Below are 121,896 nucleotides of genomic sequence, written 5' to 3' on the forward strand. Positions count from 1 at the left end.
TCAATATACCTGAAAACAAATGACTGGAATCAAACGGCTGGGAACCCCAGAAGCATCTCGCAGGACTCTAGGATTCTGAGGCATGCTGAGTTACGTGGAGGGAGCCCCACGGAGGAATCAGGGGCCTGGTCTGGCCCGGGGGGCGGGGGTCTGTCCGGGCACGACTGGTGCCAGCTGTCCCTGTGCCCTACCCACATCCTCAGTCCCATCCATAGTGTTCACACACTGTGCCCCCACTTCTGCACACCTGCCCCTCTGCCCTCTTCTGTGCCCTTCTCCTTGGCCACCACCTAGGAGGACACAGGCAGTGAGTGGGAGTCTGGGCAGCCCTTACCCAGAAGGGACAGGAGCTGCTGCATAATTACACCTCCTCTGGCCTCTCTGGTGATGGCTCCGAGAGCATTTTTGGGGTCTCCTGGGATCCCCAGAGGATGGAGCTCCAGCAGCCCTAGGTGGATGAACTACCTTTGTTGGTTCCCTCCCCTCTGGTCTCACTCCCACTCCCCTGTCTGGGCCTCCTGGCAGCACCCACTAGGCACTTTCTGGCTCCTACCATGGTTCCTTGGGGGAACCAAGGAAAACAGTGCCCAGCCACTTATTTGCCCCCTGCCCCTGGTCAAGTCATTTTGCCCCCCAGAGCCTGTTCTCAGAATCCAGGTAGGAGTTCAGCCCACCTGCAAGGCTGGTGTGATAAGGAGGGGGAGCCCGCCCGTGAATGGCTTGAGACATGCTTTGGGGCCCTGTTTCCCAAAATGTGGTCTTCGACCACACAGAATCACCTGCAGGAGAAAGCAGACTGATGATTGATTGTAAGAGGCAGGTTCCTGGTCCTGCCAGCCCTTTAATCCCATCCCAGGGGAAGGAGCTGGCAGGGCCAGGCTGAGCCATGCGGAGCCTTACCCAATGGGAGAAATCATTACAGGAAATCCTGTCTTCACTTGAAGTTTTGATATTTTGCTTATTGTGAATTTTTGTCATTGATTCTAATATTTTCAACATTGGGTTAAAATGAGATTTATCTCAAATACTGAGTTTTTTGGTGCCTCTTTAAATTTTGCTTCTCAACACTTGCCACCCTGGTCCCAAGCCCCTGGAGTCTTTGTTTCACTGTCGCTCCGGGTAATTCTGCTCTGTATTAAAGTTGGAGACCCTGTGCATCAGAGATGATGATTACTAAGTCCCAGGGGCCCTCAGATGGCTGAGATCAAGAAAGGCATAGTGTCAGGGTGTTTTTGGTTGCAAGAAACAGAAACCTAAGCTAAAACTATGTTGAATAATAAGGAAATTTATTATCAAAATAGCAAGCTGAGAAGTAGGGTGGGTTTCAAGGTCGGTGGATCCAGCAGCTTGACCAGTGCTCTGAGGAACCCCGCTCTTTCTCTCCATCTGTGTCCTCGCCAATGTCAGCATCATCCTCGGGGTGGTAGCCACAGAGTAGCTGCAAGTTCAGAGTCGTCTCCAGCTACTGCAGCTCAGGAGACTGTTTCCTTCCTGCGTGTGGGAGCCCCGGAAGCCCCTCTTCTCCCATCTCATTGGCCGAGGTTGGGTCACATACCCATACCTGAGGCTGCAAAGAAATGAGCTTCTTTCTGAATAGGCAGAAGGGTGGGAGCAGCAGTAGGGAGAAATGGAGACCCAAACCAACGGGGGGTTGTGCTTGCAAGCAAGAAGAGGGAAATAGTGCAGGGTGCGGCGGTGGGCCAGGGCCCAGGCAAGCAGCCTTCCTCGTGGACGTGCCAAGAAGGCATTTCAGATGAGCCTGACAGCAGGTTCCTCATTGGCAGGCGGAGCCACCACTGTGCGCACAGAGGAAGGTGCTCTTGTCCAGGCCGCTCCCGAGCCTGCCTTTCCTGTCCGTTGGCTGTTGCAGTGCGCTCGCTTCCCGCACAGCCTTATGTAGGTGGACAGGCTGATCCCACGGCCCTCTGCCCGGCCTTCCTCGCGTGTCTTTGCCTGGGCTCTGGGTGAACCTCCCCTTCTGCGTAAGAGGCTGTACTCTGGATCCTGGTTGGGTCAGTCTTGGGCAAGGGGCAGGGGGTGAAAAAGCCAAGAGATGCTCCTGGGGGCAAGAAGCTTCCTGGCTAGAGATGGAACTTCCTCTGCTTTAGGTTTCTTTCCTTTCATAGTGGACTTAAAGCCCTGGAATCTGATGTCCACACCTATTGGCCAGGGCAGGACACCCCCCCACACACACACACACTTGACCCTGAGCGTTGCCCCTTTCCCAGCATCCTTTGTATAGTTACCCCTCTCTCACATCCCAAAGAAGACCTGGGTCCAGCCATGATGCCTCACCTTCGTCTCCGCTATTGCAGCAAGCACATCTGTTCGCAACTGTGGCGATTTGCAACAAAGATGAAGGGAGGCTACGGACTTGTCAGCTGATAGTCATTCAAAGTCATTTTATGACCAGTCGCCGTGTGGTTCAGGGCATCTCACTGTCGAAAGGAGGCCACAGTGATGTCACTAGAGCACAGCTGCCTTTCATCCTGGCCTATTTATGTAATTGAGGTTTCTTGGGCTTTCACATTAAAAACCCACAATAGGAATGGAATTGATGTCCAACCCTGTCTTCTCCTGGCAATAAGTAATGTTAATGCACAAATATACAAACTACTCCAGAAGACAAATTTTAACACAAGAAAATGTTTAAATCTTGACATTCGAATTTATTTACATAGTTCTGTGTGATAGGGGAATCAAAAGATTTGCAAGCTGAAGATGTATTAGGATAAAATTCTGTTGGGTGAAATGGAAATAGGCATGAAGAGAAAAAGGAGCTGTGTAAAAACTCAGGTGTTAAAGAGGCTATTCACGTATATTTTTCCAACTGCTCATACCCTTTAAAATGTCATTGATATCTCTTTTTCTTTGGTCTGCTGCTTTTTAAAATTAATATAATTTGGTTTTTTAGAGTAGTTTTGGGTGTACAAGAAAATTGAGCAGAAATCAAGGAGGGTTCCCAAATATCCCCATCCCCCCTGTTCCCTCTATTATTAACATCTTTCATTGGTGTGAAAATTTGTTACAAAAATGAGCCAATACTGTTACCTTATTATTAACTAAAGTTCACGGTGTACATGGGGGTTCGCTCTTGGTGTGCACATTCTCTGGGTTTGTTTGGACAAATGGATAATGGCATGTATCTACCATTATAGGTTTTTGTTTGTTTGTTTTTAATTTTATTTTTGTTTAAAATATTACAGATGTTCTACCATTACAGTTTATACAGAGGACTTTCACTGCCCTAAACACCCTCCATGCTCCCTCCTTCCCCCGAGTCCCTGACAACCACTGATCTTTTTACTGTCTCCCTAGTGCTGCCTTTTCCAGAATGTCATAGAGTTGGAATCATAGTTTGTAGCTTTTTCAGACTGGCTTCTTTACTTGCATTATACACTTACTTTTCCTCCAGGTCTTTTCATGGCTTGATAGCTCATTTCTTTTTATTGGTGAATAATATTCCATTGTCTGGATGGACCACGGTTTGTTTATTGCTTCACCTTTTGAAGGACTTTTCAGTTTCTCCCAAGTTTGGGCAATAAACACCCGTGTGCAGATTTATGTGTAAACATAAGTTATCAATCCTTTGGGTAAATACCAAGCAGCATGATTGCTGAATCAGATGGTAGAAACATGTTTCCTTTTGAAAGAAACTGCCAAACTGTCTACCAAAGTGGCTGCACTATTTTGCATTCCACCAGCAATGAATGAGCGTTCCGGTTGCTCCACATCGCCAGCATTTGCTGTTATTAGTGTTCTGGATTTTGGCAATTCTAAGAGGTGTATAGTGATATCTCATTTTAATTTGCATTTCTCTGATGACATATGACGTTAAGCATCTTTTCATGTGCTTACTTGCCATCTGTGCATCTTCTTTGATGAGGCTTCTGCTCAGATCTTTCGCCCATTTTTTAATTGGCTTCTTTGTTTTCTTATTGCTGAGTTTTAAGAGATCTTTGTATATTTTAGATAACAGTCCTTTATCAGATACATGTTCTGCAAATATTTTCTCCCGGTCTGTAGTTTTTTCTTTCATTCTCTTCATAGTGTCTTTTGCCCTGGCCAGTGTTGCTCAGTGGATAGAGCGTTGGTTCACACACTGAAGGGTCATGGGTTTGATTCAGGTCAAGAGCACATACCTGGGCTGGAGGTTGGATCCCCGGCCCTGGTTGGGCCACGTGCAGGAGGCAACCAATCAATGTGTGTCTCTCTTTCCCTCCCTTCCACTCTAAAAATCAATGGGAAAAATATCCTTGAGTGAGGATTAACTAACTAACTAACTAACTAAGCAGAAGTTCCCTCTCCGAGGGCGGGGGAAGGGGGTGCTACATGCTGGTGGAGAATTGGCTTCACCTGAGGAGGCCACAACCCAGAAAGGTGGAAAGGTGGATCCTTTTTGTTTTTAATCTTCACTTGAGGATGTTTATTAATTTTGGGAGGGGCGTGGGGAGAGAGAAATATCATTGATTGCCTCCTGTATGTGCCCCAACTGGGATTAAACCTTCAACCTAGTTATGTGCCCTGATGGGGAATCGAACCTGCAGCCTTTTGGTGTATGGGACAACATTCCAATCAACTGAGCCACCTGGCCAGACAAGATGGAAAGGTGGTTCCTTTTAAGTGACTTGAACTCCTACTTCTATAGGCACTGGCACACTGGGGCTGTAAAGGGGCCCTCTGCCTCCCAACTCCACTACTCTCTGCTGCCACTCTCCTGTTCTGTGCCCCTCTGTTCAGTACTTTAGGTGACACCTTGCCTTGGCATTGACTTGCCCATGATTGGGTCTCCTAGTAGGTGAGTTTCGCCTTGCTCACCAGACAGCATATGTCTTTTGGGCAGAGATGGGGTTTTTTCTCCTTAAAAGTCATGTCACAGTGCCCAGGATTTCTAACATGAGAAACCAACCTATGGTAGGCAACAGGGAGACCGAGTATGTGAGAGGGCAACATGGGTATTCAACCTCCACTTGTGTGGACTGTGTGGCTGTGGACAAGTTGTACAACCTGTTGGAGCCTCAGTCCCTTCACCTGTAAAATGGGGATTCCAGTAGCATCTGCTTGGCAGATGGGTAAGAAGTGGGAAAATGCAGAGTTAGTGCTCAGCTCAGTGCCTGCCTCTTGCAAATCCTCCTCCACGCTGACAGCTACTGTCACAACTCTCCGAGACTGCAATGGGACTGGGCTGGAATGGCTATCAGTCTGACCCAGTCACAGCACAGGAAGAAGCCCTACCTCTGCTGGGTTCCTTCTTCCCACCAGCCACAGTTCCCTCAGGTGAGGACCAGGGAGCCTTTCAGATTGACACAGGGCCCAGAGCATGGTCTCTGATGACCCGTTTTATTCTCGGTGTTTTGGGATCTGTCATGTCTCAAATGGTTTTCAGCTCTCTGCTTCAATCAGTGACATTGCAATTGGTAATTTAGCACAAAGAACTGAGACAATGATGTGTTGTTTGTAGGGGTTGAGTTGCAGGGGACCCCAGGCTCAGGTTGGGTCCAGCTTCAGCTAATGCTCCATGTGAATTTGGTGGTTGTTTGGGGAGGAGCTTACCTCCCTACCCAGCTGAGAGCCCCCCCCAGCTGAGAGCCCCCCAGAGGCTGCTTCAGGCTGTCTGTTCATTGCTCATCGCCCCACCCGGCCCACTTTTTGCATGTTAACATTTCTGAAATCTAGAGGCATCTAAGGATTATAAGTTGGAGCATGTTCTCATTTCTTAGTGGCACATAAAATACTGGTGCATCTTAAAAATCAATGCTATCTCAGAGTCTGTGAAGTAAGGGAGTCAGTATCAATAAATATCAGTGCATAAAGTCTGTGGCTTAAGCAACATGACTGCCACTTTTAGATCCATTCTTCTGTGAAATGGGTGCTCTTCCGCAATGACTGGACTGAGCCCACATTGAAGCGCACTCTGAAAGCCAGGGGAACAGTAGATGCCAGACATTTGTGTTACAGTTAAATCATTCACCACACTACCTATTTTTACAAGGACAGAGCCCAGGAGATCAAGGGACTGGTGGGGGGCCATGTGGCTACTTGGTGACTCAGCTGACCAGACCCCTGCCCAGTGACCCTGGGGGTGGACACAGAAGGACAGGGCAGGAGCAATCAGCCTGCCCCTCTCCCAGAGCTCCCAGTCTGTGTTTCTGGTGGCTTCCTCTGCCCAGTTCAGCTCCGTGGGCAGAGCTCAGTCAAGGACAGGCCAAGGGTTAGGGAGAAACAGGCCCGTGGAGTAAACCTAGAAGAAGAGGGACATTTTTTGGCACATCGCTGTATTTTTATACTTGAGAATTGGGGACCTTGGACCTTCAAATGCAGATTTATGCCAAATGAGATGCAAATGAGGGCCCTGCTTTTTCTGAAGTTCTGGTCCCTCTGTCTCCTAAGACCTTGACCCTGGGACCCCAGCTTGCCTCTAAGAAATAAAGTATGTGTGGGTTGGGGAAGGAAAGAAAGAAAAAAACACGGATTTTTACTAAAATGTACTAACTGGGCAAATGCATCAGACATGCCACAAAGCATCCAAGAAAAAGAGGTAAAGCGGGTGGCCATGAGGAGGTGGGAGCACGCGGGGGAAGAAGATCCAAGTGGGGTGCGAGAGGCCCCAGGCAGCAGCCCGGGCATTTCTGCGAGTTGGCAGTAAATGAATGATATGCAAATGAGCACAAAGCACGTGTAGTTGCCGGGGGCCCCAGAGGCCCAAGAGCGCGGGATCCTGCGCTTCCAGCATTTTCGCCTTGGTTAACTCCCGGATTTCCCGCGTGGGGCAAGCCGACTCGGGCGGGCGGGCGGCAGAGGGAAGGCGCCCCCTGCTGGCCGAGCGCGGAGGCGACCCAGCCCTTCCTGGGCCACGCGGCGGGCGGTCCGGCGGCCGGAGGAGGGGCGCCTGCGGCTCGCCTCCCTCCCGCCTCTCGCCCCGGCGCCAGACGCCCGGACTCCTAAAACTGAGAGGCGGGCGGCCACCGACTGCTCGAGGTGGGTGTGTGCGGCGACACGCTCAGCTCCAGGCCCCCGCCCGCCCGCGCGGGGCGCGGCCTGCGGAGCCGGCGAGGGTGGGCGCGAGCGTGGGGCCCGCCACGCACAGCACCTGCGCCCCCTGCACGGCGTCCACACTGCTACCCCCAGGACAAACCCCGCGCTCCCGCACACTCGGCGTTCCCCACTGCACGACACCCAGCGCTGCCCTCGCGGGCACCCTCTGCTTCAGAGCAGCGCGCATCCCTCTTTCCACCGCACCCGGCTCTCCCCCACTACGGAAAAGCGCTCCCCCCCGGGACTCCGCGGCCCCCCACCCGGGCACTCGGCGTAACAGCACACACACCCCATTGCCACTCGCTGGATCAGCCCCCACACTTGCACACATACTCAGGGCCGCCGGCTGCGCCCCCCAGAGTCCCCGACAGAGTTGCCAGGGCGCTCCCTGGGGTCCGCGTCTGCCCCAGGGCAGGGACGGGGGCGGCGGCGGGGGAGCCCCTCTCCCCACCCGGCCCCTCACGGAGCCCGGGCCACTCTCCCGTGGCCGGCGCCCCGGGGCGGAGCCGAGCGCGATGGGCGCCGAGAGGGAGGCAGGTGGCGCAGCGGCGGCGGCGGGGGGCAGGAGGCGGAGGCGGAGCGCGCGGGGCGGGGGCCGCGGGGCCCCGTGAGACACTCGGGCGAGCGCGCGGCAGCCGGAGCCGGGCGCCCGCGAGCCAAAGGCGCGGCGGCTGGACCGGGCGCGGGCCGCGGAGGCCAGAGACCGCCCGGGGCGGCGCTCGCGCTTTGTTCCCGCGCGGGCAGCCGGGAGGGCGGAGCGAGCGGCCGGAGCCGAGCCCGGGCATGGCCCAGGCGGCCGCCCCGCGCGCCCCGGCGCCGCCGCTAGCCTGAGTCTGACGCGGCGGGAGAAGACTGAGCGCCCATCGCCCCCAAGTTACGGAGGCGGGGACCGAGTTCGAAGGAACAGCCACTTCAGGAGCCAGGTCGCGAGAGTGCGATCGCCTCCGTCTGCCGGACCTCCGGACCGTAAGTGCCCCGTCCGTCCCGCGCGCGCCGCCGCCGCTGTCACCCTGACTTCGCCCACGGCTGCCGTCCCGGGGTCTTCTTGCAGCCGCGCCGAATGCACGGGCGGCCCTCGGCACCCTCTTTGCACTTTGCAAAGTTGGAGCCCACGGCAGGGTGGGGCCAACCCACTCAGCGCCCACCCACTTGGGCCGAATGCGCCCCCCCTTCCCCAGGTGGAACCTAGAACTTGACCTGCCCGGGGATGTGGTCAAACTTAAGGTGGTAACTGTGTTTGGAGGGTGGAGAGTCTATAGGCTCTCCTGGCATATCTGGGCTTCCTGACAAAGGCCCTGGGCCAGGTGACAGGGGCCTGGGAGGGGGCCCAGATGGTGACCCTAGGAGAGATGGAGGTGCCAGTGGCCTGGCTGGGGAGGGTGGTCAAAGCTCTGTCGAGCCCCTCCCTCTCTTGTTTTGGTTCTTGGCGGTGCCATTCAGAAGAGTGGTGGTCAGGAGTTTAGGCAGTCTTGGGGTGAAGTCTTCTCAGACACCCCCAGGGGGCCTGCCCCACTCTGGATGAGTGGAGAGAGGAGCTTGAAAGCTTTTCTCGGGTCCTGACAGCCCGCGGTGCCTCGGCGCAGCCCCATAACAGAGATTATGCTCACACCCTTTGGGAACCGTCCATCTGCGTGTAGGGGCAGGCTGGGAGCCAGGCTGTGGGAACCGCAGGGAGGGAGGTGTGAGCCGATGTGGAGGGACAGATGGCTGGAAATTCAGCCCTAGATGGGCTTACGTGAAGCAGAAGGCAGTGGGGCCAGTGGCAAGCACACTGTGAGCCACTGGGCTCTGAACACACAGCCCCAGGCTGTCCCTCCTTCCCGCCCCTGGGAACTGTGTGTGTGTACTGGGCCTAGGAGCCACGGAATAGTGGGCAGACCCCTGCAGGTGTGGGGACCCATGCCTTCACCCTCCCCCCCAAAAATGCATTACCCACCATTAGGGCTAAGGCCTGTTCCAGAGGCCAGGGACAAAAATATTTCCTTTGAGAATAAAGACCTTATGCGCCTGTGTAGGGTGATCTGAATAATTGTCAGGCCCTGTCTTTGACCCTGTGGCCAGGATACTGCTTCATTATGTCTAACTGGGCGTGTGTTTCCTCCCCTAGACCCAGAAACAGGAGGTTCCCAGGGCGGCCACCCTCGGAGGACAGGGGTTGGCTGGGGACAAAGGGGGGTAGCTATTCTGCATCCTAGCATTGCTCTTGCAAGTTGCTGCAAGGTTCCAGAAACTTCTTAAGGTTGGAACCCAGGAGAAAGGTGGGCTGGGCCTGAGAGAGTCCCACCCTCACCTTTCCCAGATACAAGGCGGCCCCTGGTATCCTGTCTGCAGCAGGCACAGGGGCAGGAAGGTCCTGCGCACAGTTCCTGGGCTTGTTCTTTTAATGAAAGAGCTGGTGCTATGACATGCACTGGGGTTCAGCTGTATCATTTACCCCACCCCCACCCTGCCCTTCTGGATGGGGGAAGCCCAAAAACTCACTTGGGCCCAGGAGGCAGAGGATTCTGTTCTGGGCAGCCACCATTGCCATGCCTAAAGAGCCACGCTGTCTGGGGAGCTCTGTTGCCAGGCCACTCTTATATGTTGAAAGGGAAAAGGAGAGAAAGACAAGCTTGAGCAGTGGGGACAGATGTGGCATTCCGTGCTCCCCAAGAGCTAGACAGACGCAGGGCGCGAGAACATCACATTAGGACCAATTTTCTGAGGGAATCCAGCTCTCTGGTAGTGCCTTGATCTATGTGTGATGGGAGGAAGGGACAGTCACGTGCGTGGTGCCAGCTTTCTCACAAGCCCAGCTAGGGCTGGTGGGCTGAATGATTTCAGCAAGATGTCTCCCTCCAGGACCTTCTGGGGCTGCCTCAGGCCACCCACAAATCCTTTTGGGTCCACACGCTCTTCCTCTGTCACTGGGTTATCCGCATAATTGAGTTACCACCTCCAGGAAATCTCTCTGATTTGGCTCCACATATTTTCATTTCTGCATGACTGGAAGAAATTAATTTTCCTTCCTACGCAAGGATCTGGAGACGCCGGAAGGCTGGGTCACTAATCCGAAAGATTCAAGCCAGCAGGGCTGCCACCTCTCAGAGGACCAGCCAGCCGCAGGGGTGCGGTAGGGTGGGGGACAGGAAGGGGGGGCGTCTGGGCAAGGCATTTCCCACTGCCTGAACTCTTCATGGAGCTCCTGGCTGACCTCCCCCTCCCCTGTGGCTCCGTGAGTGGGTTGCTTTTGGGGTCATCTAATTCATCCCCAGCCTCCCATGGCACCCGGATACTCAAGATGGTGGTTGAATTCAACCCTACCAGTCGGTGTGTGTGCATGCACACACGTGTATGTTAGGACTCCAAAACAGGGAAGAGGCTCTGTGACCCATCTCCCTGGGATATGATGAAGAGCTGCACACAGTAGGTGCTTAATTAACGGAGCTCTTAGAGAAGGAACTGGCGTTTCCGTGGGGCAGCTCTGTCCTGCTCGTTGCCTCCTGCACTCAGCTGCCCACTGCACTGCTTTGACCCGTGCCTGCGTCTGTCCCCAATAACAGCAGCCCGAGTGTCAGCACCTTGTTGAGCAGTTACTATTGGCCAAGCCTTGCTTAGCACTCACACTCACTGTGTGGGTCTGCATGATACCAGGGAGGCTGGTGGAACCTTCCCTATTTCACAGATACCCAGAGAGGTGCAGGCCCATCAGGCTCAGGAGGGGAGTCTGGGTGCTGGCTGCACCCCACCCCTTTCCCCACACTGCATGAAAATGGCCTCCTGGCTTCTGGCCCCAGACCCTGCGCTGGCCTCCCTTTGCCCAAGGCCCTCCTGCCCTCATCCCTGGCCTTCCTGTCAGCATTCTTCCTACACCTGTGGGGACAAGTGGCTGGCTGCTTGGTGCTGACAGGGGTTAATGCCTCAGATGTCGGGACTCTCACCTAGGCTCACCTCAGGCACATGAGGCACAGCTGTAACTGACATCAGGGGCACCTGAGGTCAGGGGTGGAGGGGGGACACACCTCCGCCCCATCTGGGGTACAGTGCCCAAGGTCAACCCCATCCCAGCTGTTCCCAGTTCACGCCACAGCTGGGAGGGGATCATTGTTAAGACCCTCTAGAAGCCACTGGACGTTGTCTGGCTGTTATAACAGGGCATCCAAACAGCATCACGTTGATAGGAATCCATGTCTGGGCAGCTGGTGTCACCTCCCAGGCCTGGAAGGAGGGAGGTGGCCTGAACCCTGTCACTTGTAAATGCAAGAATATGGCCTTGCCACGATTGCACTTACTGCACAGAACTGCCCCAGGAAGTGTGTGTCACCCACTGCTCATTCACTGAGCAGATGGTGAATGAACACCTATGCCAGGCAGGGGGTAGAGTAGTAATAATGCAGCACCAACAAAAACTCACATTGTGCTAGGCTGTGTGCTGGCATGCTTCCTTTCCCTCGACCTCCTAACAACCCTGAAGATGGGCACCCTTGCTGTCCCATTTTCCAGACAGGGATGCCAAGACCCAGAGAAGTTCACCAGAGGCAGGTGGACAGGTGCCACGCTGCTGCTCCCTTAGTGTGGAGGTTGGCCAGGCCCCTGGAGCTTCCTCCAAGTTCGGAATCCTGGGGGCCAGTGTTGGGCCACAGGCACGTGCTTAGATCTCAGAGCCCCTGGAGATCTGCTGTGCACCCACGCCTGGGCCTGGAGCCACTGCGTCGTCTGAGGGAGGGACAGGAGGGGGCTGGAAACTCATAATTGGTGGGTGCGGCCTTCAAGGGTCAAGGCTCACTGGGGCCAGTTCAGAGGGGTTGACAGGCTCTTTTCTGGACTATGTCACAGCTTCTGGGAGAATGGATCTCCCAGGTCCTGGCCAGGCTGGGCGGGCACCACTCTGTGTATTACAAGAAATTAGTTGTACGCTGGCTTCTTTTGACTTATGCTTGTGGCTCTTGGTCTCCTCTGGACTGTTTGGAACAGTGAACCACTCCTCTGAATCTTGTCCCAGGGTCATGCCTCAGACTTTTAGGCAAAAAGAGTAGGCCTGTTTCTATTTCTGTGGTTCCCTGAGGCTGGGATACCCCCTCCCCTTTACATGAGTCCCGGATATGGCCCCATGGAGGGCAGGGGCTGCAGGAGAAGGCCCAGCCCCCAAGCGCCTCTGAGGGCTGCCTTTAGCCAAGAACGCTAATGCAAGCAGGGCTCTGCTGTCTGGAAACAAATTCCTGGAGTGGAAGCCGCCCTTGCAGCATCAGTGGAAAGACCCAGGCAGAGACCTGGCGTTCGGGATGGAAACTTATGATGATGAAAGTGATAAATAATTGGTGCCTGGTTCCCACTTCTGAGTTCACAGCCAGACCCGGGGCGCAGGGCGCAGGGCTGGGCTGGAGCCTCAGACGTGCGAGAACCAGAACGTGCTTCCCGCCGCGCTCTTTGCAGCACGATTTCCTGCAGCAATAAAACAGAAGTTAAGACTTCTGCTTTTCGTAATTCGTGGGACCTCACGGTGAGCCAGATGTCACTGGAAGGAAAACAAAGATGCGTAATAAGAAGATGTCTCTTCGCCAAGGCGCCAGCGCCCCCTCTGCTGCTCAGCCACACACTCTCAGCCGCCTGCATCCGTCCTGTTCACTGTCCACACGCACTGTCAGCTTCCCAGAGCCTGAGGCTCAGAGCCACCCAGGCGGCCCCTGAGGCCAGGAGTGTGGTGGACGTGGCAGGAGGAGGTTTGGGGAGGATGTCCGGGCACTGGGACAGTCTTCTGTTTACTCGAGCAGAGAAAAGTCTATAGTGGGGGCAGGGCAGGAGGAGAATAGGCGAGAGGAGCCGCTCCTGGACCTCTCAGGGGCAGGTGGGGAGAACTCATCATGCTCCGATGGCCCTGGGTGACATGTGAGACTCACAAGGAGGCTCTCTCCCAGTGGTCCTGACCTGGGAGCAGCCAGGAAAGGGAAGTCTTCCAGCTGCCATGGGCCCCTCTTACAAGCAGGGAGGGGAGGTGTTGAGTGGCAGGGGAGGTCTTCAGGACCAGAGGAGGCCATAGCTCTTTGCCCAGCTCCAGGAGCCCCTGCCCTATTTTCTGAGGCAGTGGGGAGGGGCACTAGCAGCATACTGGCTTCTCTGAGTCCCACTGGCTAGATTTGAACCCCAATTCCCCTCCCAGTGGCTGTGTGACCATCAGCAAATCACTCACCCTCTCTGTCTTTGGTTTCAAAAGCAAAATTCAGTCACAGGTCTCCTATCTCCTCAGGTTGTGATAAGATATGAAAGATCCACGTGTGTCTGGTGTGTGGTTACTGGCTTACGGACATGGCTGTCATGTCACCTCCCTAAGGGGACACCCAGTGCCATCCTGGGTTCACTGGTGGGTAGGGCATCAGATGGCTCTACATTCAAACGCTGTTTCTCCCTCCCAGCCAGCCCTAGGTAGGGGGCTTACTCTCCCTACCTTTGTGTCCTCCCGTGCAGCCCAAGCCCCCAGGCCTGCTGACTCATCTCCCCACACATGAAGACACAGCAAGCTCAGTGCCAAGCTCTCTGTGCCCTGTACCACCTGGGGACACAAGCTTCACTCCCCTCCCATTTCACAGAGAGGAAACAGAGGCTGGGATCATCACTTCCTATAGCTACTTGGTGGTAGAGGTGGGATTTCCACTCAGGATCCCAGTTATCTAACTCCAGAGCCTCTGTGTTTTTGCCATACCAGGTCCCCAAATAGCTGGTGGTGACTTATCACCAGGCCTTGGGGTTCCAAGGCCCTGGCCCCTTGCTGGAGTGGCAGCAGCTCCCTCTGTGGACCATGGCTGGACTGTCACCTGGGCTCAGGAGTCCTTTTGTGTGTGACCGCGCACATGGATGTATGTGTGAGTGTGAGTATATGTGTGTGTGTGCGAGTGTGAAAAGCAGGCAGAAGTGTGACCTCCACCTGACTCCCTTGGAACACTCATAGGAGAGCCCATGCCCACGTAGATGGCCAGAACAGATGATAGTGGAAGAGAACATGCCAGGTCTTGATCTCCACCTGCTCCTCCTGGCTCAGCCACACTGTGACAACATGGGAACTTTGTCTAAGAGTGACCTAAGCCCAGGTGGGAACCAGCACAGAAGTCAGAACAGACTTGCCCCACCCATGACCCCACACCCCAAAGACTAAAGTCAGCATTCTCTGAAGGGACCAGCACAGGCCTCAGAGATAGAACTTTATCCCCAGATGCCTGTCACTACACATCCATATGGGCTGTCCCAGGATGCCTGTCACTACCATCTACATGGACAGTTTCCAGAATGCCGGTCACTACACTATTGCATGGACTGTTCCAGGACGCCTGTCACTACAGAGCCACATGGGCTATTGCAAGATACCTGTCACTGCACATCTACATGGACTGTCCCCAGCATACCCGTCACTATACATCTATATGGACTCTAGGACACCTGTCACTACATACCTATGTGGACTGTTCCATGATGCCTGTCACTATATATCTACATCACTGTCCCAGGACACCTGTTACTCTATGTCTGCATGGATTTGTCATGGGAGAGCCTAGTTTTGGGGGTCAGATGCCCAAATTCTAAAGCAGACCATGTGCTAGCACTTCACTTTGGCATTTTTGTGGCTTCTCTGTCCACGTGAAACCTCCTTTTGTAATTTCAACAATTGTGGTTGCTACATATCTGGTAGAGGGACCAGCACAGCACCTGGCACGGTCTGGTCAGGGTGACTTGATTTCCCTTTCTGAGTCTAAGTCAGAGCTTAGACTGGCCCTGGGGGCTTCTAGGTTGAGGAGATAACTGTGAAGTCCTGGACTTGATTTATCTTAGTGTCATGTGTACAGAGGGCTTTCATCTGATTCTCATAGAGCCTGAGAGCCCCTCCAGTGCCCTGGACCCCTTTCCTGTGTGGTGTTCCTTACATCACAATGGCCATCAGCCCAGTTAGACCTCCTGGTTTAAGAGGTTATTTGGACAGACCTTCCCATAGGTCCCACCTGGCCCCCTAAGGGCGTGCCTACATATATGAGGTGTGTGCTTTGAGGTAGAGATAATAAGGCCCCCACATCACCAGCCTGCGGGGCCTGGCCTGGCCTCTTCATTCCCAGCACTTCCAGCCCTGGGGCAGCCACCCTCCCTGCCCACTTGCTCAGTCCCCCAGGTGGAAAAGAGCACAGAGCCTGGAAAGAGGGACGCTGTGGCCCTCCCACATTAGCACTGCCGCAGATCGGGCCCCAGCTAGCAAGGGAGGAAGGTCAGCCTGGCCCCCTCGCACACCTGTGTCCCTTACACCGAGCTTAGGCTCCCACTCCTGTGCTGTTAGTAACACAGACGGGCTCCTGGAGGGAGGGGGTGGAGAGGTCGCGGCCTGCCCGGCCTCATTTCCCCGCTGGGGTTTTTTTAGTTGTACGAAAATACACAGAACATGGAATTTGCCGCCTTAACCACTTTTTAAGCATACAGTTCAATGGCATTAGTACATGCACGTTAAGTACATCACATTAAGTAGATTCGCATTGTTGTGCATCCATCGCCACCATCCATGTGCAGAGCTTTCTCATCTCAAACTGAGACTCTCTCCCCATTTAACACACCTCCCTACCCCCACCCCCAGCCCCTGGCACCCACCATTTCTCTTTCTGTCTCTGTGAATTTGACTCCTCTGGGCACCTCCTAGGAATGGACTCATGCAATACGTGTCCTCTGTGACTGGCTTATCTCCCTCAGCATCAGGTCCCGAGGTTCACCCGTGTGTAGCCCGTGTCAGGATGGCCGGGTGACACTCCATTATGTGGAGGGGCCACACCCGGCTTATCCCTTCTCCCATCAGACGGACGCTGTTGCTCCACCCTTTGGCTACTATGTGAATTTTGCTGCTGTGAACACGGATGCGCAGATGTCTCTTCAAAATCCTGCTCTTGATTATCTGGGTATGTCTTCAGAAGCGGAGCTGCTGGCACGCGCGGTGGTTCTACTTTGAATTTTTTGAGGAACCTCCATTCCACCATTTTAACCGCTTTTAGGTGTGCAACTCAGTGGCGTGTAGCGCATTCACAATGTTGTGCAACCATCACCACCATCTAGTTCCCGAATATCTTCACCGCCCCAAAAAGAGACCCATTTGTGTTCCCTCTCCACCCACCTTCCCCAGCCCCTGGCAGCCACTAATCTTTCCATCACTCTGGAGTTACTTATTCTGGGCATTTCTTATAAATGGAATCATACAATATGTGGCCTTTGTGCTGGCTTCCTTCACTTAGCATAATGTTTTTGAGGTTCGTCCATGATGTCAGGTGTCAGTGCCTCACTCCTTTTTAATGACTGAATGATGTTTGATTGCACAGGGAGACACATTCTGTGTATCCGTCATCAGGTGGTGGACGTCGGGGTTGTTTTGACCTTTTGACACTTGTGAATAATCTGTTGGGAACGTTTATGTGCAAGTGTTTGCGTGGATGTGTGTTTTCAGTTCTCTTAGGTATAACACTGAGAGGAATTGCTGGGTTATGTGGTTAATTTAGGTTTAACATGTTGTCCACTGGGTTTCAAGGGATGAATTAAGAAGAGCTGCCTGCCCTGGTTGCCCAGGCTTCCCTGTGTATGTTACTGGGTCCTCCCAAAGGCCTGTGAGGGTGGCCGTGGCCATCCTCTCTTCACAGGTGACCACATTGTGGCCTGGGGTGGTGAAAGCAGTTGCCCAGGGTCACCAGCTGGTGGGGACGCCCTCGCCGGGTGCTTGGAGAGGATTGTTTGAACAGCAGCAGCTCGTCTGCCTGCAAGCTGTCACTGTATTTGGTTCCACAAACAGTTACTGAATCTCCCCAGCACCTGCGTCTAACCTTCATGGCATGAACACAATTCTGCATCTGGTCTCCCAGCTTCTATCCTTGCCCCTCATTTGGGAGGTAGCTTGGGGTCCTCATGTGGCAGCCAGAGAAGTCCCCTTCAAAGCCAGTCAGATGCGGCCACTCCAGGAGACAGACCAAATTGTTGCAGTGGCTTTGAGGCCACACAACCCTGCCCCCAATTGTTCACTGAAATCCACCTTTCTTGCTGTTTGTCAAACACACGGGCACGTTCCCACCCCAGGGCCTTTGCACTGGCAGTTCTTCTGCTTGCAGTGCTCTGTCCCTGGCACCTGCATGGCTCCCACCTGCCTTCCATCGCGTCTCGCTTGGGGGCCCCCTTTCAGGGAGTGCCCTTGCCCCTGCTGTTTCTCAGTGGCACCCCTACCCTCCCTGTGCTGTGCCTCTTCCTCTGCGTTTTACCGCTGTCTCCCTCCTAAATCAGTTCTGTGAGGGCAGGACTTTTATCTGTGTGTTTCCTACCACCCCCCAGAGCCCAGACAAGCACCTTATGCAGGAAGCCCTGAGGAACAGGAACATATCCCACCTGGGAGCCCCTTTATGACATCTCACAGGCACTGGTGCCTAGGGTCCCTGGCTGGTGGGGTCGCCCTCACCGGGTGCTTAGAGAGGCTTGTTTGAACAGCAGCTCGTCTGCCTGCAAGCTGTCGCTGTATTTGATTCCACCAACAGTTATCTCATCGCCAAGTCGGCTTCCCAGCACAGGAGTCGCTGAGACTTGCCTGCACGGGGCCACGGAGGGAGGCAGCTTAGCTTAGGGTCAACCTGGGCAGTCTGCATACCTGACATCCTTCACTCCCAAACAAATGTTTCTCAAGGGCTCAGTTCAGTCCAGTCCTTGCTCAGGGGCAGGAGAGGGCATGTCCCCCCACCAAGTGATCCCAGAGACACTCAGCAGAACAGGCCCTGGGCACTCGCTCATAGAGAAGTCATCCAGGTCCAGCTGCTGCCAGACAGTCCACCCCAAGCACGGTGTGGACAACCATGTACACACCATGCCCAGTGTGCTTGGGTCAGGAGTTCGGACAGGGCCTGCTGGGGACGCTGTGTCTCTGCCTCGGGGTGTCTGGAGCCTTGGCCGGTGGCCTTGGCAGTTAGGGCTGCTGGCACAGAAGGCCTGGCTCTGCAGGGCGTCCTGCACCAGTGTTGGTGCCAGGTATGACAGCTGTTGACAGAGCACCTCCATGTGGCCCCTCCCCTGGCCGCCCAGGGCGGGACTACATAAGGAGCCCATGTGGAGTTGGTGGGAGGGGACTGGAGCCCACCTCCTGCAGGAAGACACCCGGAGAAATATGGAAGCTGTCAGATGTGAAATCAGGACAGGACCCTGGCAGTGTGGCCCCCACCAGCTGATGCATTGTGCCCCCCTGGACACCCTGGACACCCTGGACTGACCCCACACAGGGCAGTAGACCTGTGGAGAAGTTCCTGGACAAGGACAGATAGTCCCTCCCCTCCCCCTGTCTGTATGGACATAGGGGTGATCAAAATACCCAGATCCTGGCCAGAGTGCATGGGATAATTATTTTTCATTTCTCTCCAAATCGGAAGATAATTGAGCTCTCAGTGTGCAGAAGAAATTCAGTCCCTCCCTCCTCCTCTGACCACACCTCATGGCGGGGGTCTGGACGGTGGACCACAGTGACCCCAGTTTCCAGCTGGTGTCTCCTTCCTGAATGAGGCCCAAAAGGCTGACCCAGGGGTGGGGGTCACTGCACCCCAGCCTATGAGATGCTGGCACGCAGCTGGGTGACATGTAATTGAGACAAGTCTCCCATTGGAATGTAGCGGGTTTGGGTGCTCCTCTCACGAATAACCACTGGGTGCCTGCTGCTCGAGGGCGCTGTTCCAGAATCCAGCAGACAGACCGCTGTCCTCGAGGGGCTGCTACTCTCTTTGGAGAGAGACAGACAATAAATGAAGGAGACAAATGACATTCTCTCCCCCCAGGGCCCCAGGGAGGGTCGCAGGCTGGGTGAGAGGTCGCTGTCCTGTCAGGACAGGTCTGTCTGACAAAGTGACAGTGAGCTGAGACCTGGAAGGGGCGGGAACCAGGTCACCATCAGGACACAGCTTCACTGGCACGGGTGACAGCAGCACAGAGACCAGGAGGCACATCTGAGGAGCAGCAAGAGGGCCTTGTGGATGGGAAGGTGCAGGGAGGAGGGCAGGGAGGTGACAAAAGCCAGCCTGGGAGCCGCACTGTGCGCATAAGGCTATGCCTAGTCAGATGCGGTGGTGCGAAATCAAAAGGCCTGGTGTTGTCCCATCATCCTGTGGGGTCTGTCTGGCTCGCCACCCTGATAACTAATGGCAGTGACCCGTTTGTCCTTGAGCCAGACTCCCACTCAGAGTTGGGCCTACAGGCCTCCCGATGGCATCCCCAGCTGGTGGGCCCCATGGGGACCCTTCAGGTTAACTGCACCCCAGTGTACGGGAGCCCAGGGTGAGACCCCACAGGGCACGTGGAACAGTCACTCTGGTTCGTCTTTGGCCCCACAGGTGGCAGGTTCCGGGCTCACCCACATCCTTCCTAAATAGAGTTCTCGGCCGACCACAGGTCATCTGTGTTGATATGACACGTGGTGAACCTCCGTGTCAGGCCATTTCCCATGGCTTGGCCTGGTCACCACGCCAAGAGGGGGGAGGCGGAGGGTGGCTGCTTGTCTCCTAAACCTGCACTACACGGTGATGGTCAGAAATGGACCTCTCCAGGCAGGGCCTGCTGGCATTCTGATGGAGTTTGGGGCTGAAGGGAGGCTGGTCCAGCTAGATGTCGGAGGAGGAATTCTTTATCCCTTTTAGGAGCCAGAATAACCTGGTCTGCTCCTCACTTCTCAGCATTGGGCATGTTACTCCTCTGATCAAACCCACTCGCTCCAGCTTCCGGAGGCTCTGTGTTCTGGTTGGTGAGTCAGGGCTGAGTTAGGAGGACAGTGAGTCCTACAGGCAACACCCCTGGAGCAGACACCACAGCAGAGGCCTTTGCAGTCTGAGACCCTGCTCCCACCCTGCTTAGGGTGCTGCTCGCAGGGGCAGGCCAGGCGTAAGAACACTCTGGAAATGGACAGGGAGCCTTATCTTTGCCCACTGTCCTCAGCCTTGCTATTAAAAACAGGCGTATGAAAACATTTACACTACCCAGGTGGGGAGGGTGTGCACCCCACGGCCTTGACAGCAGGCAGGGTCTTCCCACTGCCCAGCCTCAGGAAGACCATCCTGAGGGGCACACCAGAGATGAGGGTGCAGTGGCCCCAATCAGTCAATGCAGCTCTGGCGCCCCCAGAAAAATGCATGGCCTGATTCTACAGGGGCCACAGAGGCTCTCGGACATGCCCTGGCCCAACCTGTCAGGGTTCGGAGGGGAAGCCCCGGAGCCAGCTGTGTGGCCGCAGGCATGCTCTCTCAGAGCCTCAGTTTTCCCTGCTGTCAAATGGGAGATGGCATCCTCCACCAGCCTCCAAGCCTCTCACCTTAGGATGAGAAGGGCATGAGGAAGGTACCCTCATACCCCACAGAAAACCCCCCAAGGGCTGTTTTGACTCAGCAGGGCCCCATCCTGTATCTCCTGGAGGTTCTGAGGCCATTTGGTGGAAAGAGTCAAAACATCCAGAAGGTTCCCGCACTTGGGAGGAAGGCAGTGGAGCCTGGCTTCTCTCTCCTCTCCCCCAGAGCAGCTGCCACCACGGCTGCACCAGAGCCAGGCCCATCTGCCTGTCTGGCACCTTCCCAAGACTAGGGGGAGGGGGCCCAGGCAGGCCTAGAAACAGACCCTCTGCCGTTGCAGACACAGCCCGATGTTCTGGGGCCAGGGAAGTGTGGGCTCATGGATGAGGCCACGCTGTGTGCCCCGAGGTAGGCTCCTGCCCTCTCTGTGCCCCTTAGAATCAGTGCTGAGATTTTCCGCGGGGGCTGGTACAGTGTGTGGACACTCTGAGCCATGGGCTTGACCACAGTGAGCTTCTACTTTCTCCCAGGACTGTCCCTCTGCTATAACTGTCCACCCCACTGCCCATGTCACCCATGAGGGGATGGAGAGCATTACCTGCCACTCCAAATGAGAAATGTTTAGCAAGGTGGGAGGAGGCCCCACCTTCAGGTTTCAGTGAGGTCAGCCTCCCCTAATTTATTCACTCAACAGGGAATTCCCTGTGCTGGCTCATTCACAAAGAGGTTAAGTCTTTGCCCAAGGTCACTGGGGTTTAAACCTGGCGATGCGGCCTCTCCACAGCAGATGTAACCTCTTGGGTGTGGGGCCCCAACCTTTGACTCTGGGTCACCCTCATGAGCCCCTGCCTGGCCCTTCACCCCTCAGTACTCAGATCCCAGGTGGAGGTGCTGCTGGATCTGAGATCCCTACAGTCTTTTCCCTGCAGCCATCTCCGATTTGAAGTCACAACCAGCGAGTTCTCTAGGCTCCTCCCTACAAGTGGGGAGGCCTCCTTGATGTCTGGACCACCCAGGGCTGTGGGACTGCCAGCAGGGTGTCTCTCACCCAAAGGGCAGGCCTTGGGGGTGGGTTCTGCTTCCTGGCTGCTCCTCATAGAGCCTCCAGGGCGTGGACACAGCCCTGGCTTTGTCAGGGTGAGCTGGCCCTCCTGCTCCAACAGGCCCAGGGCCCCAACGTGCTATAGGGGAACCCCCACCCCTTAATGACTTTACTGCTATTAGGTTGCTTTATTGCTCAAATTGGTTAAAAGGCCCCAGAGAAACGGCCTGACCCTTATGATGGCTGATGGGTATTAAGAGGAAATGTGCATTGCAGGTCTGAAAGTCTCCCACCACATCTAGGTCTCAGGGTGCAAGTCCTGCAGCCATGAGTAGGGTGGGCCCACAGCAGCTCAGGAAACCACCAGACAATATGCAGGAATTCACCTTGGTGGCCTGCCTTGAAGGGGAGGCAGGCAGGGATCAGAGGGCAGAGAGGCCTGCAGGAAAGTCCTAGACTCTTCACACCCACACTTCAAGGCAGAGGCGAGGGTCCCCCTATTTCATAAGGAGAACTCAGGCCCAGCCATGCAAAGGGACCCACTCACAGCCCCTGGGCAGACAGTGAATGGGCACCTGACTTCAAATGCAAAAGTTGTGCTCACCCTCACCAGCCCACAGCCAGCCCTAGCCATCTGGGGCATGTTACGAGGCTCCTCTAGGTCTCTCCCTTCCCTTTTGCCAAATCAGGAAGACTGGATATTTGGAGAGACCACAGTGGTCCAGGCAGTTGTGTGAGCTCTGGCTGGAGCCCCTGCAGAGCTACACCAACTGGGTTAGAACCCCAGCTCTGCCCTTCCTAGTTGTGTGCTTTGGGCAGTTACTTAGCCTCTGTGTGCCTCACTTGTCCTGTCTATAAAATGGGAGTGTAATGTGTTTTACCTTTTCATCACTATTCTTATGTAACAGAATGACCTCACTGGGTTGTTGGGAGGATTAGATGAGTTAATATTTTGTTGGCCACCTAGCACTGGCTGTTCCCCTCTCCTCTCTCCAATGTTGGGACAGGATTTCAGGCGGGGACTCGCCGCTGGTGTCTAAGAGATGCAAGCAGTCTACGGAAGGGATTTCCCCTTGGGGGCAGGTATGGGATGGACTCTGGCCTGGCCATTTGTGTATTGTTGACTCATCCCTCAGAGAAGGCCCTGATGCAGACAGCCCCTGAGCAGGCACCCACAGGTAGTTGGAGACGCAGACTGTTCTAGAATACTGTGGGCCTCAGTGTTCTGCAAAGTGAAGGGTGGACTGGATCCTAATGCACCAATATGCAGGGTACCCTTTCATGCTGTTAATCTGATGCCCGTAGCAGACATGGCTAATCGAGCTGTGCCCGCTCTCCTGGTGGTGGCAGGCGTCACTAATTGATCACAGCACTCGTTTCCCTTTGAGCCTGCCTGAGGCAGCATCCTTCCAGAGCAGCTCTGGTGCCCCGTTTGATTGGACTTGCATTTGAGTGGAAACCTGTTAGTTACTCAAGTTGCATGGGCTCTGAGGGCCAACCAGCTCTGATCTTTTCAGCATTAGCTGTGGAAACCTGAGGACAAAGGTGGGGGAGAGTATCTGACAACCACCCGTGTCTGTGGGAGGCAGGATGTACTGTCCTGGGCCTAGTAAGGACTGGGAGATGCCCCTGGAAGGAGAGACCTGGGGCATGGAGGTGGAGCCCCGGTGTCCAAAGTGTGGTCCCCTAGCACCTGTCAGACTTGCAGACTCGAGGGTCCACCTCCTACCTAACTCCCTGGGATAGCATCGGCACATGAGTTTGGCCCACTGTGATATAGATGGTGCACACACCACAAGCCCTTGAATTCGAGTGCTGGGTTCAAGTCCTGCTCTGGAAGGCGCAGGTGACGTGACCCTGGACAAGTCATTGTTCTCAGTGTTCATGGTGAGATTGTCGGGTTCACGTGGTGAGCATGTGCTGAGCACCTCCTGCATGCCCAGGACTGGGTGACAGTGAAGCAGGCAGAGGGGGCAGTGTCAGTACAAACCCAATGAAGGCTGAGAGGGAGGACAAGCCAAATGAAACGCTGGTGAGAGTGGGTGGGTGAGGACACTTCCAGGAAGCCTGCAGCCATGTATAACACTGTGAGCACTCAGCAGGTGCTCAGTGAGCAGTCGTGCCCTTTAGGGGGGGACTCTGATTCCTCTCCTGTAAGGCAGGCCTCTTGGATGAAATCCAGGCCTCCATCCCTCTGGCTACCTTCCTGCCCCAACAAAACATGGCCAGGACATAAGTGGGGCACCCTTAAGGTCCCTCTTTCCTCTCCAGTGACAACAGGCCCTAAAGGTGGAGTCCTGGGGCTGGAGGAGGCTGAGGGGCAGGAAGAGGTTGGGCAGAAAGGGCATGCAGGAGGGGGGCTCCACCCTCCCTGGTGTGAGCCAGAACACAGGACACCCTTGACTACTGGCCTCACGCAGGGGGGACCCTAGCAGGAGGTGCCCATTGGCAGTCCCGATTCGGGGAATCCCAGCTGGCTCCGTGCCACCACCTCCCTGCCACCCTCATCCTCCAGGAGCCAGACACATTCAGGATTCTTGCCAAGCTGGGGGGAGGGATGGCACTCGGCTTCTCTACTCCAGCCATCCTTTCTGCTGCCTGCGTGTAATTAACAGAGTAATTAAAAACAGGATGAGTTAATTGGTATTCATTTATGTGGCAGATGTTTTTAATTGAGGCAGGAAACAATTTACCTGTTTACATAAACAATGGCAAAGGCAGGCTTGTAAAACACGTTTTTTTAATATTTTCCTCCCCCTTCTGAAAAAGAATTGAAATCACTTGGTCTCCCCTGCGCCTTGCCTTGTATGAGAGCTGAGCAGGCCCCGCCTGGAGGGGAGGCCCGGCTGGGGGAGGTGTGCGAGGTTCAGGCCAAGAGGAAACATCTGTTTAAAAGCTTTGCTTCCAGAGAAGGCTGTTTTCCTTAAATTCAGAGAAAGGAGGTGTTGTTCCCAGGTTGTGGGGACGCCAGCAGGGCTGGGAAAGGGCAGGGGCCCCTGTCCTGCCAAGTTTGGTGTCCTTCTAGGTGGGGAGGGAAAGGCTTACCTTTTCTACTGCATTTTTGGTGGCTTGGTGCTGCATGTCAGGCCACACCTGCAGACAGTCACCATGTTTCTCCAGCACACACACGGCCACCTTGCTCACCATGACCATGATGCATAGTGCAGACCTAGAACATCTGTTGGCGGCAAAAACGACACCAGTTAGACCAGTGGAGTCAGACTGGACCTTGGTTCAGCAACCTCAGTACTTGAGTTCTGGCTAAGAAAGAATTCAGAGCCAAGACTCAAACTCTAAGAGAGTTTGTTTAGAAAGTCACAGAGGTAGAAGAAGTGAGCTGTACAAGAAGTGGGCTCAGGAAACAAGTTACAGAGACAAAAGCAGGGCCCTTGGAGCTTAGGAGAAAGAGAGAGGCAAGGAAAACGTGCCTGGGGGAAGGGATTGGGAAAGACATGGTGTGCCCCATGGAGAGAGGAGATCTTGGGAGGATCCCAACATAATATTCATCAGCTTTCCAGGTGTGTCCTTTCAGGGTCGTGTTCTCTCCTGATTGGTCCTCGCCAGAGCAGGGGGTCATTAGTCAATGCAGCTGCTCCTGGGACCAGCCATGGCATCAATTATCTGGTTTTGGTGGTGGTCAGAACCTCATTGTCCTGGGGGCTTAATGCTTAAGGGCTATTCTCCAGCCCCCTTTTTCATTACCCCTCTAAAGGGGTCTCACCTGCATGACCAGCAACATGCCAGGGGAGGAAGGTCACCCTGGGGGTGAGGTGAGGTCCTTGCTTTCCTAGTTTTGCCTGTTGCTAGGCATATGGCCTTTCCACCCTGGTGACCTTCTGTACCTGGCCCGCCGTCCTTGCTCTGCTCATGTCTGTCTAACTGCTAACCACACATCCATCGTCAGACACTGTCAGTTGATACTGGGTCAGAGCTGCTCGTGACCAAGGGGGCGTATCATGTGTCTATGTGTTGAGCGAGAACACCCGGCCTGGGGCCTGACCTGCGCTGTCTCTGCAGGGCCCACCTCTTTCGCCCCTGGGTTCAGGGGTGAGACAGATGAGCTCATCTGCGCAGGGAGCTCAGAGGAGGACCTTCAAGGAAGCAAGTGCTCAGGGAGTTGCCTCTTTGTAGATCGGCACTAATTTGGCCCTTGCTGGATGCCTTGCTGCAGCAGGATGCAATGTTCCTTGTGTGCGCAATGTTCCTTTATTCTGTTCACACTCAAGGGAAGAGATAGTCATCCCCATTGCACAGGTGAGGACACCGAGCACAGCCTCCAGGTCGTCCCTGGAAAAGACATGGCATCAAGTGGGGAAACGCTGAGAACAGAAGCATCTGACTTGTAGGCACCTTTGTTTGCCTTTCCTTAAAGGGTAAACATGCACAGGATTGTATTTGCACAGAGCTATCTGGACGGATCCACGAGAACTGTCAACAGAGGTGACTCCGGGTCAGGGACTAGAGGAGGGGGGCCCTTTTCCTTGCCCCCTGTCTCTTTCTTTGCTGGGGCAGCATTGCCAGGAGTGGGTTTTTCCTATGTGATAGTCACAGTCCTGGCCAGGGCCAGGCTGCCAGGTTCCCCAAGGACCTGTCGCTGACTTCTCTGAAAGTAGGGTAAATAGTGGGGTTCTGGTGAGAGGTGATGCAGGGGGGAAACCTGGCCCAGGGTGCACAGCAAATGCACAAAAGCTCTGCACTGAAAGCTGGGGATTTGGGTGCACCTGATGTTCTTGGCGCCACCTGCAGTCGGGGAATCTGGGCTATGCCCTTTGGGCAACATACAGTTGGAATTTATGGGACATTTTGATGGTCCCTGGGGCAAGAAGATGGAACATTCTGGAATTCATCAGGGAGAAAGGCCCTGGGAAATTAGTGTCTCAGAGCTCCAAGCTCAGAATGCCCAGAGTGTCATCAGCAACCACCCTGAGGCTGCTGAGCCTCAGTTCCCCACTCCTGGAGGTGGTACAAGGCCACCCTGACTCAGGCCTCTCCGATGCTGCTGGGGTTAAAACATAAAATCACTGCAGCCATGGATATATGAAGAGGTGAGCAGCGTGCTGGGGTCGGCAGTGCCTGTGGTGGCCTTGGGAACTCAAGCCCTGTCCCAGTACTCTGTGACTTCAGTGAGGATCTGGACCTCTCTGGGCACCTGGGAAGTGAGGACAGTAGTGGCCTCCCTGTGTTGAGCTTTGACCTCAATCACGAGTTAGCTGAAAAGCCCCCAGCATGGGGCCGCCTTCACCCATTCTCTGCAGGAGGAAGCCTGAGCTTTTCCAGCAGCCCCCAGCAGCCCTCATGGAGGTGAGGCATGAGGACCACCCTGTGATGACAGGGGCAGAAGGGCCTGGGGCCCCCGAAGTGGTGGGGTCCTCTCGTGGGTATGGCTTTGTCCCTGGGTGTGTGGAGTCAGGGAGGGCCCTGGTTGGTGCCTTCAATGTCCAGGAACTGAGAGGACACAGAGGGGCAGTTGGGGGGGGGGGAGGCCCTGGTGGGCAGTGAAAAAGAGCCACAGGCCTGCCCCTTCCCAGGTCCTCGATCTACAGGGTGCTCCTTGCAGGGGACATTAAGGCATCGCAACATAGGGCCGACTCTTGCCTCAGCTCAGTCACACCAGCTCAAGGGACTTCCTTATGAAAGTGGAGAGATAAAATGTTAGGGACGACCCTGGGAGCAAAACCAGCCCAAACTGCCTTTTCACGTTCCTGCCTTTCCCAGGAGGTAATTTCTAAAATCCCATTTCAGCGGCTTGTATTTGAGGGCTTTTGCATACATCCTAACCTGCTGTCCCTCGGGCCCTGTCAGCAGGGGGATTGTGTCCCCACCCTTCAAGGGAGGATGTTAGGCTCAGAAAAGCTGCTGTGTCCTGGGTGCCACAGCCCCTTCTCGGTGTTTGTGGCTCAGGTGTGCACATCACAGGTGAACTGGGCCACACAGGTCATGTAGATGAGGGGGGCTCTTCTGTGGCTGGCAGGGGAATCAGCTGGCACTCAGGAGAAACACGTGCAGGATAAACCGTCAGCCCCTAATTATTACTTAGCATTCATATGAACAGCATTATTTTAAAATTTGGCAGCATTTCTCTGGAGAGTTCAAGGTGATATGCAGCCAATTTGCACGTTTTTTAAACAATGAAAACATTTTGGGATTGGTTAAGCTTTCACGGCGCCTTACTGCCGGCAGAGGAAAATCCTCGCTGCTTGGCCTGATTTTCCAGACCCTCCACAGATTGGCTGGACCTTCCAGCCGGCTTCCTGCCCACTCCCCACCTTCACCTGCAGGTGGGACTTTATACTTCTGTTTGTTCCTGAATTCCAACTGCCATGCCTTTGACAAAGCTGTGCCCTCTGCTGGGGACGCCCTTCCCCTCAGCCTTTCCTCAGGTGTGCAAGTTTTACAGCCTTCAGGACCCAGCTGCAACATCACCTCTTCTTAGAAACTTCACTGACACTCGACCCCTAGCCCAGGGTGTGCCTGCAGCTGTCTATAGGACTTCCCGCTTTATCCAACTATGAGCTCAGAGGGCAGGCCCAGACGCACATCCATGGCCCCATGAGTTCCTTAGATTTCCTCAATTCCTTTTTTAAAATAAGTAAACTATACCAATGTATGTTTATTAACTTATAGGACAGTTTGTGGTTACCTATCTGTTACTTATTGTTACGATCCCCTTCTTGGGTGGGGGGTGCACAGTGCTGGTGGCAGCAAGCAATTCAAAAATTATCAAGGACATGGTTAAAGGGGGGGGGTATGGTACAGAAGGGAGTGCAGAGAGAAGGAAATCTGGCTCCCCTTCTTCCCAGGCGCAGTTTCTGTTTCCTTCTAGAGATACTGCGTACATATTAGATCATGTTTTAAATATCCCAGGGGTGTTCTGCAACCTTTCTTGGGGTCACATCCCCTCCTTATAAGAAATGCACAAGCAGACACCACACACACACACACACACACACACACACACACACACACACTCCCTCTCTCTCTCTCTCTCCCTCCATATGCTATCCCTCTGTTGCAGCCCATCGTGGGGGGGACAAACTCCATCATTGGACTCCTTCTGTTCAACTCTCAGCATAGGTGTCCTTTACTCCAGGAGGCCTTCGCTGAATCCCCTCAGGCCAGGTGAGGCACTCTCCTAGAGTTCCCAGCCCCTAACCAACATGTCCTAGCCAGGCGTGTGTGTGTGTGTGCTCGTGTGCACGCGCACACATGAGCGCAAAGCAGTTGTGGGGTGTTCGCTTAACAGGCTCTTACTTAGCCCTTACAACGTCACCCTCAGTGTACAGATGAGGAAACCTAGGCTCAAGGAGAAGCAAGGAGGCTTGCCCACGTCCACCCAAGAGGTGAAGTCAGGAACCGATCTCGGGCTTGTCTGACCCCAAAATAGGCTTATCCCACTACTGCACGACCATGTAGTGGCCTGTGTCTCCACCCCCACCACCACCTTTGAGCACTGGGAAGAGACTCGTCTCCGTCACACTCGGGTCAGAGCACCATCCATCTACTCACCCACACATCTACTCATCTATCCATCTATCCATCTCTCCAACCATTCATCCATCCATCCATTCACCCATTAAATCAACCAACCACCCCATCATCTATCCATCTATCAACCCATCACCCACCCACGCATCCATCCATTGAAAAATGTATCCACCCATTCCTCCATTCATCTACCCACCTGTCATCTAACCCATCCACCCACCCGTCATCTATCCATCCATCAATCCATCGCCCATCCACCCATCCTTTCACCTATCTGCCCTTCTACCTCCTACTTACCCACTTATCTCTCTCTCTATACCCGCCTCCCCCTTGTGCCCACCCGCCCAGGCAGCCACACCACCACATTCATTGTCATAGCCCATTCGCACTCAGCTGGGTGCACCAGTCTGCGAAGGGGCCACTTCCCCTTGATGGCAATATACATGGGAGGATGAAAGGGGACTCCAGAGTACCAGGACCAGTGCTAGGAGAGGAGGGCGTCCCCTACTTTTGCTGCCCCTCCTCCAGCCTGGTAGCCCCCCCCCCTTCTGCAGCAGGAGCCCAGATGTCGGGGCGCCTCCCCCGCAGCTCTCAGCCCCAGCAGCTGGGTGAGGAATGTGCTTCCTTTGTGTGCTAGCTACAGGGTGAGCAGGCCTGACATCTGGATCATGTTTGCTGCCCTTTGGAGAGCAGGGAAGGTTTTCATTCCAGCTCTTTGAGCTCTCCACCCTCCCCCACCTTTAACTCTTTGCTCCATGCCAGGATACTGTAGAAGACCAGACTCCAGAACAGCCCACAGGGCTCAGGTCCAAGGGGTCGGGGCATCAGTGGTCAGTTGGAACTATGGGCTCTGCAGCCCAGCCAAAACCCCAGGCTCTTCTTGAAGACACCAGCAAGAACATGATGGCTCTGACCTGCTTTCTAACTGGGAACCATGGCCACAGTTCATTTCTTGCCATTTTCCTGTGCATATGTTTACTTAGAAGATGGAATTACATGCTTTTCTCACCTCTTTTGATTCTCACTCATGGGTCACTTTTCCATATCATTAGATAGTATTCTGTCTATCGCGGCATCATTTTTGCTAGCAAGTGGATATTTGAAATTTAACACACGCATGGAAAAGTGTGCAGCTTGAACTTCATAAAGTGTTCCAGATAAGAAACATCACCTGCCCTACCCCCAGGCCCTGATCCCTCCCCAGTCAGTCTCTGACAGGGGAACCCCCATCCCGATTCTGACACCATAGACCAGTTTGCCTGTTTCTGAACTTCATATAAATGGAAGTACATGGCATGTGCTCTTTGGGGTCTGCTATCAACCACTCAGCCATATGTTTGTGAGATGCGTCCATGTTGGTGCATGTGGTTATATCTGGCTTTTTCCCTTGCTATATAGTATTCCACCATGTGGATCTGCCATGGCTTCTGACCCTTCAACTCTTGATGGGCATTTGGATGGCTTCCCTTTGGGCCTTTGTGACAAGGCAGCTGATGAACACTCTGATTTCTTGCTGTTTACTCACGTGTGTTTGCACATCTGTTGGTTCTGGGCCTAGGAGTAAAACCACTGTGCCGTGGGGTGTGTGATAATTCAGGCTAGTAGATGCTGAAAAAGTTTCCAAAGTGAATGTACCTATAGCATGATTTTGAAAACTCCATAGTATTGCATTGACCACAGGAAGAGTGGGGAGCCAAGAGGTAGGAGGCCCAGATTCAACTTCAGTTTGCCATCTGTAAGCTCTGATTGGTTGGTCTCTAAGCTCCTTTTCAGCTCCAATATGTTGTAGTTCTAAATACCAAAATGTATCAATTAGCTACTGCTGTGTAACAAGCCACCCCAAAACTTAGTGGCTTAAAACAACTACCATCATTTGGCTCACAGTTCTGCTGTTTAGGCTGGCGGTTTAGGCAGGCTCATGTGGGTAATCCTGGTCCTGGCTGGGCTTGCTCTTGGGACTTTGGTCAGATGTGCGTCTGTGGTCAGTTGTGGGCTCCTGATCAGTAGCTCTGCTAATTGTGACTGGGATCTCCACATGACCCAGGCCTCAGCTGGGCCAACTGCCCTATGCATGTCTCACCCTCCAGTAGGAGGGTCAACAAGAGAGCACGTGGAGCTGACAGCCAGCCTCTGTGTCCAGGCTCACAGTTGGTTGACATCACTTCCACCGCATTCTATTGGCCACACAAAGTCCCAGGGTCAGTCCAGATCCAAAGGCGGAAAGCAACTCTATCTCTGGAGTCGGAGAGCTGCAGTCACATTGCAAGGGGCATGGATGGGTCAGGAAGAGCAAAGAATTGAGGCCACTTTGCAATGTATCCACCTCACAGGTGGAGGGATCTTAGTAGCCCATAACCAAGTTTCATTGCTGTGGGACAGGCTCCAACAGCTCCTTGGTCCCCAGACACACCATGAAGGGGTGGCTGTCCTTCCCACTTACACACTGGGGAGCTGCTTGCAGGGGCCACTGGCAGGGACCCAGGTCTTGACCCAAGCCCAGCCCAGGCTCTCTCCCACCGCAGCAAGCCAAGCTCTCGAACACGCATAGATGGGATCCAGGGCAGCAGAGGGCTGGTGGGAAGCACACTCTTTCTTAGTGGTCAGCCAACAAACCTTCAGGGAGCACCAGCTAAGTGTCAGGCAACTGTTTTGGGCTCTGGGGCTAGTGCACGGAAAGATAAGATGGTGTCATTGGGAAGACAGGCAGTGGGCACGAGGACCAACATAGCCAGTGATTGATTACAGGTGCTGACAAGTGCCCCAAAGCAGATAAAATTGAGTGACAGAAGCGGGGGGGGGGGGCAGTTTTGACTTGAGTGAGCAGGAAAGGCTGCTCTGAGGAGGGGCATTTGAACCCAAACCTGAATAATGGGAAGGAGAAGCCTTGCGAAGATGGGAGAGTGTTCCAGCAGGTGCAGAGGCTCCACCAGGACAAGAGCAAGTGCTGGGCAGGAGGGACTGTAGGGCAAACAGCACAGGAGATGTGCAGGGTACACTTGGTCCAATTGCCACCCATCAGGCAGTTTTGCCCCATCTTCCCAGCTTCTTTGATGAGCCCCAGGCTCATTTATAGGTGTAACATGCGCTGTGCTTTTCTCGTTCCGAAGGGGTGGTGGGCCCAGCTAGAGGGGAGTTCTGGTGGGACTGGGTCTGGCCCAGTTTTGCAGCATCTCCATGGTGGAAGGGATCTCCCCGGCCAGGCATCCCTTCACCACTGATGGGATGTCGTGAACTCCTGCTTATGATGGTGGGGCAGCCTGGCCACTGCAAAGTGTCCCCCAGTACCTGTGAGAGGGCATCACTGTGCCCTTGGGAGATTCTTTGTGGACTCTGTCTGACCATTGGACAGAGTTTCACTGTCACCCCTCTGGGCAGGCTCTAAGTACATCCACAGTAAGAGATAAGTGCTGCCACCAACCAGCTGGGGACGTCACTCTTTGAGCTGGACATACATGGGATCTGCTGTGCGGTGGCCATGTGACCTGGGGCAAGTGATGCCACTAATTTGTGCCTCGGTTTCTCCATCTGTGACTCAGGGCCCTAACACCTCAGGGCTTTGTCAGGAGAGTTGAATGAGAGGGATTTCAGAGCCCAGGCACAGAAACAGCTCTTAGCGAAGGAGAGACCATTTAAAATCAAAGTTGTGTACACATGCTAAGGAGTGGCGCTTCCTTCTGGGACCCAAAGCAGGGTCTCCTCTGTGCCCCATGCATGCTGGACGCTTTCTGTGGGTTAGCGAGTTTTGCCCGTCCTTTACTCTGTGGAGTGGGGTCTGTTCTCACCCCCATTCTACAGGTGAGAAAACTCAGACCCAGAGTAGAAAAGCCCCTGACATTGCGGCTGAGAGACTGAGATGGGTGAAGAGGAAGGCCAACCAGGACCTGCCCCCTGATGGCCAGAGCCATGTGGTTTCCAGTTCACGGAGCCCTTCTGGGCTCCTTGTCAAAGACCACCCCCACCCCAGGAAGCAGAGTTACCAATGGGTAAACTGAGGCTCAGAGGCAAGCTGGGGTAATTTCCCCGAGTTCACAGTATCGTTGGTTGTAGAGTGGGATGGGAACCCAGGTTTCCTGACTCTTGAACCAACACTGTTGCCGTGGTGACCTGCAACCTTCACAGTCATCACCCACAAGCCTGGGGGTCCGGGTCCTTGGGGCCAGGCAGCCAGGGGTGGCTCAGTGCTGTGCTGTGGGAAGGGTGGTGGCAGGCAGGGGAACAGCCCACCCGGGTCAGCCCCCAAGGACTGGGAAGGGCTGGGCAGGAGGCCCGCCTGGACCAATGGAAGGGAAAATACTAATCCTTGTGTTTTTATATTATTACTTATTCATTGGGTGGTGGAGGCCTTAATAGAAACCAGATGTGGGAAGCAACTCAAGTTCCAGCGCCTGGGACTCATTAGGCTGCACCACCCCCAAAATCCCCTGCTTTGCTGAGGTCTGGGATCAAAGATGAGTGTCCCCCTGACATTGGCCTTGGGGGGTGGGGGATGGGTCACTCCTGGTCAGGCCCCCCCAGCTGGCTGTAGGATTTGCCCTGAACACAGGCAGCCCCTCCATGTCCCTTCACCGTTGCCCCAGCCTAGGAGCCCCCTGCCATCTCTGGTCACAGACCCCTCTGAGATATGGCTGTGGCCTAGGGGTTCAGGCCTAACTTTTTCTTCCATTTGTTCCCATCAGGAAGGTCCAGAAAAGTCGAGGTACCCCACCCCCGCCAGGAAATTTGCTCTCAGTGGGGACATCACCCAGCTTACTCGAGACCTGAAGGGTCCAGGAACTGTGGGTGGACCATAGGGTCCAGGAGAGAAGCCCCCACCCCACCCCAGAAGGCCTTGAGGGGAGGAGGGTGGGGATTCTAAGGGCCAGAACTACCTAAGTAAAGGCTTGGAGGCTCAAATGCCCCCTCCTTCATGAGAGAGATCTGGTTCCCCCTCTCACTGCACCCCCTGTTTGCCTCTTGAATTCCAGCCACTCCGGGGACGGGGCCCCTCTGTGAACTGGTAGTACAGCCTGTCTCAGCTCTCCCAGGCCCTGCACAGCAGCCAGTACAGGGTGCATGGGGTCTTCTCGGTGATGGGCCCAGCTGGCATTCAGGGCATCCAGGCCTTCAATGAAAGGACTTCCCTGCACCACCCTGTGCCTCTTGGGGCTTTCAGGGTCCCATGGTTATGAGGCCAGAAAACCTCCCTGGGACCACATGAGCCAGAAAGGACATCCACTCTTCCTATGGACACAAAGGGACCCATGGGCACCGAGCACTCAGGAGGGCTGCTCCATAAACCAGGGACCTGGCCCCACCCCTCACAGAACTGCCTGCTGCTCCAAAGACAGTAGCCCCAGTGGCTGTCCCCGACCTAGCATCTGCTCCGCTTTGGTGTCCGTGGGCTCCATTACATTTTATAGTGGGGTTTTGCCCATGAGGGACATCCTGACACATGTGTGAACTCACTGGACTACTTGGCCTGATTTCTCCTCAAACACACTCACACTTTCTATCTATTCCATGAGTTTGGTGACAAGCTTGTGGGGAGGTCAGGTTATTTATAATTAGAAGGGATTGAGAGCCATTGTACTAGGAGGTTTATGGGAGGGAGGGAGGGAGGGAGAGAGGGTGGGGAGGAACAAGCAAATGGATTAAAATCTGGATAGGGCACAGCAGTGTCTAAGGAGTCAGAACTCTGAGCTAGGCAGCCTGGTTGAGCTGTGGTCTCAGATGAACCCCTGACCTCCCTACCCCAGATGCCCATCTGGATCAGGACTTTGCCACACAGAGAAGGCAGCCAGGGAGGTGGAAGTATTTAGGGGCGGACTTTGAGGCAGAGGGGTCAGGACTCACATCTGCTAAAAGGAAGTCCATAGGATCCGGAAGCCTGGAACAATCTCCTGTTGATGGACTGTCTCCCTGGATCCTCTTGGTCATAATTCAACAAGTATTTATTGAGCACCTACTGTGCGCTTCTGTCCTGGACTCTCGGTTTTGCATTTGGGCAAAGATGTGGAGGATGCAAGCAGACCTTCAGGTATCCGGGGAACAGGGCAAAGGCCTGAGGCAGGCGCAGCTAAGCACACGAAGGAGGAGTATGGAAGGTGAGGGCAGAGGCGCAGCCAGTCACAAAGGACCACGTGTGCTCTCAGGGCACTGGCCGAGGTGCAGGACAGCCACCTTTACCCGCCTTAGGAAACGAGCCTTCCAGGGCGCTTACCACTCTGGTTCCCAAGAAAGTCAAGCAGACGGGTTTACCTTGGCCGGAGTTTCAAGGTAGTGGCCTGCTGCCCACGGAGGCAGAAGCTGGGAATTCAGAGACTGGGGCACAGTTCCTGGCTCTGCCCTACCCACCTACAGAACCCTCCCCTCTCAGGGGATGGGGGAATGGGGGGTCCAGGCTTGTCAGTCTCACCTAGTTGTGGAGGCCGCGGAGAGGGTGGTCTTGGCCAGGTAACCTTGCGGGGGGTGGGGGGGGCGGACATGACACTTCCTTTCCTTTTGTTCATCTGCACTTTCCCTACAAGGAAGATGCAGTATTTGCAGGGTGTTACGGGAAAGTAATTGGGCAACTGTCGCACATCGGTTTCCTTTCATCCTCACACCATCAAGGTCGCTCCAATTGCCAGTGACTATGTGTGTTTAGTGCTCTCTCCTTACCCCCACTCACAGATGTGGAAACTGAGGCTAGGAGCAGTATGCCCAGGGTCCCCGCCAAGCCCCCTGTTCTGCAGGTTTACAGAGGAGGAAACCGGCCACAATGTCCTTTCTCAGGTGCAGGGACCCCCACCGAGCCTGTCTGGGAGCCCTGGAAAAGGTTTCTGCTCATATACTCAGTACTTCTGAGGCCAGCCTTTTTGTTATGCTGGGAACTTGAAGGAGGCCAAAGCTTCAGGGTCCCTCCCCAGCCCCCACGGACCTCAGGAACCCCTGCCTGCAGGTCAGCTCCTGGAAAGCGGTCTGGGGTGGAATTGTGTGCACCCCAGGACAGCCTGGCCCCAGGAACAGCGCCTGTTCAGTTTCTATGTGGGAGCTTGTTCCAAAACCCCACAAAAAGAGTAGCCTCTGGGGCCAGGCAGCCTGGCTTCAAGTCTTCCCCACCCTGTACCTCAGTCTCCTCATCTGCTCACCTCAAAGGCTTGCTGTGAGAACACGATGAGGTGGTTCATGGGGGGTGCTTAGATCAGGGCCCTAGCTTTGTTACATATCAGTACCTGTGCAAAGGACCTGAGGCAGCAACAGCTGAAGTTACCTGTTGTTACCTTTCACTACCTGGTGCCTGTGCAAAGAGCCTGCGACAGGTTACCTGTCATTACCTGCCACCTTCCTACATCCTATGGCTTTGTAAGGGTCAAGTGAGATAGCAGCAGAAATCAGTAGGCTAAAAGATCAAAGTGGGAGCTTGTTTGGGCAGCAACGTGGATTCGAGGAGGGCAAAACCGGGAAAAGGAGCTTTGCTAATGCTAGCAGGTCCTCCTTCTGCAGAGGGTTCTAGAACCCCAGGGCTGGGAGCCCTGGTCTGTGGCCAGTTCTCAGCCAGGCAGTGTGGGCTGGGAACCACAGGCAGACACGGACAGTGATGGATGGGGTGGCTTGTTCCGGCACATTCCGTGTTCTTTCCCACCGACTTCGCCTGGCCTTGGAGAGTTGCTTCCTCTGTCGATGGATTAGTGACATTTAGCTGGGAACTGGATACCGCCGTCTGGGAAAGATGCAGGGTGTCCCACGGGCCCTGGGAGCGCTGGGGCTGGGAATGTTCTTTAGTGCCGGGAGCAGCGGGGCAAGGGGGCGGGGAGCTGTGACAGTGGTACTGGAGGAGGAAGCCCGGGCCCCAGGGGCTGGAGAGGACAGGGCACCTATGCCCACCCTCTCCCCTCTCTCACTAGGATGTTGTGAATCGGCTCCTGCACACTCAGACCGATGTCAAGATGCCAGCCACACAGGGGCCAGCAGGCCCCCATCCCTGTGCATCCATGGTGGGAAAGACAACAAAGAAACCCCTGTAGGAGGTGGGGGACAGACAGGAGATGAGCAACTGAGCAAGAAAAGGCCCCTTGAGTAGCAGGCCTTGTGGGCAGGTGGGTGGGACACCAGGTCCACATCCAGCCCCCTTCTCAGCTGTGGGAGCTAGGCAGGTCCCCGAGCCTCTCTGGGCCTCAGTTTCCCCATCTTTAAGATGGAGAGGAGCAGCTTCTGCCTCTGAGGGTTGTGGGAAGGCTACACAAGTGGGCTGGCTAGTCCTGTTGCATAACAAATGTTCCTTTCCATGCACATTGGGGCTCCCTGGTGCTGGGGGTACCTCACCTCACAACTGCCTACCTCTGGGCCAGGACCACATGATAAGGGGCCACTGTTCTGTCTGTGACACTGGGGAGGGCCCCAGGAGGGCTGATGGGACCCCCAGTGTCAGGTGACAAGGCTCTGAGCTCCTGCAAGGTTGGGCCCTCATTTCGCTAAGGCAGGTTTCTGCACTTGCAAAGCTGGGCCTGAGTGGACATTTAGAAAGAAAGAACCAGGGTGCCCATGTCAGTCAGGGTCCTGGGGCTGTCACCAACACTGGCTTTGCCCCCTGGCTGCTGACAGGTCTGGGAGAGGAATGGGACACAGGTGGCTGAGTCTCATTTCTTCTTCCCGGGCGCTCTAAGATCTGAAGAGAGCCCCATGGACTTGGAAACATGGTCCTCGAGCTCACCTGCCCAGAGTTGGGGCACCTGGAACATCACCCACTGACTCAGAGCAACCGCTTCCCACCCCCAACCCCAACCCCCAGGCAGCTGCCCCTTCTAATGTCCAGGTTGGCCCACGTGGCATCCCGAGCAGCACTGGATCTGAGCCTGGCTGGTCTGGCCATTGAACTTTCTAATCTCCCCGGTGACTGTGGTGTGCAGGGAGCTGGAGGGGCTGTGGACACCCTGGGCTCAGGCCCTACTGTCTGCCAGGCTCTGAGACCCCGAGCAAGTCTCTTGCCGTCTCTGAGCCTGTTTTCCCAGCTATAAAATGGGCGTGATAATGGGACCTGCCTCCTGCTGTGGAGGTACAGTGAGTCCAGCAGCTGGAATATGGAGCCCCTAATGAAAGCAGTGCTGGGGGTTGCTTCGTTTCTCCTGAGCTGAGGGGTGGGCGAGCTGATGTGTGTGGGGCACCTGGTGAGCTCTACATGAAGGCAGCTGTTATACATTAATCTTAGAAGAAAAAAATTAACTTATAAGTTAAAAGACATATATCCAGCTGCCTGGGCCCCACTCCAGACCTGCTGAATCAGGGTGCCCTAAACAGGGGGCATGTTTGTGGAGACCCCCACTATTGAGTGGAGGGTCTGTGGGCACTGAGAACCCCAAGATGAGCCCAGAATTGAAGCTGGGGAAACAGAAGCCTGGTTGGGCACAGAGGGGGCAGTGTAAGCTTGGGGGTTCAATCGCCAGGGCAGGCCTCACAGGCGGGTCACCTTGGGGAGCCAGCACATGGGCCCTGACAGTGCTTTCTGGGGAGGCTGTGAGGATTCAACGAGATACTGTGTGGATGTGCAGGGCATGGGCCCAGCTCCACCTGGGTCTGAGGACACCTGAAAGCGGATGCTGGAGGATGAAGGAACCAAGAATGGGGAGGGAAAGAGTGTCTTATGGGGCTGGCCCAGGTTTTCCAGGTGGTGGTCTGGACTTGCTGGAGCCCTGCCATCTGAGCCAGCTCATGCTGGCACCCTCAGCAGCCTTGGTGGGAAGTGGGAACTGTACCCGCTCACTGGCACCCAGCATCCAACAGCAGGGCCCCTCCCCTGCACCCCTCCGTCTCCTCATGCCCTGGCCAGCTCCTTCTCTCACTGGCTTATGGGCACAGGGTCCCCTCCTGGATGTCCCTACACTGGCTACCTTGGGCAGAGAGGTCATATGAGAGCCACCGGGGTTCTGAGCCTCCCAGTGGGTCTGGGGGGCCCAGGAGCAGCCTTGGCTCAGTATGAGGCCTTGAAGGGGGCGGGGCAGGAAGCCAGCACAGGGAAAACAGGGCTGTCCCTGTCTGGTGGCTCCCTAGAGCCGCACCTGCGTTTGCCCTCAGGCCATACAAGTCTGGTAAGGCCTGATGAAGTCCTGTGTGCATGGAAGCTGCTGAAGGGATTTAGGCCAGAGAAAAATGTGCACACTCAAGACTCTCTCCAGCCGCCGTGCAGAGTCTTCAGTGGCTCCCACTGCCATGCAGTCAGTCTACACTTGCCAGCCTGGCCCCCGCTGACCTTCCTTCCCGATTTTCCTGCACAACTAGAGGCCCTGAACACTCTTGCCTCTGGCCTTTGCATTTTATGTTCCTTCACCACAAATGCTGTTCCTCACCATCTCCATACCACCTCTGCTCTTTCCTGAGGACCCTCGTTATTTTCTCCTTTCTGGGGTGGGGTCTGTGCTGATGGCAGCCTGGAGAGCAGGGATCCAGCTCTATAAACCTTTGCTGAGTGCCACTGAGTGCTCACAGGTGCAGATCCTTCACCTGATCTCATCTAACCTCCCAGCTGCCCAGTGGAAGGTGCTCACCATTGCCCCCTTTATAGAGGAGTAGAGAGGCTCAGAGAGGTGAGGTGACTTGCTGTAGGTCACATGGCCAGGAGGAAATAGAGCCAGGACTCAAACAAGATTCAAGAAAGACTCGTGAGGTCTCATATGGTGCGCCTGTGGTCCTACCATGCTCAGACCCCGGGACCCACGATACAGGCAGGAGGTGGGACAACAGAGGTGTCCCACCCTGCAGTCTCAGTCAACCTGGGTTTGAATCCCAGACTTGATGCCTCTTCTAAAAGAAGGATGCCTGTTGGTGACAACCAGGGCTCTGAAACCCTGCAGACCCAGGTGACTGCAGGGATGCACCCATACCTGCTATGTGCCCTTGGGCAGATTACTGCACTTCTCTGTACCTGCAAAACTGGGTTTTAGTGAGAATTGGAGTGATAACTGTCCAGTGCTGAGAGCAGGACCTGCCTCCTCTCCTAAGTAAATGGGTGGCCTTGGGCCTGCCTGCCTTTCCTTTTCTGCCAAAGGTCTCTGGGCACCAGCGGAGCTCTGCCCACTCCATCCTCAAGTCCACCCAGCAGGCATCGTGGGATGAGTGTTTCCAGAGCCCACTTCTTAAGGGCTGTGGAGATAGTGCGACATGTCGAGTTGATCCCACCTGACCATTGAGGTTCTGGTTAAACAAGCACTGTGTGAGTAGTGTCAGTTCATTGAAGTGGCCCTGGCAGGTCCCCCACCCCTCCCCAGTGGGGTTTTCCTTTATGCTTCTCTGGTCTGTTCAGTGTCTGAGGCTCCCGCCAGGCTGAGCGTGGAAGGGCTTTGGAAAGTCAGAGCAGGCCCGGCGTCCCGTGTCCCAGGTTGGCATCCGAAACACCCTTCCAAGCATGCCAGTGGGACCGCCTGCCCTGGGGTGGCCTGGTCAGATGAAGGGCTGGCCAGGACAGTCTGCACCCTTAGGAGTGGCCCAAGGCCCATGGTGGCCAGCCACACTTGCCTTCTTTGGTTGTCACCGGGGACTGGCCACCAGCCCTGCAGCCAGGCATGGTGTTGATGGGCCCCACAGCTGCGATGCACTTGTGCCCGGCCATCAGCCTCCTGACAGGCTGGCTGTAGGGAAGGGGGAGCAGGGTGCCCGGCGGGAGGGAGGCCAGCGACTGCAGCTGAGTGGACAGCAGGTGCTGCACGGCTGGGTGGCTGCTGATTCTGGCTGCTTCCCCTCCATGGGGCCCAGCATGGAGGGGGCTTCACTCTCACCCCACAGGGCTCTGGAGTGTGGAGGACTGTGAGAGCCCCTCCCCAGTGCTACGGATGGGTGGGCATCTCCTGTCTTTGAAGGGGGAGGAAGGGGGAGATGAAGGGAGGTTTGCACAGTATTGAGCATGAGATAATGGTAAATGCCATTTGTTAGCATTATTAATCACCATCCCCAGAGGCGGGCCACCCCTCACACACTCTGTGTCTGTGCGTCTGCCATGATCATGGGGGGCCCCTGGGAGGGAGAATGGGTGAGAGCAGAGGGGGAAAGGACTGTAGTCACATAGTGACTGTTAAGGGGTACGGAGCCTTGGCTGTGGTTCTGCCCCACCGTCCCCCTGGCTCTGGGTGAGACCCCATCAGCATTAGCAAGATGAGCTCAGGGCAGGGTGGGCTGTGCCTCTTTGTGTACCAGGTAGGAACGTCCATCACAGCCCTGAGCAGCTGGGTCCCCCGAAATCCCAGCCACTGCTCCCAGGTCTTTGTGGCTGACCGGGCCGCAGCTGGGCCTGTGTTAAGATGGAGAGGGAGGCCCAGTGTTCGCCCCCCTCTACCTGCAGAGAATGCCCGGGCAGCTGCTGGCTCAGGGGAGGTGCTGCTGGTCAGATTCACTTGGAGGCCTTTTCCTCTGGGTCCTGCTTCGTGGGGCCAGGAGCTCAGGCCCCCACCCAGGCTTGGTCTTGCCATTTCCACTCTCTCCACACATCTGACCCCTAGCAGAGCATCAGACTACATAGGACTTGACACAGTTTCCAGGGCCACAACTCTTGGTCTACGGACCATACTTTGAGTGGCCAGGTCTAGAATGGCCTGAAATTGACCATTTCCCCAGCATGGCTGCTCCCAGGAATTGCCTGGGGCCAGGAGATGGATAAAAAGAGATTCTCACCACCCAGTGTCTCCTGGAAGACCTCTCCAGACCAGCCTGAATGGGATCCCAACCCACTGCAGCAGCCTCAACTGGGACCCTGATGGAAACACAGATTCTCAGGCCCACCCTACACCTGCTTAATCAGAAATGGGCGTGGGGAGACTGCCATGTGTGTCTGAACAAGCCCTTCAGGAAGTGCTGGCGGAGGCTGCCTCAGTGGGTGCTGCCTGACTCTCTGGTCTGCAAGACCAGAGCTACAACCACCCTGCCCCCTGCCCCAGTGAGGATCCAGCCCGGTTCTGCCAGCCCAGGGCTCATATAGCTACACCCTCCGCCCTACCTGAAATGGGCTGATCCAAGCCCGCCCTCAGGTGGGTGGGATGTCAGCCACCTATGAACACACCTGGGGCTTATCTGGGATTGGCCAGGCCCTGGGACTGGATCTGGCTTTGTGAGCAGAGACAGGAGCCACCTGGGTTCAGCTGGGTATCCCCCACCTGGGTCCCCAGCAGCACAGTCCCAAACCCAGCTGCTGGGGGTGGGGCTTGGCCAGGCACTAGGTGGGGCTGGGGCGGTGCTGGCCCCCTCCCTTCTCAGCATGCTTCACCGGCTTTCTCTTTTTCATCCCTCCCCGCCCCCCACCACAGCAGTGGACAGGAAGGAAAAGAAGGCTGCAGCGATGCCTGACTCCCCCGCTGAGGTGAAGACGCAGCCCCGGTCCACACCCCCCAGCATGCCACCTCCTCCGCCCTCTGCGTCCCAGGGCACCACAAGGCACTCCTCCTTCACGCCCCACACAAGTGAGTAACTCCAGGGCCGGGCAAAGCAGAGAGGTCTCTGGGGCCCCTGAAGTTGTCTGACACGCCAAACCTCATTTCATGCTAATAGAGCCAGTGCTACAGTCCCTCCACCCTAAACCCTTAAACAGCCACTGTTGGGTCCTTGAGAGAGAGGATCTCATCATGGCTCAGAGGCCAAGCTTTGAGGATCAGATCCCAGCTCTTCCACTTTGTAGCTGTGTGCCCTTGGGCAACCTGCTTAACCTCTCTGGGCCTGGCGTTCCTCATCTATAAAGCAGGGCTGGCCATAGTCCCTGCCTCACAGAGTTGCTATGAAGACAAGTGAGTTAACTGAAGTTCCTACCCAGTGGCCAGCCTATCGCAAGCATTCCATCAAAGTTAGCTGTTATATTTGGAACTCAGCGAGGGTCAGGGACTTCCCCACAGTCAGACAGCAGGTTACTAGAGTGCAGGTGAATTCAGTCAGGCCTGCATCCTGCTGGAGAGCCCATCAGAGGCGGCTCTGGCCTTAGAGGAGCTGCACACTGGCTCAAATACCAGCCAGGCCTCAGTGGGATGTGTGGATGGCTAGAAACTGGGGTCAGCAGGGTCTCAGAGCTGCCAGACCAGATCCTCAGGCAGTGTCTTGATGGACCTGGTTACATCTAGGTTGAGCCTCTTGGCACTCACAGCAGCTCTGAGTCCTCTGGAGCCCACCACCACTGCTGTATTCCTGTTCCTTAATCAGAGAAGTTGGGGACTCGGTGACTTTGGGTCCTGAATAGTTGGGAAGGAAACCCTCAGACTTAGGCAAGTGTGAGGGTTTGGTGTTCCCTGACCCCAAGGCCAGGGGCTTAGCAGTGTGTCCCAAGGGTTTCTGGTGGACAGTGGAGAGAATCCATGTGCCACCCCCACCCCTATGTTCAGAGACCAGAAGCCCCATACCTGAGGACCCTTCCCCAGGCTTTGAAACCCAAATGAAGACTCTCTGGTTTGGCAGGAGCCTCAAACTCCTTAGCCTGTGGCTCCTGTACCCCAGTGGGCTAACAAGTAAGAGCTGCTGCCTCCAGCCGGAGCTCATAGCTCTTCCCAGAGCCTGGGGTGGACCACAGGACCCAGCCTGGATCTCTCTATCCCTAAACACAAAGGACGCTGGTTCTGCTACCCAAGACTGGCCCCAGCATCATCGTGACTCAGCCTCCCTCAGGAAAAAGGCATTGGCTGTTCAGCCTCTTGTTTGTAGGATGTTGGCTTAAGCCAGTCTCCTGATCTCTTGGAGCCTCAATTTGATAGATGGGGTGATACCACCTGCTGCCCTCTGTGGCAGCCTGAAAGCGTGGGCATCCCAGCTCACAGTAGGAGCTTAGTGACCAAATACCCCTCCCTGCACCTTCACCTGGCACAGAAGGTTCCAGCTCCCCCTTTCTACCAGGTCTGAGCTAGGATCCCCATACATAAGAGAGACTGGAACAGGTCCCCAGCCATGCCTCTTGCCCAAGGACTGGGCCAGAGCAGCAGGGCTCTCATTCCATGGTCCTCAGCCCACAGGTCCTTGTCTGCCTTTATCAGCCACCCTAGAAAGGGCCAGGGGCTGGGCTTTCTCCCACACAACACTTGCATGGCCACTGGCTGCCTGGTCATCCCTCCCTCTCTTGCAAAAGAGTCAGTCCTCACCTCTAACTGAAATGTGGGCAGCATCTCCATCTACTCCACAATTGCCACCCCGTCAGGGCCCTGTAGGTAGAGAGGGGAGGTGTGTGCTGTGTTTAACTTCACAGCCTGCCCCTCAGCCAAGGTGAAAGGGAATTACTCATGATAGGGCCTCAGCAGCTCCCAAGAAGAAAGGCCATGGGCCATCACCTAAAGTGACAATCTACTTCGTGTTCAGTTCCGAGCAGGAGAAACCAGCAGATACTTGATGGTCAGGCCAAGGCTCCAAACTGGGTCCCTGACCCTCATGGGTGCATGTGTTTCCCTCAGCCTACTTTTCTTCTTGGTCCAGGAGCCCGTGTTCCAGAAAGCAAAAGTCTAAGGACCACATGTTTCAGGTTGGGGACAGGGCAAAAGGTCAGCTGGCACCACCCCTGTGTGCATTCGAGAGGCCTGAGAACAGATGTGCGTGTGGGCAGCAGGCCTGTGTGTGGCTCGGGGTCCTCCCCTTACACCCTTCCCATCCCCATGCGCCCCCACCTCTGTGGGCTCATGCTCCTGGATTCGAGGTCCCAGCTCTATTTAGAGCACAGAGGTCATAAGAGACAAGCAGTTCTTTCAGAGCCGACGCTTTAGTTTCATCTGGCTGCTGGGGCTGTCTATCTGGGTGTCAGGTCATCTCTAAGTGGCCTCAGATTTGTTCCCTACCGAAGAATTCCCTGAAAGCAGGGTGGTTAACCATGTTCGTGCACCTGGCTGGTGGCAGCCTGAATGGACAGAGCCTCTGTGCTCAGCTGTGGATTCCTGCCAAGAGCCTCCCCAGCTTCCCCGGGACGAGCCTGTGAGCCAAGCTGACCAGAGGCTGACCTTGAACCAGGGCTTGAGGGCTGTGGTTTTCTTGCTCAGTTACCACCCTGGGCACAAATTCATTTTGGAGTTGAAGCTGTGGTGTGGCCAGAGAGGTAGGCAAGGGCTAAGAGAACTCTGGGAAGGAATGTAAAGAGCTACTCTGCAGCTGGGAGGACCCTCAAAGGGCTAACACCCATCCTGCCCTTGATTACCCCCTGTGATGGGGCTCACTCTCTGATTACAGCAGTACAGCCTGTCTCCTTGTGGCTTCCGCTCACTAACTCCAGCTCAAACAAATCAAATGTCCTTTCCTGTTTGGTGCTTCCTCCTTTCATGGCAGTTTGGTCCTGGGCTTCGTTTTGGAACCGTCATTGAGTTGTCTATCAATGGAGACCCCACGCCCCGATTTACAAGTCCACTCATGCTCCAGGTTCCTTGAGGATGGTGTTGAGTGGGGTCACCAGGCACCTTCCAGGAAGAGAATTTTTAAGAACCAGGTGTCCCATCCATGCAGATGGAGATCCCAAAATTCTCGTAGGCCCCTGGAAAGTCCCACCAGAAACGTCCCTAAGAGATCCCACGATCAAGCCCCATCATTTTACAGAGAAAATTAAAACCTGAAGAAGGGAATGACTGGCCTAAGGTGGTGACAGTCCCAATCCCCAAAACTGCTGTCATGAAGCAGAGAGGGGAGGGGCCAATTGCAGACACCCAGCAGGGCAGAGCCACCTGCCCACGGCCCCTTTCCTCACAGAGTGTTTTTCTTATTTTGCTTACAGATCGAGAGGACGGGCCTGCGATGTCTCTGCCCCATGGCCGTTTTCATGGCTGCTTAAAATGGTCTATGGTCTGTCTTTGTAAGTAAAATAACAAAAACCACAGGCCTCCCGGGAGGTCCTCACCTGCACCCTCTGCCCTGGGAGGCCTTGACGATGACCCCACTTGCTTACACAGTTCATTATTGCATCTGCATGTTAGTGAGGTCTGAGAGAGAGGTCCGAGGGGCAGGCCCAGGAGAACAGAGCAGTCGGAGTCCTCAGACCCACAGTCACACCCCAGCCCTGCTCCTCACGAGCTGTGTGACGTTAGGCAGGTGGACACCCTCTCCGTGTTCCTTTTTTCCCAATCCACAGAATGGTGAATATGGCAGATCCCAGAGTTGTGAGAGGGTAGAATGTCAATGCAAGTCTGTAGCTCAGCATCTCAAGGGCAGACCCCAGTCTGGGTCGAATCCCAGCTCCTCTTCTTTCCAGTGGGGTGACCTTGGGCAAGTACCACCATCTGTGCCTCAGTTTCCCCACCTAGAAGTCATCAGATGCTGCTGGTGGAATCCACGTGAAGCCTGGCACACACTGGGTGCTCAGTGGACATTGGTCACAAGTGGACATTTCCGTCAAAGTGCTCAGGCCACAGCCGATGTCCATAACAGGAAGTTTTCATGGAGCGATGCTCAGTGTATTTGTCAGCCAGTGTCAGGACAGGCACCCACTACAAGTCAGTTGGGCTGCACAGACCCAGGCGTGGCTGCCGAGTAGCTCCAGGCTCCAAGAGGAGGTGACATAATGGTTGTGCATTATTTATGTCCTGCGATGCATGGTCCCGGTTGCCATTATTCTGTGATGCCTGGCCTTGCTCTCATGTCCAGCCATCCACTGGGCTGCAGGGCTCTCGGGACTATGTGATTCCCAGTCCCAGAGCTGCCCCTGCAGCAGGGAGAGGGGCTGGCAGGGAGGCTGTTTGTTGGTTCATCATCCCAGCATGACCCCCGCCCAGGCCCAGGGCTGGGGAGCTGCGGGGGTGCTAGTGTGTGCCCCCAAACCTCAGCCGGGGACACGTGTGCGGTCTAACTTAGTAACACACCTGTTGTGGAATGAAAGCACTTGTGGCCGGGGGTTATTTTCGGCGTCTCTTTAGCAAGCTGCTGAGACTGCCCGGCAGCCCCAGGGAGGGAGCACGGGCCAGCGAGGGCAAGCAGGCCTCCGGGAGGACCCAGGCACCGAGGGCAGGCTGGTAAGGGAGCTGCAGGGAGGCCAGGCCCAGGCTGGGCCAGGGGCCGTGGGTGGGGACCCAGGCAGCATGGATAATCATACATCTTAGAAGCCTCTGGAAGGTCCAGACCCCAGGTGATAGCCCAACTCTGCCACATGGAATGAGCCCCCCACTGTGGAGAGGTCTCCTGTGGCAGTGGGCCATCTCCTGGCCTGGCTGGAGTGACCGCCAGTGGCTGTCATCAGTCTTGACCAGGGTGTATGTGTCAGGGTCTGCCGTGGGGTTGGCTGGAGCTCGCTGGTGAGACAGAAAATTAGCACAGCAGCGGGGTCTTCTGGTCTGTCCAAGGGTCCTCTGGAGGATGCCTCGGACAGGGCAAAGGACAGGGTCTCTTCCTGTCCTATGTCTGGAGTTCACTCTTCATGTGAGCACGGGAGGGACGGCCCGAACAAGGCACACCTCTCCTGCAGGACTATTCCAGAGCCGGTATGTCACTTCTAGGACCTAGAAGGTGCTTCTACGACCATCCAGACCAGGGAGGCAGACAGGTTTCAACTTGCATGGTGTCTTCATCGCTGGGGAGGGAAAGCCATGCAGAGAAGGTCTCAGGCCCAGGAGCCGGGCATTGGGCTACCATTCCTGCACGCATCCGCCCACCTCTGCTTTTGTGTTGACCCTGGCCTTCAGTCAGCAGTTTCCAAACTTCTGCTAAGTGGGGGCCAGTTATTGATGAGTGATCGCCCACATGTAAAAGCAATCAAGGTCAAGCGTTTCCAGCTCCTTCTAGTGGTGGAAGGACAGCTTTGGTTCTATAAGCCACGGAAGCCTGGAGCAGAGAGGCCAGGCACCTGTGGAGTGGAGAAGCTACAACCTCTGGTTCGGGCCAAGGGCCATTTGCATGTGAAGAAACCGAGGCCAGGACCCAAGTCTCACCCACATCTAGGCTAGTGCAGGTGGTATGGGGCCTCAGGCAGGATGCCCATTCCCAGCTCCCGTGCCAGCAGTGCCCACAGGTGCACAGTGAGGAGCAGGCAGATGAGTGTACAAGGGGCTGAGTGTAAAACGTGAGTGAGCCGCCTGGAGCAGATGCCCGTGCGGCAGCCGAGGACACAAGGTGTGAGTGGTCTCCAGGTTTAGCGGTCGAGCCTCAGGCCTCCCAGAGGCGTCCTGCTTCCTCACCCCACCCCCATCTCTACCCCTGACCCCTCTCCACTGTTACCAAGGGCCCTGGGAGCCTGCGACCTCTGACCTCTCTGGAGACCCTGTTGGTCACCACTAAGGTTTTTGAGGCTAGGGGACTGAGATGCAGGTGGTTGGGCACAGAGGGCTCCCTAGCCTCCAGTGTGAAGTCTCTGCCACCCAAGGCTGAGGGAGGAGGTCCTGCCCTTGAACCATTTCTCAGCACGCACTTCTGGCCTCTGCCAGCCCTGGGATGCCCTGGACGATATCCCCGGGGCCTGGGTAACTAACAGAACTGCTCCTAGGGTTCATGGTAGGTCCCTTAGGGAACTTGCTCGTCCTTCACATATAGCCTGGAGCCCATGTGGACACACATCTGCCTGTGCAGCAGCACCAGACAGCAGCCAGCCCCGGGGCTCCGCCACCAGGACCCAGCTCCACTTACCCCAGGGTGTCTGGGTACCGCTGCCCCACCCAAGCCCCCCAGCGCAGGCCTTGGGGCCCTTGTGTGGGCAACGGCACCTGTTTGGGAGTGGGCACCTCTCAGGGTTGTCATGGTGGAGGAGAGGTCACCAGCCTCTCAGGGTGGATGAGTGGCCCCTCCTGAGGAGAGTAGAAGTGGGCCGGCAGACCCCAAATAGTGGAGAAGCCCCTCTGTCCATTCGCAATAAACACTGAGCAGCCTGGCTGGGAGGCAGCCATGTGCCTGGCATTCCGCCTGGGCTGTGGAGGGTCTCACCAAGCAGCTGTCACCCACTGAGAACCTGGGGCAAGGCTGCACCTTTCCAGGCCCCAGTTTGCACATCTGTAAAGGGTGTCGGTGCTCCCATGGCACCCCTGTGACTCTAGTCAGGGACTCCAGCTCTCTGCTGTGCTCCTCACACCCCATCTCCCCCCACAGTAATGAACGGCAGCAGCCACTCGCCGACGGCCATCAACGGCACCCCATCCACGCCCAATGGCTTCAGCAATGGCCCGGCCACCTCGTCCACAGCCTCGCTGTCCACGCAACACCTGCCCCCAGCCTGCGGGGCGCGGCAGCTCAGCAAACTCAAGCGCTTCCTCACCACCCTGCAGCAGTTCGGCAGCGACATTTCCCCAGAGATCGGGGAGCGCGTCCGCACGCTGGTGCTGGGGCTTGTGGTGAGTCCGGGCAGCATGGCTGCAGGGGACATGTGTTTGCTGAGGGGGAAGGGGTGACACTGTGCCGTGCCCAGCCCTTGGGCCTCCTGACCTCCCTGGGCTGGGTGGACGGGGCTTGGGCTAATACATGGTGGTTTTCTCCCCTCAGAACTCTACACTGACCATTGAGGAGTTTCATTCCAAGCTCCAGGAGGCCACCAACTTTCCACTGCGCCCATTTGTCATCCCTTTCCTGAAGGTAACAGCAAACCCTGCTCCCTCATGCCAAGGCCTCCCCCAGGAGCCCCAGGTTCATTCCCTGTCACGTTTGACCAGGCATTAAGCTCTGCCCATCCAGTACCCCAGGGGAACAGCTCTGACCAGTTGCCAGACCGGATTAGTCAGCCACCAAACCCAGTGCTCTAAGACAGAGCTCCCCAATCAGTCTTGTTATTATTGGCCAAAGGCACTTGTCTCCTGGACAGCTATTTTTTGAGCACCTACTATGTTCCAGGTACTGTGTGAAGCTTAGGGATATCGCTGTGAGCAAAGCTGACATAGTCCCTTCTAGAGCCAATGGCCTGGTGGGAGGGGAGACAGCCAACCAGCAATAGCTATAAATTCTGTGATGTGTGACACAAGGAGGGGGCAAAGGATGAGGGCTGTGGAAGGGAGGGAGGGATCCTAGTGGATAGCAGGGCACAGAGCCTCCCAAGCATGTGCAGAGGCCCTGAAAAGGGGTGTGCCTGCTGTGCTTGAGGGACAATGTAGCTGGAACAGAGTGAAGAGGAAAGGGACAGTGGACAGATGGAGGGACAGGTGGGTGGATGGACAGATGGTGGGTGGTTGTGTTGGTGGAAAGGTGGATAAATGAATCCTGTCAGATATAAAAAAAAAAAAAGGTCATGTGGTCAAATATGGGAGATAAACAGCCGACTAGGCCTCTCAGCAGGAATAGCTGGTGTCTGGTGGCAGCAGCACGAGGGCCTTATGAGCAATGCAGGTTCCTGGGCTCAGCCCAGACCCACTGAATCAGAACGTGCATTTTAACAAGGACAAGCACAGGTCTAGACCATGTTAGAACAGAATTTTCACTATGATACTTCTCAGGGTTTTCACTCCCCAAAGTGAGGGCAGTTGCCTACCTCCCAGAAGGGCCAAGATGAAACAATTCCCAAATGTATTTGACCCATGACCCTTTGCTGCTGTGCACGTCCTGAGGTCAGGGTTCCCTGGCGCTCACTTGGGAGATGCCCAAACTGAGTGTTGCTGGCCTCTCCCTGGGGCAGTTTCCCAGGCCTCTGAGATGCTTCCAGAGCAGACCCTGCTCACTGCAAGGTCAGGCCTTGGTGGGGCTGCCTTCCAGGGGGTCTTAAGGACCAGACTAGACAAGATGCTCCCAGGTTTGAGCCCAGCCCCTGCAACTGAGCCCCTGTTGGCCTGTGCCAGGCTGGTTCACCCCTCCATGCCTCAGTTTCTGCAACTGTAAAATGGGAATCATTTTCAGGCTGTTGGGAAGATTGCATGAAGCAATGCACATGAAAAATTGACTTTCATCATCTGGGAATTTTAAAATGTTCCGCAGACAAGGCATGCTTTGCAGAGCTCTTTTGACACTGCCCCTGCTGACCCCTAGCAGCCCTGTGAGGAGGGGTGGTACAGGCACAGTTCCTGATTAACAGGTGGGGAAACTGAGGCCCTGAGGTCTCCCCCGCTGGTGGAGAGATGGAGCCAAGGCTGGAACCTGGACCCATCAGACTCTAAACACCCCCTGCCTTCACAGGGTATGCCCCAGACTGGTACCTTGTTCCCTGCAGTCCCTTTCCAAGGGGACCCCACATTGTGCCCCCATATCTACTCCCTCCCTCCCTCCTTCCTGCCCTTCCGCCCACACCCCACTGTGCTCACACTCCTGAGTTGGCGACAAAGAGGCTGCTGGCATGGAGCAGGGTTTGGGCCCATCTGGCAGTCATTTGCAATTCATTAGGAGCCCTTCCCTTCTCTCTCCTCCTTTCAACTTACTGCTGACTCCACCGCTCCCCATCTTTGGAGACACAGTGCGCCTGCTTATTCTGTCGGATCAAATATTTACAGCAGATGTCCAGCCCGCCCGCGTCAGCTGCCCTTGTTTATCTGAGGAGCAGGGGTAGAGCCAACATCCGCGTCCCCTGCTCGCCCCAGCCAGGCCTTGCCCACTGCCCACTGTGCCTTGTACCCCAGCATCCTCCCAGACCCACCCCAGTGAGGCGCAGGACAGGACATGCCCAGCCTAGCACTGCCTGCTGAGGTATCTCCCTGCCTCAGTTTCCCCTCTGCGCACAGCGGTTCTCACGTGCTATTAGGGCTTTTGTGCATAGATTGCTCTTTTCATAGGGTGAGGGGCCTGCCTGCAGCTCCTGGGGCCTGGGATCGCACCCAGGGCCCTGGGTCGACAGGACTGTCAAGGACACAGAGTCCGTTCCTCTCACTGACATGCAGCTCCTGGGGTGCAGCCAGTTCTGTTTCCAGGGCTTGTTGACAAGGCCCCAGCCCGGCCCCATGGTCTTTCCTGGGAGCAGCCCTTACTACCCTCCTTGTTGTAGGAGCTCTGGCTGCTTTAGAATGAAGAGCATTGTGGGGGATTCCAGCAGAAGGGCCCCCTGCCCAGCCCACTGTGCCACCTCCTCTGTGACCTTTGCTGGCACGATGGTGCACCAGGCCCACTATATGAGCAACAGTGATGTACCCTCACAGCGGGGCCCTTGGAGCTGTCGTACTGCAGAGAGGCAGGATCTATGGCTAAGAGTACAGCTCAGGCAGCCACCTGGCTCAAACCCCAACTCCAACTATGGGCTTCTGAAAGACTCCGGCCTCAGTCCTCTCCCCAATCCCTGGGGATGCAACAGCCCAGCTCTCAGGGGTTGAAATGGATGTTAATTTATATGAAGCCTAGGAGCCCATCATATCCAGGATGGCAGGAGCAGGTGTTTTTCACAGCTCCAGTTGCAGATGAGGCATAAGTTAAAGGAATTAAATGACTTGCCCAAGGTCACACAGCAGAGCAGGGTGGGCTGGCCACAGTCATGCAGTCTGTGTGGGTATTAGATGAGGTACTTGGCGAAGCAGCAGAAACATCATAAACCCTTGGAGAGTGGGAGATTTCAGCTCAACTAACACTGTTATTGTGGTTGTTCCTGCAAACACTGATTTCCCTCTGACCAGAGGTCCCATCTGTGAAGAGGGTAGTTTCAGGCTTTTCTGCAGTGTCAGAACCTTCATTCAGACAGTGGAGTTGAGGTCCACAGAGCTTTTGCCATCAGTTTAGTTTGTCCAGCATCAAAGTGGTGAGGCCTCCCTGGCACCTGGGCCTTTGGGGACACAATGGGGACTGCTGCCTGGGGGAATAAGGGAGACAGGGCTCTCCACAGCCTCTGTCCATTTCTTCTGGGCTGGGGTCCCTGTTACCCCCAGCCAAGGACCCTGGGTCCCCTGCGCCATTTCCTGAGCTTGTTGCTGTGTGTGGCTGAGTGGTGGGGCTTTCCAGAAGCTGGAAGAGGCTGCCCCGCCCAGCCAGCCTCCACCCGTGGCTCCGGCTCCCAGCTGGCCCCAGCCGGTCAAGAATCCAGATGTTTCTACCACCCCAACAGCGACCAGCCGGTGCCTGTGCAGTCCCGCCCTGCTGGTCCAGCCAAAGGGAGGCTGCTCAGGAGAGGAGGGGCCAGCGAGGGAGAGGAGGATGTTTGGCGTCTTCAGACCTCCCGGGACCTCCTTTCCCAGCTCATGCTCCTAACATGTTCGACAGATGGCGGGCTGGCCCCCGTTCAGCTATCCAAATAGAAAAACAGGCCTGGCAGCCGGCGCTGCTTGACAAAACTGCATCGGCTGCTTGATTGGGCCCGGGTGCGCTAATGGGTTCTGGGGAGGCAGAGGCAGGAGAGGGCTGTGTGGCAGCTTTGAAACGCCATGAGAAAGTTGGGGAATTGTAATTATTTACAAATACTTAGAACTCTGGCTCTCCCAAGTGGCCTGCTGCTGGGCCTCCTTCCAGCCTGCCGCCCACCCCCACCCCCACCCGCCACAATGGCTCTGGGAAGGCACATGAGGAGCCCACTTGCCACTGGCAGGGCATTCTGGGAGCCCACAGAGCCATGGCAGGGGCACAGTCAGGAGGGCACAGCCCTTACGCATGGTTGCTACAGGCAGGATCTGCATTTGAATTCTGTGGCCCTCCCCCCATGTATCATTCTACCTCCTGTGCCCTTACCCATAAATGTGGAACCAGTCACAATGCCCATCCCCAATGGTGGTAAGGACTATGGATGGTACAACCACGGGCATTAACACGCGTGGCTGCTCAGAGTGGTACTTGCACACTAATGTGTGTAGCCCAGATGCCAAGCTTCATTCAAGGCTATGCAGGGGCTTCCCATCAGCACATATGGGGTCTAGAGCAGACACACTGGAGTCCTACTCCCAGCTCCTTCATCTATAGTTAGCTGTGTGCAGGGCTGCCCACGCCCTCTCTTGGAGCCCTAGTTTCCTTCTCCACACAGTGGGTAATCTGGTGCCTGCTTCCACAGGGCGCAGGCAAGGGACCATCATCATGATCCCCTCCTCCCCTTCTCCAGATGCCACCATGGGAGGGAGCTCGGTGGAAAAGCCCCAGCCTGGGAGACCAGGATCTGGGCTCAGGTCCCACTGCAGCCCAAGTCACTGTGTGCTCCAGCGGGGAGACACTCCTGCCTGGGCTTCCTTCCTGCCTTCATACCCAGGTTGTAGTGGAGGAACTTGATACTGAGAGAGGTCATGCAACTTGCCCAAAGTCTCACAGTAAGGCTGGCTGTCAGCCTCCCTGCCTAGTATCAGAGCAAGGCTGTGCCCTTGTGCTTCATCATCAGTGAGTCCAATCCCCCCAACCCCCCCGTCTTCCCCAAATAGGCAAACCTTCCCTTGCTGCAGCGGGAACTCCTGCACTGCGCCCGCCTGGCAAAGCAGACCCCTGCCCAGTACCTGGCCCAGCACGAGCAGCTCCTGCTGGATGCCAACGCCTCTTCCCCCATTGACTCCTCGGAGCTCCTGCTGGAAGTCAATGAGAACGGCAAGAGGAGGACACCTGACAGGTACCGCGGGGGCTTTTTGTGGCTGGGGAGAGAGACAGTGGAGGGACCAGAATTGGCTCTGGTACCACAGCACAGGGCACCCTAGTTCCAGTGCTAAGAGAATCTGGGTCAATGCTATTGCCCACAGTGAGTGAACAAGATGGTAAAGTTCAGCCTTACCTGCGAGGCCTCTGCACGGGGCTGCATGTCGGAGAGGCTGCCCTGTCAGGCTGTGGTGATGACTCATATGTCCCCCTGGGAGGATGAGGGGATAGCAGGAATGGAGTGAGTCTGTGTGGAGGGAATTCTGTGCCAATTCCCTTCGTGCTAGATGTGGACTCCAAGTGTTCAGGACCTGAGGTGCCCAGGCACATGGGCTGGCCATCACTGCTGGGTCAGAGAGATGGGTGCTTGTCCTGCTGCCAGGAGAGGGAGTCTCCCTCTCTTCATTCTCTTGACAGAGATTTGGACTTTGTGACCACTTGGCCCCAGAACCTGCACACCAGGGGCGGGAATCAAGGCTGGGCCCCCAGTAGACTGGTCTAATCTCTCTCTGTCTCCTCTTTGTTCTTATTCTCTCTGCCCACCACCTCTCTCTTCCTCTCACCCCTTCTGCTTGGACCTCTATCCACGGCTCCTGGTTCTGTGACCACTGACCACCTGCCCACTCTCTGGGCCAGGACCAAAGAGAATGGATCAGACCGCGACCCGTTGCACCCTGACCCCCTCAGCAAACGGCCATGCACCCTGAGCCCCGCCCAGCGCTACAGTCCCAGTAATGGGCTGCCCCACCCCACGCCGCCACACTACCGCCTTGAGGACATGGCCTTGGCCCACCACTCCCGTGACTCCTACCGCCACCCTGACCCCCGGGAGCTTCGGGAGCGCCATCGGCAACTCAGTGAGCAGTATTCTGGGGGCAGGGGATGTCATATGTGTGCATGCGAGTAGGAGCACACGTGCACCTGTGTGGGGGGGAGAGCATTCAAGAGCTACTGTGTGCACGTGTCTGTCCAGTAAAGACACAGAGGAAATGGGTGTAGAGAAAGGATCTGAGCAGGGAACTGGCCCCAGGGCCCAGAGGGGATCCCCATCCTGACTGGCTATGCTGGGAAGCCTCTGAGGGAGAGCCATCTTTCCTGGACCGGCATCTAGGGGGCAGCTCAACATTCTCACCCTCAGGGCCCAAGAGGTCCCTTCCCTCCCAGGGGGCATGATTGTGGATGTGCCTGTCCTGGGGTCCTGGCTGGACTGAGGCAGGTACAGACTCAATTTGAGGGGCTCTGGCCATCTGCTGGGCATATACCCTTCAGTTGCCCTTGGCCCCTGTACGGGTATGTTCAACTCCTTATAGAGACAAGAAAAGGGAGCCCACCAGATCTGCCTGACCACTGACCATCCACTGGGGCAGAGGGAGGGCAAGAAATTGGGATCCTGGACCCAATTTCCACGGGGGGGTTGCCTCACACACAACACCAAGCAATCCTTGGACACCAACACAGTCTCCTACTTGGTTCTGACACTCTCTACAGGGAGATAGCATTAGGTCCCATGGGTTAAGGGTTCAGTTCTACAAGACTGCCCCCTCCCTTCAGATACCAGTCACAAGTCCAGGTTGTCACCTATGCTTCTGACTGACCACTATAAATCAGAGTTCCCCACAACCCCCACCTTGGGTTCAATTAATTTACTAGAGTGACTCAGAACTCAGAGAAACATTTACTGCTGTATTACCTGTTTGTTATAACGGGCTATAACGCAGGGACAGCCAGATGGAAGAGATGTATAGGGTAGGGCGTGAGGAAAGGGTGAGGAGATTCCATGCCCTCTCCTAGTACATCACTCCAAATCTCCATGTTCATCAACCCAGAAGCTCTCCAAACCTTCTTCTGAGGTCTTATGGAGGCTTCATTACCTAGCATGACTGATTAAATCATTGGCCATTGGCAATCGATTCAACCTCCAAGCCCCTCTCCCCGCCCTCGAGGTCACGGGTGTACTAAAAGTTCAAACCTCGACTCACATGGTTGGTTCTCTGAGCAACCAGCCCTCATCCTGTTCCAAAGTCACCTCATTACCATTAACAAAAGACACCTGTATCACCCTGCACACTTAGGAAATTCGATAGGTTTGGGGAACTGTGAGCCAGGGGCCCTGGATGAAGACCATATACGAGAGAGATATTTTGTTCCTCTGAATGACCAAATATTTATTTCCTATAAGTCACATTATCACAGGTGGGATGCACAGGACAGCCCAAAAGAACCCATATATGGGCAGTTCTAGCATGTGAGGCTCCCCAAGTCACAGGAGCCCCTGCCTCCAAGGCATTTCCCCAGGCATGGCCAGGTGCCCTGAGGGAAAAAGGACACCCCCTAAGACTCGAGAACTCCCACTGAGCCTCACTGACCATGAGTGGAGCGGGATGAAAATGAACACTAACACACCAGATTCATAAGAGAGCAGGGGTTTCACGGTGAGAGCAAGGGCTCAGGACTGCCTTTTCCTCTGAGCTCCGATGAGTCCCCGTAGTTCGCCCTTGAGCAAGTCACATGACCTCTGTGCCTCAGTTTCCTCCTCTGTTGGCTGGCTCTAACAGGAATCTCACCCCTCTTGGTCATATAAGAACTGAGGGAGTTAACCCGGTGCAGAGTGGGGGCCGTGTGGCCCAGCTCTTATTGATAACAGCGGCGACAAGCCTGGGGTGGAGTGCTCACCTCTTGCTTGCAGTGTAGCCTTTACTCAGTTCTTAGAGTGGGCCATGATATGTCCAGATATGTGTGTGATATGTTAGCACATCCCTATCACAGATGAGGAGACTGAGGCCCAGAGAGCGTAATTGGCATGCTCAAAGTCTTCTAGCCATGTCTGTCTGACCACTGACCATCCACAGGGGACAGAGATGAACAGGACCAGGCCCTACCTCAGGGGCCCCCGTTGTATTGGGGGACAGTCAACAACAGTAGCCCCTGAGACAGAGGCCCAGAGCACCAATGTAGGGCCCAGAGGCAGGGTCAGCAGAGGCCTCACTCCATACAAGGCCGTCTCCTCACCCCCACCCTGCGGAAGCTTCCAGGGCCCCTGCCCAGGCAGCAGGTGACAGCGTCTGGCTCCCTGTGGCCGGGTCAGGCAGGTGCTATTCCCACCCGCTTCTGCTAATGCAAAAATAGACGCCAGCTGTCGGGCAGATCTCAGCCACTATTTTGGTTGGGGCGTTGGCGAAGGCCCTGGCTCCTTGGGCAACAGGACAGGGCTGTGGACAGCAGATTGTGGCTGCCACTTCCCACCCTTTCTGCAATTGGGGGAGGTATTTTGAGTTTATGGGGCCAGAAGACCCTTAGGAGCTGAAGAAGGCCTAATTAGAGAGACCTCAGCCCAAAAGCATTCATGGGCACTGCATCACCCAACACAGGCAGGGGCATCCAAAACAGTGGGGGTGAGCGCACTTGGTAGGTCAGAAACTATAAGAGGAGCCATGGTGGGGAGAGTCAGATGCTGCGGCACTGGTGCTCATTGCACAGCTCACAATGGTTTTGTTTCTGACTGGGGGAAGGGTACCCCATTGTTTAGGTCCCTGGAGCCATACCAGCCACTGGCTGAAGGCACAGCTCTACTCAGGCTGACCTTGGGTGACCTTGGGTGACACATCCCCTTAAGCAGCCTCAGTTCTCTCATCTGTAAATTGCAGATGACAGCAGAGGTCAATGCAGGATGAAAGGTGTAAAGCACTTGGCGCAGAGCTGCTTATACCCGGGCTCTCCCCACCAACGCACCTCCTGAAAATCTTCTCACACACCCCGGAGATAGGCGAGATAGGGAAACTGAGGCCTGGAGAGGCAACATGAGGGTCCTAGGTCCCATGGGGAATGATCATCAGGACTACTGGCTTCCTCACCCCCCTGTCTTCTAGGAGTCCACAGTTGTTACCGGTTCACTTGAGACCCAGCAGTTAGGCTGGAGCGCTTGCTGAGCAACAGCTCAGCCCAGGGGACATAGAGAATGGGATATGCCAGCCCTGCCCTGTGGACTGTCGCCGCCTATTGAGATGGGGGTAGCAGGGACTGAGGATAAACAAAGAAGCACATACAATTACCAAACAACCAGAGATACATGAGGCTTAAGGAATTCTGAGGTCCTAGGGCTGCTGAGGAAGAAGGGCCTGTAACCTGGGCTTTGACGGATGCATAGGAGTCCAGTTGACTGAGAGGAAGTGGTAAAGCTTGGGCTGGAGCCAGGCACTCAACACACAGAGGCCCTGAGTGCTTCTGAGCAGTGGTGAGGCCCCAGAAGTGAGGTCTGAGGCAGCCTTGGTTGGCAGCAGAGGGCAGAAAGAATGAGAACAGTGGGATCTGGAAGTAGGAAGGGAAGGGAAGGGTGACCAAAGCCAGAGCAAGAGATGGGGACATGGGTCTTTTACTTTCAAGCATTGACTAGAGGCCAGGCCTGTTCCTGATCCCCTCAGGGCAGTGGGCAGAAGGTCAGTGCCTAGGGTCCTCTACTTTACACTTTCCACCTTACCCAGGTGGGCACAGCCCATGAAAGGGCCTAGGAAGCATGGGGTGGAGCTTGGGGAGTGTAGGGTGGGGCCTGGGAGCATGGGATGGGGCCTAAGCGTCTACTCTCCCCCTGCAGTGGTCCATGGGTCACGGCCAGAGGAAGTGATCGACCACAGGCTCACAGAGCGCGAGTGGGCTGAGGAGTGGAAGCACCTCAACAATGTGAGTGTCCAGGCCAGGGCACAGGTGCCACAGCTACTCCAGGGGCTCTACCCAATCTGTGGGGCTGCAGGGACAGGGCTCAGGTGGGCTCCCCTTTGCTCTATGCCCACCTGGGGGGGCACAGGGCAGGGCCTTGGGAAGAGCAGGGCCTGGGAGCATGGGGGTATTGGGAGTAACCATCTCAGCCTACCCTCCACATCCGGTCAACCCCAGAACCTTTCCTTCTCTGCCCCTAAAGAGAGTCTCCCAGAAGATCACTTGGTGTGGGCAGTCAGACCCCTTCAACACCATTTCCAGGTTCACCCTCCCCACTACTTCCTTTTAGGGGAAAACCTAAGCAGAAGGTGTGGTCCCCAGAGTGGTGCTGGCCACATCTGCTCCTTGGAGCAGATCACACCTGAGGTTTTCGAGGAGGGCCCCATGCGAAGCCCCCTGCCTTAAGCCTCCCGTGGCCAAACCTTGTGGACAGCGGGCCCTGCATGCTTAGGCCACCCGACCACCTGCCCACAGCTCCTGAACTGCATCATGGACATGGCCGAGAAGACACGGCGGTCACTCACCGTGCTGCGCCGGTGCCAGGAGGCTGACCGAGAGGAGCTCAACCACTGGGTTCGGCGCTACAGCGACGCTGAGGACACCAAGAAGGGCCCCTCGACCACCGCCGCCCGGCCCCTCAGCAGCTCAACAGGAACCGAGGGGTCTCAGCTGGGTGTGTGCTGGGGCTGGGAGGGGACAGAGGGAGTGATGCAGAGAGCAGCGCGGGTGGGGGGGCTCTGCAGGGTGCATGAAGGGGGTTCCCAGGACCACGGCAGCAGAGCCCGCATACAGATTCTGCAGTATAATACCACTCACAACAGTTTCACTTGAAAAAGAGGTGCCTTCCTTGCTCTGCACAGACACTGCCTGAGCCACTAGGAAGCCCAGACTCACAGCTCCAGTGACCTCAACACACTGTGAGTGGGCAGAGGTAGCAAGTGTGGGTGAGATAACAGAGGGCTTTGGGGGGAAATAACAATGTAGAGCCCTGGGCCCACTAGGAAGCCCAGACAGAGTTCCGGGGGCCTATGGGTCTCTACTCATCCCCGGGATGATGACCATGGGAACCAAGAGAGGCTCAGGATGGGCCCAGCTCCCCGTTGAACGTAAGGTCCATCAGCCCAGAGCATTCCCGTCTATAATGCTGCCCTGCTCCCAGCCCAGCAACTGATACAGCACTTCCACCCATGGTTACCTCGGGACCCCTGCCAAGAACACACACTGGCCGGTGTGGCTCAGTGGTTTAGCATCAACCTATGATCCAGGAGATCTCAGTTCGATTCCCAGTCGGGGCACATGCCCGGGATGGCGGGCTTGATCCCCAGTAGGGGCTATGCAGGAGGCATCCAATCAATGATTCTCTCATTGATGTTTCTATCTCTCTCCCTCCCTCTCTCTCAAAACAATAAAAACATATTTAATAAAAATAAGGAAAAAGAACACGCACACCATGGCCTTGTGGCCCCCTCCTGTGCGTGACACTGGCCCCTATGTTTCAGACATACACCGGGAGTTCATGCCTAGGACCCTTTCCAGCTACATGCCAGAGGAGATCTGGAGGAAGGCTGGTGAGTAGGGATGGTGAGGGTGGAAGCTGGGGGCCACAGATCCAGACCCCCTTGCCCTCTCTGTCTGCAAGGAGCTTCTGTCTGGACTCAACTGGGCCTCCAGCTTAGGGCAAAGTTCACAGGGCTTCACAGATGGGACTTATGGAGGGATCACAGTGCACTTAGTATCCAGGGTAGGACGATTGCCACCCATCACCTCCCAGGGAACAACACCATGCTCTAAAACAGGGAGGGCCTCAGTCCCAACATGCACATGAGTGTGTACAGACATGCGCACATATGAGAAAGGCACTTTCTCTTATGTGCCTGGAATTCTCATATGAGCTGGAATTCGCGTGACCTTCTGGGCGTAGTGTTGAGCATGGCAACAGGGCAGTGCTGTGGGGGACATTCTTTGCATCGAGGAGGGGCTTGGCAGGAGCTGGAGCCCGTGGGCAGCCAGAGAGAGAGGCGGGCACTCAGGGTTGGTGGTGGTGCAGAGAAGAGGTAGGATCCCAGATATGTTTTAATTTGTGGGTAGATTCTATGTGAAGTGTGATTTAGAGGGAGGCAATCTCAGGGTCTCAAAAGAAGAGAGAGTGGAGAGTCCCAGCTCAGATTTGGAGGCTGAGGGGCCCAACAGGCAGCAGCTGCTTAGATCCAGGCAGGTGGCAGGCCTGGACAGGAAGACGGGGGTCCTCATTTCCCTTGGCTGTCCCCTTCACCTCCATCTGGCCCACAGTGGGGCCTCATGGGACCCTTGGTAACAACCATGTGGAGCTTGGGCTGTGCCATGGGGGCAGGTAGCCATAGCGTGCAGACACTCAGATGGAAGGCTCGAGGGCCATCTCTGCCCCTTAAACCCCACCCTAGCCTCCTTACACACCATGCCGCAAGAACAGCACAGCCAGGTAAACTGAGGCAGGCCTTAAGGTCCATGGGGGTGGCTTAGTGGGGGGTGGGGTTTGTATTGTTCCCAGTGTCGGAGGGCAGGGTGCGCTGAATCCTCAGACGTGAACAGGCAAAAGTGGCAAGCGTGGGGGGACAGCAGAGGGCGTTTGGGAGAAATAACAATGCAGAGCCCTGGACTGGGCATTCCATGAACTGCATCCAGACGAGCCACAGGGGAAGGCAGACTGTCTGTGGGGCAGAACAGTACAGCTGTGATTCTCAAAGTGGGTGGTGAGACCAGCAACAGCATCACTTGGAACTTGTTAGGAATGCAGATTCTAGGGCTCTCCCCAGGCCTACTGCATCGAATCTGCCACTGCACGCTAGAGTTTGAGAGCACTGCAGGAGAGGATAAGCTTGGAGATTTGCCCTGTGACGATGCTTGTGCACCCCTGCAGGGATGCATGTGATCCTTTGTGCACAAGCCCAGCCCCCAGGGTTATGGGCAGGAGGCCCGGGAGACCTGGCTAGGCCGGCCCATGTGACCGTAGCCACATGTCCTTTGCAGAGGAGGCAGTGAATGAGGTGAAGCGACAGGCGATGTCTGAGCTGCAGAAAGCTGTGTCAGACGCCGAGCGGAAGGCCCACGAGCTCATCAGCACAGAGCGCGCCAAGATGGAGCGGGCCCTGGCTGAGGCCAGGCGGCAGGCCTCGGAGGATGCCCTCACTGTCGTCAACCAGCAGGAGGACTCCAGTGAGGTAGGTGCCCACCCCACACCCCACCCCAAGTCCAGGTCCAGGGCTGCTCTGCCTCCTTAGTATCCCCGTGAGCTCTCAGGCCTGGTGAGGGGGGTCCTGTGGGTGTCCCCATTGTACAGATGGAAACTGAGGGCTCCAGAGGGGAGATAGCTTGCCAAGGAAGTGGCAGGGCATCTGTTTGCAGCTGGGCTTGCGGACGCCAAAGCTCATGCTGTCTCTAAGCTGTGAAAGCAGGAGGCAAGAGGAGCACATAAAGACCCCACGTGGCATCTGAAGCCCTCCTCAGCTCCTGGCACACATGTACCCACAGAAAGGGCTTGAGATTATTTTCATGCTGGTGTTTGGTCGTGAAGCCTGGTGCAGTTCAGGCTGTGGACCTGTGTAGGAAGGAGGGTGGGGTATCAGGAAGGGCTCCCTAGCAGTGATGTCTGAGCAGTCCTGGAGGAAGTGAGCCAACATGCCGAAATCAGGGAACAGTGTCATCCCAGGAGGGGGCAGCAGGGACAGAGGCCAAGTGGGGACCAGGCACATCTGGCAGAGTGAGGACCGCAGGAAACCAATGTGGCCGAGCAGAGTGAGCCAAGGACAGCAGGCGGTATTGGGGTCCAAGAGTCTTTGGAGGTTAAATGGGCACCTGGGCCCTTCTCCAGGGCAGGTTTCACTTTCCTATCCCACAGTCTGGGGCCTTCACCAGTGTCCCTGCCCACCTTCTATTCACATGGCTAACTGGGTTACGTTTGTTCCACAGAAAGAGAGCAGAAGCCCAACGGTAGGGGAAGGATGGGGCCGAGGCAGGCCTGCCGTGCACCCCACATTGGAGCATGGCAGTCTTTGTTCTTCCAGGGATCCTACATTCTGTACGAGAGACCTGGTGGGGCAGGAGGGCTTCCTGGAAGAGAGGGAAGGGGCTATGGCTCCCTGCCTTCATGAGGACACTGTGGTGCTGTAAGCCCAGCATGAACCTATGTGGGGTGGGCTAAAGTCATACAATGCAGTAGCGCTAGCCCATTTCCCGAAAATGTCCCGGCCAAAGGGCTGTGTCACCACCAGGCACCACAAGCTGTAGCACTTTGGGGTCTTTCTGTCTCCCTTGACACCCTGGCTGGGTCTAAGCCAGTTTGTTCAGAGGGTGTTTTCCCCATCCTGCAGCAGGGCTGGGTACTTCGGGGATTTGCCCCAGCCCTGGCCCACACTGACCATCTCCTCCACCCAATCCAGAGCTGCTGGAACTGTGGGCGCAAGGCCAGCGAGACCTGCAGCGGCTGCAACGCAGCCCGTTACTGCGGCTCCTTCTGCCAGCACAAGGACTGGGAGAAGCACCACCACGTGTGCGGCCAGAGCCTGCAGGGGCCCTCAGCCGTGGTGGCCGACCCGGTGCCAGGACAGCCGGACGCCACCACCAGCCTGGGCCCCTGCCTGCCCACGGGTGCTGCCAGCCCCAGCGAAGCTGGCTCCACGGGGCCCTCTCGCCCCGGCTCCCCTGGCCCGCTGGATGCCGCACCCCGCTGACCCCTCCCAGACCCGCCGCTCGGCCCACGGACAAGCGCCCACCAACCCCGCCCAGCCCCAGCTGCCGGACACTTGGCCCGGCCCTGGGAGCCCGACCATTGGAGTCACTGCTGCTACTGCTTCTCTCCAAAAGAAAACACAGAACCAACAAAAACTGCATTCAACGCAACTTCCTCAGCTACCTGACGATCTCACGCGACAACCTCTTCAAGCATCCTCAGAACCTCCCACCAAGCTTTAGACAACAGAGCGGACACCGGCTGGAGCACCACCAGCTTGTCCACTGCCCTTCCTTCCTTTTCTCTCTCTCTCTCCTCCTCTCTCCCCCTCTCTCTCCCTCCCTCTTTTTTCTGTCTTTATGGCTTTCACACACTTTCTCTTTAATGAAAAAAATTGTTTGGTGGCTTATATTTTCAGTGAAGAATTTTGGGGGATTTTTATGGCAAAAGAGCCACTCAGAAATGGACAAAGAAAACTGTGGGGGTTTTCCCCTTTCTGATTAAAAAGGGAAAAAGAAAACTGTTATTTTATTGCCAGAGATCTGAGCCTCTGCATCACCGAAACTACCCCAGGGGTATGTGGCCCATTCGGTGAAGACAGTAAGAAAGACTTCAGTTTCTGACCCAAGAAGCATTTTTGGTTTCAGATTTTTTTTTTTTTTCCTTTAATGTCAAACTCTTTGGCTTTAAGTAGAAATCCAAAAAGTTTTTTTAAAAAAAGTAAAGGAAGCATACCTGTAAACTACCTTGCCAGCTAGCCAGCCAAGGATGCCGCACACACCTCTGCTCCAAAGGAAATCCAAAAAGCAAACACGAGAAGTCAAAATCCAAAATTTGTCACTGCCAAAGTATTTTTTTCACTGTTTTACTCCACTCTTGGGTTTGTTCAGATGTTGGTCTTTTCTTTTGATTCTGTTTTTAGAGTTTGGGATATTGGGGTTTGGAGGGTTTTGCCCAACAAGAAGCGACTTTTGTTTCTTTTTGACTAGACGGCAGCGCCTTTGCTGGGCACCGGGCGGTGGGTCTCGAAGCCACCGGCACCCCACCCGCTGCGCGTGAGAGTGTCTGCGTGTGCGCACAGGGCACCCTAGCCACGCGCTCCACGTGCGCAGGGGAAGAGACCTCCATCTGTCCTCACGCCCTCTGTGAATTTTCATCACATTTCATTTCTTCCACTTGTGAAAAAAAGTGCTAACGTGTCCTTCCCAGAGAGAGCATAATTCTGAAACAAAACTGTGACAATCTTTCGGGTTGATTTTCAAAGCACGGGGAGACAGCAACTGCGCCTATACCGACTGCGTCTCCGTCTTTCCTCCTCTACCTCTTCTCCCCTCCTCAGTGCCGCCCCACCCAACTCGTCTCTGCCCCACCGCCACCCTCCCCCAGTGTCCCCTGAACCTACTCTTCTTTCTTCACACTTTTGCAGAAAAAGAGAAAACAAAAAAAAAAACACACAAAAAAAACTACAAACAAGAACCGTCCGCCCTCGCCACACCTTCTGGAGACTTAGTCAGCTGTGCGTAACCTCACGTTTCTGTCCAGCTGATCATTCCGGGGGGTGTCCCCTCACTCTAGCTCTCTCCTCCCTCCCCCACTCAACTCCCCCAAGCAACCTCAAGGAGGAAATAAAGGAGTAAGGAAATTCTCACCTGTACTCAATGGAGAACAAACAGCAGCGTGGTCCATGATCTGGCATATTCTTGCGTCGCTGTAAGAAGTTCCCAGGACTGGAGTGCAATACGGAGAGTGACCAGCTACTGAAACCGGGGTTCCTGGGGGGCCCCAACCAAGAGGCAAGAAGTCAATAGTGTACGTTAATGTGAATGTATATAGTCCTTGCAGAGGTCCAAATAATGATATTCATGATGATAATAAAGAAGAGATGTTTGCCAAATAAAAAAAAAAATTAAGAGAAACTGCAGAAGTATGTCAAGTGTAGGAAATCGATTTTCAAAGAAATCTGAACTGTGGTCCTACGGGGAGCAATGGGTTTGTTTGATTACTGTTATTTTTTTCGGAGTCGTAAGAATTCATTCTTTGAGTATTGAAAAGATGGATTTCATCTGGTTGCCACAGACCAGGTACCATCCTGAACCACATCTGCCAGTGAAAACGTAATTCTGAAATAGACCTAATTCCAAGATAGATCTATTTTATTCTCCAGAAAGTTCCCCGTTCCAGCCACCATCTCTGTTGCCTGGTAAGTGGGTCTGTCACGCTCTCAGAGGTTTGCTTTTGTGGATTTCAGAAAAGCAAGGACCAGTTTGGGATTTGGGCTTTCGAGGCAGCAGAGGCCCACCTGTCATGTTTCCAGCCTTCTGTCTTTCTCTCTTGCAAATATTGAACCTATTAAAACGGCGTTTCGGATGTGCAGCGAAATGGGTTTGCTCCCCCTTGGAGGTGGGCGCTTTGGACTCTGTTCCCACAAGGTTGTGCTGCTAAACGGGGTGTCTGGAGAGTGTCTGCCCTGGGTATGCTGGGGGTCTGGCAGGGGAGGGCTAAGGCCCCTAGTCACTCATATCCCTGCCATCTGGACTGGGGGGTGAGGCCGCTGGTCTGAAGAGAGTCATGGAGGAGCCAGCCCCTCACCTGGAGACCTGCAGGTTTGCCTTGAAGGCCTCTGTTACCCTTCCCCTTGCATGGTCCCCCTTTGGGGACAAGCAGGTATGCCAGGGACACTGGCACGTTGGCCAACTGGCAGTGCCAGACCAACCTCCAGGGCTGGACCACTGGCTGAGGGCCTGAGGTGGAACAGCCCCTCCCACCCCAGCTGTTAGGAAGAGGGTGCCCTCAAGCCATCTCTAAAAGGCATCCTGGTATGGGTCTCACGTCCAGATCTCATATACCCAGAAGCCACCACTGGTGGGGCTGCAGAAATCTAGCATGAGGGGTTGGCCATAGGCCCACGGACAGAGCCCCTCCTGGCCAAGAGCATCCTCAGAATCAGGGGATGGCAGCAAGGTGGGGTGGGAGCTCGCAGTGAGGAAGCCAAGCCCAGAGTGGGCGAGAGGGGGGTGACCTAGTGTAAAGGCTGTGTCAGCCGGAGTAGGCAGCTCCTCCCGCTCCTCCCGTCCATGGAGTTGTGAGGAAGGCGATGGAGCTCCCTTCCATGCTTAGGGAGCTGGTGCTTCTTGCTGATCACTGTGCTTAGGCCCCATGTGGCTAAAGACCTTACAACCAAACATGGAATCAATAGCTTCGGGGCAGGGGGGGCAGAACTTTTGCACCAGGAGTTGGACTAGTGGCGTTAAACATGAGTGTCCATGCAGCACCTGTATCTGCACCTGGAGCACCTGCCTTCCGTATACAGAGAGGGGATCTAGCCTCCTGCTCTCTGCTCAGAGGCCACCCTGCCCTGGTACCTCTTGAGCTTATTATACACCATTGACCAGGGGTGTGGCATGCGAGGGTCTCCTCTCCACAGGCCACCACCACACAGGTGACCCAAAAGCTCTGTGAGATGTGGCTGCTTAAAGAGACTCCTTCCCTCCAAATCAAACCAAAATGGCAGCTTTACCTCTCCTGTTCTAAGGCCAAAACTATGGCAGGAAGGCGGCAGCTAGAGCCCACAGCCCACAGGGAAGGGACATCAGGATGGGTGCCAACACCTGGACCCCTCTTTTTCTCCCCCATGTGGATAGTATCCTGGTGTGTGACCCTCAACATTTCCCATCCCCCCCTCCCATCTCCTTATTTTTCTTCCTGCCCTGGACCCAGGCTGGTCTTTCTCTTAGGATGTGTCACCATCCCCAGGTGGTGTCTGGGGGATATTCTGTTGGCAAAGACCAGTGCCTGGCACTCCATGCATGGACTGGCTGGCACACCCCAAACCTCATCTGAATAGAGAGGGTCCCTGTCCCCAGGCTCACCAGGACACAGGGAAGCCTTGGGTGTTACCAGGGTCAAAGAGAAAAGCTGCAGAAAGTCTCAGGGGTCCAGGAGGGTAAGAGCTGTGGGACAAGAGCTGTGGGGAGGGGGCTGCCCTGTGGGCTTGGCAAGTGGGGTTACTCATCAGGGCCCCAAGAGGTTCAACGGCAGAGGGAGATGGACCGGAAAGGGGCAAGGACGTGTTGGTTTTGGTTTCATCCCAAGGACATAGTGGAGAGGGATCAGCTCAGGCTCTAACTTTCTGCTGTTTGCCAATTTTTCCAAATATATCTTCAAAATGACACCAAAGCCTTGTCTCTGTCATCCACCCATCTTGCCTGTCCCAGCCCACTGTAGCTATCATGTCCAGCCATCATTCTGCCAATCCCTCAGCCCATCTACAATTATTTATTGAGTCTCTTCTTCCATTAGTTCATCCTTCTGAGCAATCCAGTCATCTCTCTGGCCATCCAGTCACCTATCCACGCTCTGACTCACCCATCCATTCATACAGCTGTCTACCCATCTATCCATTTATCCATCCATTCATCCACCCATCTACTCATCCATCCATCGATCCATTCATTACTCTGTCCCAAATATCACTTGATCCCATCCCTCCCCATTCATCCTTTTACCACCCACCTGTCTCTCCACCATTTGCCCCTATACACACCATGCGTGTGTCTCCATCCATCCTTCAATCTTGCCCACACAACCCATGCCTCAGTCCATCTACCCATCCACCTCTGCATCCACTGAACCCAGAGTAGCACCACCAACCCCTCCATATTCCAAAGTTTCCAGGGTGCTTTGGATCCCCTCTGTGACCCCAGCTGCCCTGAAGGAACCTGCCTATGGGCACAGCCACCCCTTGCAGCCATTGTTCTAGACCTACTCCAGAGACAGATAAGAGTCTGTTACAGGCATTATGGGCAGATGGGACCAATGTCCTAGCAACAGCTCTGCCCAGTCTGGGCCCACCTGGCAAGTGTGGTGGCCATGGACCAGGAGTGTAAGTTGGGAATTGGCCCACATACCTGCTCAGGGACCCTGTGACCAGAGCCACCAGTCAGTGTGAGCACATTCCCTAGCAAAACCCTGACATTGTGGCATGGGGCTGCCCTGCCCTCTCCTTGTCTCCAGGGGTCACTGCCCCAAGGAAGTGTCCTCAGGAAAGGAAGGGAAGAAAGCCCAATGCTGGCCTCCCTCCAGACCCAGCTCCTGGAGCCCCTCACCTCCCTGGGTGCTCATGGGTGCACTGCCCCACTCCCACCCTCATCTTCCATCATGGAGTCTTGGGCAGCTGGGAATTAACTCTTCAGAGATCTGAATAATGTAGGAACAGGCCCTGCCCAGGCTGAATTTGGCTGATGGTGATAGATGTTCCCGGGAACCTAGAGGCCCAGTAGAGGCCCCCTGCCCAGCTCTCCCAAGCCCCAGAGACCCATTTTCACAGGCCACCAGGCTCCCATGCCACATAGGGCATTTTCCAAAAATGGGGCTGGGATCAAGGTCCTGGGTTATAGTTCTGCTGTCAGGAGAGAGGGAAGAGAAGGAAAGCATAGGGGGTGCAGGAGCTGGACCTTGAGGACCTGTCTGCTCTCTGGACACCTCATGGATAAGGCCTGGGGGAGCTGGGTGTCTGTGACAACAACCTGTACTGGTCCCCCAAAGTTCTAGAAAACACCATCTTGCATGCTTCTGTTCCTTTTGTTTCAATTCAGCTGGCCCCTGGAGTGCCACCCAAAGGCCCCTTGTACCAGTAACGCGATGTTAGGACTCAAGCTGGAGCCTGGTTTTAAAATATTAGAATGAAGGCATCGGGCACCCTTGCTCCCAAGCTGGACAAGGGGCCGGGCCAGGCCAGCCGTCGGCTCACCCACTGCATCCTTCGCAGGCCGAGGGGTTCGGGCCGTGGGAATGGGGCTGGAGCACAGCCTCGCACAACCTCGTGGAGAATGTGTTGATTTTCTTCTTTCTCCCTCTTTCTGCTTTTTATTTCTTAAAGTCCCCAAAAGGAGTTGGACAGTGAGTGTTGGGTCGTTTTCCTGTAACGGGTTTTCCTCGCGCTGTGTAGGATCCGTGGCATGCCGTCCCTGTCGCGTGTCCTCTGATGTACTCTGTTTGACCTGGACACTGTAAGACATTACACTTCAGGTCACGTCAGTTACCTCTGTGTCGTGTAATAAAGCCAACATTTGCCATCACGGCTCTGCCTCTGCTTGAGTTCCAGGCGACTCCGGCTAAGCCCTATTTCACACATTATCACCAAGCATGTGTTGGGGCCTTTCTCAGTTCCAAGCAAGAAAGACAACGTCCTGCCCCAAGTGAGTGTGCAACCGTGTGATGTAAGTTGGAGTGTGTATGGGACATGGGCAGATGACCCCCTGTTCAGTCCACCCCCAGCCTCCTGTATGGTGAACTTTCAAAGGTGTCCTCAAGGTGATCCGGATGACCTTGGACCCCAAGATGGCTCCAATGGCTTCATGGGCCCCAAGCCCCACTGCCTGTGACAATGCCGGGCACCTCCCACAAGACGCTGAGGATAGATACCAAGGGAAGGGACACCTTGATCCCAAGGAGCCAGGGTGTCAGCCATGGTGTCCCAGTTCCTAGGGCAGGTCCCGTCCAGAGTCGGGTGCCCAGTACTCGGCACTCCTGGTTCACGGGCGGCCCCTGGGGGAGGGATGTTATTAATACTCAGGCCCAGGCTTGGAACATGGTGTATTTTGAAAGGCGTCGTTGGAAAGGCCAGTGTGGGGGCGAGGCTGTCCCCACGCCAGGCGGCTGGCGGGAGCCCCAGCTGGGCCTGGTGTGTCAGCAGTCTCGGCACAGAGTGGGATGACAGCGCTTTTCCATTGCAGAGGTCTGAGCTCACAGGGAGGCTGCCGGGGGCCGGGCCTGAGTCCAGCGGCTCTCAGCTTGGACGCGGCACCGTGGTGTCCGGCCTCCCACGTGGAGGTAGAGGGGAAGGCCCTGACCAGAGGCCCTCCACGGGGCCTCAGGCCCACAGGAGGGAGGGAACCAACTGCCTCGCGTTAGGGGAGAAGACAGGCAGTGGCTGCACTCCCATCCATGTCCAGCCAGCCTTGGGCTGAAGCCCTATCCTCGGTGCAGACTTGGGCACTGCCCTTGAGGTACTCTGGCCTGCCAGGGGAGACCTAGGGATATGTCATTTACCCAGGACAGAAGGAAGGTGAGGCCCAGGAGCAGTGGCCACAAGAAGGAGGAGGAACAATCAGGGGGGCTCCCTGGAAGCAGCAGTATAGTGGCAATAGTGCCCCCTGGAGTCGTGCACATGTAAGTGTGGGCAGCTGTGTGGAGACGGGAAAAGGGGAGAGGCAAGAAGGACCTGCATTTGGGCTGGGAGGCCTGCGCATACAGCACCTCAGCCAAGGGGCCATGAGACTGCCTGGAGACCACCTTCCCTTGGGGGCCAAGGGGACACCATGCGGCCCCAATGGAGGTGAGGACAGAACCCGGAGAAGTAGGGAAGGGGGAGTCCGGCAAAAAGGCAGGGGCCTGAGGCTTCCCAGGGCTGGGGCGGGAGCCACAAATGTCCCCACTTCCAGGACACTTGCCTCATTCCCTCACACCCGCAGCTCCACTGTCGCCTGCAACTACGCCCCCTCCCCAATTCCAAGTGCCCAGGGAAAAGACCCCAACTGGCCCAATTTGGACCTACCAGCTATGGCCTAGAATAGGGAAACACTCTAGAGGGGCCCCCCATAAATATGTCAGGAGGACAGAAAAGCCACAACAGGAGCTCCACCAAGACTGAGCCAGGCGAGGGCAGAGGGAGGAGACCGGGGCACACAGGGACATGGGCCTGCAGCTTCCCTCCATGGGCAGCCAGTGAGGAGCAGGAGAAGCAGCGGAAGCAGGCTTTATAAATTGCCTTCAGGTGCCCAGTATCCATTACCTGACCTGCACATAATTCAACCATTGTGTCCTATAGCCAGAGCAGGATTCTGGCTTCATTTAAGTGGCTCCTACCTAAAAGCTGGTCCAGAATGGGAGTGGGGGGAGGGGAGGGTCCATGGGGAATGGATGGATGGGTCAGGAGAAGGGACAGAGGTAGACCTTGACCCCTGGGCAACCACCCTGTCCTCACCCCTCCAGGCCTTTGCTCAAGCTGTTCCCTCTGCCCAGGCCATCCCTGGCCATGGCTCTACCTGACCCAGTCCATCAAGGTTGGCTCAATTGCCACCTCTTCCGGGAAGCCTGCTCTGAACCCATATACCATCCTTCCTCCTTCTGTGCACTCAGATAATTTGTTCATGCCTGTGTCATCTTAACAATGGCCTAGGTATGTGGACTGGCAACTCCAGTGAGCTTCCTGGGTTGTCACTGTCCCTAGCTCAGGCCTCGGAGCAAGCCTGGCTGAGCTTGACATAGGGAGGCCCCCCTGGGCTCCGCCTCAGCTGCACCTGTCTCTCCACCCTGAGTGTCCTAGAGATGCCTGCCTCAGCGAGTAAGAAGGGGAGGGGAGGTATCCACGGCCTTTGACTCCTCAGGGCCCAGAAGCCAGGGCTGGAAGCTTGGCTGCAGCTGGAGGCCTTTTAAGTGCTTAGTGGGAGCAGCAGGCCTTGAAACCCAAGGAGGGTGCCAGTAGGTGCTGGTGTGGAAGTAAGCATCGGAGGCCTCGCCTGCTCTGCCCTCTACTTCATCCGCTATGTGGCCTTTCTGCAACCATGCTCTCTTTTCACCCCCCACTGAGGCCTGGCTCCAGAGGGCTTCCTCCGACCCTGAGGCCCAAGGCTGGGGAGCCTGGAGCTGGACCGAGAAGACCCCTCTGGAGCCAGAGTGTGGGGACAAAAAGGAAGAGGAGGAGACTGGGAAAGCGGGGGACAACGAGGAAGATGCAGGCTTCCCTCTGTTTCTACTGGAGAGGGAGGACCTGGCCGAGCATTCAGTGCCTGACCAGGTATTAGCCTCATGAAGCACAGCTGCTTGGAGCATTGGGCAGGTACTGGGCGGGGACCTAGGGCACCCTGTGTATGGGGACAGGGGGTGGGGTCAGGAGATGAACTACTGCAGCTCCAACCTCGGAGGTGAGAGGGCCACTGTCCCCTGCCTGGAAGAGGGTAGTGGGGATGCCCATCCCTGCACAGGCTGGAGGGAACAGGGTGGCTTCTCTGGCCTGGAGGGGACTTTGTGTGTTGGGGGAGGATTACAGGGGCTTCTCTGTGGCCCAAGTCCGAATGGCCTTCCATTTCGCTTCGAGAAGGTCCCAGCACACAACTCTGAGGGCCACTGGGGTCAGGCCTGCCTCCCTCTGCCCTCCCTCTGCCCTCCCTCTGCCCTCCCTCTGCCCTCCCTCAAGAGGAGCCTGGGGGTGTCCTGCCTTGGGGCTCAGCCTGGGGCTGTGTGCTGGCAGGAGCTGGAGGCCATCAAACTGAAGCTGTGGGCCATGGAGCAGGCCCAGGGGCTAGAGCTGCCCAGGGCGCAGGGCCAGGCGGAAAAAGAGGAGGCAGCTAGGTCTGTGCTGGCCCAGCAGGTGCTGAATCCCAAGACAGGTAGGAGCCAGCAGGCCAGGCAGGCCCTTTCCCAGGGTGGGTGGGTGGGCCCTCGAGTCCTTGGGCATGTGGCTCTGAGCCCCCTTCCCCCTCTATAAATCAGGATGGGCTGGGAGCTGCTGCTGAGAACGGGCCAGCTCACAAGGAGTGTTGGCCTGGCAGGCGACAGTAAGTCCTCCTAGAACAGGCGGCAACCTCTCTCCCAGGAGTGAGGAATGAATGAGCCATGAACGGGAGGTGCCTGCCCTTAGCGGCTGCCCAGAGCCCGGCCCACCCTATCCTGAGGCTGCTCTCTCTACAGGCTGCCCCTGCTCTGGGATCCCCATGGAGAAGGTGGAAATGGACCGCAGATCCGTCTATGTGGGCAACGTGAGTGCACAAGGGAGTGAGCTGGGCCTTTTCAGGGGCCGCTACAGGTCTGCTGCCTCCTCCTCGCTGTGAGGATTAAAGGAGGGGACACACACGGGAGCAAACCCAAAGCCACACAGGCCTGAGGGGAGAAGCAGGAGGGCAGGGCTGAAGAGGTGGGAAGGGCCTGTGGGCCTGTGTTGTCAAGTGTTCTGATGCCCCCAGTGGGAGCTGGGAGTTGGGATTTCCACCTGAAGTCTCCCAGTTGGTCAATCATTGGCAACAGATTTCACTTTACAAAGCCATACACCCTTTGCACAGGCCAAATAAACATGGGGGTGTCACCTAACACATGAGGGGTCATCTCAGTCTCCAGTCCACCTCCAACAGGGGTGGGGGCAGAGGCCTTGGCTACCTCCCGCACCCTGAGCTCCAGCCAAACCCTCTCTACCAAGAAAACATACGCAGGAGGCCCCAGGAGGGTGAGGCCTTTGCAGGAGCACCCCCACCAGGCCGTACCTGTGGCAGGTAGACTACGGGGTCACTGCTGAGGAGCTGGAGGCCTACTTCAACATCTGTGGGGATGTCCAGCGGGTCACCATCCTGCGCGACAAGTTCTCTGGACACCCCAAAGGGTCAGAGCGGGGCCTTGGAAAGGAGGCTGGGGAGGGGGCTGGGCACCCCAGGGTACTACTGCCCAGCAGGGGTGACCTGGGGGTGGGCCCTCATCAGCCCTCATTTCACCCCAGCTATGCCTACATAGAGTTTGCTACTGAGAGCTCAGCCCAGGCTGCTGTGGAGCTGGACGAGAGCATCTTCCGAGGCCGGGTCATCAAGGTTCGTGAACCCCATGAGTCACCAGGGTACCTGGAGGCGGGGGTGTTAGGGGTGCAGACTCTGCCCTGAGCTTCTCTACTTTAACCCATTAATGCCTGAGGTGCAGGGAAATGCCAGCATAAGGAGGCTGACACACAGGGAGGTTGACACACTGCCCAGCCTGACCCTTCTGCAATCTCCCAACATCTCTTGGCACAGCCGCTGGGCAGCAGAGAAGGGTTTGTCTTGGGTGTGGCACTGGGGGGGCTCCCTCCCAACCTGGATTCCACCCTGTGAAGGGGGAGATGTTGGCTCAACAGGGACACATCAAGCGACCACAGCTATGTCTGGACAGTTTGGAAATAAGTGGAGATCTTGAGAAGGCTGAAAACAAGGTTAGGGTCTGATGCCTTGGGAGGCCCCGTGCCCTGGGTGCCGCCACCAGGGTCTGGTGGGCTCTGGGGCCTGTGCACACCACCTGTGAGCCTCCAGCAAAGAAACCCAGGAAGCCTTCCTGGAGACAACTTTAGTCCTGGGATCTGCCCTGAGGAAGGGATTTAGGCTGCACTGGGGAGGAAGGTGTGAGAACACAGGTCTTGGGCCACTCAGCCTTTGGTTCCAGGTGCTGCCCAAAAGGACCAACTTACCAGGGATCACCTTCACAGTCCCAGGGGCCCTGCAGGGACACCCAGGTGCCAAGGGGGCACCCTTCTCCCACAGCAGGAGCCTCCAGGGCGGGGCCCACATCATACCACGAGGGTGGAACAGGTGAGTGTGCAGGTGGAAAGGGCTCTGCCCAGGGCTGATGAGGCCCTGGGTGGATGCTCTCGTCCCATTCTCTCTCTGCACAGGGGCCGTGGAAGAGTCTCCCTATGGTATTCACCATACTGCAGGAGGAACCTGATTTTGAGAGTGGGGCTGGGTCAGGAATACACAGCTGTGCTCCGTGTGGGGCCATTTACTCAAGGATGTGGGGTACTGCGGGGTGATACAGCAGGCTGGCAGGGAACAGCAGGGGGGGAGCATGAGGCCAGAGGAGAAATTCAGGGTCAGTGGAGAGCTGCCTCCATGTTCCGAAGAAACAGCTCTGCCTCCCTTCACTCAGGTGGGAAGATGGCCAGCCCACCAGGGCCATGCACAGTGGCCCAGGCCCCACAGCTAAAGCCACAAGTCACGAAGCAGGGTACACGGGTGGGGCTCAGAGGGGAATGCTCTTTGGAGCTTTGGAGGGCACCGAGCAAAGCTTCGGACAGGCAAGGCCCGGGCAGAGCTGAGTCAGCTCAGGGTTGGCATACTCAGGGCTCTTTGACTAACTCCTTTTAAAGAAAAATATGTGTCTTAAAAGTAAAGCATAATTAAATTTGAATGATTTTTAAAAATACATCACAACAGACCTCCGTTTATTTGTCTCTTGGACACTCGTTCACTTTCTCAGGTGCACTCTATAAAGGCAGGCGACAGATAGGATGTGGCTGTGGAGCCGAGACCCTTCTCTACCGCACTTCACTGCTAACAGCCAAAGGGCAGTGTTGGGGCTAACAGTGGCACCATCGGCTCCCATGCTACAGGGGAAGCAGTCGCTAATTATGTCTCCACCCCAGGTCTGGTGGCTTCCAGGGCACACGTTCCTCCCACTGCGACTGACCCAGAAGCCTGCCTCTCAGCCTTGTTATGCTTATTTGATTTTCAATCCTTTAAATTTCAAACAGAGATGCTTTGAGCTTTTAGCCACAGGTGGGGCCACCCAGATAGTCCACAGGTGGGTTGGTCCCTGTCTCTGTCCCTGGCCCCCATCCCCATTCTCTAGCACCAGGGAAAACAGGTCACATGTCCCTTGTGACCTGGGGTCAACGTTGGCCCTTAATAGTGGGGCGGCTGTGCCTGGAGGAAACCCAGACACACGGCTCCCTTTGCCCGTCTGGTCTGGGGCAGAAGGAAGGAGAGGGAGAGGCACTGATGCCCAAAGGAAGACTGCTGGCAGTGAACTTCCGCTAAGAAATCACCTGGAATAACAGCCAAGGGCTGACTAGGAGTGAATCTGAGGGGCTCAGCCCTGGGGTGGCAGGGGGCAGGCAGGCAGGTGGCCCTCAACAAGACCACCTCTTGTATAAAGATGTAAAAAGATAACGTGGAACTGCCATCTAACAGTTCTGCTGGCAGAACAAAGACCAGCAGATTACTTCTAACCCTTGATTTCCTCAAGGCCTAAAATGGGAATGCTACCTAAGAAGGTGTGTGAAAACTCCCTAATGTGGAAACCATTTATGGGTTGGTCAGTTGAAAATACAGAAAAACCCAAAGAGCAATGGCTTCAACAAGGGTTTTTTATTTGTTTTTCACATAAAAATTGCTAAATACCAGTAGCCCAGGGTTGATATGTCAGCAAAGACACAGGCTCCTGCTAGCTCCCTATCCTTAGATGAATCTTATCATGATCTCAAGATGGTTGCAAGAGCTCCAGTCATCACATTCAAGTTTTAGGCAGGAAGAAGGGAAAAGATGGAGGGGTACTCCATCTGCCAGGTGAACCCCCTTTTGAAGTATCTTTCCTGGAAGTCCCCCCCCAACACCATCCACTTACATGCATGACCACCTATCCTTGTGTTCTATAAAGGTAGGAAGGACCTTTCTCAAGGTAATAGGGAAGTTAGTGAGAAAGCAAGGAAGGATGGATACTGGGTCAGCAATTTGTAATCCCTACCAGAGCCACTACTCGGGCAGGAGAGGTCACTATTGAAAACTCAACCATGGAATGCAGGGAAGAAATCCTGAGAGGGGCCTGTGGTCCACTGGCATTGCAACCAGCGCCTGCTTGGTACTTCTCAGCCCTACTCTAAGTCTTCCAGTTCCACCTGCGGTGAGGCAGGAGCGCGGGGACTAGAACCTCTTTTAAACACACTCCTGTTAAAGCTGTTGTTTTTTTTTTGCTTCTATAATTTAACAAATTAATACTGTGCTTGTCAGAAGGAAAGGAAACCCAAAGGGGTGCAGAGAAAAGGTCATCTCCCAGTTCCAGCCCCAGGCTGACCAATGTCACAGCCTTCCCCATTCCCCAGAGGGAGCTGAGCCACCTTCCTCCTGGGCAGAGACCCTCTCCCGTGACTGAGGGTGTAAGGGAGGAACTCACAACAGTTTTGGGGCACTGACTCAAGGAAGCCAGCCACCAGCTCTGTGAGAATACAACTTGGAGCAGACTGTGTGGGTGGGGCTCAGGCCTGCAGGTCCTTGTCGACTCTCCTACTTCACAGGGCACAGTAGCAAATGGCAAAGGGCATTAGGACCTGCCTGACCCCAGAAGGGGCTGACACTGTCCTCTGGACTTGGCTGACTAAGCCTCCAAGGAAGTAAAATGCAGACATCCAATTACACCAGCTCCTCCTCAAATGTAAGGCCTCCTGCCACAGGGAGCTTGCCCTTGGGCCTCAGGGGCAGCAGGGGACTCAACACCTAACCCGGTCTGGCCCTCAGGCCACTAGAAACCCTGTGCACTAACAGGTGGAAGAGGACTCCTTCATACTAAAAAAGCAAGCAGGACAGGTGAAACACTGCAGTTACACAAAGTGGCCTAGATCTCGTAAGGGCTGCCTCCCAAGTTTGGGCTAAGTCCAGACATCAGGCTGAATGCAAGACCAGAAAAAGAAGCTCTCGCTGTGGAAGAATGTGTGCGGGGCTGTCCCCTGTGCCCCTCTAAATCCAGCTACAGAAATGAGGCCCTATGCAACACCCTACCTGTTCAGCCACTGGGGGGCGCCGCAAGAGCAGCCGGTGGAGCAGAGAGGCTGGCCCACAAGTCCCTCTGAAGCCTCCTCGCTGGCTGCTCCAGGGCTCCAAGCTCTGTGGGCTCCTGCCACCCAGCTCCCACTGCCCCTTCATGCCTGTGCGGACAACAGCTCCCTGCTGTCTGGTCCCTGACCTCTGCCCCCATCCCTGAAAAGTCCTGCATTAAACACTCTGTAGTTAAAACTTCTGCAGACACGGAAGGAAAACACCAAATCTGATGTTACAAGATCTTTAATTGACATGCACCACACCACGTGACACATATGTGACACTAAGGAAGAGGTAAATGATAATAAATACACATCTACACAATACGGTTATGTACAAAACACTTCTCTTCAATCAACAGGCAGCAATCTTCTCACTCAACAGACCTGTATCATCATAGATGTCACCATGCTATCAAAGGCCCTGCAAACAGAAACATACCAATTCAGAGAAGAGACCTGGCCCTCCACCCCCCTGCCAGACAGGCTCTGTGGCACTGCCTGTATCCCATGGCATTCTGGGCATCAGTCTCTAACACCCAGGTAAGTAAACTTAGATGAGAGACCAGGTCGTGTGTCCTGCCATACCTGGCAGTGAGAACCTAAGTCTCCTGCCTCCCACTTGCCTTCAGGTTTCCCGAGGTCCTGCCCAGTGGGTTTCCAGGCAGAGGTGGAAGAGCAGCGTGGGCATGCATAGCTGCAGAACAGCAAGAACAGTGGCTGTCACTGCCCTGAATAGCCCAGGAGTCACAGGGTTCTACATAACAGCGCTGGCTTCTCCCCCCAGGACCCATGGTGACCCAAAAAACAGTATCACAGCTGAGAGAAGGCGCCACAGAAAGGGCCTGGCTCAGGTCACTGTAGTGTCCTCTCGCCTGCCGGCTACAAGCAGCCCCTTGGGAAACGTATCTAGAAATGTAGGGAATTCCCAGGAGTAGGTTTGGAGTGTGTGAACACTTCTTTATATGAAGCAACTTCATGGCGTTTTGACATTAAAAGAATGTTTATTTGGCCCAGCCAGTGTGGCTAAGTGGCTGACCATCGATCTATGAACCAGGAGGTCACTGTTCTATTCCTGCTCAGGTCACATGCCTGGGTTGTGGACTCGATCCCCAGTAGAGGGTGTGCAGGAGGTCGCTGATCGATGACTCTCTCTCTCCCTCTCCCTTCTGCTCACTGAGATCAATAAAAACATCTAAAAGACTTTATTTGAAGGCTATTTGAAGATACCTGCAATCCAATTTCCTTACCATCCAAGTTCAATATCAAAGACAGAATTAGGCAGCAACAGGAGAATGTTTTCCCAGAAGGCTCCTGTCCATATGCCTGGGCCCCCACTGGGTTCTGTGATGGTGCCCCAGTACCTGTGGGGTGCACGTGGGAAACCAAATGGGCAAGCTCTGCCCCCCCATTCCCCTCTGTTTTATATGTTGGAAATTTGTGTGAGAGTTTGTTTGAAAAAACAGGGTTCTGCTGCTTCAGAATTGGTGCCTTAGAAAAGTGTCCATCCCTTAAAAAGACTTCCCTCCCTTTCAAAATCACTGCCTTTTAGGAAGGCAGGGCCTACAAACATAGGTAGCAACCTGAGAGTAGTAGGCCCACCTGGACTGAATGCGGTCCCCTGGGTTATAGAAGGGGTTACACATCACGTCTGTGTAGGAGTTGTGCAGCTTCCGGAACATCTGGAACAAGAACCAACGTTTTTAATTTACATGTACACAAGATTACTGCCGTATTTTTTGCCTCTCAAGATTTTAAAACAAAGTGTAAAAAGGGAAACAAATGGCCTCAGGCATGGCTTACAGACACCCTGCACTCACACTGCGAATCTCGTTGTCTCGAAGTGCCGTGTTGGAGGAATCCACCACCATAACAAACTTCACCTTGGAGTTGGTCACGTAGCCATATCTGCACAGCTGGTTAGGGAACATGCTGTCAACACAGGGACTCTGAGACAGCATGAAACAAGAGCCTCACAGTGCAGAGTGTGAAAGTAGAGGGCCATCTGTGCATGCCCCCCACTCCCTCTCCAAAGCCACTTTGGAGAAACATAACAAACCTTGCGTTACAGGAAGTGCCCCAGGCTGGGCCTGTCTTACAATGCCAGGAGGACCACATAGACCACACTGGCTATGACTGCACACTCCCTTTGGGCAGCTTCTGGTGTTTACTAGAGAAGCAAAGGGCAGGCACCTAAACCCCATCCTGATTCAGACTCCAGGGCTGCCCTGCCCAGGCCTTGCCCTCTTTATGAATCAATGCTTAGCCTAGGAGTGTTAACTGAAAATTTAGAAATTTCACAAAGGGCAAATCCTGCCTGCAGTGTCCACATCTTTAAAGGCCACTTCATCTCATAGAACATTGGCTCCCAGGCAAGCATCACTGTGGGCAAGCTGCATCATTGCTTGTGGGAGTTTCTTTGAACGCCATGGGTTTCAAGCTATTTGCCCCAAGGGAGTGGTTAAGATTTTACAGTGACTTGTGGGGTTCCGCCTGATAATGAAAGGAGTGAACCCATCATTCCTTGCTCAGTGGTGGCCCTGCTGAGAAAGAAATCCTTGCAGGCATAAACTAGGAGCTTCCCCAGCTCCTCTGTAAACTTGACAAGAGACAGATGCAAACTGTCACAATTTTCTAGGTAATTCAAGCCTAGCTTTTCCCACATTATCCTAATTAAAGGTTAAAATGGTAAGGTCTCAAATAGCCTCAAGCTGCCCTAATTCTCCCTGGGCTAAAAGCCCTCCTCACCTTTTGCTCTTTTCAAGTGGTGGTACAAAATGCCTTTCAAGGCTATCTGATCCTACAGTATACCACACAACTACAGGCAGAATCCCTGGATTCCAACCCTAGAGGGAGAAGCCCGCTGACCGGCCCCTGCTGGGTGTGAAGGATACACCTTGTAGTCCTCTGTGGGGTACAGCAGGCCCAGGTAGAGCTCCCTCTGGTCCACCAGAGCCTTCCCCATTGCAGAGATCTTCTCATCCACCACATCCAGGGATGTGTGCACCATGTAGTGGAACTTCAGCTCGTTCTCTGTGGGGACACTTCGGATGTAAAGAGGGTAATTCTGCAAGAGAGGATGACAGCAACTGAGGTGATGTGAATCCACCCTGTGTGCACCAATTACGAAAACGAGGCCAGAGCACTTGGGGCGGAGGACTAGCCAAGTGCCAACCAGCCACAGGAACACACTCCCCTTCTCTAAAACTCACTGGTTAATTTTCCAGACTGTTGTGGGCACTGCCTTCAGGGAACCCAATCGAATCTGAGAAGGTTTACCTATTGTCTGCAAAGGGGGCATGCATCCCTAGGGTGGGCAGAAAAAAAAAGATGGCTCTCAAAAATGGGTTTGAGCACGGCCTGACAACTAACCCTGTCACCTAGACAGGTCACTTACCTTCTGTGCGGGCCCCAGCACCAGCACCTGCTCTCCTCCTGGCCCCATAATACTGGCTATTTCCTGATACACCACCTCCTGCAATCTCTTTCACCTTAGCAGAGGCACTGGCCTGCCTCTCACTAAACGCTTCAAGGCTTGGCTCGAACCTTCCTCCATCTCTGCACATCCATTTCTGACCATCTTAATCCTGGAATTAACAGCATCTTCCCGGGGACACCCTCACGTCACAATTCATTGCTTCTGTCCCTCGCCGGGCACTCCCCACTGTCCCTGCTCTAATGGGGCTGACATCTGGCGGAGACAGTCAACAAAGCCGCCAACGAATAAATAACTTGTTGAAGGAAGCCGGCATTAGGGAGCTTCAAGGCAGGAACGCCTCATAAGCCTGGTCTCACTGAGAACCGAAGGACACTGTAATAGGAGCGTGTGGACAGCTACCCAGCTCGGTCAGAATTCAGAAACAGCTTCCTAGAGGAAATGAAATCTATGGTGGCCAGTGAAGGGGATGGAAGACGGGGAAAGGGGTCTGGGGGAGAGGAGTTCCAGGGACAGAGCCCGTCAGGGAGCTGCGGGGAATGCCGCGGGGTGAAGACGGCGGGGTTAGCGGCATGGGGGAGGGGGGAAGGCGACCAGGTCATTCAGATCTTAACCCGAGGCAGCGAGAAGGCCCTGGAGAGATTTTAGGCGGGAGCGTGACACGACCTAAATTGTTTTCAAAGCGGCACTGTGACTGCTGTGTGTGGTGTCGCTCGTCCGAGCGGGCGATGGCGTGGCCGGGAGCACGCGGTGCAGCGGGATGGGGAAGTGGGCGGCCGACTCCGGAACCGGAGGAGTGGGGCGGGGCGCGGCGTGGAGGCGCCGGGCGGGACAGAGGCCCGGCGGGAGAAGAGGTTCCGGCCGGTGGGCGCCCGCGGTGGGGGGGAGGGGGGGCATGACGCTTGCGCAGCTGCAGAAGCGAGTGTGGGCGGCGCCTCCCCGGAACCGCCCCGACGCCGTCCGCTCCGCGAAGCCCGCGGGCCTGTCCCTCCGGGGCCCTCGGGGTAGGGAGGTAGGAAGGCGGAGACCGAGGGCGGGACCTGGGCAGGGGTACCGGCAAGCGCCGGAGCACCGCACGGCCGACCTTAGTCCGCTGGCGTACGCACCTCCTTGGCGATCACCGCCACGCACACCGCCATCTTGGGAGGCCCGGCCGGCCGCGTCACGTGATCACCAGCCGGTCACGTGCCGCCCGCGCCCCGCCCCTCTCGTCCGGCGGGTCTGGGCGGCCTAGTCCCGCCGCCGGGAAGGAAAAGCCGCCCGCCCTCTTCCAGCCGCGCTCCCGGGCTCTGGAGCGCCCGGCTTGGTTGCCATGGCGGCGGTTGCTGTGGTGATGAAGTGGCAGCTGCTGCTGGTGTTCAGTGCAGCGGGGCTGGTGGCCAGTGGCACCCCGCAGCCTCCCAATATCCTGCTCCTGCTGATGGACGACGTGAGTGCGGGCCGGGCTCCAGGGCTGCGCGCTGGGCGGCCGGTGGGGGACACACTTGCGGGGTGGATTGTGGGTCGGGGAGGCCCTGGAAGGGAGCGGCCGTGGGGGCGGTCAGCTGGTGCGAGGTTAGCGCCTGGCCTGCGGGCTGCAGCCTCACAAGTGAGTGAAACTGAAGCGAGGTAGTCGTGTCCAGGCTGGGAGAAGATTCCTCCAGCATTTTTCCCTTCTTGCCCCTCTCGCTCGGGTAGGGTGGAAGGGCAGCCCAGACCTGCTGCCGCCCTGGCCAGGTGAGGACCAGCCCCGTAGGAGGCCCTGCTCATCCCTGCCCGCCCACCCAGTGCGTCCCTGGTCAGGGAAGGGGGTGACAAGCTGACCAGGACCCCGCTCTGCCTGCCTAGGAAGTTGATTGCTCTGCACCTGTCCTGCCCCAGGGCTGCCCCTGTCCACCTGAGCAGGCTGCTCTGGCCCTGTTGAGAATTCTAGTCAAACGTCAGGTCTTTTGTTTGTTTGGTTTGGTTTTGCTTTGTTTTGTATGGCTTTTGGTGTCCTATATGCTTGATTGATTTTGCCCCAGGCTGAAAAGCAGATCACACTAAATGGAAGATGGGAGAAGGGGGAATGGTCTGCATGGGGTGGAGGCCCAGAGCAGGCTGAATGTAAGCCCTCCGGCTCAAAGTTGTATTTTTTTCGGTGTTACCTTTGTGAGCTGTGTGACCATGGAGAGTCATTTGACATCTTTGAGCCTCAGTATGCTCATCTGTAAAATAGGAAAGCAATTCCTACTTCTCAGAGCTGTAGCAAGGCTTAATTAAGTGAGTTAATGAGATGCTTAACCCAGAAGTGGGTATTTAAACAAGTGCCTCTTTGAAGAGGCAAGTCAGTCTTTCGAGGAGCAGGTCTCCTTCCTACCTTGGGGGTCCACTCTTATTAAGATTACAGATCTGCAGCTCTGGCACGTGGCTTCTTGGATCCAGTGAAAAGAAGGAAACATTTCAGATCTTGAAATAATACTCAGGGATTTGAGATAACTTGGGGCAACCAAAGGACCCTGGGTGACCAGAAAGACCAGAAGAGGAAGAAAGAGGTTCAAATAGATGCTGGGACCAGACGGTGCTTGGCAGCTGTTCGCCAAGACCCAGGGTAGCAGCCGAGATCCCTGTGGCAAGTGGCTAATGTCCCAGTAGTTTGGAAAAAAGCAGGTTCTGTTCTTCATCCATTTGCCCACCTTGGCCTGGGCTTTCCTCTCCCATGCAGTACAGTGTCTCTAAATTCATTCCCATTTTGAGAATGAGGAGAGGAAGGAAGGGTGGAGAGGAGAAACAGCCAAAGATCAGGTCTTTCGCTGAAGTGGAAGAGCGTACCCTGTCAGGTGCATGTGCAGCCCCAGGAGCAAGGTCACACTTGTGGGCCAGCCCTTTGGAGAGTAGGAAGGTAGAACCATTCCTGTGTGGAAGCTGAGTCCTTCACTTTTCCCTTTGCAACTCCTTTTCCTGTGCTCCTTTCCGAAGGAAGCTGGGAGTGGAATGGAAATTCTGAAATTAATCAACGTGAGGCTTCCAGGTAAAATGGGGATGCAGACAAACCTGGGCTGGCAATCCTTCTCCCCTGAGCCTAGAGAAGTTACTGAAGCTCTTGTCTCCTCTCTGTCCAGCTCTCCTCATTGTGATGTGAGGACTGAGGCAGGGCAGAGGGCAGGCTGTGATGGCAGGTCCTGTGGTGTAATAAAAGACAGTGTCCTGGCATACAGCTCCTAAAACCCTTGTAGTGATAGCGGTGTCTGGTGTGCTAATGAATTAGATGGCTGGAGCCCTGGGTAGCTTCAGGATGAGGTCCTCAGAAGACCAAGGTGTGATTCGAGGGTTGAAGCTTCCAGCACAGCCCTGATATCTGGAGAGGGAAAAGTGAGTAGCTGGAGATTGAGTTCTATCACCAGAGATTGATGACTCAATCAGTTGTGCCTGTGTAATGAGACCTCCTTTGAAAAAGAACCCTAAGCAACAGAACACGTGGAGCGGGAGAGAGTGCAGAGCTCCTTGCCCCTTCCCCATACCTCAGCCTAGGCACCTCTTCCTGAGTTGTTCATAATTGTAAATGCAGCACTTTCCTGAGTTCTGTGAGCCGATCTAGCAGATTATAGAACTTGAGCAGATCTGTACCCCCAACTTAATAGCAGGTTGGTGAGAAGTTCAGGAGGCCCGGGACTTGTGGCTGGTTGAAGGGGGGCAGTTTTGTGGGACTGAGCCCTTGACCTGTGGGGTCTGAGGCAAGCTCCAGGTAGCTAGTGTCAGAACTGAACTGAATTGTTGGGCTCTCATCTGGTGCCTGGAAAGTTGGAGAAGTCGCTGGTGTGGAAATCCCCACCATATTTGGTATCAGAAGTGTTGAATAAATATAGTTCAAAGTTCCCCAAAAGGCCAGCAAAGATGCTCACAGGAGCCTTTGGACCAAGGCCAGGAGCCTCACATGGCTGTTGGACAGTCCTGGCTGGTTAGAATTGACAGGTGCTGAGTGTGTAAAATGCACTCAGATTTTGAAGACTCAGTACAAGAAAAATAATGTTTAAAAAACAACAACTCTTTATTACAATGATTTTCTTATTATGAAAAATTAGCATCAGTCAGATGTGCCTGAAAAGATCATAGAAGTGTATCCATAATTCCATCACCCAGAGATTACACTGGACATGCTTTTTAGTCTCATGAACTCATTCAGGTGATGACTGCTCCTAAAGCAGGCTCTGTGGCCCCTCAGCTGGTCCATCCTGATGGCCAGTAGGGAAACTGCTTCCTAATGAACAACACATTAGTCTTGGAAATGCTTGCTTTTTGTGTCAATATTCAGCCTTCTCCAAGCTGGAGTCCCTGTCAAGGCTCAGTCAAGCAGTCTCTTTTGGATGGTGAGACTCAGTCAAGTGCTCTGTCAGGTTTCTGCCCCTTCCCTTCTCTCCAGGTGACAGATGTGTGAGGCAAGTCATGTGCGCTCCAGTTTATTGAAGTGATAATATTTTGGTTATACATGCATACTTCAGAGACTTTGCCTATCTGGTTCCAGACCACTGCAGTAGAGCAAGTATTGCAACAGCAAGTTGTGATCTTTTTGCTGGTGAAGAGCTTGTCTTCAGTTTGTAAGAAGAAAAAAGGAAAGGAAAGAAAAGAAACACCTGTGCAGCACAGTAAAGCAAAGTGCAATAAAATGAGGTATGCCTGTATTGAGTTAAGTAAAATATGTTAGGCCCGTTCATCTGTTTCTTTTTGCATTTTTAATGAGGCCACTAAAAGGTTTGTAAACTTACACAGGTGGCCCCTGCGTATTTCTGTTGGAAATGTCTTTTAGGCCCTGAAGCTTCTGAGTGGTAGAGCATAACCAACACTGGGAATGTTTTTACTCAAGGGGGCTGACATGGGGAGCCTCCCTGCTTGGGTGCCCTGGGGTAGGGTAGCAGGATTCAGGACAGTGGCCAGGAGCCCCACCGCTCGGCCTCTCCAGTGCAGCTTCCTTCCTGTGACTTTGGGGTTCTCCAGCAGCTGAAACCAAAGAAGTCTGGAAGACCTTTGTCCTGGTCAGCAAACATGGATAAGTCAGGACTTTTTGGTGGCAGATAACAGAAAACGCATACAAAGTGACTTAAGCAAAATTGGAAACCAAACTCTCCTGACTAGACGGGCTGGGACAGCTGGGACTTCGGGCAGCAGGATCCAGAAGCCCCTTGCTCTGTGTCCTCACCTGCCCTATGGCCAGCAGGCCCAGTGGGAGCGCGAGCTACCATGAAGACTCAGTTCATATCCCTGAGCCAGGCTCGCTGCCTGGGGAGGAGTCTGCTGGCCTATGCAGCTGAGGCCTGTGGCCAATGTGTCACCCTCCCCCCCACCTCCCATCCCAGAGAGCCAGTCAGGGAGCAGGATGGAGGAGGTGGGCAGACCCTTTCATCCAGGATGGCACCTTATATACTAAACAGGAACATGCCCCTTCCCATGCTCCAACTCCCCCTCTCACCCTGTGGGAAATATAGTGAAAATTCCTGTATAGCCTTGGTGGACTCAGGCACGTTGTGCCTTCTCTGCCCGAGAGCACGCCATCTTCCTTCCTTCTGTCAGCCACACCTCTCTCCAGGCACATATTTCATTTCAGCTCCTATTGTTACCAAATGGAAAAGCCATTTCAGTGACTTCAAAATAAACCATCTCCAAAGAAATCCAAAGTTAAAAGGGCTAAAACCGGAATCCTAAGGCCATAACGGCCTTTGAGAGCAGATAGGACGGTCCAAAGACAAAGGCCCTGAGTGGGCTGTCAAACCATGTGTCACAACCAGCCTAAGGCCAGGAGATGAGAACAGCAGGAGAAGGCAGTGCCTGGGAGAAACTTGGAGGCTGGGTCTCACTAGAGGCAGTGTCACCCTCCTTGCTCACCCTTATGGGAAGGGTGGCTGTACAACCTATATTGCAGAGGAAGGGCATTAATAATTACAGTCAGACAACAGTATAACTGTCCTGGGCAAATCTACGTGTACAGCCATCCACATATGACCCAGAGTTGCCAGATCTCTTCATGAGATCACTGAGCCCAATTCTCAGAAATATCTACAGAATCAAACCAGTGTCTTTGGAGTTTCCTGGATCAGCACACTGCTATGTCCAGTCTTAGGCAAGCATGTTCCTGTAAGTTCAGACTCTTGTCCTTTCATACAGGCCTGAGATTTCTTATGGGCTGACTCACCAGAGCCCAGTGAGTGAGAAGAGCTTTGAGAGCCCCTGGAGAGACAGGGAACCACTAGGGTCTCACCAGGCCTCAGCAGCACACCAGGTGCCTGCACTTTTCTAACTGTTCTGTTGAGATACAGGTCACAGTACATGTAATTCAACCCGTAAAGTGTACAATTCAGTGATTTCTGGGATAGTCACAGCATTGTGTAATCATCACCACAGTCCATTTCAGATCGTGCTCATTACCCCAAGAAGAGATTCCGTCCCCACTGGCAGTCACTGCCTATTTTCTTCCCTTGGTCCCTGACAACTATCAGTCTGTTTTCTGCCTCTGTGGATTTGCTTTTGGACATTTTATATAATTGGAATCATACAATATTTGTCCTCTTGTGACTGGCTTCTCTCACAAAGCATGTTTTCGAGGTTCATCCATGTTGTCCCACATGTTAGCATTTCACTCCTTTTTTATGGCTGAGTAGTATTCCAGTGTTTGGATGACATATTGTGTCCATCCATCATCAGTTGGTACTTGGTTGTCTGTACCTTTTGGCAACTGGGGGTAGCACTACTGTGGATATTGTCTGTACATTCTTGTGTAGACATATGTTTTGGACACTGTTGCAGAAACACCCAGGAGTGGAATCACTGGGTTGGATAGTCATTTTAGTTCAGTTTTGGTGCTCAGGTACCTTATCAGGAGGGAGTAATGTTAATCCATGAGGAGAGGCCCGACTCCCAGCGGGCTGCAGCGGGCAGCTGGAGGCTAGAGCAGCCTTGGTCCTCTGGGCCCTGTCCCAGAGCTGGAGCTCTTCCCATCCCCTGCCCCTCCAGGAGGAGAGGGGACAGCAGTTAGCCACTGTGAAAGTGACACCCGGGGGGCTCATGCTGAGGAGACTTCTAAGGAGACCCAGCATGGAGGCCAGGCTGTCGTAATATCCCATAGTGTGTGTTTTAGTTTGCTGGAGCATAACAAATTACCACAAATTTGGTGCCTTAAAACAACAGAAATCTTTTCTTTCCTAGCTCTGGAGGCCAGAATCTGAAGTCAAGGAATTGGCAGAGCTGGTTTCTCCTGAGATTCAGAGGAAGGATCTTTCCTACCTTTCCTCTGTGGCTTGTAAATGCATTGCTCCAATCTCTGCCTTCGCTGTCTCCCCTCCGTGTCTGTGTTTCTCCTCCTCTTAAAAGGACACCAGTCATTGATTGGACTTAGGGCCCACTCTAGTCCAGTATGACCTCATTTTAGCTAGTTACATCTGCACTTCCAAATAAGGTTACATTCACAGGTTTTGAGTGCACATAAATTTGGGGGCTGCTATTAACCCAGTGTCAGATGGATATTGTTGTGTGTCTTTTTTGCTCACTCGATGGACACTGGGGTGTTCCTTTGGGCCATCGTGAACCATGCTACCATGGACGTGCATGTAGTTTTGTGTGGTGTATGTTTCAGTAGTGGAGCAGCTGAGTCACATGGCCATGCTCCATTCAGCTTTGTGGGGAACCTTTCACTTGATGTCCAGTCTCTGTCTGCACAACACACTTATGAGAGCTTCTTCTCTGTGGAGACAAGGGTGGAGGTGATCCCTAAAGCTCAGCTGCGGCCCATGCTCCCTGTGCCCGAGCCAGGTGTTGGATCATAAGGGAGCTCTGTGGCACGGGCCCCAAAGATAGGAAGAGGTTCAATCCACCTCTCTCCATGCTTTTTCCTGCAGATGGGATGGGGTGACCTGGGGGTATATGGAGAGCCTTCCAGAGAGAGCCCGAATTTGGACCGGATGGCCGCTGAGGGCATGCTTTTCCCAAACTTCTACACAGCCAACCCCCTGTGCTCACCATGTAAGTCAGGCTGGCCCACGGCACAGGGAGTAGGCAGGGGAGGTGGGCACAGGGAGCAGGCACGGGTCCGGTGGGGGGTGGGTGGCATGAGGAGCAGGCCTGATAAAGGGGCAAGCTTCACCACATTTCCTCAAGGGCAAGAGGTCCAGCAGGCATGTGTCACGTTTCTGTTGGCTCCCTGGCACATTGGGTCCCAGGTTCCATGCTGTGTGGGGCGTGGGGCCATAGGCCACTAAGGGCTTGTCCCCTGTAAGGATCTTTGAGGCCAAAGATGCTATATGTGGCAGTGCTGGTTTCCAGGTACTGTGTGCTGTGACTTGTTCAGGAGTGCTGGCTGGAAAGTGGTTCTCACCAGGGGGGTGGGGATCGAGGTTGCAGGGGTTGGGCAGCCTATTTCTCTGTACAGGAAAATCACTACTGCTGAGGGGCTTCTACTTAAATGCCGGCCTGTGGAAGAGAAGGAATGGTGGATGGGGGGGGGGGGGCACATGAGGGGCCATGTGGACCCCACATCTCAGTGTCCTGGGAGCAGGGCAGAGTGATTGGGGGGCTGGACGATGCTGAGCTGCATGGCCTGGCCTGGCCTGGCCAGCGCTCCCTAGTGACCCACATCTGAGCCAGTCGGTACAGGGGCAGCTGCCCACCCAGCTCTGGAGGCTGGATGGACTTTGAAGCTCCGCAGAGCTGGCCACAGGCCTGACGCACAACGCAGTCTCATCGTGTTTCTGTTTTTTCACCTCCATGCAGCCAGGGCGGCCCTGCTCACCGGACGTCTGCCCATCCGCAACGGCTTCTACACCACCAACGCACAGGCCAGGAATGGTGCGTGTGCACTTGGGGTGCGCGGAAGGTCTGGGAGGCCGAAGACCAGAGGGGTGAGGGAGGCTCATTTGTCACTCATCCTCACATATGACCTTTCTCCTTCAGGACAGCACTCATTACCCAAGGTCAAGGGCTTTGTTTGGGTTATAGAATGCCATTTTAAAACATTGCAGCACTTTCATCAAAAACAATGCATTTTAGACAAGTAGAAAAGAAGGTGAGGTTAATACGAGGTCTCGGATTCAGGGCAGAGCTCCAGGCACATTTCACTGCTCCTTCCCTGCCGTGTCCTGTCCCAGGCTGCCCTGCACAGTCTGGTGAGTTGGGCATGCCACCCCTCAAGGAGCGCTTACTGAGAAAACCAGGCACTGTGAGGTCAGCAGGGGACAGCCCTGGGAGAAATGTAGTATAGAAAGCAGAGGGGAGCCTGGTGTGAGTGGGACCCTCATGGTATCAGATGGCATGTTCTGGAGACCCTTGGGCAAAGGGGGTAGGGGCCTGGGGCTCTGACTGATAGTGCCAACCCCTCTGCAGGGGGCACAGTCTGCCCTGTCTGTCTGCACCCAGTACTGTGCTGACTTTGGGAAAGTGCCTGGAAGACCCCAAAGGTACTATGCAGCAGTGCCAGTCCTCACCAGGGCTTTTCCCATTGACTCTGAAGGGCCAGTGTTCAAATCTATTACCTTCAGCAGCACAGCCTGCTCCATGTGTGTGAGTGGGTCACACGCTGTGGTTCTCTTCCAGCCTATACACCTCAGGAGGTCGTGGGTGGCATCCCAGACACTGAGCTCCTCCTGCCTAAGCTGCTGAAGGGCGCCGGCTACGTCAGCAAGATCGTGGGCAAGTGGTGAGTCCTGACACTTGCCTGTCTGGGCACATGCACACAGGGTCGTTGCTAAACATTTCCAAATGGGAAAAACTTGGGTGAGAAGTAGAGTCTTTGAATTCTAGGTCCACTTAGATGTCTGAAGCATTCCTTTGAAAGCTGGGATGGCCATGCTGCTGGGACTGCCTATCTCTAGGCTGAGGTGTTGGCTGTGAGTCCACCGTTCTCCTCAGATATTGCACATCCCACCACCTGCCCCTCTCTCCTTCTTCTCCTGGTGCTGTCTGCTGCCTCAGTGTCACCAAAGGAGCCACATTATTGCATGTGCAGTGCTGTCATGAATAACACACTTTGTCAGCAAGCACAGAGCTCTGTCTGGTGATGAAATGAAGAGGCAACCAGTCAGTGGTCAAAGTGGCAGAGCAAGTAAATGCTGTGCTCACCTCCTCCCACAACCACATCAAATTACAACTAAACTACAGAACAACCATCACTGAGAACCGCCTGAAGTCTAGCTGAACAGAAGTCCTGTAACTAAGGATATACAGAAGAAGACATGTCAAGGCTGGTGTGTTACAGAGTGTTCCTGTGTTGTTCAGAAATATTTTATAATAATTTTTTTAAACACCCTAGAATAAAAACATTAACCAAAAAAAGAAGAGTAGCAGCAGCAGCAGCAAACAGGAGGTAGAGAATAGTCATGTGGTCATGCAGTGTGGAGTCACTGGGATCAAATGATCATGATTGTAGAAGGTCACGTTACTGTGCACGCTCTTTATGCTGTTTTAAGCATGTTAAGCAATTTCTGTGTCATTCCCTGAGGATGCCTAAGTGGGTTGGTGTAAAGGTCAGACGTCCTCTTTCCTTTTCGGGGTGTTGGGGCCTTTAGAGAATAGCAAGCCCACTTCCTACAGGAAGCCTTCCATATTTTTTTTATCCCTAATTGTCTCTTCAACACACTGTGGACCCTCTGCCCTTAACCCCTCTGGCACTCACCAGCAGTGCTTTATCAAGAAAGAATGCCTTGTCTGTGCCCCTTGCGAACTGCAGCTGTTTGCACATTGACAGTCACAGGTATGGGAGATCTACAGAAACTGGGAGAGTAATCATCAGAAAATCCTGGTGATCTGGAGGCTGCCTAATGAATGCTTTCTCCCTCCTGAGACAAGTTAGGAGCTGCCGGCCAGGCAGATGAACTCAGAGGAGTTAGTGGCTGCAGAGCAGAGCTAGTGGGGGCGCACTGGGCTGAGGGAGCCCTTGTTGCCTGCACGGTGCAGGGCATTGCTGGAAAGGCCCAGGGAGACTGTTGCAGAGGCCAGCTGTGAGACCTGCCAGAGCCATGTCAGTGCTGCGCTGGCAGAAGGAAGAGCCCCTGATGACCGGAACTCTCTGTGCCCAGCCTGGCAGCTCTGCCTTGAGTCCCTTGCCTCCCATTCATAGTCATTGCCTGGGCAGCCAAAGCAGGAATGGGAGTGTATCTCCATGTGGAGAGATGAACACAGATGCAGAGGGAGCCTGGCAGGGCCCAGAGAAGCAGCTCTAGGTGAACTTGGGGAGGTGGACATAGTGCTGGTGGATGAGCCAGGGTCAGGGCCACTGTGGCCAGAGCAAGGACTGGCTCTGGGAGGCCTGGTGTGGAGGGCTTGGCCTCTCCTAGGCCCAGTAAAGGTCCTGGTCTCAGTGGGGGTCCCATCACAAGGCCATAGTCAGGAGATGTTAGCTGTCATGGTTGTGACTGCCCTGACATCCTGCCTCTGGGCCCCAGCACCACTAATCAGGATTTCCTCAGCCTGACCAAGGTTTGGGGTGGAGGAACCTGGACTTCTTTGAGAGGCTGCTCCATCTCCCCCAGTCCTAGGGGGCTGCGGCATGATGCAGATCAAGCTCACCTTTGGGTAGGGCTGACCCCGCTGCTGTTTTGGAATAAACACTTTGAATTGACATCTTAACATGAGGAGGACCTTCGCTGGTGTTTCTGTTAAGCAAAGGCTGTTTGAGGTAGCAGATGTGGGTACACGACAGAGCCACTCACAGCCAGTGCTGGCGTGAGGTGTTGAGAAATGACTGCGGCCCAGAGAAGACATGAGTCACAAACAGGAAGCACAAAGCACAGAGGTCACAGCAGAGTTGATGCACCTGGCAGAGAGACTAGAGAGGCCCAAGGTGGGTGCCAGGCAACCATCTGGAGGCGGAGCATTTTAGAACCAGCAGTAGGGAACCAAGGCCCCAAGAGATGCACTTATGGTCACCCAGACTCAGATGCTGGCTGGCTCAGTTCCAGCCTGCATCCGGGCCAGCTTTCCTCATTGCCATACACCGTGTCCTCTGACTGAGTGGTGCAATGAGCTCACAGGGACTTGGGATTCGCATGGCCCACTGCAGGGCCTCTGAGCGGTCAGGATGGGGCCTTCCCAAGTGCAGCAGAGGAACAGGACTCTCTGCTCCAGGGACACAGCTTTCCAAACACACATCGCTGCAAGAAGCTTTCTGCAAACAAAAACCAAGGAAACCCACCCACTTTCCAGGGTGGAGCTGGCTTGCTCTGCAGAGGCCGGAACCCAGAACTACCTCTATTAGCCCCGTATTCCAAAGGACAAGTGGGGCTATGCTCAAGGAGCTCTAGAACCTGATTTGGATGGGAGCGTGTCAGCACCTCCCATTGGCAAGGGGACCCAACATTAAGTGCCCCCAAGGGGAAGGGGGGTGTGGGGACAGGAGAGCAAGGCACAGCCCAGCAAGAAGCTCTCACAGCCGTGGCCGGCATCGCTCAGCGGTTAGAGCATCAGCCTATGCACCAGAGGGTCCAGGGCATGATTCGCAGTCAAGAGCACGTACCTGGGTTGTAGATCAGATACCTGCCCCCCGTCAGGGTGCATGTGGGAGGCAACCAATGGATGTGGTTTTCTCCTCCCCCTCCCCCCCAAAAAATCAATAGAAAAAAATATCCTCACTCCTTGGGTAAGGATTTAAAAAAAAAAAAGAGGCTCTCACAGCTTTGCATGACACCTGCAATATGTGGTGACAGGAGCTTGCAGATGGCCACTCCTCTCCAAGCAGAGCACCTGGGTTTCTGAACAGCTTGAGAGTTGTCACCCTGTAGGCACATTGCTGTGTTTCCTTCTAGTCATACCCACCCCCATTTCTGGCCAAGACACTGAGTTGGTGAGCAGCATTAGCTGGTCCTGGCACTGTCCCAATCTGTGACCCTTAGCTATAGCCTGGCAGCATCACTTGGGGAGGGCAGTTGGTCCTGAATTCTCCTTGAGAGTGAGCTCTTTCTGTGCCCGGGCTTAGCACACTTTGGGTGCTGGAGGGACGTTTGCTTCATTAAATGTTCTGTGAAGCTAATGGGATGTTGCTCCTTGGAACTTTGGGGTGTCCCCATGTGGGACTTCCTGAAGTGTCCTGGCTTCCTTTTTCTAGGCATCTGGGCCACAGGCCTCAGTTCCACCCCCTGAAGCATGGATTTGATGAGTGGTTTGGATCCCCCAACTGTCACTTTGGACCTTATGACAACAGGGACAGACCCAACATCCCTGTGTACCGGGACTGGGAGATGATTGGCAGGTAATGGTCGCTTCCCTTCTCACCCCTTGATGCTGAACCAAGCCCTTGCCTTCTGGGGCTGCCCAGGAGCTGAATGGAGTTTCCAAAAGCACCTGCCCCCAGCACTGGTGTCCCAGTGTGCTGGGCCCTGCTTTGACAGCTGGCTGCCTGCCCAGAACAGTATAGGACTCATTGCCTAGGCTACTGCTTCAGCCACACATAGGGGGTTGCTCACCTTTTTAGAAAATATGATGAGAGCCAAAAATGCTCTCCAGAACAAGGTGTGTTCACATGGTAGCCATTCATACTGTTTCTGGGCTCGGGTCCATACAGCCCTGTGGCAGGTCCTGGGTTCCAGATCTAGAGGCTGCACACTAGATTTTGAGGAAATCAGCATCATCACAGAAGACATGATGGGATGAACCCTACTTGTGAGCCTGCCAAGAGCAAATCGCCATCTGAAGGGCAGGTTGCCTCAGGATTGCCCTGGTCCTGCCCACATCCTGGCAGTGGAGTTCCTGCAGCGTGGCCATGCCAGGTGGAGTCCTGGTCTTGCTTAAGTTTTATTTGGCTTAATCTTTTTTCCTTTTTTTATTATTAATTTTTGGTTGGTCCTCATTATATATCAGTAAACCAAGAAGCTGGACCAACTCATCTTTTTTAATTGTAAGAGAATTAAGAGAATTCACTGACGGGACAGTTCATCTATTTATTTAAAGTATTCAGTTCAGTGCTCTCTAGTACATTCACAGCGTTGTGCAGCCATCACCCATTTCAGAACATTTCCATCGCCTCAAAAAGAAAACTCACGTTCATTAGCCCTAAGGAACTGGGATCCACCTCTTGCCTCCTCTCTCTCTGTCCTTATACAGTGCTCCCCATCCTCCCAAATGGTGATCATGGCACCATGTCTGAGCCCCTTCGTCCTTGAGGAGACCTTGCCCTCAAGAGCAGTGCGAGCTTCCAGTTTCATTTGTTCATAAACTGAACATTTCCACCATTCTTTATTATTTATTATTATTTAAAATATGTCTTTATTGATTTCAGAGAGAGAGAGAGAGAGAGAGAAACATCAATGATGAGAGAGTCAATGATCAGCTGCCTCCTGCACACCCCCCTCTGGGGATGGAGCCCGAAACCCGGGCATGTGTCCTGACCAGGAATCGAACTGTGACTTCCTGGATCCTAGGTCCATGCTCAACTGCTGAGCCACACTTGGCCGGACTCATTCTTTTAAATGAGATTCATGACTTTGCCTATGAAATCATGGAAAAGAGGCTTTCTTTACCTGAAACTTGATTTCTCTCTGGATCTGTTAATTCAGATATTATGAAGAATTTCCAATTAATAAAAAATCTGGAGAAGCCAACCTGACTCAGATCTACTTACAGGTAATGGAAGCCTGGGCTGGGCAGGCTCTGGGGCAGGGGAAGTCCAGCCTTCGGGCAGGGCCAGATGGTGTGTTGTTCTCCTCAGGAGGCCCTGGATTTCATTAAGAGGCAGCAGGCAGCTCAGCGCCCCTTCTTCCTCTACTGGGCCATCGACGCCACACATGCACCTGTTTATGCTTCTAAGCCTTTCTTAGGCACCAGTCAGCGAGGGCGGTGAGTCCTTGGTCTTAGAGACATAGACCTCCCCCCCACACACACACTTAATGAGGTTAAGCTGTGCTTGATTACTTCCAGGGACAGGGCACTCAATACCATTATGTTTTAAATTATCAATTGTAGGAAAAGACTGACGCATCTGTGCCTCTGAAGCTACCTGTCAGCCCAGAATTAATGGGAGGAGTGCTGCAGCATTGTGGTCGGCCCTCCCCTACATTAACTGAGAACTTGAGCTCTCCTCTTCTGTGAATTTACCAGTCCATTTTGCTGTCCATCCCTAAAGTTATGATTTACCTGCTCTTTGATCACACTGAAGCCCTTGGCCACCTGGTAAGTGTCCCATCTTTCCCGTAGGTACGGGGATGCTGTCCGGGAAATCGATGACAGCGTGGGCAAAATCCTGAACCTTCTTCGGGACCTGAGGATCACAGAGAACACATTTGTTTTCTTCACATCTGACAATGGTGCTGCCCTTGCTTCTGCTCCCAAACAAGGCAAGTATTTGGAGTGCCCCAAACAAGGATTCGTTCAAGAATGATGGCCCCCTGAGACTCACTCAGGGTCCCCTCAGCCATCCCTGGGGCAGAGTATGAAGAGGACTCTGCCCGGGGGCCCCAGCCATGGGGAAGATGTCCACTCTCCTCCTGGGGCCGCGTCTAGTAGGAACAGATATGAGGAGACCTGAGAGCTGCCCTGTGGGGTTGGCTTGGGCCTGGTCACACACAAGGCTGATGGGGCTGCCCACCAACACCCGCATTCTGTGATGCACTCTCCTCCCCTGAAAGGCTGGAGTACCTCAGCCTTTTCTGGCCCAGGAAGGGTGTGTCATTGTATGAAACGGTGACTGCCCGATGCCCCTCTTCTGAATTGTTTGTTGTGTCTAGCTCCCCTGGAGGTTCCTGGTCAGGAGGGGGAGCTCGGTGGGGGAAAACGGAGACCAAGGCCAGGACCTTCATTCTGTCCTGGCTCTGCCACTGACTGGCCCTGGACATAGGTCACTTCAGCCTCCTTCACATTTAGGAGCTGAATGGGGTCACTTCTGGGCTTTCCCCTCTAAAGTGCTGGTTTTCTCCATCAGTGTTTTTATTCTAAACTTAGGTACAACATGGTCACCATTGTCACGTGTCTAACCAGCCACATTTGCACCTTTTTCTGACTTTAAGGAGCCTTCCTTCATGGTGGTGGTAATGACCATCTCCCCAGGAGCTAAAGATGCAGGAGACATACTTTCCAGCCTCCCTGGCAGCCAAGCTCAGGTCCCCCATCCCTCATGAGCAGTGGTACCCAGGAAGGAAGGGACCAAGCCCCTACCCATGCAGTGCTAGCTGTGAGTGGAGGCACCCAGAGCCCCTGGTGCAGTGAGGGGGCCCCACATCCCCAGACCTGCTCTGTGCCTCTGTGTCCGAGCCAGGCCTACAGGCCTCTTGAGGGCCATGGCTCCAGGTCCTTCAGTAAGCTCTGATTTCCAACTTATGGAGTGAGGTAGCTGCATGCACCCTGGTATTTCAGTGTCCTGTAAGAGTTTTACCCTAGTGGTTGTATATCTTTTTATCTTTTGACCGTCTTTTTTTTTTTTAACAATTTTTATTGATTTTAGAGAGAGTAAAGGGGAGAGAGGGGGAGAGAGAGAGAGAGCACGCGCGCAAAACATCGATCAGTTGCCTCCTGTACATGCCCAACCAGGGATTGAACCTGCAACCTGGGTATGTACCCTGACCAAGAATCGAACCCACCACCTTTTGGTGTACAGGACGATGCTCCAACCAACTGAGCCACCCAGCCAGGGCTGATCTTATTCTTTTTAAAGAATGCCAGGGCCTCAGCAGGGTCCTGAGTCAGACAGCTCTGGAAGGACATCAGGCAACCCCATGGGGACAGGCCTGCAAAGGGAGGCACCGGGGGACCCTGTGGTCAGTGGGCCTCCCCCACTTTTGGAGGAGCTTCGTCTTCGTATAGCTGATGGTCCCAGAGAAGGGGTGGACCCCTGTCTCCCAGCAAAGGCCCAAAGCCAGCTGAATGTTGATGTCCCTGCTGGCCCCTGAATGGGACGCTCAGGAGAGCCCTCCCCTGACAGCCCAGCCTTGCTGGAACCAGCAGCCTCCCAGTCCAGGCTTGAACTTAGTCACCCTCCTGTCTTTGGTCTTTGTTTCTACATTATGGAATAGTTCATACGGACAGAAACTCTGTGTGCATCTCTAAAAAGGTACAAATGACAATGAATAAAAATCCATGTACCCACCATGCGACCTGGAAAAATGGGAGGAAGGAAGTGAGCCACCTCAGCACCTTGAGCTCTCACCTTCCCAGGAGCAGCCAGTCCCCAGCGTGGCACATCTCTCCTCCTCACTGTCCCTGCATTCACACATGTGACAGAGTCCATCTGCACTCCTGTGTTGTCCCTACAGATCATTACTGCTTTTTCCCCAAGATCTGCCTATGTTGATGCATGGAGATGGCGTTCAAGTTCCAGTGCAGGGACAAACTGTGGAGCTTCCTGTTAGAAAAACACTACTCTGTTTTGTTTTCTCTACTTTCAGGGGGCCTGAGGTGAGCTCTGCGCAGTTTATGCTGCAGCAGCAGGCGCCCTGTTTGTCCTCAGGAACCGTCCTCTGTGTTCTGGGAGCCATGGGACGTTTGATCAGCCAGGGCTAGGAGCTCTGCTCTCTGACAGTTTCCCAGGCATGGTTTAGAGACCACCTGCTCATAGCAGGGCTTGTTAGAAAGGAATCTGAATCCTGTCCATGATGGGACACCTCCTGGGACCCAGGGATTGATGCATTTTAACTAGACTCCTCAACCCCAAACACACATGGACGCTCATTGTCACTAACATTTAAGAAAGGTTGTACCTGCCGTAGCCGGTTTGGCTCAGTGGTTAGAGCATCAGCCCGTGGACTGAAGGGTCCCGGGTTCGATTCCAGCCAAGGGCATGTACCTCAGTTGCAGGCTTGATCCCTAGCCCTGGTCTGGGCATGTGCAGGGGGCAACCAATCAATGTGTCTCTCTCACATCAATGTTTCTCTCTCTCTCTCCCTCCCACTCTCTCTGAAAAAGCAATGGGAAAAACATCCTCAGGTGAGGAATTAAAAAAAAAGAAGAAGAAGAAAGGTTGTACCTAAAAAGCGACTAAGAGTCCCAGTGGCCTGCTGCCGGGATGTCAGTGGCTCTGCTGGAAGAGTGTCTGTCTTGTGCTGACGGGAGTGGTCATGCTCTGTTTCTGAGTAGTTGCTCTTCATTTTAGGACCAAAAAAATGGGGCATGACATCACAACCAGAGCATCTAGGATAGTCACCTGGGTCAGAGCCATCTTGAGGTGTCCCAACCTCGTAGCTGGTCCTTTGCCTCCATAATGGTCTTGGTGCCTCGGTGTATCAGCAGTGTCACCTTTGAATTGCTGGGTGGGGGCCAGGTGCAGGAAAGTGCCCAGTAAGGCATGTGTTGCCCTGGGGACTCAGAGTAGAGATAGCTGATGGGCAACAACTCTCCCTCCCCAGGAGGCAGTAATGGCCCCTTTCTGTGCGGGAAGCAGACCACATTTGAAGGTGGGATGAGGGAGCCTGCGATTGTATGGTGGCCCGGGCGCATCCCTGCAGGCCAGGTGAGTCAGAGGTTGGCCACGTGACCGGGCCTGCAGTCATCCTGGGGTGTGAAGACTCGGCCCCCATGTGGGCCTACTCTCTCTACTCACTTCTCTCCTCCAAACAGGGCCCCTCCTGAGGGAGGCAGCTGGTGAGTGAAGGATGTGTGGGGTGGGCACTGGAATGGTCCCCCACAGACATGGCATGGGGCGTTAGTAGCTGCCATGGGAGGAGGAGGCATCTGTGGTTAATTAATGTGGCAGTCCTGAGTGCCACTAAGTGGAACCAGTTTCATTCCTGCAGGACTTTTCAGAGCCTTTAGTGTGCTAATGTGTATAGTGAACTTCTGGAAGAGGCATACAGCAAGCTGAGTTTTTAAAATTTTGTTAAGCCATAGAACCCTTTTTTCCAAAGTGCATCTCCCAGGCTGCTGTTCTGTGGACACACTCCCAGAGACAGCAGCAGCTTGGCCGTGTGGTTGGGATCTGTCTGCAGTGCATGGGTGCAAACCACAGGGCTGGGCGGCCCAGTCATCTTGCTGGACAAGGTGCATGTCCTGTTCCTCAGAGCCCTCACTCTGCCCACCCCCCTCAGCTGAGAACAAGGGGTCTTCTCTAACTGGGCACTTTGACTGAGATACCCTCGAGGGCTAGAGACTAATGATTGTAGGCATGTGAGTCACTGTCTCAACTCGTCTTTTTTCCCTTCTAATGAGCTTCTCCAGAGAATACCGTTCATGGTGCTGGTGTCGGTTCAGCCTTCATGGCAGTACCTTCAGGATCCTCTGAGTCCTGTGGCTGCTGAAACCATCACCACAACAGAGGGCTAGAACCATACACCTTTGTTCTCTCACAGTCTGGAGGCTGGCAGTCCAGCACCGTCACCAGGGCTAAAATCAGGGGTATAGAGCTGGTTCCTCCTACAGGCTCCAGGAGAGAACCTGTTTCCTTGTCTCTTCAGGCTTCTTGGCCTTCAGTCCCTCCCTTCCTCCCTCCATGATCCAGGCTAGCTGTGGCCATTCATTGTCACCCCATCACCCTGACACTGGCTGTCCTGCCCCTTTCCCAGTGTTAGGACCCTGTGATTACCCTGGGCTCACCCTGTGAGCCAGAATCAGCCTTTGTTTTAAGGTCAGCTGACTGACAGCCTAATTCCCCTTCTCTGTGTGAGTAAAAATATTCACAGGGTCCAGAACTGGGGCCTTATCTGGAGCCCACCCAGTTCTTTCACTCCTCCATTCTGGATCTTGGGGCAAAAGCCAGGTCAGTGGGGAGAACCCCAGAGAGCCTATCATCATTGTCATCACCCCCATTCTATATGTCAGCAACTGAGGTCCAGTGAGAGGCAGTCTCTTGTCAGGATCTCCCAGCTGGCAGGTGGCAGAGCTGGAACAGACCCCCCAGGTGTGTGGTGTGGGGTGTGGAGCCCCTACCTCCCCCACTGCCTCTCTCTCCTAGGACCGCTTTCCCCACCCACTGTGCCTGTGGGAAGCTGCAGCCTTTGGGATCCTCTGCCCCTTGCCTGCCTGGCTCCCTGCCCCTCTGGGCCCTGCTCCTCAGAGGAGGGAGAACATCGCACCGAGCTGCTCAGCTGCCTTCCCTGCACCATGTCTCATGGCACACACTGAAATTGAATTAGACGGGGCTATCAGGCCTGCACCCTGTGATAACTGTGAGAGGATTTTATTTTAAAACACCCTGCCATTTGTCCAACCAGCTTCAAATATTTAGCTCTCCCCTTCACGCCTGGTGGGGTGACTTTATTAATTGTAGCCTTTGATTCCGAGTTAAGTCTTGAAAGTGCTGATAACAGCCTTGGTGACTTCCTGCCACAGGCCCGTGGCAGACAAATTGCATTTTCTTAAAGGCATTATGTGCACATTGAGAGTGTCTATTTTTCAAAAAGAGCATCTTCCATGAGTGCACCCAGCTGTTCTGTGCTGATATGAGAGGACTTCAGATATCTGCTCCTTCCCGCACCACCCCACCCCCACCCAGCACCGCCATCTCCTCATTTATTTTTCCAGAGGGTTAAAGCATCTGGATTTTTTTCTTTCTTACTTTTTTTTTTTTTTTTTTAGTCCTAAAAAAAAGTGAGAAGGAAGGGGAGCTGTTGGAATGTTTCTTCTCTCCTCTGCCTCACAGAATTTTTGAACCAAACCCTGACCTTCATGCCCCTCTCCCACCCCAGGCTGCAGAACAAGTGACACAAGTGGGCTTACCATGTGTGCTCAGTTTCTGTCGTCTCCCCTCATGTAGAGGGTGCCCAAGGCTGTGGGAAGTGCAGAGTTGGGCAGTGGCTTGAGGTCTTGGCGGACGGTGGGAACGAGGAGGTGCCTGCCTTGCCAGACCTACCCACAGTCTCTCCAGGGTTCTTTCCACTGACCGGCTCTTGCCCCCAGATGCAGAATTAGGATTGAAAGAACTGGGTGGGCTCTGGATGAGGTGGAGCCATGTGTGGGAAACACATGCGCCTGACACCAGTGGGCAGCCCCTTGCCAGGAGAGGTCTGCTTCTTAGGCCCATCCAAAGGGTCACCGCCTGCTGGCTCTCTGGAGTTGAACCATTCATTTGGTAGGGCTCAACCTCTGGAAAATGGCCTGTCATTTCCCAGTCTATCGCTCTCCCCTCCTGTCCTCCCTCCCTTCCCTCTTGCTCTCCACACTGCTCTGGGCCTCAGGGTTCTTTTTCCTACCTGCACTTGTGTCAGTGTTAAAATGTGGCAGTTGGGCTCAGAGAGGGCAGACCTCCTCAGGTGGGGCCCTGCTGTTGGCTCCCTAGGAAGATTGCATCTTCTACCTTCTGTCTGGCTCCCATTCACAGGCACTGGGCAGCAGCGAGGGCTCAGCACTGGGGTTGGGACAGGGTCAGGCTGGTTTGATCCCCACTTAGCCCCTGATCTCCCTGAGGCCACTATCCCCCCAAGCCCTGAGGTAGGAGAGTTGTGTGGCAGCTACACTCATCCAGACACTCATGGACATGAGGAGGTCTAGGAGAGTCTGGAGTCAGGTGGGACAGGGACCAGGCCAGGTGAAGTGGATAGGGCTGGCAATACATAAACACATGTACATGGTGTTCTTGTATGTGGACACATTGTAAGGGATGTGGTTGCATGTGCACATCTGTGAGCGCACATGTCTCTATAGACCCAGCTGGACAGCAGCAGGATGCACACCCAGGGACCTGGCCACTGTCTGGTCAGGGCAGGGTGTCCTGAGCGAGTGTCCACCTGTGTCCATTTCAGGTGAACCACCAGCTGGGCAGCATCATGGACCTCTTCACCACTAGCCTGTCCCTCGCAGGCCTGGAGCCACCCAGTGACAGGGTGATCGATGGCCTCGACCTCCTCCCTGCCATGCTGCAGGGCCAGCTGATGGACAGGTTAGTTCTAGTCGGGTGCTCACCCCTGCCCAGCCTCCCAGCACCAACTGACCAAGTGATGGAGCCAGAGCTGGCTGAGATAACAGGTTTCCTTGCGCAGCTGGCTTGGGGCACAGGGATGCAAGACCTCTGGGACATTTTGGCATGAAATGCATCCTCCCTATGGGGTTCATCACTTCTGCCTTTACTGTGGGCAAGGAAGGAACATCCCTCTGCTGGAGTCACCAGCTACCCCAAACCCCTGTAGACCGGCCAAATCCTACCTTCTACCTCTGCACTGGAACGCTTCGTGTCCAGAGTCACTTTCTCTTCAGCTTGAGACCAGTTACCCATTTTGGGTTTAGGGCAGGGATTAGACAGGCTTGTGTTCTTTTTTTTTATTTAATATTGCTTATTTTTTCTCTCTTGAAACCTGGCACAAAAGCCTGTGTACTGTGGGGAAGGGAAGGTGCCAGAGGCTGTAGGTGCCAGAGGCTGTAGCCTCAGTGAGCTGCCTGCCCCTCAATGGGACCTGAGCCTCTGGCAGCTGTCTGCTACTGCTTCATTCTGCGCCCAGCCTCCCAAAGCCCAGAATGACAGACAGCCATGACCTTCCCCTGCAGTCTCAGGGACCACCGCAGCTCAGCATGGTCACTTCCATAAAATCTCAGCCCTAACCATGTGCCTGCGAGCCTCATATCACTTGGCCCTTCCCCTTCATCTCTAACAGGCCTATATTCTATTACCGTGGCAACACACTGATGGCAGTCACCCTTGGCCAGTACAAGGCCCACTTCTGGACCTGGACCAATTCCTGGGAGGAGTTCAGACAGGTGAGGGGGCTTGGGGATGTGGATTTTACACCCCCATACCCGGTCCTTGAGGATGCATCTGGGCAGAGAAGGCTAGCAGGAGGCTTCTGTGGAGTGGAGAGGGCCACATGGTCCCATGCTTCCCACCTTGTGGGTTTATCTATGGTAAGAAGGATTTGGGGTGCCATGGTATAGCCACAAGGACAGCCCCTTAGGATCCTGGATGCCCCACCCTCTCTCAGGCCACCCAGAGTAGGAAAAGGAAGCCTCAGGACAGGCTTAGACCCAGATCCAAGGCAGACACCTTAGGGCACAGGTGAACCCAGGGTGCCTTCCCCCGACCCCCTCTTGTTTTCCCCCTCTAAGGCCTGGTCAGGTGCTCTGTGGCCCCTTGGATGGGCTATCATAGTGTCTGCATCCCAGTGTCTGCCCCAAGGGCTTGTGGGTGAAATGCCACATACATGCTGGGCCCCAGAGTTCTCAGCACGTGGACTGCTGCCCCTCAGGGCACCTTCTCTCCATTGCCTGTCCTACCTGCCTTTCCCTCCTGAGTCTTCTCTCTACTGCCTCCTCCTACACACAGCCTCCCCCCTGCCCCCAGTGTCTAGGTCTTTAGACACGAGAAAAGCCTGCTAATGTGCCTTAATTGGGAGGAAAAGCAATTTAAGTTAATGAAAAATTTAAGTACTGGAACACTCTGCACCACTTGGGATACAGATTGCAGATTTAGCGGATCCTGGGTCTGTCCTGGGCTCGATGGGTGGCATGGCCAGGGGCCACCTGTGCAGTTCTTGGACCCAGGTGCCTTGCAGACATAGGCACTTGGGCAGAGCCAAGGACAGTGTGTGCTTCCTCCATGCGTCCCAATACCCATGAACATCCCCGACTTGTAATCAGAAGCACGCGTTGGCATTGGGCAGGCTCAGCTGGACCACACAAGCCTTTGTATCAATCTTCTGTCCTCTGAACTCGTGTCCTGTGGGCCTGTCAGACTCTGACAACAACCCCCAACCTGGCCTCTCCTAGAACTCTCAATGAGCAGCACAGCAGAGCCATATCCCCTGGCCTGCACTCATCTCCCCAGCCCCTACTTGGCCCTTCTGACTTGTGGCCACCACATCCTGTCCCCGTCCCCTGACAGGCAGGGCCATGCCTGGCTTGCCTCAGGGGTTGAGAAACTGTAGGAGCACCCAGAAAGGACCCAGAAGCTGGCAGTGTACAGACCCTAGGGGGTAGTCATATGGCCTCAGTTCTCCCTCCCTGCCCCTCCTAATCACACCCACAGCTCCCCCCATCCCTGGGTCTCTAGGATCCCCATTGTTAGCTGCTTGAGAGTCTGAGCCCAGCTGGTGGATATGGCGGGTGTTCTGGGAGCTGCCCCTCAGGCCTCCCTGTGGCTTCTGCCATGTGGGCTCTCAGGGCCTCTGGGGGCAGGGTCCAATCAGCCCTGACCCGTGACACAACTCAGGTTCCACCCACCCAGAACTCTTTAAAAGGGCTGGGAGAGCTTTTCCAGAAAGAGTGTCCAAAAAGTACAGTACCTGCACAGCCTGTCCTGACCCAACCATCTTCACAGTGGGGTTAGAATGAGTCAGGAGAGGTCCCCTCAGTGCATCCAGGTGATACCCCCAACTCTTGCAGCCCCCCAACCCACAGTGCTGAGCCGAATGCACTTCTTCCGTTCTCTAAGGGTTGTCTGTGAGAGCACCTGAGTTGGTTTGGTCTGTACAGCTTTTGTCTTCTTGAGAGGTGAAGCACAAAAAACTCCTTTCTCCACTGTGTGCAAACATTAGGGGAGGCCCTTGGCTGGTAGACACAGGATCAGGCTGTGGGTTTACTGCATCACAACGTATTTGTGGGGGACAGCGGCACTGTCATTTTGATGGCCCTTTTCCCTCCAGGGGTCAGTAAAACTAAGGGAGTGCATGAAGTTCTAAAGGACCCGTGGCCATCAACAGCTCCCCTGCGTACCAAGTAGACTTCGATCCTCCTCTGGTCATCTCCAGACGATTAACGCATTAGGGACAACTTTTTGTGTTTTGTTTTTTAATATGTTTTAATTGATTTCAGAGAGAGGAAGGGAGAGGGAGGGAGAAACATCAAGGATGAGAGTCATTGATCGGCTGCCCCCTGAGCCCGCAACCTGGGCATGTGCCCAAACCAGAATTGAACCCTGACCACCTGGTTCATGGGTTGATGCTCAACCACTGAGCCACGCCCAGCTGGGTGGGACAGCTTTGTTCAGAGTCCACACAGGACCCAGCTGGGGCCCAACAGCCAGTCCTGGGCTGGCTCTGCTGTGAGGGAGAGGCCTGAGGTATGACCTAGTTGTGGGTATGGCAGTCTGTGGTCCCCAGGTTTGGGGGACACCTGAGTGGACCTTATTAGCTTCCAAGCTACATGCTTGTTCTGGGCACCTTGTAACCTCTCTTGGTACCCCCTCCCAAGTCCTGGGGTCCTGCTGTGGGGTGGTGCACCAGCTCAAGCTCTAGGTCTTCGTCCATTCATGACTGTTGGATGGTGAAGGAGGAGGGAGGGAGCATCTTCCCCTGCCTGGCCTGACGCCACTGTCCCAGGCAAGCCCTCGACCTCCCACCATGAGAGGCCAGAGGGAAGAACATGTGTGACCTGCATTTCCAAGGGCACACTCCTGCCCCTCCTCCCTTCCCACCCTCCAAAAGTCAGTGCTATGACCTGCAGTCTCACTTGCTCTGAAGGAAGGGGGAAAGGTCCAGGAGAGTGAAGAGGCTAGCTACACTGTGGTGCCCCCAGGGTGAGGCCTCACAGACAACAGTTGTAAGAGAAAAATCCTGTACTAATTAGTGGGATCGTAATTAAATAGCTTATTTGACTTGCATCCATATTACCATCTAAGTCCTCTGTCTAGACTTAGATGCTACTCCATCAACCACTCAGCATTTTTATGCTACATGCGGTCATCTTTCCCACTTTGCTCTCTAGCAGTTCTACTCCCAGAAGGTCAAAGGTCACCCCCTTTGGAAGCCCTGCATGTCCACTGTTGGCTGCCCTCAATGATTTAGACTACAGCCCCTGACTCGGAAATTCACTGCTCGGTGCAGATAAATGGAATTTCATGGGCTCCTAACTTCCCTACTTTATTGAAAAGCAGAATATGAACTGCTTCACTGACCAACTGTCCATTATAGACACAGGGGTTAGAAATGGTTTGTCCATCAAACGGCACTAACACTCTCAGTTAGTTACCATACATGGACCATGGCCACCTCTCCAGACCTATCCACAGGGCCGTGTGTTGGCTGCAGACTGGTGCCAAGCCACTTGCAGGGCCCAGGAGTCACTAGTACCTCAGGGCCGGGCCCTTGGCCTCACCCAGTTCCCCCAGGATGGCAGGGGGCTTTTCCTCTTCCCAAGTCAGAGAGCCCCAGGGACAACCTTCAGACCTTGGGAACAGAGCTGCAAGACCACAGGTCACAGATTCAAGGGAGCCCTTGGCTCAAGGCCACCTTAGGGCCTCAGGCCACATACTGACATAAGAAACTCATTCCAGATGCGCATCAGAGGCTGTACTATGAAGAAGCCAGGAGGCAGAGGCAGCTTGGAGCAGGACTTGCACATAGGGCTGTGGGTGCCACACCTGAGCCTTTGGGGAGCTGGGTGTTATCTGCTCCATCTTTTCCTGTTTTCTTGAACATATTAACTTGTCATTTTAGGGTCCTGCCTGTTAACTTGGGCATCTGGGTCACCTGTGGGCCATTCTTGTCTCTGTATATCTCTAGCTCTCAGGCCTGTGGTCCCTTCTCACTGGGGAAGGAGTCTTGAGGGAATGCTGAGCCATGAGGCAGATGGATAGAGTGGTGAAAAGCTTTGCTCTAGAACAGCAATTTTCACCCCGCGCGCCACAAGAATTTGTAAAACATGCAGTACCTGACTATTTAGTCAGGGGCACTGGCCTCTTTTCCTTTAGATTGTCAAATTTAAAAAATGACAACCAACACTAGCCATCCATTGTGCATAAATCAAATTTATACCTATTTTTTTTGTGTCAGATCGGCAAAAAATATATTTTTTGGTGTGCCATGAGATGAAAAAGGTTGAAAATTGCTGCTCTAGAAATTAGAGGCAGTCAAGGTGTGAGATGAACTAAAATACTTTAAAGATTCACCACCTCCTCCCCTCCAAATAACTAGGGGACAGTACACAGGGCATAACTGCTCAGCCGCTCTGGGGCCCAGGGTGGTGGGAAGGCTCCACCCTATAGGATCCCATCCTCAGGCCTGCTCGGGCCTTGACCACTGACTCGTTCAAGACGGACTGGCCAGCCGGCCACAGGAGCGCACACAGACAGGGCTCATCTGTTTTCCCTGCCTCTTGTTTCAGGGCATTGACTTCTGCCCTGGACAGAATGTCTCAGGAGTCACCACCCACACTCAGGAGGAGCACACGAAGCTACCCCTCGTCTTCCACCTGGGACAAGACCCAGGCGAGAGGTACCCCCTCAGGTGAGTGGGGTACAAGAACGCATTGAAGCTACCAAGGAAACATTAGCCAGGCCCAGCTAACTCAGGCATATGCCAACATGCTGAGTTTTCTAGAAGAGACATGCACATTGTGGACACTTGGAGATGCATAAATGCAGGAAGGGACGTGTGGGACCTCCTCTCTGCCTGGAGCTCTGGGACCTGTACTGCAGTTTTCCCGTGTCGGGCATGTGTGTCATGGCCTTTTCAGGTGCCCCCATCTCCACCTTTGTGTCTCAGCTCCGTGTGGTCTGGCAACACACATGACCCCTGCCCCAAGCTGCCTTTGGGGATGGCCTTGGTGGAGGGTGATGGTCCAGTCATGGGGTGAACAGGAACCTCTCCACATGGCCACCCTCTTCCATGATGAGCAGCACTGTGGATGTAGAGGGCAGCCCAGAAAGACCCACTGAAGCCCTCAACAGGGCAGCTGCCTGCTGGGTGTGACAGCTTCTCCTAGTGAGGTTAAGGTGGGGGCTTCCTCAGCGGCACCTCACTTTACTAGAGCTTTATCCAGCTCAGAGGCCTGGGACTGTGGGGATGTGGAGAGCCAATGCCATGGATGAAATAGTGTCCCCCAAGTTATGTCCAGCAGTGCTTTGTTATAGGCAGACTGTGGTTAGAGCACATAGCCCTGCCCTGCTGCCCGCATGCCTTTACCCTGTCTTGCTGATTCTTCCACGGCTGGAGCAAACCTGGGCACCCAGGCTCAAGTTCCCTCGAGGTGGGTCATGAGGACAGCAGAGATGGCGGCTGAGCCTCTGATGATCCCCTCCCCATGGCAACACACATGATGTGGCTTCTTAGGCTCAAATGTCCCCAAGAAGGTTGAAGCAGTGAGCTGGCTGAGGTGGAGGACGCTTGGTACAAATCTGGCCCCTATCTCTACTGGCTATGTGGCCAGTTGGCACCACTTCCCCGCCTCAGCATTCTCCAAAATTTGAGGTTATGGGGCCTGCTGCTTGGAGCAAAGATGTATGAACAGACCCACCAGAGAGTGCCCTCCTTAGATCCACGTTGTCACTGTTTGGGGGTGCTGCAGTGTTCAGGGTTATTGCCCCAGTTGGAGGCCCCCTTGGGTACCTGCCCACACCCCTATTCACAAGCCCCACAACACCCATGTTTGGGCTCCAGAAGAGGAGGCTGGGACCTGGGTTGGGACATGATTTGCCCAGGGTCACTTAGAGGGCACAGTTCTGCAAGAAGACCCTGGAGCTGAACTGTTCAGGGCTGAATGCAGGGCCTCCTGGAGCTTCCCCCCTGTGCTCACACTGTGTTCCAAGAAGCCTTGTCCCAAAACTGTTGAACTTGGTTGAACCCATCCTTCCCAGTGCATTTGGCCACAGAATCCTGGAAAGACATGAAACACGCCTAAGACCAACTCAGCTTGGGGCTGTGCGTGGAGGGAGTGCAGCCCACAGAGCAGGAAGCGTCAGACTGGTGTGGAGGCCTGAGGAGCAGGGCTGACCTGAGGGTAACAATGTCAGGCGGTCCCCAAGACAGTGGCAGTCGCAGCAGGGCCAGCCACGCCTAAGAAACAAATCTGGGCCCTCTGGGCCCCAGGTAGCCTATCTGATAGCCTACCTGGGTGTCCTCCCCACCTCAGTGACCTGCTGCTCTCTCATCTCTAGCTTTGCCAGCACCGAGTACCTGAACGTCCTTCGCAGGATCACCCCAGTTGTTCAGCAGCACCAGGAGGCCTTGGTCCCTGGACAGCCCCAGCTCAATGTGTGTAACAAGGCGGTCATGGTAAGTGGTTTGTACATACGTGGCTGTTGATGCTGGGAGGATGCAATTTCTGTGGGTCTGTATGCCCTGGCTTGATCTTCTGTGAAAGTGATGCTGTCCCCACCCCCAACACACCATCTCCCATTGGTGACTGCCGTATGGACACAGGCTGAGTCCCAGCTTCTTTAAGAAGACAGTCTTAGTGACTGGAGGGGAGGTGGCTGACTTGGCCAGGGTGCTGCCGCCATCTCCTGGACCCCGCGGGAACTGCTGCAGCCTGGCCACCTCTGGAATGGGAGAAAGTTAGGGACCCGGATGCACGGCAGACAAGCTGGAACAGTGTGGGTCAGCCTCCAGGCATAAAGTGAGCAGTAAGTGGAGGGGTGTGTGGATTTATATGTGTGTGAGCACCTGTGGGTCTGGATGAGCGTGTGCAAAGACTAAGGGTCCCCTGCTCATCCTTTCCATACCCCTGGCCTTCCTCAATCCCTGGGTGGAGGAAAGGTTCCACTCTCAATTCTTGGGCCCTTCTTCACACACATCCCCAAGCTTAGCCCTGGCCCCCGTACATCCAGCCCCCCAGCTCAGACACCCACACACACTTTTACCCTCTAACTCACCTCTGGGGCCCCTGCACTTCCAGGCCAGCCCAGGTAAGGACATAGTGTGGTGTCCTCTTGCCTCTCTGACAAGAAGACCAGTCCCATCGTGTTCTTTGAGCAGTAATTGGCTGTCCTGCTGAGCAACAGACACCCAAGGTGCTGGCCCTCCCGAAGCCCTAGACTTGCAGTCTGGGCCCAGAATCTGTTCTGCACTCAGTTGCTGCTCTCTGCTCTGCCTCAGAGATCAGGAACAGAACAGCTTCCTTATCCAAACCTGTCCAGACACCGGCAGCCAGGCCAGGAGAGGGCTTTCCCTGTTGTTGATGGTCCGATTCAGTAACACTCAGACTCTGAGATCCTGTCCCAGAGTACTGCCTCCAGAGTGATTCTGAGTCCCCTGACTGTGGCACAAGGCCACCCCCTGACACTAGGGAAACATGGCAAAACCAGGAAGGTTTTGGTTTAGGGTCATGGCTCTCCCTTTCTGTTGCCAGGAAAAATATGGCCACATAAAGGAAGTCTGCACATTAAAGTACACAGCTGGGCTAGGGCTGCACTAAAACAGGCCGGCTCTTCCCTAGTCACAGGGATCCTGGCAATGAAAGAGCTTTCGGTGGGAAATCATGGGGAGATGTATGAAGCCCGCAGCCCTTGCTGGAGTGCGCAGCTCCTTCTCTATGGGTCATGTGCAGGCCCTGGCATTTGCTCTACTTGGAACTGAGGACTGAGTTCCAGGGGACTGAGGCAGTTAGCAGATGGTCCCCTTGGATAACAAAGGGTTCGGGCTAGGGCCTGGGCAGAGGGAGAGTCTAGAAACTGCTGAGTATAGAAGTGTGTAAGATAACTACACGTCCTCTTTCTGAATTTTCATTTTCCAGAACTGGGCACCTCCAGGCTGTGAAAAGTTAGGGAAGTGCCTGACACCCCCAGAGTCAGTTCCTGAGAAGTGCTCCTGGCCCCACTAGTACCTGCTCATGCTCAGGCCAGGCCTAGGCCCTCCCACTGGCCCTACAAGTGCCTGGGGGTAGGAAGGGTCTGGCTCCCACACTGGAAGAGTCTCAACTGCTCTCTGCCCGGCCCACCATGAGGGAAGTCACCTGCAGCCAGCAGCAGGACCTGCAAGGCTATACTACCTGGCCCTGGAGTCACTCCTCAGCCCTCCTGGCCCATCTCATCCTGCTGCCTTGAGCCTAAGGCTCTACATCAATCCCTGAGCTGCCTGCCAACAGGTCTCAATACTCCCACCTGTCTCATCCTCCCACTTGGCTCTTACCACCTTCAGGAGCTGGAGGGCATGACTCTCAATGGATGCCCTTGGCTGTCCCCTCAAGCACTTCAGCCCTAGTGTCAAAGGAGGCTGTTCCAATCCTTTGTTGAGCCCCTTGGCATTGCCCAAAAGGGGCACTCCGGCCCCACCTCCCTGTACCACACCACCTGGAGGGAGAGGAGGCAGGGGGCCTCCCTGACCTGGATCCTCCATAGCCAAGGCCTCCCCTGCCCAGTGGGCACAGCTGCTGCTGCTGCTTCCCTGGAACATGAGGATGTCAGCATCCTTGATTTTCCTCCTTTCTTAGGGATCTACACCTCTAACCCCGGCACACTGTGAGGTGTGTCTGTGCCTCACAACCATCCTAACTGCCCTCCTCCCCTTGGCACCTGTTGTGGCAAAGCATGAAGAGCCCTTTCACCGGCCCAAATCAGAAGAGCCTGAGCAACCAAGGGCAGGCTCCAAGGCCCCTGCCCTGAAGGCATGTGGGGCTTCTTCCACCGAGTGGGGTTTTCACATCTGCAGTGACTATCTTGCCAAAGCTCTATTGCTGTAAGTTGGGAAATTATGAAGAAAAAGGTTTTAGAATAAAGTAAGCATTTTAGCTCTTGTATTTTAAAATGAGTTTGTTTGGGGGAAGTTGCCCCTCCTGGGTACCCTGGAGGGAGGATGCAGTGGTGTTTCCCCTCAGCTTCCTCCACAGACACAAGGGTGGGCCTCCAGCCAGGCCAAGCATTCCAGCCTCCTCCCCCTTCCAGTCCGGAAAGGCTGGGAAAGGCTTCCTCCCACCACAAACCTCCACCGCAAGCCGGGCACCACATTCCCAAAAGCCTCCGCTTAGGTTTGGCCCCTCCCCAGCCAGGCCATCCCAGGCTCCTTGGTCCTCCCTGAACCGCGCCCCAACTCTGCCCCCCCCCCCAGGCTGCTGCACTACGCTCCTCCGAATACCGCCTTCCGGCAGCCCTCATTCACCCCAAATGCTCCTGGAGGGAAGCCCGGCAGTCCGCGCTGGGGTGTCCTCTGGTGTGCGCCGACGCCCGCCTGTCCGCCCCCTCGCGCCACGCAGCCGGGGCTCAGTGGGGCCCCCCCGGGACAGCGTCCGGAAGACCCGGGGAGGGAAGGGCCCGCGTGCACCCGCCCACGGCCCGGGGATCCCTGCCAGGCGCTCGCGGGCGGGCGAATCCGCACGAGGGCTCCCCGGGAAACCCGGCCGGGCCTGCGTGGACGCTGTATTCCGTCCACCTAGACTCCCGCCTCGGCCCCACGCGAACGTGCCTGACGCGGGGGCGCGTCTGTTCAGGGTGCAGGAAATAAGCAGGCGGCTTAAAATCGATGGCACCAAAGACTCGATGAAATCCGGAAGTCCTACGGGAGTCGGCGAGTGCCGCCCCTGGCGCCCCCGCCCCGCCCCTGGCGCCCCCGCCCCGCCCCTGGCGCCCCCGCCCCGCCCCTGGCGCCCCCGCCCCGCCCCTGGAGCTCCGCCCCGCCCCCGCCCCCCCCACCCCCACCCGCCCGGGCTCCGAGCCGCGGAACCGTCCTGCCTGCCGACGCGAGGGAGGCGGCCATGGCGGACCCCCAGCTGCAGCTGGTGGCGCGGCGTATCCGCAGCTTCCCGGACTTCCCCACGCCGGGCGTGCTGTTCAGGTGCGCGCGGGCGGGCCACGCGGGGCAGGGCACCCGAGGGCCCCGCTGGGCGTTGGGCCCCGCTGGCCTGGGCCCTTGTCCCGCGCGGAGAGTGGGGCGGTCAGGGTGCCCTTGGGCTCTGCCCCAGGGAGCCGTCACCCCCACGCCAGGACCCAGCCCCGGGGTCACCAGGCCTGTGCTTGTGCGCCAGGGACATCTCGCCCCTCCTGAAGGACCCCGACTCCTTCCGCGCCTCCATCAGCCTCCTGGCGAGCCACCTGAAGAAGACCCACGGCCGCAAGATCGACTTCATCGCGGGCAAGTGGGGGGTCGGGATCGGGAGAGGGAGGGGTCACTAAGTCCGGGCCGTGCCCGGGCGCTGGTCGTGTGGGATTCCTTTTTCCTGAGTCAGGCTGAGGGAGGGAAGGCCCGACGGCTCCACCTCTGCTTGGGGGAGGTCCTCCGGGGTGGGGCCCCTCAGGAGATCTGCCCGAACGGTGCCTGGTTGATAACTCTAGCGTGGGCTGTGGGGATGGACCCACTACCCCCTACTTTGCAGCCTTGAGAGGACTGCCTGGGGAATGGCTTCTGCTGGGTGGCTACCCCCTTGCGGGCTACAGGGCTGAGCGCAGCTCACTCCCACCCAGTTCCCGTCTCCAGCGCTGGGGACTTTCCCCAGGGAGTGTCTGACCAGGTTCCAGAGAGTCAGGCGAGCTTTCTCGTTCCCCTTCTACAAGCCTGCTTTGAGCACCCGCTATGCCCCGCCCTTGACCCAGGGTGGGGCTTCCAGAAGGCCTGCGGAGATCAGGGAGGACCCCCCTGACCCTCCCATTTATCCCCTCTGTCTGGAGGGCACAGCAGTGCTGTTCCCCTCTTCAGCTGGGACTGACCCCTTAGAGGGTTCTTTAGGAAGCCCTCCCTCACACTTCCTGTCACATCTCAGTACACTGCAAGAGATGGCCTGTCGCTGCCTCTCCTGGAGAAGTTCCTGGGGGCAGACACTGCTTTTAGAGTCCTGTGCTTAACATGTTGCACAGTTACTACCAGCTCAGTTAGCTATACAGCTGAGCTTTGGAAAGAGGTCAGGTGACTTCCCCAGGGCCATCCACTTCTTTACTCCACCAAGTAGAATGGACTTAGTACCTTGCCCCAGCAGCCAGCAGTCTCTGTGCATGGTAGGTCAACATTCCCTAAATGGATGTCATTGGCCTTTTAGGTGGCACCAACAAAGCCAGGCACCATGTGTCATTGTAGTGACTACTTGTCATTATCCAGCCCTCATCTGTGGGATCCCCAATGCTGTCTCCCAACACCCCAGCTCTCACCAACAGGCCTAGACTCTCGAGGCTTTCTGTTTGGCCCCTCCCTGGCCCAGGAACTTGGCTTGGGCTGTGTGCTCATCCGAAAGCGTGGAAAGCTGCCAGGCCCCACCGTGTCCACCTCCTACACACTGGAATATGGGAAGGTAAGAGGTCTGGGGGCTTCTCCCATGGACCCCAAAGGAAAAGTAGAATCAAATAGAGCTGCCATTGTTGGAGCAGACATGGGAGCTCAGAGAGGCTGAGACGCTGGGCCAGGCTCACAAAGCCAGGCAACAGCAGGGAGGGTTGAAACCGGGGCTCAGGTGGTAGCCCCTCGTCAGCTCCTGGGCTCTGCACACCAAGGCGGTCTTCAGAGATGTGCCAACCACACACCTGCTTCCTCCCATCCACAGGCTGACCTGGAAATCCAAAGAGACGCCCTGGAGCCAGGGCAAAAGGTGGTAGTCGTGGACGATCTGCTGGCCACTGGTGGTAAGGGTCTCTCCCAAGCAAAGACGGCTTGGTATTGGGGAGTTTGTGGGAGTGGAAGTGCCTTGCTATGTGTGTGAAAAGTGGACTAGTCCTCAACACTAGTTATCTCCTTGCCAGATGGGAGCCCTGTTGCAATGCCAACTCCTTCCTCCCCCAACCTCTGGGTGGCCCAGCCTACATGGGGGCCTCACTCTGCTCCTCCCCCCACCCCTTCCACCAGGAACCATGCGAGCAGCCTGTGAGCTGCTGGGCCAGCTACAGGCTGAGGTGCTGGAATGCGTGAGCTTGGTGGAGCTGACTTCACTGAAGGGCAGGGAGAAGCTGGGGGCTGTGCCCTTTTTCTCGCTTCTGCAGTATGAGTGACCTCAACACCCTGACCCACACCAGCTAGAAAAGGAGAGGTCCAGCCTCTGTCACTACAATGGCCTCCACTGGCTGCCAAGGGTACTCGCTGCCCACCTGGACTTTTTTATACATTCCTGTGGTTGAGTGACTATATCCAGCACCCAGGGACTGTCCTGCAGCTTCTGGAAGTGCAAAGGCCTGAAGCCACAGCCCAGGGCAAAGCCAAGCCAAAGCTGCTCAGGTTTTTATAGTGAAATTATAAGAACATGAATAATCAACTTTGCTAGAGTGTTTCTTCAGGTGCCCAGGGTGGGATCTGGGCCTCAGGACCAAGAGGTGGGGGAGGTGCTGGGGCCAGTTGGTCTGGGTGTGTGCGTGTGCATGCCGCCTTCAGAGCTTTTGTGGCAATTTGTGGTTCTCTTTTCTGGTGGGGGAGCAGACCAACTTAGGAAGCAGATGCTGCTCAAATTGGTATGGTTTCCCATTGCTGCTGCATCAGAAGACACAAAACTTGGTGGTTTAAAACTTTATCTTACAGTTGTCCCTCTGTGTCCACGGGGGTTTCATCCCAAGACCACCTCCCCAAGACCAATATACGAAGATGCTCAAGTCCCTCACATGAACTGGCACATTGTTTACATATAACTTCTGCACATCCTCTGATATACTTTAAGTTACTTGTAGGTTGTTTATAATACCTAATACTATGGAAGTCATGTTACACTGTACTGTTCAGGAAATAATTACTAGTCTGTATATGTTCAGTACAAAGCAACCATCCTGGGGCCAACTATGTAGTACACATTAACAATGTAACTTTCTCTTTTTGCTTGGTCAGTTGAGTGGCATATAGAGAGCCAACTATTCTAAAAACCAAGGTGTAGACAGACAGGGCTGGTTTCTCCACTCCTTGGCTCATTGCCCTACCTCCATCTTCAAAGCCAATGGTGTACCATCATCCAACCTCTGCTGTGATGACACTGGGCCCACCAGGATAATATAGGATCAGGTCTCAAGATCCCTATTGTGGGGGGAGGTTGTTCTGCCAACAACACTGCCCAAACCCATGCTGGCAGGAAAGCCACCCTACCCACACACACCTGCACTCTGTGCAGCAGAGACACATCTAAGAGAAACCAGTTTAATAACATGCTGTATGAGGTGGGTGTACCACCCACAATGGTCAGAGAATTCCCCCCCAGGTCCTGCCTGCAGCCAGAGCCTAGTGCAGCCACTGACACTTGCGGGGAGCCTGGAACAGAAGAGCAAAGTGCATTGTGTTCTTAGAGAATAAAACAGGCACCGTGGACCAGGCTGGGGCCTTGAGCCCACGTTTGCATGTTGGTGTGCAGCCACAGGCTCACAGCACCTCCTCAGCACGAGCAAGGCGGGCCAGCTGTGCAGTGACACCTGCCAGGTCAGCAGCCTTGTCCAGCTTGACATAGGTGTCAGTACGAATGCGGTGGAGGCTGAGCCAGTCGGGCAGCAGCTCAGAGAGGAGCTGCACGTGTTTCTCCATCTCCCCTGCAGAGAGAGGGGCCTCATGAGGTGGGGGCCTGCCCCCCCAAGACCTCTGGGACTGTATGCACATCTATAAGGGGGTGCTGCTCTCACCTCAGTCCTGTCAACAAGCCTTCCTTAGTTTCAGCCCCTGCTCTCCCCTCCCAGCCCCCCACTCCAGGGTGGACAAGTCTATGTACCCAGAAGCAAAGGAGTAAACTGACAGGACAGAAGGACTGCCCTGGGGACCAGGGCAGTGACTGCAGCCTTCCCAAGGGGGTGGCTCTCCCACTGAGCCTGTCACAAGTCCCAGCCCTCAAAGAGCCTGAAGCAGAGGTGCCCTGCAGCTTTGTGGGACCAGAAGCCTCCTGGAGGGGGTGGTCCCATGGGACCTCAAGGGCAACTTAAGGGCAAATGCCAGGTTTGTGAGAGGGAGACAGCCTCAAGACACTGCAGGGTTAAATGAACCAAGGGGAGACAGGTGACCTAAATGGTGCTATGCCCACCCAATGCACATAAGCAGGTGTGGAGAATGGTACAGATTTATGGTGCTCACCCTCATCTAGGACTCGAGAACATGGGGAGTGGCCCCTGCCCCTACACGCACCTGGGCTCATGGTCGTGCGGTAGCTGCCCACCATCCTGGCACAGGCTACCTCCATGGTGAGCGCTGGCTTGCGCTCGGACACAAAGATGCTACGCAATACCCGGGCCAGCTCAGGCAGCCGCTCAAGCCGCTGCAACCTCTGCTCCTGCTCTGGGCGCCGCATCATCTGTGCCAGCTGCTTCTGCACCTCCTTGGCCCGGATCTGCACTGGGCATGGGGAGTGGTCAGTGGACAGCTGGCTCCACTCCACCCCATCCCTGAATCCCAAACACTCACCCTCTCCAACAGGTCCTGGGACACCCCCTTCAGGGGAGCAGGTGGAGTGGCCGGAGGGGTGGCTGGCAGTACCAGGTTGGAGGATCCAGGGCTGCTGGGCTCAGCTGTGCGCAGGGCCAAGTCACTGAGGGCCTTCTCCATCTGCAGCAGGTCAGGGAGAGGTCAGGAGAAGTCTCTCCTGGACCAGCCATAGGGTAGGCCCTTCACACCCCTCTTGCATGGACTCCTTGCCCAAGAGGCCTTGTATGTCCCGTCCAAGTTCACCCCAGCACATCAGAGGCCTGTGCTGGGCACCCCTAGGTAGAGCCTGCCTATGGGCAGCACTCTAAACACAGGAAGGGCACATCCCACTACCCCCGAGGCCCACAGCCACATGTAGAGTTTGTCAGGTGCCCACGTGGGGGTCAGGCTACCCTTCCCTGGGAGACGGGGGCCAGCCTCACCCTGGGTGACATCAGACTTCGGGCTCGGGCCAGCACCTCCTGAGCAGTGGCCAGCTTCTCTGTGGTGGGCGGCTGGGGCAGCTCGGCAGGCTCGATGTCAGGCACTTCGTCCACGTTGAAGCGGGGGTGCCAGCGTGTCAGCCGGTCCTCGGGCACCACCATGGGAGGATTCAGGGAGGCCAGGAAGACCTGTCCAACAAGGGGGTACCAGATGACCCTGGGCACATCTGGCTGGGGTGCAGCAGGGCTATCCAGGTTCCCATCCCAGCTGGGTACCCTCAGGCACAAGTAGGGGACCCATCAACAGCCACTGTAGTCATCACAACCTTCCAAGTCTTGAAGATGCATCCCTGAGCTCCCCAATCCTGTGTTTAGGGCAAAACTCCCTCACCTGGGAACCAGGGCCAGGATCCCCATGCAGCCCCTGCCCACCCCCCCCATCCATATGAGGCTATGACCCAGCTTTGGTGAGTGGTTTAAGAGAACTCTAGAACAGTCTCTCAAGAGGGCCTGATTCCTGCTGGGTAAGACGAGGCTGTAAGAACAAGCACTGAGAGAGGGAACAGAGCACAAGGCACAGCACAGAGGAGGCACCTCATACAAAAACTGAGCTAGTCATCTTGGGGTCACCAGCTCACCCTATGATGCTCCCGGACACGCTCCACCAAGTTCTGGCTGAAGACCTGTCGCCGCTGCAGGAGGTGGGAGGCTGTGAGCTGGGGGGGCGTGTTGCCAACCTCTGCAGGGAGAGTCCAAGCCTAAGCCCCTGGGTCAGAACTACCCAGTTGCCAAGCCCCACACCACGGGTCTCAGACAACGGACCCAGCACCCTACAGCTCACAGCCATGCTCAAAACTGCAGGGTCACAGGTAGGGAAACCAAGGCTCAGAGACGAGTGGACTCAGCCACAGCACACTCACCCTGGTCCAACAGCGGCTCGATGGTGAGCTGGTAATCAGACCTCTTGACATCATCCTTGAAGGTGGGGACGTTGCGCTCCTGGCGGAAGCAGTAGGAGGTGGGATACACGGTTTTGATCTGGCCCACGTTGCGCTCCTCAAAGCGCCTATGGGATGAGGATGCCAGGGCTCAGTCAGTCAGCCTCCACTATAGGATGAAGCCCCCAACCCTCCAAGGAACCCCACTCACTTGCGCATCATGTCCTGGACGCCCTGCTTGACCTTGGCAAAGGTCACAGTCTCTGAGCGGTTGTAGAGCATGCCCACGATGGTGTCCATGCTGCGGAACATCTCGGCCAACACCTGGTACTTGTAGGGCAGCACAAGGCCAGGAGGCCCTGGCTCAGCCAGGGCATGGAAGCGCTGATAGGCAGGTGCCTTCTCTTCACTGCTAGGGGAGGAGCCAGGCCTTGAGAGAAGCACCAGACCCACACCCTCTCTAGGACCCCATGGCTTGCAAAGCAGCCAGGGATATCCCAGAGCTGGGGCTTGCAAAATTGCCCCCATGACACACTGCACACCAGTTTACAAATTCCTTGTATGCCCAGCTCCCCATCACAAGCATTATCAGGAGACAAAAGGGTGGCTTCAAACCCAGCTCCATCATGTCCTGCCCCATCACCCAGGGGGGGGTCCCTGGACGCCCCCAGCCCTGGTTTTCTTATCTCTAAGAGGCACTTGACCACCACAGAACCTAGAGAGAACAAATATGAGAACAGGGAGCAAATACCCAATAGCCACTGGTTGTGAATATCATTTGAAATTCATAAGGGCCCACTGAGGCAGGAATTGGCACCCTCTTACAAATGAAGCAGGGTGAAGGGCTAGTGTTGGCACTGAGATCTAAGTGGCCTATTGACTGTGCTGGCTCCCTGATGGAGCAGCCCCTGCCCCTACCAGGACTCCCACCAGCCTACCCTTTCCTGGGGTGCCTGACCACCCACCCAAAACTCACCATGGCCCTGCTGGGTGCCCCTTGGCCTCCAGCTCACTGGGTTCCCCAGCATCATTCCTCTGGGCACTTGACCTCAACTCCTGGACCCGTGCCCCCAGCTCCCGGGCCCGTTGCAGGCACGACTTGAGTTCAGAGGTGACTTTCGAGGGAACCTGTAGACACAGGGTGCTGTCAGCCAGCCAGTCACCCCATACCCCCCTCCCCAGCCCTCGGTCCAGCCTCCTCACCTTGTCCTCCTGGGGCGACAGTCTGGGAAGCTGACCTGCTGAAAGGGCAGCCTTCTTTGTCCTCTTGCTCGGAAAGGAGTGCTCCGGGGAGCCAGGGGCAGCTGGAGAGCCTGGGTCAGGGACCTGGGGGAAAGGACCCCCAAAAGTGAGCAAATGAGAAGACCCTGCGGTGTACTGGCTCTACAGAAAGGGTTTTCTGCTGCCCTCAGTCCAGCCTCTTGGAAGCACCCCCCCCTTTAAGGGAGGGGCCTGGCCCACCCACCTGTTCCCTCTTCTCAGGACAGTTACCAAGGCCTGACCCCTGATCCAGCCTTGCAGAAGGGCCTGGATTTATGGGCCTACCCAGCTCTGGCCCTCCCCCAGCATGTCAGAGTCGCAGGCTCCCCTGCTCAAAGCTTACGGTGGCCACAGGACCCTGGCCTGGCAGCTCAGACTCAGCTCCTGCAAAGACGCTCAGCCTGTTCTCTCCGCCCAGGCCCCGACCCAGCCCTCCCGCCTGGGGCTCTGTGTCCCCTCTGCAACCAGCCCCAGGTCTGCGTCCCCCCACCCCCGAGGTGCGTCTCTGCAGAAGCCCTCCCTGGCGGGCCCCGCCCCGCCTCCGTTGCTCCGCTCGCCGCACAGCCCCGCCCGCCCTGCGCCCTCACCTCGTCGGCGGGCAGCCTCAGCCTCCTGCGCGCGGGCGGCGCGGGCTCGTCGCGCGTGGGCTCGGCGGGCGGACGGGGGCGCTTCCGGCTGCCGCCCGATGCGGGAGCCTGGGCGCGGGGCGCGAGCTTGGCGGGGCTCGGGGTGCGCACGGTCGGCTTGGCCCGGGAGGGCGCGGCCCGGGGTCCGGGGCGGCGGCGCGCGAAGAAGTCGGTGAGGCGGCGCTGCGCCATGGCGGGCTGGGGCCCGGGCGGGCGGCGGGAGCTGCGCGGCAACAACCCCGCGGCGGACGGAAATGGGGAGGCACTTCGCGCCGATTTTCGCGCCACGCGTGGCCCCGCCCCCTCCGCGAGCGGAACCATCGGCGTGGGGGGGAATGGGAAATGGACGCGCCCGGGCCCATGCGCGCTGGTGCTCTCGGGCTGCGCCGGCCGCGCGCATGCGTCGCAGCGCGGCCCTCGCTGCAGGGTTTGGAGGAGTTTCCCGTGTTTCCTGTGTCTCGGGTCTCCCTAGGGGTCTGCGTGGGGCGGCGTGGCTCCGGGTGGACGCCAAGCCAGTGCGGGACGGGAAAACGACACAGTGCGTTTAACAGAAAAATGCTGCGCCACTTACAGA

The 121,896-nt window shown here is 55.3% G+C and overlaps 6 protein-coding genes across 9 annotated transcripts; 4 read left to right on the top strand and 2 right to left on the bottom strand.

Moving 5' to 3' along the window:
* The first annotated feature begins 7,821 nt into the window (after positions 1–7,821).
* Positions 7,822–69,623, top strand: CBFA2T3 (CBFA2/RUNX1 partner transcriptional co-repressor 3). Its single transcript, XM_087827469.1, has 12 exons — positions 7,822–8,001; positions 42,087–42,239; positions 45,497–45,574; positions 48,787–49,028; positions 49,177–49,266; positions 53,925–54,106; positions 54,766–54,986; positions 58,718–58,803; positions 59,314–59,512; positions 60,339–60,407; positions 61,846–62,036; positions 63,255–69,623. Exons 2-12 carry the CDS (start codon positions 42,119–42,121, stop codon positions 63,543–63,545), a joined length of 1,770 nt encoding a protein of 589 aa, XP_087683595.1. The 5' UTR covers positions 7,822–8,001; positions 42,087–42,118; the 3' UTR covers positions 63,546–69,623.
* Positions 69,624–72,089: 2,466 nt separating this feature from the next.
* Positions 72,090–78,009, top strand: PABPN1L (PABPN1 like, cytoplasmic). The gene is made up of 8 exons (XM_087827394.1): positions 72,090–72,341; positions 72,795–72,933; positions 73,235–73,302; positions 73,810–73,916; positions 74,031–74,118; positions 74,720–74,865; positions 74,949–75,019; positions 77,795–78,009. Exons 1-8 carry the CDS (start codon positions 72,090–72,092, stop codon positions 78,007–78,009), a joined length of 1,086 nt encoding a protein of 361 aa, XP_087683520.1.
* An 81-nt stretch (positions 78,010–78,090) lies between these two features.
* Positions 78,091–82,460, bottom strand: TRAPPC2L (trafficking protein particle complex subunit 2L). 2 transcript variants are annotated; one of them, XM_016220996.2, is made up of 5 exons: positions 82,407–82,460; positions 80,759–80,931; positions 79,685–79,772; positions 79,467–79,546; positions 78,091–78,288 (listed from the first exon to the last, which is right to left on the bottom strand). In XM_016220996.2, the coding sequence occupies exons 1-5, from the start codon at positions 82,437–82,439 to the stop codon at positions 78,243–78,245; spliced, it is 420 nt and encodes a 139-aa protein (XP_016076482.1). In that variant the 5' UTR covers positions 82,440–82,460; the 3' UTR covers positions 78,091–78,242. The 2 variants fall into 2 exon arrangements, with proteins under 2 accessions (XP_016076482.1, XP_016076483.1); XM_016220997.2 differs by lacking the exon at positions 82,407–82,460 and adding an exon at positions 82,385–82,394.
* A 109-nt stretch (positions 82,461–82,569) lies between these two features.
* On the top strand, positions 82,570–112,532 carry GALNS (galactosamine (N-acetyl)-6-sulfatase). 2 transcript variants are annotated; one of them, XM_016221065.2, is made up of 14 exons: positions 82,570–82,729; positions 89,142–89,265; positions 90,013–90,087; positions 90,832–90,934; positions 94,337–94,480; positions 95,784–95,850; positions 95,936–96,063; positions 96,421–96,560; positions 99,561–99,664; positions 102,888–103,024; positions 103,734–103,836; positions 108,175–108,296; positions 109,946–110,063; positions 112,219–112,532. In XM_016221065.2, exons 1-14 carry the CDS (start codon positions 82,613–82,615, stop codon positions 112,465–112,467), a joined length of 1,731 nt encoding a protein of 576 aa, XP_016076551.2. In that variant the 5' UTR covers positions 82,570–82,612; the 3' UTR covers positions 112,468–112,532. The 2 variants fall into 2 exon arrangements, with proteins under 2 accessions (XP_016076551.2, XP_016076552.2); XM_016221066.2 differs by having other exon boundaries at positions 82,571–82,729; positions 111,523–112,307.
* Positions 112,533–113,457: 925 nt separating this feature from the next.
* APRT (adenine phosphoribosyltransferase) lies at positions 113,458–115,946 on the top strand. 2 transcript variants are annotated; one of them, XM_016197702.2, is made up of 5 exons: positions 113,458–113,555; positions 113,746–113,852; positions 114,866–114,999; positions 115,249–115,327; positions 115,548–115,946. In XM_016197702.2, the coding sequence occupies exons 1-5, from the start codon at positions 113,476–113,478 to the stop codon at positions 115,688–115,690; spliced, it is 543 nt and encodes a 180-aa protein (XP_016053188.2). In that variant the 5' UTR covers positions 113,458–113,475; the 3' UTR covers positions 115,691–115,946. The 2 variants fall into 2 exon arrangements, with proteins under 2 accessions (XP_016053188.2, XP_087682750.1); XM_087826624.1 differs by lacking the exon at positions 113,458–113,555 and having other exon boundaries at positions 113,765–113,852; positions 114,751–114,999.
* Positions 115,947–116,799: 853 nt separating this feature from the next.
* Positions 116,800–121,514, bottom strand: CDT1 (chromatin licensing and DNA replication factor 1). The gene is made up of 10 exons (XM_087827395.1): positions 121,284–121,514; positions 120,640–120,762; positions 120,413–120,564; positions 119,648–119,848; positions 119,419–119,564; positions 119,137–119,237; positions 118,499–118,687; positions 118,056–118,196; positions 117,780–117,981; positions 116,800–117,196 (listed from the first exon to the last, which is right to left on the bottom strand). The coding sequence occupies exons 1-10, from the start codon at positions 121,512–121,514 to the stop codon at positions 117,033–117,035; spliced, it is 1,650 nt and encodes a 549-aa protein (XP_087683521.1). The 3' UTR covers positions 116,800–117,032.
* Positions 121,515–121,896: the final 382 nt, after the last annotated feature.

The sequence above is a fragment of the Miniopterus natalensis genome, chromosome 18 (assembly GCF_054644295.1).
Source record: "Miniopterus natalensis isolate mMinNat1 chromosome 18, mMinNat1.hap1, whole genome shotgun sequence".
Taxonomy (NCBI): Eukaryota; Metazoa; Chordata; class Mammalia; order Chiroptera; family Miniopteridae; genus Miniopterus; species Miniopterus natalensis.

Coding starts and splice junctions, on each gene's coding strand:
- APRT (XM_016197702.2), top strand. CDS start 113,476: ATGGCGGACCCCCAGCTGCAGCTGGTGGCGCGGCGTATCCGCAGCTTC. Junction 113,556..113,745: donor ACGCCGGGCGTGCTGTTCAG/GTGCGCGCGGGC, acceptor CTTGTGCGCCAG/GGACATCTCGCCCCTCCTGA. Junction 115,328..115,547: donor CGATCTGCTGGCCACTGGTG/GTAAGGGTCTCT, acceptor CCCTTCCACCAG/GAACCATGCGAGCAGCCTGT.
- GALNS (XM_016221065.2), top strand. CDS start 82,613: ATGGCGGCGGTTGCTGTGGTGATGAAGTGGCAGCTGCTGCTGGTGTTC. Junction 89,266..90,012: donor CAACCCCCTGTGCTCACCAT/GTAAGTCAGGCT, acceptor ACCTCCATGCAG/CCAGGGCGGCCCTGCTCACC. Junction 96,561..99,560: donor TGCTTCTGCTCCCAAACAAG/GCAAGTATTTGG, acceptor CTCCCTCCCCAG/GAGGCAGTAATGGCCCCTTT.
- CBFA2T3 (XM_087827469.1), top strand. CDS start 42,119: ATGCCTGACTCCCCCGCTGAGGTGAAGACGCAGCCCCGGTCCACACCC. Junction 59,513..60,338: donor AACCGAGGGGTCTCAGCTGG/GTGTGTGCTGGG, acceptor CCTATGTTTCAG/ACATACACCGGGAGTTCATG. Junction 62,037..63,254: donor AGCAGGAGGACTCCAGTGAG/GTAGGTGCCCAC, acceptor CACCCAATCCAG/AGCTGCTGGAACTGTGGGCG.
- CDT1 (XM_087827395.1), bottom strand. CDS start 121,514: ATGGCGCAGCGCCGCCTCACCGACTTCTTCGCGCGCCGCCGCCCCGGA. Junction 120,763..121,283: donor TGAGGCTGCCCGCCGACGAG/GTGAGGGCGCAG, acceptor CCTTTCCCCCAG/GTCCCTGACCCAGGCTCTCC. Junction 117,982..118,055: donor CCCAGGACCTGTTGGAGAGG/GTGAGTGTTTGG, acceptor TGCCCAGTGCAG/ATCCGGGCCAAGGAGGTGCA.
- PABPN1L (XM_087827394.1), top strand. CDS start 72,090: ATGTGGCCTTTCTGCAACCATGCTCTCTTTTCACCCCCCACTGAGGCC. Junction 72,342..72,794: donor AGCATTCAGTGCCTGACCAG/GTATTAGCCTCA, acceptor GTGTGCTGGCAG/GAGCTGGAGGCCATCAAACT. Junction 75,020..77,794: donor GATTTTGAGAGTGGGGCTGG/GTCAGGAATACA, acceptor CTCTAAATCCAG/CTACAGAAATGAGGCCCTAT.
- TRAPPC2L (XM_016220996.2), bottom strand. CDS start 82,439: ATGGCGGTGTGCGTGGCGGTGATCGCCAAGGAG. Junction 79,773..80,758: donor CCCACAGAGGACTACAAGGT/GTATCCTTCACA, acceptor CCAGCTGTGCAG/ATATGGCTACGTGACCAACT. Junction 79,547..79,684: donor GAGACAACGAGATTCGCAGT/GTGAGTGCAGGG, acceptor TTCTTGTTCCAG/ATGTTCCGGAAGCTGCACAA.